The sequence below is a fragment of the Ceratotherium simum genome, chromosome X (genome assembly GCF_057802395.1).
Source record: "Ceratotherium simum simum isolate JZ-2026a chromosome X, ASM5780239v1, whole genome shotgun sequence".
In the NCBI taxonomy this organism is placed as follows: Eukaryota; Metazoa; Chordata; class Mammalia; order Perissodactyla; family Rhinocerotidae; genus Ceratotherium; species Ceratotherium simum.
The window spans coordinates 40,479,184-40,599,337 of record NC_141940.1 but is presented as its reverse complement, the minus strand read 5'-3'; the positions used below and the strand labels follow the sequence as shown (position 1 = coordinate 40,599,337).

The 120,154-nt window shown below is 42.2% G+C and overlaps 3 protein-coding genes across 7 annotated transcripts; 1 reads left to right on the top strand and 2 right to left on the bottom strand.

The window, feature by feature from the left end:
• Positions 1-11,543: 11,543 nt before the first annotated feature.
• On the bottom strand, positions 11,544-14,774 carry RIPPLY1 (ripply transcriptional repressor 1). Of its 2 annotated transcripts, none has more exons than XM_014795360.2 (4): positions 14,600-14,774; positions 13,602-13,677; positions 12,928-12,992; positions 11,544-12,369 (listed from the first exon to the last, which is right to left on the bottom strand). In XM_014795360.2, the coding sequence occupies exons 1-4, from the start codon at positions 14,749-14,751 to the stop codon at positions 12,102-12,104; spliced, it is 561 nt and encodes a 186-aa protein (XP_014650846.1). In that variant the 5' UTR covers positions 14,752-14,774; the 3' UTR covers positions 11,544-12,101. The 2 variants fall into 2 exon arrangements, with proteins under 2 accessions (XP_014650846.1, XP_014650845.2); XM_014795359.2 differs by having other exon boundaries at positions 13,623-13,677.
• Positions 14,775-36,165: 21,391 nt separating this feature from the next.
• CLDN2 (claudin 2) lies at positions 36,166-38,989 on the top strand. Its single transcript, XM_087426777.1, has one exon. The coding sequence runs from the start codon at positions 36,341-36,343 to the stop codon at positions 37,031-37,033; it is 693 nt and encodes a 230-aa protein (XP_087282903.1). The 5' UTR covers positions 36,166-36,340; the 3' UTR covers positions 37,034-38,989.
• Positions 38,990-48,109: 9,120 nt separating this feature from the next.
• Positions 48,110-91,749, bottom strand: MORC4 (MORC family CW-type zinc finger 4). 4 transcript variants are annotated; one of them, XM_087426776.1, is made up of 17 exons: positions 91,456-91,749; positions 91,259-91,331; positions 85,103-85,235; positions 79,491-79,708; positions 78,381-78,528; positions 75,928-76,060; positions 75,476-75,604; positions 72,422-72,541; positions 70,645-70,745; positions 66,452-66,550; positions 63,542-63,670; positions 61,670-61,738; positions 61,205-61,256; positions 59,653-59,828; positions 50,529-51,222; positions 49,949-50,232; positions 48,110-48,230 (listed from the first exon to the last, which is right to left on the bottom strand). In XM_087426776.1, exons 1-17 carry the CDS (start codon positions 91,555-91,557, stop codon positions 48,179-48,181), a joined length of 2,712 nt encoding a protein of 903 aa, XP_087282902.1. In that variant the 5' UTR covers positions 91,558-91,749; the 3' UTR covers positions 48,110-48,178. The 4 variants fall into 4 exon arrangements, with proteins under 4 accessions (XP_087282902.1, XP_004440506.1, XP_004440507.1 ...); XM_004440449.2 differs by lacking the exon at positions 48,110-48,230 and adding an exon at positions 48,723-49,635 and having other exon boundaries at positions 91,456-91,748; XM_004440450.2 differs by lacking the exon at positions 48,110-48,230 and adding an exon at positions 48,723-49,635 and having other exon boundaries at positions 49,987-50,232; positions 91,456-91,748.
• Positions 91,750-120,154: the final 28,405 nt, after the last annotated feature.

Here is a 120,154-nt window from a genome sequence, read left to right as displayed (position 1 = left end):
ATGCAAAAGAATGAAAGTGGACCATCTGCTATCGCCATTCACAAAAATTAACTCAAAATGGATCAAAGACCTGAAGGTGAGACCTGAAACTAAAACTCATAGAAGAAAATATAGGCAACACACTATTTGACATTGATAAAGGAATCTTTTCGGATGACATGCCTACCCAGACTAGGGAAACTAAAGAGAAAATAATCAAGTGGGACTTTATCAGACTAAAGAGCTTCTACAACACAAACAAAACCAGAATCAAGATGAACAGACAACCCACCAGCTTGGAGAGAATATCTGCAAAACATATATCTGACAAGGGGTTGATTTCCATCATATATAAAGAACTCAAGCAACTGAACCCCAAAAATCAAACAACCCGATCAAAAAATGGGCAGAGGAAATGAACACACACTTCTCCAAAGAAGATATACAGATGGCCAATAGGCACATGAAAAGATGTTCAACATCACTAATCATCAGGGAAATGCAAATCAAAACAACACTAAGATATCACCTCACGCCAGTTGGAATGGCTATAATCACCAAGAACAAAAACAAGAAATGTTGGAAAGGATGTGGAGAAACAGGAACACTCATACATAGCTGGAGGGAATGCAAACTGGTGCAGCCTCTATGGAAAATGGTATGGAGATTCCTCAAAGAATTAAAAATAGAAATACCCTATGATCCAGCCATCCCACTACTGGGAATCTATCCAACGAACCTGAAATCAACAATCCAAAGAGGCTTATGCACCCCTATGTTCATTGCAGCATTATTCACTATAGCCAAGAAGTGGAAGCAACCTAAGTGTCCCTCAACTGACGATTGGATCAAGAAGATGTGGTATATATATATATATACAAAGGAATACTGCTCAGCCCATAAAAAAAGACAAAATCGTACCATTTGCAACAACACGGATGGGCCTGGAGGGTATTATGTTAAGTGAAGTAAGCCAGAAAGAGAAAGACAAACACTGTATGATCTCACTCATATGTGGAATATAAACCAACACATGGACAGAGAAAACTGTATTGTGGTTACCAGGGGCAATGGGGGTGGGGGGGGCAAAAGGGGTGAAGGGAGACATGTATATGGTGATGGACAAACAAAAATGTACAACCCAAAATTTCACAATGTTATAAACTATTAAAACATCAATAAAAACAAAAAAGAAGAGAAAGGGACACCAGGAGCACATGTGCATAGAGGGATGACCATGTAAAGAGGATGCAAGAGAGCAGCCATCAGCAAGCCAAGGAGAGAGGCCTCAAAAGAAACTAACCATACCAACACCTTGATCTTGGACTTCCAGCCTCCAGAACTGTGAGAAAATAAATTTCTGTTGTTTAAGCCAGTTTGTAGCATTTTGTTATGGCAGCCCTAGCAAAGTAATATAAGTAACGATGTTGAACATTTTCTTATGTGTTTATTTACCATGTGTATATCCTCTCCAGTGAATTGTCTGTTCATGTCTTTTGCCCATTTTCTAATTGGATTGTTTGTGTTTTTATTGTTGAGTTTTGAGAGTTCCTTTTTTGTGTGTGAGGAAGATTAGCCCTGACCTAACATCTGTTGCCAATCCTCCTCTTTTTGGTGAAGAAGATTTGCCCTGAACTAACATCATGCCCGTCTTCCTCTACTTTATATGGGATGCTGCCACAGCATGGCTTGACAAGCGGTGCGTCAGTGCACGCCCAGGATCCGAACCTGTGAACCCTGGGCCACCAAAGCAGAACGCGGGCACTTAACCGCTATGCCACCACGCCGGCCCCTTGAGTTTTGCGAGTTCTTTTTATATTCTAGATACAAGTCCTTTGTCAGCTATGTGGTTTGCAAATATTGTCTCCCAGTATGTAGCTTGTCTTTTCATGTAATTCACAGGACTTTGATGAGGTCCAATTTATCAATTTTTCCCTTAATACTAGCATGGTGATTTTAGTATCAAGTATAAGAATTCTTTGACTAGTTGTAGACTCCAAAGATTTACTGCTATGGTTTTCTCTAAATGTTTTATAATTTTATGTTTTACATTTGTCCATTATCCATTTTGAGTTAATTTTTGTATAAGGTGTGAGGTTTAGGTTGAAGTTTTTTTTTTCAATTCTTTTTTTGCTGAGGAAGATTCGCCCTGAGCTAAAATCTGTTGCCAATCTTCCTCTTTCTGCTCGAGGAAGATTGTCCCTGAGCTAACGTCTGTGCCAATCTTCCTCTATTTTGTATGTGGGTCACCGCCACATCATGGCCGCCGATGAGTGTTGTATGTCCACGCCTAGGAACCAAACCCAGGCTGCTGAAGTGCAGCATGCTGAACCTAACCACTAGGCCATGGGGCCAGCCCATGAGGTTCATTTTTTTGTCTCTACATGTCCAATTGTTCCAGCACCATTTTTTGAAAAGGCTATCTTTCTCCATTGAATTGCTTTTGCACCTGTGTCAAAAATCAATTGGACATATTTGTGTGGGTATGTTCACTTTCATGTTTGAAAGATATCTTTGCTGTATATCAAATTCTAGATTGCTTTTTTGTTTTTGTTTTATTTCCTAGCAGTTTGACAATATCACTGCATTGTCTTTTGATTTCTATTGTTTCTGTTAAGCTGTCAGTTTTATTGTTGCTCTTTTGAAGTTAATCTTTCTTTTTTCCTCTGACTGCCTTAGCCCTTAACTTGAAAGAAAAGTCTAAAAACAAGGTAAGCCCTTTAAGAAGCATTTGGAAAAAAGACAAAATTAAGTAAAGTCATGTCTAATGTTACCACCCTAACATAACCACAGATTTGCACTTTTGGATACTAGTTTCTGTAAGCATTTTTAAGACGGTTAATTCTTTAATCCTCTATTTCTCTTTTTAATCATAATCTCTTCTATCTGGCTTCAGTTATGATGTCTCCAACTGCATGTAATATTCTTGGATTCACAAGTATAGATATAAGGAAGTCTTGCAAACATCTACATTTATAATTCTTACCTTCTATTTAATAGTAAGAGAAACATTTTCCTTTCTACTAACTCCTCATGGACCTATTTATAGTTTTGTATATGTCTAAGAGGGGAAGGGTACAAAAAAAGTGTCTAATATATTACATAAAGACTAGTATCTCCACCCTTCCCTTTCTTAAAATTAAAAAGAAACTCTCTTACTTTTAAAATTTTATTTTTATTCCCATGACTGCCTTCATTTTACTTTTTATGTTTCAGCAAACGTTTTGGTTAGTTGGGATTTCTCCTACCATTTTTAGTCCTCTTCTTGTGCCTGTGGTAATTCTTTTATGGATTATTCGTAAGTTTTTCAACCATTTTAGAGAAAAATTTTTCTAAATTTCCATTATCTTTTTGGAATTTAAATAGCATGAATCTTTACAGTGGTTTCTAGAAAAAAATCCATTTTCCTAACATTCTGAGTACATTCAGAGTGGCATAATACGTTCATTTTACTCAAATGTGCAGGCAGCATAGCTCTGAAGAAACAGTGTGAACTGAAGATTTTGTAAGCCATTGCCAATGGCAACTACCAAAAGTCACCACTCCCAGCAATTCAAGCATAGCTCCTGCTCCCATATTCAGTTTTGTATACAGAGCCTCTTTGACAGCTTCCCCAAGTTGACTGGAAAATGGAGTGTCCAGGAAAGGTGGGCAGACGGAAAAACAGAAATATTTCAGCTACCTCTAGGAATGAAGCCACAAGCTTTAGCTTCTTTACTAATTTAACTGAATGGCTTTTATGCCAGATCTCCATGAGTTTCTCCCAGAAACTTCTGGGGCTTGTGTCTGTTTTTTGAAAGGCAATTATACTGAAGTTCATTTTGCAGTGCTTATTAAAATACAACTGTATATAACATTTTACAATTTTCACAGTGGTTTCGTCATATAACTATCCACTCAAACCTCATTTCCAATAAACCTATGAGGTTGATAGGCTAAAGACTGTCCCCATTTTAGAGATGAGGAAACTAAGTCAATTGTCCAAGATATTACAGATAATAAATGAGAGAACCTGAAGAAGTACCTGAGTCAAGTCTCCCGATTCTGGTGCTCTTTCCTTCCCACAACACTGCCCCCACCTCAGAAAATATTAAATAGCCATTAAAAAATCTGTTTAAAATAAGTTTACAAAGAATGGATTTTTATTTTAAACTTTTCTTACCTATGGAAATTGTCATGAGTTTTCAAAAAGTTTTTAAAGTTCCCATGAATCTTTTTGAGCAGGAGAAATTTTTACTGTTAACCCAAGGTAAAACCCCTACCTCCAGGCTAACAATCCTACTACATAGTCAGGTCACTTCTGGATATCCATGAAAGAGCTGTACACAAGTAGAAGCTCAATATGGAATTTGAATTTAAATTGAATTTGTTCCCCAGGTCCTCAGAGCTCAGTGGAAGGTGAGGAAATTGAACAGCTGCTCCCTCTCTGCACAGTGTAGACATAGGCTGACTCTGGCTAATCTTCCTAGGTGTTGCAGGTTTAAGGAAGAGTTTTCATGCCTGAATCCTACTACTCACCTTTCTCCTCAAGGCTTTCCACTGAAAAAGCTATATGCACAAGCAGAAATTAGTACAATAGCAAGCAAAGTGTCATTTATTAATAAGAGCTGGATTCAAGAATTCAGCATATGCTTGGTAACCCAGCTTCCCCTCTTTCTTCCTGTTGCAGGTTTCTCTGGTTAAAAAAATGGATTGGAAATTGCAGCTTAAGCTACTCACTCCCCTCTGAACTGAGAAGCTAAGGTCTTCAGAACAAATTTGGCCTAACCTAATCATCCATAGCAGGTGGAACCGACCATATAGTCACAGATGTATATCACTTCTCACTGTGATGACTCTGTTCACTGGTGAGATGTAGCCTAATGATTGATCTCAGACCAAGCAGATTAGTAGCTCTTATGCAGGAGGATCTAAGAAAGAGGTATATCAAGCACCTGGAATTGTAGGTGAAATTATTTGCTCTCCACCATGGACCAAGGCTGAAACATGGAGATAGGGTTAAAAATGTTCTCCTTCCCTAATATTAGAGAGAGAGTACATTTGCTGTTCCACGTATGTCTATGGGGAGATTTCAGTGCTGGCTCCCTCTCTTGAGTTGCCATGGTGACGAAAGAGTGACGAGCAAGTGACAACAGAAAGAGAAATTCAGTGCCACCCAGAGATCCAATGCTCCAGGGGGAAGCAACAAGATTCCCCTCTCAGCAGAACCAAGCTTGCCAGGGCTTCAGTGTCACATTGGGGCTAAGGAGGGGGTCTTTGGGCTCAATGATTTGTTATCTCAGCAGTGCTTGTGCTGTTGCCAGTGTGTTAGGATGAGAGGAGATCAGCCTCTGGTACTGACAGTCAAGCCTGCATTCTCTACCCCTAGAGTCATGTCAAGCGACACTGAGAGCTATTATCTTACCTCACTTAGTGCCTGCAAACAGGTGCTGCCGTCAGGACCCACGCTGATGACACACATCAACACCTCCCAATCTTTCTACTGACTAAGGACAGAGTGGCCCTTTTGAGCCCCTGATGGTTATGTCCAACATGACATGAATGGCTAAATCCAGCTGGCTGTGAGTACAGGACAGCAGTTAATTTCTCAGCAGTGCATGCTGCTTGGCTGGGGAGATACAGTTCATCTCTCCTCAAACCTGTCATCTAACATTTAATTGTATTCTCGGCATGTGTTGGAGATGTGGCTGTCTTCAGTCACCAGTTCTGGTAACTTGCTGCCATTTCTTTTAGGAGAAGCATCATAGTTTGAGAGTTTACTGGGGATACAACCTTGGCCTCAGCAGAAGCAGGAAACTTGCTGTCAGAGTGCAGTGATGTGGCCTCCAAACAATAAGCCGTGTCCTGGGTTATAGATGCTTCACATATAGCCAGAGCTCGGGGCCCTGGAAGATTGCAAGAGTTAATGGAAAAGCACTGGACTCAACGCCAGATTCTGGGGTGGTCCAGTCTTGACTCCTGCACTGACTTCCTGTGCAACCTTGAGCAACTCACTTCCCTTCCCATCATCTTCAATTTCCTCATTGAAAAATGGGAATATATCATGGGGAGTACTAGACTCAAATGAGATCATGGATGTAAAGCTGCTCTGAAACTCAAAAAGAGCCTAGCACCCGTGTAAAGCAAGCTTGTTAACATTCACAGGATAGTGAAGGACAAAGATGTACAGTCCAAGATTTTTGAAAGTATACATGGAGAAAAGCAAGTGCCTTAACCCAGATTTTGCCCACCCTTAGGTGAGTGTGTTGACAGTGCCTCCCTTGGGGCAAGACAGTGGGCTTGGGGGCACCAGGGACCTAATAGAGCTAGATAGGGAGGTCAGGGGAGTCAAAGATCCAACTAGTAAAACGATAGCATGTGCTGTGAAAAGAACAATGATTTTATACACACACACGCGCGCGCGCGCATCTCACATCTGTAAAGTGCCATGTACTCCACTAAGTGCTTTACAAGTATTATCTCATTTCATCTTTACAATAACCCTGTGAAATTAGTATTATCATCATCCCCATCTTATAGATGAAGAAACTGAGGCTTAGAGATTAATTTGCTATTTTTCCCATGGTCACTTAGCTAGCAAGAAGGAGAACCAGTATTTGAACCAAGGTCTAGCATGACTCCAGAGCCTGACCCCATAATCACCAGGCACTAAATTGCTGGCCATAGAATCCTCTGGGTGGATGGGCCTCCTGATCCCTTACGTAGTGCTGTAGGTCCAGGCTTAATCTAGAGCTCAGCCACTAGAGGGCGCTGCCTCTCCTGCTGTTAATAGACACCCTTTGAATTTCGAGGAACCTGTGGGAGCTGGCTCTTCTCTCCCAGGGATGGATGACTTCTTGAAGAACCCAGAGCCTGACTCCAGCTTGTTCTTGGGCTGTCCTTCAACCCCTTTTAATTCACACTTGGCCCCAGGCCCCAGGTGTCCCCAATGATGGGGATAGAAATGCCTTTGCATGAGTTTACGGCTTCTCTGGGGGAGGGAGTCGAAGGGTAGGAGGAGCCTAGTAGTGAAGAGCCAGGACTCTGTAGCTACACTTCCTGGTCCTCCCCACAGTTTCCTCACTTCCTGGCTGTCACTTCACCTCTCTGCGCCCCACTTTCCTATCTGTAAACAGAAGATAGCACCACTCACCCTGCGGCGTTTGGTGAGCCTCGTTCGGGATCAAGCGTGTGCGGGTGCCGAGCACAGTGCCTGGTGCACCACGGGAGATCTGGGCAATTGGTAGTTCCTCCCTGTGGGCCCAGACTCCTCCGCCAGAGGGAAGCACCAGGCCCAGCCAGCTCTCGTTCCACTCAGAGGCCGCACAGCACTCGGAGGCAGGAGCAAAAGTCACTCATCACCCTCTTGCCTCTGGTAGCCCTGCGTCTGAAGAAGCCCAGGTTCTGTGAGAGCCTACCACTGCCTGGCAGGAGGCCCCCAAATGTCCCTCCCTTGGTGACACCTTTCAGTAGCCCTCAGCTTTTCCAGGCCCAGAATTGTTCCTAACCTCTGACTCCCTTCCCTCCAGCCAGAACGGAAATCTTTTTTCTCCAACCCTCCCAAGGAGTTAATCCTTCACCAAGCCCTGTAGATTCCACCTCCTGAAATCAGAGGGCTCTGGAATGAACAGACCTGAATCCTGGTCCTGCTACTTATCATTGGTGTAACCCTGGGGCAAGGGCTGTAATTCTCAAATCTTGGCTCAGCCATTTATTCATTATGTGACCTTGAGCAAATTCCTTAATCTCTCTGAACCTCAGTTTCCTCATCTATAAAATGAGGACAATAATAGTACTTATGTCTCAGGGTTGTTGTAAGGATTAAATGAGGTAATATATGTAAAGTTCCTGGCACTTAGAAAGTGTCACGGATTACCAGCTGTGTGATTTGGGGCAAGTTTTTTTTTTTTTTTTAAGAGTTTTTTAAAGAAAAAAAGATTTTTAAAGGAAAAAAAAAAGAGTTTTTTAAAAAGGAGTTCACAAGCTGTTTGTACCCGGGTAGTTTTCTCATTCATAAGTGGGCATAATAATTGTGCCTATCTCCTAGGATTGCGGGGATTATAGTACCACAGGAGATCATGGATGTAACATGAGTAGCGAGTGCCTGGCAAAGAGTGTTGTGACTACCACTTACTGGGCACTCACTCTTTGCCAGGTTTTGCACCTGGGTTTGTGTGCTTGCATGGACATTGCTACAAGCCTTGCCAGTTGGGAGTAAACCAAAGCCACAGTAACCAAGCCCAAGAGGTCAGAACAGTGAACTCAAGCCACCTAACTACCTTGTTTGGGAGGAGGATTGGCAACCATTTTACAACAGGGGCCTGGGGCAGAAAGGAGGCAAACTGCCCACTAGATAACCACACAGGTACAGTTGGGGGGAGGGGGGGAGGGAGGGTTTGTTAACGCCCACTGTGGTAGGGGAGGGGGCTTTCCTTGCCCAGAGACAGAGGAGAATAGGCTACTATTTTAATGAGCATGTGCTGTGGGGTGTGTGTGTATGTGATATAAGGGACTACAGTGGTGGTAGTGAGAGGGCTGGAGCAGAGAGCTGACTTTGACACCTGAGGGGAGTGGGCCTATGGATAGAGCCAGCATGTGGTAGTTATGGGATTTGAACCCAGGCACATCTGCCTCCAAAGCCCGTGCTCTTAATCATTATAATATTAATGCCTGGCACAGAGTAGATGCTCAATAAATATTTGTTTAATGAAGGAATTCATAATACTGCCTCTTTCTGGAAAGTTTTCCCCCTCCATCTCTACCTTGGCCCATCCTTCAAGGCACATCTCAAATGCAGCCTCATGCTCAAAGGATGTGCCCTCTCTCTGTTGCTATGGGGTGGGGGAAACAGGAGGCATTGGTGCTGGGATGAGGAAGTATAGGGCACTAGGATGGGCTAGCTGGGGTGGAACCGGAGGAAAGACTCTGAGTTTTGCATAGAGATTTTTCTCCAGAGTTTGTGCACTGGATTTGAAGTTGCTACGAGGACTGGATACACCCATAACAAAGTAACTCACACTGGGCTCTGATTAGTCGGAACAGGGAATTCTAAACACTTAGCAACCATGTGTGGGAAAGAAGATTGGAAGCCATTTCAGGGCAGGGGACTGGGAGGAAAGTGAGACAAAATGTCTGCCGGTGACCAACAGCAAGTATGCAGTAAGGGGGAGGAGGGGGAGGGAAAGTGAGAGGAGCTCATTTGGAGTTAAGAATTACTGCTCCAAGGGTTTTAGGGTCTTTAAGCCCCTGGGGATTTAGGGATTTGTAATTCTATGCTATATAATACCCTAAAACCAAGGATATTGGGATTCCAAGGATTTTAAACCCCTACAACCTATGGTATAAGGACTTGAGCAATTTTTGAGCTATGAAATGCTGGAAGCTTAGGACCCAAAACAAGGATTTTAAACAGAACACTGGACATGTTAAAATATTAATCCCCCTTAGACCTCAAATCAGTCTTGTTTTAACCGTTGGGGCAGTGGTTTCCAAATAGTCTTCCCCACAACCTAGGGATCCCTGAAGGTGCCTCACGGGAGGGGGTGGAGAGAGTTAGTTTACAAGAGAGAGGACACCAGGGTAAGAATTCTGCCTCCCCCATTGTGGCTTCCACGAAGGCAGCTGCATCTTTATTTGGTTTGTATATTGGGCCTCTGCATTCACTTCAAAAGAAAAGTGTTCCTGCTAAGGCACAAAAAATAAGTTTTGAAATATCTGTCCTAGGAAAAAGGGACTGGAGACCTGTAAAGAGTGGCCCAGAAAGCCACATTTGGCCTCTTGTTTCATTTTTTTTAATGGGAGACAAACACTGCAAAGATGCTTTGACTGGTAAACCATCAAATGGTGCCAGGGAGATCAGGTGGAGATGACTGACAAATTAGTCATTAGTTGAGTAAACCAGTCATTAGCTGACTCTAGCCTATAAGCTCATTTCTGTTATAAAATTAATAATAACCACTACTGCGACTACGATTACTATGACTACTACCATTTATTGAGTGCTTTTACTAGGTTCCAGGGGCTGTGCTAAGTTCTTTACATATATTATCTCATTGAATCTTCACACCGAGAGGAAGTATCATTATTTTCCCCATTTTACAGATGAGGAGACTAGGGCTCAGAGTGGATAAGTAACTTGCCCATACAGCTAGCACATGGTAGATTCCACTTTACTTACAAGCAGAAACAGAATGGACTAAAGGAATTAAAGTGGTCAAAGGTCAACTGCTTGGCAATATTAATTATGGAAAAGGTTAAATTTTGACCAATAGATGGCACCAGTGCGTGGGTTTGGTGGCCTGATCAAGGCTGTGTCCAATTCAGGGAAGTCCCAGCTGGGCTCAGAACTAAAGCAGCCTATCTCAAGTTGAGGGCAGAGGGAAAGAAGGATGGTCAGCATTTTGCTTCTGAATCAGATGACGTTACTCTGTCCTGTTTGTAGCTAAGCAAAGACTCGGGAAGCCAGAAGTGAGAGGACAGAAGTGGTTCTGCCAAGAACTGCTTTAAGAAGACCTAAGAATCTTTTTCCTTCAACATTTCTTGAGTGCCTCCTTTGTGCCAGGCAGTGTGCTGTGCAGTGAAGTCACACAGGGATATCAAACACAGCCCCATCTTACTGCATAGGAAGGGGGACAGATGCTGTGGTTTGAGGATGCACTGAATTTAATGGGGGCACCCAACCTGGACTTGGGGTCTGGGGAGGCCTTCTCACAGGAGAGGTGTCTGAGTACTCCTATTGGATGAATGGGAGGTTATCAGACATGCAAAAGTGGAAAGGTATTCCAGAAAGAGATTAAAGCCACAGAGGTGTTAGAAAGCATGACACATTCAAGGACAGGCAGCTTAGGCTTCAAGAGTTGTGAGGTGAGTCTGAAGAGACAGGTGAGAACCAGACAATTGGACAGACTAGAATATCAAGTGAAGGGCTTCATCTGTGAATATATGGGTAGAGAAGCCATAGAGTCTTAAGAGGACCTGTGATCAAAAAAAAAAAAAGATAAGTCCACCTATTGGTGAGGCAATGAAGAGCCATGGTAGGGCTTTGAGCACGGTCACAACATGGTCTTATCCGATGGCCAGTGTGGAGAATGAATTGCAAAGTGATGTGCTGGAGGCAAGAAAATTAGTTGAAGAGTAATTGGGGCAGGAGTTGGCATGATGGCCTGAACTGTGGTGGATACAAAGGGAATTGGGGAGGTAAAATTGATAAGACTTAGTAGCCCCCCAAGCCCCCCTTCCCACATGCACACACTCATCTCCAAGGCTCAACTGAGGCTGCACCTCTCGCCCCCCTCCCCCACTCACAGCCCTACTCCCAACTTTCAAGCTGCCCTTTGGGGGCCTTTTTGCTCCCTTTCCAAACTGTCTTTGAAGTTTAATCAAGCCTGATTTCACAAGTTGACGGAGAGGGCCTGGCCCTGTGCTGGTCCCCTGGCCCTACATCCCCATGGAGAAAGATTTGTCAACTGACCTGAGGTAGAACAATGAATTGTCCTTGGGCTGGTCTCTGACCCTCTGCCCATGGCTTCACAACAAGAGCAGAGTTCAGTTAAGAAATCAACACAGTTCCAGGAAAAAGGCAAACATCATCTAGTTTATTTTTCTCTTGATTCATCTCATGCCAATACAGACCCCAATGGATAGCAGGCAAAATGGGGGGAGGTCCCGAAAGCAAGCTGATTCTCTAGATGCCCCCTTCTCTTCCTGCAATGCCCATCAGAAAGGCATCCCAAATTTGCTTGGATCTGGTGTTGGTAACCCTGGAGGTGAAGCCAGAAGTCAGGGTTTCTATGGGGAGACAGGACTATGTGGCCACCTGGAAGGCTGGGGAGTCAAAGAGCCCTGAAGAGTGACAGTTCCCCTCTACATGGGCATGCTCTGTCCTGATCTGCTTCCTGGGGGCTTCAGAAAGCAGGTCGTTCTTCCCCTAGAGCTTCTAGGGCCCTCCCACTGTCAACACAACAGCAACCCAGACAATGAGATGCCAGAGGCCTGGGCTCACAGGCCACTTGGGTATAGCCAGGGTAAGCCGGTGACTCAAGGACCCAACTTTCAATCCAGAGAGCTGTGCCTGGTGATTCCCGGCTAATCGATGCCCTGGAGCCTTGCCAGGCATACTGAACCCCAGTCAGACTCTGACCGGCTCAGTTTGGACAGGTCAGGGGTGGGGAAGTAAGATGAGCTGTGGCCCTGTGTGGTGCTGACCCTGGTACCCTCACACATCCTTCTGGCCCCTTTTCATCTGCCTCCTCTTTCTTCTCCTCTTCTTTGTGCTCCTCCTCTTCCTCCTCCTCCTCTTCACTGTCTGAGTCCTCATACAGATTGATGGTTGCCTGGACAGGGAAGTGCTGCAGTAAAATCTCCCCATCAGTGTACAGGTAGTCATAGGAGCGGGATTTAGGCCAGAAAAGCCTGTGGACAGAGAAGAAACATGGCCCCTAACTTAGACAAGTCTCATATGTGCAGAGGGATCAGTAGGGTCAAGAAGGCAGCCAGCCTCTAAACTCCTTCTCCTACCTGCAGTAACGGGGTGAGAGGGAAAGGAAGAAAGAGAGCTTTGTAACAGAACCTTCTGAACAGTTACAAAATGGCCCCAGGCAAAAAGGTAATGTATGGTGAGCCTACAGCTGTGGGGAGCCCCAGCCTCAGCATTTATCAGTTCTGACACTGATCCTACCCCCACCTCAGTAGGCCTCTAGCCAAGAATTCTCTAGCTCTCTGTCCTCTGTCTCCTACTAAGGCTTCCTTCACTGACCCACCCATAGGGGCTCATTCTTAGGGGTAATTAGACAATGCCTCCAGGGAAGGCAACCCTGGCCAAGTCTCTTAACCTTTCCAGCTTCCAGTTTCCTGGTCTAAGGAATAGTGATTGTAGCAGTGCCTCCCTCCTCCTGCTTCACAGGGCTGCTGTGAGGAATTAAAGAGCTAAAGGATCTCTGTCAAGTTCGAAGGTTGATGCCCGAAGCTTACCTGACGGGGTGATGAAACTCGGAGTCAGCCTTCGTGACCTCAGCACCTGTTGCCCCACCAGCGGCCTGTCCAAAGCAAAAGCTAGCATGTGGCTCAAAGTACATGGCCAGATAACTGCCTCCTCCATATCAGGGGTCAGAAACCTGCAGGTAAGATGATCTAGAAGAGACCTTCGATATCTCTGGGGCCCAGGCCCTGCCACCCCAACAAGGGGGTCTGTCCTGGTTTTGGTTGAAAAACAAGTGGACAGAGTCCTGGGGGTTGTTTGCTTTTCTGTCTCTGTTCTGACACCTGTTTGGAGACTGTCCAGGGGACAGATATCTACTGGATCAGCAGAGATTCGGGAGTAGGGGTAGGGGAAGAGCATGGGGCCTAGGCGCCAGGAGACCAGGATTCTAGCACCAGCTCTCCCACAGACTAGCTGTGGGGCCTGCCAAAATCCCTCCCCCAGTCTGGGCCTAAGTCTCTTCATCTTACAAATTGCCACAGAAACCTCCAGTCTGCCTTCCTCCTACAGCTGTTGTGGGAATCAAATGTGTGCAGGCTGTGAAGAGGCTTTCCCAGATCTGCAGCCCTGAACTGAGGTCGGGGGCTGTCTGGGAAGGGACCTGGTCATTGTGAATGCACATGGCTGTGTGTGTATGTGAACATATGTAACAGGGGCTCAAACTCACCAAATCCACAAGTTTCCTCACCTGCCTTGGAGGGTCATTTGTAGGGGACAGCCAGGGCCTCCAAAGACAAGCTCCTCTGGGACAAAGAGGAGAGATCAGTCGGTGGAGGAAGAAGGGACTGGAACGTGGACTCCCGGAGACAACAAAAGAGGCCTCCAAAAAACTTGGCTCAGATGCCATCTACTCCAGGAAGCCTTTGCTAAGGACCCTGAGCCCTGGTCAGGACAGACACCCCTCCTATCTGCTTCAACAATGTTATTATTGCTCTTATCACACTGTTTTGTAATTGTCTGTTTACTTGCCTTTGCGCTTCTTAAGGGCAGATTTATGTTTGTTCGTATCTGAATCCCCAACACCTAGCACAATGCCTGGTACACAGTAGGCATTTCAGTAAATGTTTGTCGAACGTTAAATGTTTGGAGGAATGAATGAGGGTTGGATGGAAAATATCTTGTCTCCTACCTTCTGCTCCAAGAAGCAGAGCTCAGAGTCCTACCATCTTCCTGGGCTGAGGAAAGGGGCCAGAAATAATCCTGGGTCCACTGCTTCCCCACTAGACTTCCAGAGGTAGGAAAAAAGCAAATGGAAGTCGTATGGTGTGGTCAGGAAAGAGACAGTCCCCCAGTCAAAGGCCTCTTGGGACTCTGGCCCTCTTTATCCCCCTCTGCAGCCTAGGTCATGTTAAACCTAGGTGTCATGGTAATCTGCCCTGTGCCCTTCAATGGACTGAGCAACTTGGCCTATGAGGGCCTGGCTGCTCAGCTTTCAGCTTTGGCAATGCCCACTGTCCCCAAGTCCCCTCCTGCCACCCAGAAGGATTAGTGAGGTGAAAAGCCAGTTCAGCCTGAGATGTGGAGGGGGCACTCTCTGAGGGCTGTGAGGCCTTTGCCTTTCCCCATCACAGAGAACAAGGGAAGCTTGGACGTCTCATTTTCCTTCCTCTCCCAGGAACCCCACTAAGCCTGAATTCAGGTTGCCAAAGGCCGAGATCCACTTACCTTTCGCTCCCATCTGCTTCTTGTCCAGAGGAGAGAAGGAGTGATGGGTTTAACAGGCCAGGGAGTGCTGGGGGTGCCTGTGCTAGGGCTGGAGCTAGGGCTAGGGCCAGGGCTGGGACAGGGGCAGCAGCAGTGGGAGCAGCAGGGTCCATCCTTAGGGTGTCAAGGCCAGGCAGGCTGTGGGGACTCCTATTTCTCAGAACCTCCTGCACTCTTTTGGCCTTTCCTGGGAGACCCTTTTATAAGGCCTGCCTGGACTCATAAATTATTCAGGGATGTGCAAGGGTAGGGGACTTAGGAAGGGGATAAAGATTTAGGAAAGGGGCTCAGGGAGGGAGAGCTGGGTTCTTGGGTGTGAAATCTCTCCCAGTTGAATAAACAGAGAGTGGGTGGGGGGTGAGGGGTTTTCTTTACCTCCAAGTCAGAAAGGAAAACACAGAAGGGGCAAATCACACACCATTTGTGCGAATTCCCCAGGCAGTAGCAAGGCCAGAGGAGGGAAAGGAGGGAAGCTCATTAGCACCCGAAACCGCAGAAAGTTGTCAGGCACAGAGGGCTGGATAGATAGGCCTTGAGCAAAGCTGGTTCCCAGCAAGGAGGGACAGCTGGCCCGGCTAAGGAGCGTGAGGAACTCACGTTATTTCGGCTCAAACCCCAAATAGATTTGCCAGGTGAACCTGATACAGAGTGACTGCCATTAAGCATACCACCTGGGCTAGAAAAAAAGGAGGTTCTGAGTGGAGCAGTTTCCAGTTGCCTGTGGGGTAAACATCAAGTCTTCTGTGTCCACGCCCTCCCCTTTCCTGGCCAGTTTATTTGCAAAAGTGCCTGAATCCTCTCTCCAGCCTCAGCAGTAAGTGTTCCCGTAAAGGAGCACAGGCAGCATTTCCAGGGCTTCCAGGTCAGATTCCAAATCTCAGAGCTCAGCTTCCAGTCCAGGAGCCAGGGTGCTGGGGCCAGGCAGAGTTCTGCCCAGCTGCTAAGCTGTTGAATGACCGGCCCTGGCCCCGGGGCCTCAGTTCCCTGACATGTGAGAGGAGGGTGCAACCCAGTGGTCCCAAAGGGCATTGCTAGCCTGAACACTCTGTGATGGGAGGTGGGTAAATGGGTACTGACCCCGGGCAAGCCCAAGGGCTCAAGCACAGGCCTTGGCCTCAGCCAGTCTTCTGGGCCTTTGCCAAAAAGCTTTCAATTACAACTACTGACAGGCTCCTTATGCTTTAGAGATCCTGAAAATATTCCCCTTGACCTCAGTGTCCAGCACCAGCATGGATTTAACTCCTTGGATATTCATCACAGCCAGGTTTGTAATCGTCAAAAATTGGAAACAACCTCAACGTTCAATAGGAAACCAGTTATATTAATTAGGGTAAGTCCTTGCAACCGAATACTAAGCAGGCACTCACAATCGTGTTTTAGGGAGTATAATTATCAATACAGAAAGTGAAAAAAAATCAGATGCTAAAATGGTATGAAGAATTTGATTCAAGGACTCTTCTTTTCTCTGTTTACCTACCCCCTACCTCCACCCCACTTCCAATCCCAGTCCCACTGTGTTCTTTGTAGCAAAAGAAAATTGGAAATAAACTAAATGTCTCACTTTAGAAAGCTGGTTAAATAAATCATTGAACAGTTAGACAATTTCATGTTAAAATTGGCTTGGTAGAAGATTCCAGAAAAGTTAATATATTGAAGAGTGAAAAAAAAAGCCTCTACAGTATAACTTAGAGGTGATCCCATTTTGGTAAGAAAAAAAAAGTGTAGAATATGCAGTATACAGGGGGGAAAAAAAGGACTGGTTAGAAGAAAGGAAAATGTTACAGTGGTTAGTTACGGGAGTAAGATTATGATAGATTTTTACTTTCTTCTTTATGCTTTTCTGAATTTTCTAAAACATTCCACAAGACCTGATACTATTTGGGTAATAAACAGTAAAGACGCATAAAAATAAAAAGAAAGAAATGCTTATCTGCTGAGGAGAGAAAACTCTTGGGGAAATGACGGCCATTTTCAAATATCTGAGGATTAGACTGCACAGAGATTACACTTGTTCTGTGTGACTTCAAAGGCAGGGCTGAGGCCCACGGGTGGAAGCTACAGGGAGACACATTTTGGCTCCATCAAAGGAAAATTTTCTAACAGCCCAGCCACCACCTAACCCAGGGGCCTGGCACTGTACTGGCCCTCAATAAACAGGTTTATTATATGTGGTAAAATGAGAGAAGTGGAATGCGCTGCCTTGGACTGGGCCAAGCTCTCTGGCCCTGAACTGTGTAAGTGCAGACTGGATCCTGGATCCTGGAGAGGGAAATCTTGGGGGAGAGGGGGAAAGAGGGCTGCTGGGGAACCCGAGTTGCTATCCATCTCTGAGGGTTCTTGCCAAATTTACCTTCAGAAGATGAGAATTTGCTTGTACTGCATCACTAGCTCAAATGGGGAGTGAGGCTGAGAGAAGGAGCCAGGCTGAGGAGACTGGGCTGGAAGGAGATGGCTTATGAAGCAGACCTACTGTCACACCCTGAGATCTTTTTGACCTCTAGGTGGTCGTGGTCTCTGAAAATAGGCAGGATGGAAGAGGGAAAGGGAGAAGATGTAGACATTCCTCCTGAGCCCAGGGCTCCTGCCCAACCAGACCAACTGCTCTGTCTTGCTACCTTCTAAGAATTGCCTCAGCCTCATTCAGCTTGTGGGAAATGAAGCCACCGGCCCCTCTTGTTAGCGTCTCCGCAGCCTGAAGGATTTAAGGCCTGCAAGTGTTGCTGGGCAAAAAAGTGGGAAGCCGGCTGTTCTCCTTTGCACTCAGCACAGAATAGGAGTAAAGTGGCCAGCAGGGTGGCAAGAAAGGTCTGGAACAACCAAAACGAAGAACTTCCTGTCAGGGCAATCATGATCCTACCTCTGTTTCCCCTAACAGCCCTATAGTGCTTCTGGGTTTTGTCAGTGATTGCTTTGCCAGACCCTGCTGAGAGGGCTGGGTGCCTCCTCAGAGCCAGACGCTGCTGGGCATTGCCTGACAAGGGAATGCTCTAAAAAGAGGAAAGTGCTGCAGACTCTGCCTCAAGGTGTTTACAGCCTAGGGTGAGAGACCAGACCTGCACAGGGGAAGATGGACTCAACCTACCTCAGCTGGGTCCCGGTACCCCTCAGCCCCCCTTAGCATGTTCCCTGGTCAAATACCCAGCTCCAGCCTCCACATTTCCCTGGGCCACATTCCAAACTTTCTTCAGCTCCCTACCATGTTCCTGCCTCGCCCCTCTCCCTGCACAGAACAACCTCTCCTCCCACTTCCCTGAGAAAGCAGAGGCCTTCAAGCGTGAATTACCGCAGTGCCCTGCCCCACCCCCCAAAGATTGGCCTGCTTCTCCAACTTCCTTCCCCTCCAGCCCTCCCTTCTCAAGGGACAGAGTGCCCGTCTCGTTAAAGGCTAATCCCTTCACCTGGGCCTTGGCCTCATCTACCCTCCCTGTCTGGCCCCTTCCTCCAGACATTACGCCCCTTCTCTTCAGGAAAGTTCAGCTTCTTTATGTCGGCTCTTTCCCTATTATAAAATACCTGTCTCTGTTATCCCCTCAAAAGGCCCTTCTGTCCCCAGATGTGTTCTTCCGCTCCCCTAACTTGCTCTCTCTCTCAATCTCTTTCTCTCTCCCCCCTCCCTCCTTCCCTCTCTTTTTTTCTTCACTCTCAAATTTGTCGAAAGTAGAGTCTGCACTCTAGACTTCCACTTTTCCCCACTTCCCATTCGCACCTCAGCCTACTGAAATTTGGCCCCAGCCCCATCCTCCTAGTGAAAGGGCACCACCAAAGGTCACCAATGACCTCCTAATTGCCAAATTCAATGATCTCTTTGAACTCTGGTTGGCAAAAGACACTGTTGGCCAAGTCCTCATTTCTGAAACTCTCCTTCCTCTCTTGGCATCCGTGACCACTTTCTCCTGGTTTTCCTCCTACTTCTGGAACTGTTCCTCTCAGTCTCTTTTGCTGACCTCTCTTCTTCTGCCCATTCCTCAAATCTGTGGTTCTCAATTACAGTCCACAAATCAGGCTGAGACACAGTGATGTTTCCAACGGGTCACAGCAAAATGGGAAAAACATCAAAAGTAAAGTTTTTCAATAATCTAAATTTATTCAATTATAAAGGACTGTCCTTTATTCTGAGATTATGCCTTTCCCGGTTTTTTTTTTTTTTTTTTTTTTGGCAGCAAAATTTTCTCTTTTTTGAAATGATGACAATGTGGATTGTTAGTTAATTTCTTTAGTGTTCCTACTTGGCAAAATAAAATGTTAGTTTCTCTATGTCAGTCCCATTAATGTTTATGGAATGAATGAAAGACTGAGAATTATATTTCCAGCCTGAAATTTTCCCAATAGGTATCTCAAACTCATTCCAAAACTGAACTGTTTTTCTCCCCTACAAACCTCCTCTGTACCTACTTTGGTAACCAGAATCCTGTTGACCCAGTCACTCAAGCTAAAAACCTCAGCCACCAAGCCCTAGTGATTGTAGTCTTCACTATTTTTCACATTTGTCTCCTCTGTGCTCCCCCACTCTCCCAGTTGTTTCTTCAATTATGGCCTTACTTGTCCTCTCTCACCTAGATGCCTGAAACAGCTTCCAGATAGGCTCCCCTGTCCTTGACTTGGTCTTTCCAATCTACCCTCCTCACAGCCACCCCAGTGATTTTTCTAAAACACAGAACTGAGGATGGTCCTCCTGCACTTAAAAACATCCAGTGATTCCCAATTGCCTATAGGAAATGTCCAAACTCCTTTGTTTGTCAGATGAAACACTTTGCTGCCTAAGCCCAGCCTGCCTCTCCAGTCTTCTGCCCCCAGTGCCCTCCATACACCCTCCACTGCAGCTCCCCTTGACTTGACATCCACTCTCTAAACAGGCCATGGCCTTTCACCAGTAATCTTTTCAGGGTTTACATTCTCTGAAGGTCTTAATCTTGTATAGGGCTTATCACAGAGAACACCGTGAGTCACAACCAGTGGCAGGGCTTAAAATCAATTTAGTGGGTTGCAACCAGCATCTAACAAGATGAGTGAATAGTAAGTAGAAGAGTGAAGTACATGAATCACCTGTGGTAAGGGTATATATTGTTCTGTGACACTTTTGTTTTAGTCAAATATCTAGATCTAGATTTAAAGATACACAAATGCATGTACTAGGTCATACTGTAAAATACATTTCTTACTGTGGGTCCCAGTCACAAAATTTTACTGCACTTAAGGGGACTAGATGTTATTTTGTGATTCATTCAGTCAGTGCTGTTCATGTCACAGTCCTTGCTCTCAAAATGCGTCTACTCTCGCTGGGGAGTATAACAGAGGTCAGGAGAACTGGTAATGCCAGGGAGACTTCATGGAGGAGGGGGCAATTGAGCTGGCCTGGGCTTACGTAGGCGGAAAGAAGGGGAAACGTAATCCTGGCCGGGAGAACTGGCACAGACGCAGACAGTAAGAGTAGAGAACATTTGTTAAACATTTATGTACGAGGCACTGTTCTAAGCATTTTGCATGGATTAATTTAAGGCTCACAAACAACCCTATGAGGAAGATACTATTACAAGCCTCATTTTGTAGATGAGATTAAGGTACTTGCCCAAGGTCACAGAGCTGAAAGGGACAAGGCTGGGATTTGAATTCAGGTAGTCCCTGGGCTCTTAACCACTGCACCGCACTGCACGGCCACTGGGGGCCAGTGAAGAGAAGGGGCTGTCCAGGGAACAGTGAGAGCCTAGGCCGGCAGGAAACTGATGGGGGACGATCTAGAATGCCAGGTTGAAAGCCCCAGAACTGGTTCTGCTCTCACCTCAGGAAAGGAGATCTTACTGTTCCCCTCCAGCCTCTGCCTCTTGAGCCAGGGCCCCTGGGGATGGGGCCAGGAAACCTAAAAAGCCAGTATGGGGGCCAGGTGGAGACAAGAAACAAGGCAGGGTCTGCTGCGAGAGAGGAGGAAGGGGGAAGATTCTCTCCCCCACCCAAGCCTGTCCCCAAAGCAAAAATAGCAAATGGTGCCTGGGGCCTCTGCCCTCAAGTCCAAATGTCCCAAATGTGCCAAGTCTTGGACCCAGCTCCTTGGGTTCCTGGGAGAGCGGGTCCCCTCTGGAGAACAGTTTGTTGTTGGGTCAGCTCTCCTCCTGCATCCTCTGCCTCTTGGCCCGCCATTTGAGCCAGGGCTGTGGCCCATGTGGTGCGGAGCACTCTTGGCAGAGCCCCTTGCAGGTCCCCATTTGCTCCTCATTTGGACGACAGGGGCCTAGAAAAACAGAGCTCTGAGGAAGGAGGAGGGGCGGGAGGAAGGGTGCTTGGGAAGGTCACTCCTAGCTGGGCTCCTTCCCTCCTCCATTCAGTCCATTCAGTACCATCCCTGGCTCCTCTGGCCAGCCTCTCCAGTCCTCCTTCTCCAAGACAGCTTCCTTTTCCAGCCCGGCCTGAGGCCTTGGGAAGACGCAGTGATACTGAATTCTCAGTATTGCCTTCTCTTCTCTTTTCTTGTTAGTCTCCGTGTCTTGCTGGGCCTGCCTAAGTAAACAACAGATGCTGGTAACTAGTGGCAGATATCTTCTTGGGAGGTGGATCCTGAAAAACTAATAAGAATAACCACCACCACAACAAAAATAGGTAACATTTATTGAGTGCTTATGATGTGCCAGGCACTGTGCTAAGCACTTTGTTGCTTTATTATTTCGTTTACTCCTTATGGAAATCCTATGAGGATAGGTACTCTTATTGCTCCCAATTAAAGATGAGCAGGCGACTGAGGCACAGAGAGATTAAGTGATTTACCAAACAGCTAGTGAATAACAGATTGGAGACTGGAACTCAGGTCTGTTTGGTTTCAGCACTCTGAGATTTTACAATAAGCTGTGTGGAGGGTGTGGTCCATTTGGCAGTTGCCCCGGGGCCCATGTGCTGCTGTGGAATTAGGCAGATGGCAGAAGGGGCCAATGGAAGTGGGTGACTGGTGCCACAGCCTGAGCAAGTCTCTACCATAGCCATTACCAGTGCTTCCTGAGCTGTCAATGGCCCTGCCTCCTAACTAAAAAATGGGGGCAGCTGGAAGTGCTGTCAGTGCTTCCTCCATGACAGCTCTTGACTCAGCCCTCACTAGGCATTGCTATAGAGGGGTTTGGCTACCCCTCTAGCTCAGGTCCTTATCATCTACTGTCCGTATTTCTGTAGTACCCTTTAAAGTGGAAAAGCTTGGGCTCTAGAGTCTAGACTTGGGTGTGTGTCCCAGCTCCAGAACTTAGCTGTGTGGCCTGGGGCAAATGATTTAACCTCTCAAGTCTCAGTTTGGCCATCTGTGAAATGGGATAATAATGGTCCCTACCTCACAGCGTTGTAGTGAAGGCTTAATGAAATAGTGTATAGATTTTGCAGCCTGACACATATTTAGCACTCAATACATGTTAGCTGTTATCATCATTGTAGTTATTCCTTTCTTCCCCCTCCACTACTGTGGTTATTCCGAGCATAGACTTTGGAAGCAGGCCTGGGTTGGAATCCCTCCTTGGGAGTTTCCCATCCAAGTGATCTTGGGGAAGTTAACCAATCTCTCTGAGACTCATTTTCCTGAGGGTGAAAAGAATAGTACCCATTTCACAGGGCTGGAGTGAGGATGAAATGAAATACTGTGAATAAATTGGTATTAGTTCTTTTTGTCCCGCACACCATCAGGTGTTTTCTACACAACTGGCCAGGTTCGGCTTCCTAAAATACAGGCATTCCCAATTTTCCCCAAAACTTCAGCCTCACCTCTGACTCACCCAGCTCTCCCTCTCACTTCCAACACGGCTTGCTAATACACTGGCCCTGCATATAATCATCTCCAACCCGCTGCCTAAGTCTAGAATGCCTTCTCTCTCCCCCTTGACTCAAATTCTACCTCTCCCTTCCAGGTCCTCCTTGAACCCACATTTACTCCAGGAAGCCTCCAAGATCTGCCTCCTTCCACAGCCTTTTCATCAGAGCTCCCCTTTTAGATGTGAAGTAAGCCTCTCTATTGAGGTGATCAGGGAAGGGGCTGTGGCTTTGTCATCCTCCCTCCCATCAGCACCTGGCACAGGACTGGGTACACAGCAGGTGCTCATTCTATGTGACTGGAATGCCATTTAACACAGGGTAGTTGGTCTGAGCAGATTAACAGATTCAGTCTAGCAGAGCCTTGGGGCTCTAGGGTAGGGTGGCAAGCAGCAATGACAGGTGCATGGACCAGGACGGGATTCTCTGTTAGAATTTTGGCCTTGCAAGACAGAGCTTCCAACATCCTAGGATGGAGGAGATTTAGCGGGTAGCTGTTGACTTGGCTGGGACAGCTCAGGAGCAAGGCAGGTCAGGAGTAGGAAGGGGCATTGCAGAGGTCCTTGGGGGAAGGAATCTAGGGATTCTCCCCTCCTCTTTATTCCCTGCTGCCTCCTCTATTGACAAGGCGTTTCTAAGCATGATTCAAGTTTCATCCCCACCCTCCCCAGGACTCTTCTCTCCCCTTCCAGCCTCAGCCTACACCAACAGCCCTAAAAGTGTGCTCCAAAGACCCCCGGGGGCCCCTAAGATTCAATCAGGCAGTTCAGTCAAAACTACTTTCATAACAATACTAAGACATTATCGGCCGTTTTCACTGTGTTGACATTTGCACTGAGGAAGCGAAAGCAATAGTGGGTAAAAGTGCTGGCCCCTTAGCATGGGTCAAGCCAGTGGCATCAAACTGCATTCATGTTATTCTTCACCATCAATGTATTCCTGGTAGAAGAAATGTCAGTTTCACTTAAGAATGTCTTGATGAAACAGTAAAAATTATTAATTTTTATTAAATCTCAACCCTTTGAGTACACGTCTCTTTAATAATCTGTGTGAGAAAATAGGAAGGCTATAAAAAGCACTTCTGCATACTGAAGTATGATGGTTGTCATGAGGAAAAGCACTTGTGCAACTGAATTGCGAGCTAAACTAGCCAGTTTTTCATGGAACTCTTTTCTTTTTTACTTGAAAGAATGATTGACAGACAAACTATGGTTATTCAGACCTGAGTATTTGGCCAGCATTTAGTAGAAAATGAATAAAGTGATCCTGTTATCACAAGGAAAACAACTGATAGTATTGGTTGTCAATGATAAAATTTAAGCTTTCAGGTAAAAAATATAATTTTCGAAAACCTGTATCTGCCACTGTGAGCTTGAGAGTTTCTCAATACCCTAAAGACATTTCTGATTAGATTAGTAGTGATACTAATGAATGCAGTTTTTTATGTTGTGTAATCATGAAATGAGTCAACAATTAGAAGATCTGTATAACTGGGTGGGCCAATATTTTCCAAATGACTAATGCATGATGTTATAAAATCGTGCGTGTATAATAGATCCATTCAAAGTGCACGATAGACCAATGGATTTTAATGTAACAGAGTACAAAAGGTTCACTGATATGGTTTTAGATTCAACATTGCAAATAAACATTAAGAAACTACCACTCATGAAGTTTACGTGTAGTATCAAAGATGAATACCCTCGGGCCGGCCCCATGGCCTAGTGGTTAAGTGCGCGTGCTCCGCTGCTGGCGGCCCGGGTTCGGATCCCGGGCGGGCACGACGCACCGCTTCTCCGGCCATGCTGAGGCCGCGTCCCACATACAGCAACTAGAAGGCTGTGCAACTATGACATACAACTATCTACTGGGGCTTTGGGGGGGGGGGGAAGATGAATACCCTTAATATGTTAGTTTTCTATTGCTGCCATAACAAATTACGACAAACTTAACAACTTAATACAACACCCATTTATTATTTCACAGTACTGTAAGTCAGAAGTCCAGGTGGGTTCACCTGAATTCTCTGCTTAGGGTCTCACAAGGCTGAAGTCAAGCTGTCTGTCGGCTTGGCTGGGCTCTTATCTGGAGGCTCTTGGGAAAAAACCTGCTTCCAAGCTCAAAATGTTAGAAAAATCCAGTTCCTTCAGGTTGTAGGTCTGAGGTCTCCGCTGCTTTGCAGACTGTCATCCAAAGGCCATTCTCTAGAGTGCTGCCCTAGAGGTTGCCCACATTCCTTCTCATGTGGCCCCTTCCATTTTTGAACCATCAACGGCACATCAAGTACTTCTCACACTTCAAATCTCTCTGACTTCCTTTCTGCCACTAGCCAGAGAAAATGCTTTGCTTTGAAAGGGCATGTATGATTATATTAGGCCCACCTGGATAATTTCTTTTTGCCAAATAACTAACATAATCATGGGAGTGATAAATATCATCAATACCACTCTCAAAGGAGAGGGAATTTATACACAGGTGAGGGTCATTTGGAGGTCATTCTTAGAATTCTGCCTAAAAAGCTATTCAATAACCCTCTTCTCTAACTACATATCTTTGTGAGGCTGGATTTTCTTCATATACTTTAACCAAAACAACATATTGCAACAGATTGAATGCAAGAGCAGATGTGAGAATCCAGCTGCTTTTATTCAGATACTCAGACACTAAAGAGATTTGCAAAAATGTAATACAATGCCACTTTTCTTGCTAATTTTTTTGTTTTGGAAAATAGTCATTTTTAATAAATATATGTTATATATTTTAACATGCAATGGGTTTATCATTGTGATTTTAAATTAAAAATGAATAGTTTTAAAATTTATCAGTTTTAATTTCTAATATGTTAAATGTTGATATAACCCATAAAAATGAAAGCCCTTTGGAGTCTTCAATCATTTTTTAACGATATCTTTTATTTATTTATTTATTTATTTATTTATTTATTTATTGCGGGGAGGACCAGTCCTGAGCTAACATCCAATGCCAATCCTCCTCTTTTTTGCTGAGGAAGACTGGCCCTGGGCTAACATCCATGCCCATCTTCCTCTACTTTATATGGGACACCGCCACAGGATGGCTTAACAAGTGGTGCGTCGGTGCGCGCCCGGGATCCGAACCGGCAAACCCCGGGCCTCCGCAGAGGAACGCGCGCATTTAACCACTTGTGCCACCGGGCCGGCCCCTATTTATTTATTTTTAAATATGCATACATGTCATTTGAATAATCTGTGTGACACAATGTGGAAGGATGCATAAAATTCATGCTTTTGGGTATACAGTTTCATGAATTTTGACAAATGCATAGAGTTATGCAGCAATTATTACAGTTCCAACACCCCAAATAATTCCCTGTGCCACACTATTGTAGCCAACCCCTTCTCCTACTCCCAAACCCTGGCAACCACTAATCTGTTCTCCATCCCTATAGTCTTGTCATTTCAAGAATGCCATATAAATGGAATCCTACAGTAATCAGCCTTTTGAATTTGGCTTCTTTCGCATAGCATAATACACTTGAGCTTCATCTGTGTAGTTGCCTGTATCAATAGCACACTCCTTTTTATTGCTGAGTAGTATTCCATTGTACAGATGTGCCACAGTTTGTTTACCCATTCACTAGTTGAAGAACATTGGATTGTTTCCTAAATAATTTTTAAAACTGTAAAGTGGTCCTGAGACCACAGATTTTGAGAGACGATGGTAATGGGGGGACATTGGAAACCAATAGATGGATGAAAGAGCCATATATTGAAGGTAGGATTGGAAGGATTTACAGATCAGATGAGATGGGGTGTGGAGGGTCAGAGAAAGAGAAAAGAGTGAAATTAAGTCTAATTCTGAAGTTTCTGGCTTAAACAACTGGATTTCTCAAATAGAGAAGACTGAGGGACGGTTGGTTTTAGTTCAAAGAGAATCAAGGATGCAATTTTGGACATGTTCAGTTTGAGATGCTTTTGAGCTATCAAAATGGAGATGTCAGTATATAGAGGTCTGAATTTAAGAGGGGAAGGCTGGGCTGAAAATGACAATTTGGAAGTCATCAGAGTATACAGGGTAATTGAAACCATGAAAGATAAAAGAAACTTCTGAGAGTAGGAATGCAGTGTGAAAAGACCTGGGTCAGGCTCCTGAGAAACACCTATATTTAAGGATCTGGCAGAGGAGGAGGAGTCAATGAAGAAGTAGCCAGAGAGATAGGAGGAACACCAGGGGAGAGTTGTATCACAGAGGCCAAGAGAAGAAAACATTTCAAGAAGGGCAAAGGTATTGGGGGCATTGAATGCTGCATGGAGCTCAAAGAAGTTAAAGACTGAAAAGTGGCCATTGGATTTGGTGACATGGGGGTCATTCGTGACTTTGACAAGAACTTCTTGGTTTGGTGGAATGATGGGATGGAATGTCTCTAATCCTCTCTCTGACCTGGACCCTAACTCCTTCTCCAATAGTCCTCTCATCCCTGGCCCTTTGCCCCTAAAATTGCTCTTATTTCTCCTTCTAGACTTTTCTTTTCTTGGCACCATCTCTTCTCTCTCCCTCAATACTCTGCTTTATACAGACCTCTCTTAGATTTTCTTCCTCAAAGCCCCTTCTTCTCCTGCTCTCTTCCCTAACCCATCTCTTCCCAGACCCACATTTTCCTCGCTTTATTCTCCTTAACCAGATACTGCTTTTCTCAGACTGCTATTCTTTCCTCTCTTCTTTCAGACCCCTCTCCATTCCCCTACCTATCTAGGCTCTCTGGATTTCAGCAGGGATCTTAGCAGATTACTAAGGTGCCTCCTAGGCTCAACACTGAGGAGTCATAGTCTTTGGCACGATTCCACCAGGATCCAACAGTACCGACCTGTAGGAAACACAGTGTTAGAACCTAGTCCTTGAGTGACTGCCAATCTGGTAACCACATCCTGCCAACACAGTGCCCTCATCCGCCCTGGCACCTGCCCCTAAGATTCTGCCTTTTCCTGCCCTCAATTGCACAGAGTCACTGTGAGCTGATGAGGTGCTCCTCTACTACAAATTCTATCTTGCACTCAACCAGCATTTTCTACTTGTCAAAATGCTTTCATATTCATTAGCCTAGCCTTGGAAGGTCAGTTGGGTGAAGCCTGAAGAAAGATGTGGAGACTTGCCCCAGGTCACACAGCTGGTTAGAGGATTAGCCTGCTATCCCTCTCACCCCTTCAGTCTTGCTTGCTTTTATTTCCAAAGACACCCCAGGCCTGATTGCAGGCATGACTGCCCCTTTAGACTGTCCCAGCCTGCCAAGGAGTAGCATCCTGGAGAGACTCGTGCTCAAGAGCATTGCCAGGGATCAGGGACCCCATTCGCACCTGCAAGACAGTTATGAGCCACCTTGGGAAGGAGGATGATTTCTGATTTGCTTCACTGAATTCAAACTAGGCAACAAATCTGTTTGCTTTGATATTACTTCAAAAACGGAGTAGAGCATAATGATTAAGAGCCAAGCTTCAGAGTTGGCCAGGTTTGGTGCCCAGGCCTGGCTCTGCTCTTCAGTAGCTCAGTAAGACAATGTATATGAAAACCCTCAGCACAGTACGTGACACCCAGAAAGTGTTCAATGAATTGTGGGCCTTATCATTTTTACATAGGAGTCCTTGGGACAGAGTCAATGTGGTACACAGGAAAGTTTACTGAACCAGACACCCAGAGGCCTAGATTTCAGGCCTAACTCCTACTGCTCAACTTGTGATGCTGGGTAATTCATTCATTTCGTCTCATTGGGCATAGGCTTTCTCATCTGGAAATGGTAATAGCTGCTCTTCTTTTGTATTATGTTGTATTAGCCTTTAAAGCATTCATACTCTTTGACCTAGCAATTCTGTTCCTAAAATTTGTCAGTATTATGTGCAAAGAAGCCAGGTTATAGTAGTGAAAAAATGGAAATAACAAAAATATCTAATAGTTAATGGCTAAATATATTTTATATGATAGAAGACAATGCAGCCATAAGAGAATGATGCAAATCCATTTTTTAATCGACATGGAAATAGGGCCATGTCAATGGACCATGTCAATGTCATATCATTACATTATTTAGAAATGATAGAAGGTTACAAAATTGTAGGGTATAACATGATTCAATTTTGTAAGAAATATTTCTATTCATGTCTTCTACGGTATAGCAAAATGTTAACAATGATTAACATTATACCTCTTGGTGGCAGTATTATGAGGACCTCTACTTTCTTCTTTATACTTTATTTTCTGAATTTTTTGCAATAGCATCTAGTATGTTTCTAATCAGAAAAAAAGCAGGAAAGTTTTTTTTTTTTTTCCATTTGGAGAGCAAACCCAATCGCTGCACTCCATTCCACAGAACTTTTGAGAGACTCAGATGACATACAGTATGGTACTGCTGCGTGTGGTACAAAGAGGAGGCCCACGATTACCATGGCCATCTCAGTCCCACCTTGTAGGGACCTGCTCTTTGAAGTCACACGGGTCTGAACCTATAGTATACGTATTTTCCCTTGCACCTTGGGGTCAACCTTAGGGGTGGGGAGAGCTAGGGGCTTGTTGGAGAACAAAGCTGGGTGGAAGAGTCCGTGGGGCTGTAGGCAGTGCAGGGCTGCTTGGGCACTAGCTCGTCAGGGCTGTGCTTACGAGGCTTATTTCCTGCTGGGCCTCAGAACTGCTAGCCAGGGACACCTAATGGGCATAACAGAGCTCCCTCCTCTCCCCACCCCCAAAGCTAGAATGTTCCGAATTCCTCCTTGGACCAAACCCTTCTCCTCCCAAGGTCACCACACAAAAGCCCAGCTGGAGTTTCTGACAGGAAAAACACAAAACTCACCAAACTTTTTTTTTTTAAGTACCTCAATCTTCCACAGCCTCCAGGGGTTTAATTCTGATCTGTAATAAGTCTCTGACCCAAGGCTGAGATTTGCAGATGGATTTTGCAAAGCTGTGGCTAACAATTAGAAATACTTTATCACCTCGGCTGGGGCCCCTTGCACCTTGCTGCCCTCCCTCAGGATCCCTTCCTCCCTCTCCAGGGCTATACATCTCCTCTAAGGCTCTGCAAAAGAACTGCTTCGTAAGTGTCTCAATTCTGATTTATTTGCTGTATTTTAAATTCACCTGTGGGCTCTTGCTCCCTAGTTGCTCTCAATTTGGCCCATGGCGCAGCCAGGCTGGGGCACCTTGGGTTTCTGAGGGAAGAGCACAGGAGGGAAAATTCAGGTAGCACTTGGGTTGGTAGTATTTGTTTCCTCAAGGCTACCACCAAGTTTCCAGTCTTTGAAACTACAGCGCCAGAGGAAGCACTCTCCAAATCAGATAATAATTTTCGAACGGAGCTTTTGAGGGCGAAAGGACTGAGATAAAAGGATGGGAGGAAAGGAACTATAGTTTACCCCTCTAACTGTGGGGGGCTGAGGAAGACTGGTCCCTGCGCTTCCTCACATCCAGCTCCAGTGCCTTCCTCGGCATGAAGGCTCAGGGAGTCAGGAGAAGGTAGATTTCTGAGTCAAGTCATAAAGTCTCCCCCTCAAGCCCTTAAATAATTTTCCCCTGCTGTTCTGCAAGTCTGTCATTAGAAATTCCTTCCTTGAAGGAAATCCTGCCATTTACAACGACATGGATGGAACTGGAGGACATTATGCTAAGTGAAATAAGTCAGACAGAGAAAGACAAATACTGTATGATATTACTTATATGTGGAATCTAAAAAAACAAAACAAAAGAGACAAACTCATAGACACAGAGAACAGATTGGTGGTTGCCAGAGGTAGAGATGGGGGATGGATGAAATGAGTGAAGGGGGTCAAAAGGTACAAACTTCCAGTTATAAGACAAATAAATCCTGGGGATGTGATGTACAGCATGGTGACTATAGTTAATAATACTGTATTGTATATTTGAAATTTGCTAAGAGAGTAGATCTTAAAAGTTCTCATCACAAGAAAAAAATTGTAACTGTGTGGTAATGGATGTTAACTAGACTTATTGTGGTGATCCTTTTGCAATATATACAAATATCAAATCATTATGTTGTACACCTGAAACTAATACAATGTTATGTGTCAATTATGTCTCCATAATAAAAAGAAATTTCTTCTTTGGACTGAGACATTATTCTCTTCAAGTGTCCTCTTTGAAAACGGAATTGGAACCAAAACATTAACAGCACTTATAGCTGGGGAGATTGTAGGTGATGTCTGTTTTCTAAATTCTGCCTTTCTGTGTTTTCTAGTGTTCTAAAGTGAGAGTGCTTTACTTTGATGATCAGGCCAAAAATAAACTTTTTTTTAAAGCAATTAGAAAATCTCTCAATCCAGTTGTAGTTCCCTGAGCTGTCATCACTTAACTGCTGCAGAAGGAAAGGTGAACTGCTCCAAGGACAAACTTTCCAGAAAGTAGGGCTTTTAAGGGAATGGCTGTGCCACCTACTAGAGCCCTCAGCAGCTGGAGGTGAGGTACAGAGAGGAGAGCAGGTATTTCAGATTCCTATGAGGGGCTGTGAGATCAAGGAATGGAGGAATGAGGCTGACGGACAGAAGAGGGCTGTGATGGCCTCCAACACCCACAGGATGCCACATCAGGTCCTTCCTTGAGCATGAGAACCCCACCTCTCCTGTCCTACTCAGTCTTATGAGGATGCCCCCACAGAAGAGGTACCATGCTCAAGACTCTTGGAGCAAGAAATAAGGAGCCTAGCAGGGCAAGTACCCAGGCAAGAAGGGGTTAATTCAGGAGCTGCTCTCAGGCTGGACCCTCCTAATCTTCTCCTGCAGTTCCAATCCCTCCCCTAAGGAAGATTAGGTAGAGATCCTAAATGAAGCCTTCTTGCCTAGCCCTTGGGCCATGGAGTGTGTTGGCCCCATGCCCAGAAGACAAATTCAGCTGGCAAGGCCTAGAGTTCTCTGTTCTTCCAAAGCAGCCAGGGCTTGACTTCTAGGAGGATCCCTCAAAGAGAGGAGTTTCTTTAAAACCTGCCTGCTTCTAATAGCTATTCAGTCTTCTATATTTGTCAAAGTGGTTTCCTGTCCCCATTACCTTATTTGAGACTCAAAACCTTGGAGATGAGCAAACTAGGGCCTGGAGAAGTTAAGGGACTTCCTCAAAAGGTTCCAGGCAGAACTAAGATGAGAAGCTAGTTTTTTGATTCTCAGGCCAGGATTCTTTCTCTAAACCTTCTACAGCTCATTGCAGAAACAAAAGCAGAATCTAGTCAGGCCTACCACCCAACCACTTGCTATTTTGTTCACCACTGCCTTCCTGACCCTAGCTAAAAGCAGACCCCCATTAGGCAATTTATCCCAATTGAATAAGCTCTAACAACTTGTTCTTCTTCCTGCCCAGCTATGCCAAATCAGGCTCTCTAGAGATCCCAAGCCTCAGTGATGGCATTTTTTTGACTCCACCTTCCCCCTGGCCCAAACCACTTTCCTACTGACTCAGGATTGGCTCTGGGGAGAGGCTCTCCTCTTGGGGACACTGTTGACCCCCATGGAAAACTCAAGCTGGGCTTTTCTGCCACCATCTCAGGAATTCTGAAGCAGGAGCTGCTCCTCTGGGAGGCAGGAGGTCTTCTCCCCAAAAACCTCAAGGAAGCTTACCAACACTCACACTCAACGCCCAGATATAGATAGGAAGTACAAAGGAAAAGTATTTAACCCAGCCTGGGTGGGAAGAGGGGTCCAAGGAAGGTTTCAAGAAGAGGATGAGTCCTGAAGGATAACTAGCAATTAGCCAAGCAAATGGTGGTTGCTTAAGGGCTTGGAAACAGAGAAAAATGCAAATTCAGAGAAGTATGCACATTCAGATATGGCTGGATCGTGTGTGTGTGTGTGTGTGTGTATGTGTGTGTTTATGTATGTGTAGGAGCAAAAAGCATGAGGTTGGAGGTTACTGGTGGGATATGAGGCTGGGAAGAAGAGCAGAAGTCAGACAATGGAGGGCTTTCCTGGTTTTTCTGGGCTAGAGAGTTTGAACTTCATCCTGAAAGCAATTAAGAGGTCCTAAAGTTTCTAAGCATTGCAAAGAGGTGGGTGGCACTTATGCTTTTCCATTTTAGAAAGATCCTTGACTACTGGATGGATAATTGATTGCAGGGGCAGAGCTGAAGGGGAATTAGAGACCAATTTGAGGTGCCTATGAGATTTCCAAATGGGCAAGAGGTAACGGTCTGAACTAAAGTTTAGGTAGTGGAGATGGAAAAAAGGGGATGCATTCAGGATATATTTTGAAGATAGATCTGATAGGACTTCATAATTGTTTGTATGTCAAGAAGAGGTGAAGAATCAAGGATGACTGGCTTGGATTGCTGGATGAGTGGTGGTCCCATTGGGATAGGGAACACTGTGTGAAGAATAATTTGGGGGTAAAGAGAAAAGAGGACAGATGATTTCAGCTTTGCAAATGTTGAGTTTGAGGTACACTTAAGCCATTCCAATGGGGTCATTCTGAGTGCAGTTGAATATACAAATCTTGAGTTTAGGAGAGAGATCTATGCCAGAGGTATGGATTCAGGAGGCATTGCCAGATTGCAGAGGGCTGAGCAGTGAGTGAGAGGGGAAGAAGTAGAGACATCAATATTAAATGGCTTGTTTAAGAATCTTGGCTGCAAAGAGAATGATGAGGATAGGGTAATAGCTGCATAGGGAGGAGGTAGGGTAGGGAGCTCAAAAAAAAAAAAAAAAGGTAAGTATTTGAAGTAGTCACCAAAGATGCTTACCAGGGTGAAGCAGAAGGACTTCCAAGCAGCACTGAAGGCCCCACTGAGACGCACAGTCATGATCAGGATAGGTAGAATTGCGCCCACTTTAACAATAAGAAAACCAAAGCCTGGAAAGGACTTGTGCAGTGTCACAGCTGGTAAGTGATAAAACTGAGATTCAAACTAGATTTCCCTCCCCACCTCCCATCAAATGTTTATTGGCTCCTGCTCTGCACTGCTTTGCATCAACATTGGCATTGTCAAATCCATCACTGATGAATAGTATTGACTATTAACCATGTGCCCAATGCTGCAGAGGCACAACAGAAGTTCAATATATGGTTTCCTCCCCTCAAATTGTTTAGAATTTGGTTGAAGAGACAAGATATTCAACAAATGCATATACATATAAAATGGTGAAACTCTATCTGTCTCTGTTTCTCTCTCTCTGTGTTTGTCTGTCTCTCTCTTTTTCTGTGTGTCTCTTTTTCTCTCTCTTTCTCTTTGTCTCTCTGTCTCTGTTTTTATCTCTCTGTCTCTCTTTCTGTGTTTCTCTCTCTCCCTTTCTGTCTCTCTAGCTCTCTGTCTCTCTCTCTTCTTTTCCCTCCTTTTTCTGATTCCTTCTCTCAATCTTCTTTACTAACATTGGGCAGCTCTGGTACTTTACACTGAAGTGTCATTGACTCATTTGGAAAGTCCATATCTTATAGTCTCTCAAACCTCTTTAACTACTTTTGTTCATTCATTAAGAAGACATTTTTGAACACCTGCTCTGGGTAATGCATTGTGAGGCACTTAAGATTCAGAGATGAATAAGATACAGTCCTTGCCCTCAAGTAGCTCACAGACTAGTGGGGAAGAGTAAGGATTTAAACAGGAAATCACAATATAGTGCAATAAGTACTATCTGTACCTCGGTTTCCTCATTTATACAATAGGGATTATTAGTACCTACTGCAAAGCATTGTTGTGATGATGAAATGAGTTAACATGTGTAAAGTGCTTATAATGGTCACATAGGAAACACTACATGAGTGTTGCTACTATTATTATAATTACTATGATGGAGGTAACTAAACACAAGATACTGTAAGAACATAGAGGAGGGGCACTTGATCCAGGCTAGAATAAGAGACATCTGAGCTGAGCCCTAAAGGATGAGAAGGTTCTAAACAGAGGGAGAAGAATGCCAGGTATTTTGCATAGAAGGAACAGCCTGCACTCGGGTTTGGAAGCAAAAAACAACATAACATGACTGAGGAACTGAAAGTAATTTAGTTCAGCAAGAGTATAGAGTACAAGGAGGAGAATGGCAAGAGATGAAGCTTGACAGGTCATAGAGTACAAACAAGTTTGGACTTTATCCTTTAGCCGATGGGGAGACACTGGAATGTTTTATGTAGAGTAGTGACTTGATCAGATTAATGTGTTGAAAGATAACCTTAGCAACAGTGTGGAGAATGAATTGGAGGAGGCAAGATTGGAAGTAAGACCTGCTAAAAAGTCGTTGCTGTAGTCCAAGGGAGAGAGGATGACAAAGCCCTGAACTGGGGAAGTAGCAGTGGAAATGGAGAGAAGAGTGCCATGGATTTGAGGTATATTCAAGAGGTAGAACTGGTAAGACAGTGACAGTAGAAGGTGAGGGATAAGCGTGAGAGACATGTCAAGGATCACTCCCAGAATTTTGGCCTGGCACAAAGGAATGGATAGAGGTATCATTTAGTGACCATGGGGAACCCAGGGAAGAACTATTTGGGGAGAGGTGCGATGGGGGGTGATGAGTTCTTTTTTGAACATGTCAAATTTGAGGTGCCTATGATATTTCCAAGTGGACATTTTAAACAGGTGATTGCTTTGGCAGCCTTGAAGCTCAGGAGGAAGGTCTATGCTGAAAATACTGATTTGGGAGTGCCAGTGGATAGGTGAGAGATTAAGTCACGGGAGTGAATACGTATGCTCAGGGACAGGGTGTTGATTGAGAAAAGGATGGACTTCTGAGGAATACTCACATGTAAGAGACGAGTAGAGAAAGAGAAATCTTGAAGGGTAAAGTGGAATAGCCAGATAGTGGTGGGTTGAAAAATTAGTGGGCTGGAGGGTCTTGTAGAGGATGGGGAGAAGGATGTGCCCTTGACCCTTAGTGTCTTGAACCTTGGTAAGTGTGGGGGCCGGCACTCCTTGAATACTGCAAAATCCTGGGCAGCTCCGAGTTCCTAAAGAATTGGCTTGGATGCCTGCCTCTTACAAAGCCCTCTATTCTAGAGCAGCTTCCCTTTCCTCTGTACATCTTAGTGCCCCTGACAGATAGATAGCCTAGGGAATTTCAGGGTTCCCTCGTGCGCCTGGAACAACTTTTGCTCCAGAATCCTCCCACAGCATCCGGAGGCCTAGGGCTGGTGGGGAATCTACTAGGAGAGCAAACAGGAAATGTCTGGGTGCATTATACATGCACGAGACCTGAGGCTAACCTGTGGAGGGGGATTTGGGCAGGGCTGGGAGGATCTGAACTCTCATAGTGTGGACAGAAGGCTTCGTTGCCTGCCCCAACCTGCCCTGGAATAAATTTTCACCAGGGGCAGGATGACCCAGGTCTAGACAACTGCTCTCTAGGCCCTTGAATATTCAAGAGCCCTCTAATAGCCTGGAGTGCAAGGCTATACTCTAGGACCTGTTCCTCCTGATCCAGTCTCCTGGAGTTTGGCCTCAGTCTGCAATCGAGGGGCCCTGTGGCACTGTTGCTGAGCAATACATTCAACAGCGGGCCTTGGAGACAGAACTGTGCCAGCCAATGGCCTGACCTGGAGTTAACACAGCCACCACAACTGCCACTGCCATCATCACCTTCTCGGAAAGCAGCCACCTGTCTGGCCCCTGGCTTTGTCTGGCTGCCAACCTAAGGCATGTGCCTACGCAGGAGGCGATGACATTTTGGCTCCACTTTCAAAGTTTTTTTTTTTTTCTTTCTCATGTGTTATTTCTAAAGATAACAAAGGTCAAAAGGCATCCAGCATTTTCTGGTTTCTCATAAGCTTCTGGTCAATATTTAATCTGGTTTATGGATTTTTTTTAGGTCTTCTAGATGCCTTCTTGAGCCTGCTTGTGGCCACCCACAGACACTTGTAAGGAGGAGAGAAGTCGGGCTGGCAGAGACACTCTGAAATGAGGGATTAGAGGCCGGGATCCAAGGAGCAAAAGCTGCAGCCAGAAGACGAGGGAGCAGGCCCTAAGACGCTTCTATTGAGAGGTCTGCCATGGCCTCTCTTGGCCTCCAACTTGTAGGCTACATCCTGGGCCTTTTGGGGCTATTGGGCACCCTCATTGCCATGCTGCTCCCCAACTGGCGAACAAGTTCTTATGTAGGTGCCAGCATTGTGACAGCAGTCGGCTTCTCCAAGGGCCTCTGGATGGAGTGTGCCACACAAAGCACAGGCATCACCCAGTGTGACATCTACAACACCATTCTAGGCCTGCCTGCTGACATCCAGGCTGCCCAGGCCATGATGGTGACATCCAGTGTAATCTCCTCGTTGGCCTGCATTATCTCTGTGGTGGGCATGAGATGCACAGTCTTCTGCCAGGACTCACGAGCCAAAGACAGAGTGGCGGTAGTGGGCGGAGTCTGCTTCATCCTTGGAGGCCTCCTAGGCTTCATCCCTATTGCCTGGAATCTTCACGGGATCCTGCGGGACTTCTACTCCCCACTGGTGCCTGACAGCATGAAATTTGAGATTGGAGAGGCTCTTTACTTGGGCATTATTTCCTCCCTGTTCTCTCTGGTAGCTGGAATTATCCTCTGCTTTTCCTGCCCACTCCAGAGAAATCGCTCCAACTACTACGATGCCTACCAGGCCCAGCCCCTTGCCACTAGGAGCTCTCCAAGGCCTGGTGAACCATCCAAAGTCAAGAGTGAGTTTAACTCCTACAGCCTGACAGGGTATGTGTGAAGAACCAGGGGCAGAGCTGGGGGGTGGCTGGGTCTGTGAAAACCAGTGGAAAGCCCCCCCAGGGCCTCAGATGAGGGACATTGCCACTGGATCATGTTAGAACCTTCTGCTGAGGATAGACTGATTTTGGCCCCTGGATCAAGCAAAGGCAGAAACGGGAGCTGGTGTGACAGCGTGCAGGTTGAATTGTCAAGATGCTTGCCAAGCCAGGCTTTCTGTTTCCTTCACCTTGGCCTCCCCACCCTCTACCCTGAGTCCCAACCCTCAACTTTAAACCCACCCTAGGCCAGGCCCTAGAGGCTCCCCTTTGCCCTTTGGTTTACCTGGGAATCTATCCAAAAACCCACTAATTACATCCCACTGACTGACTGTCAGTGTGATCAAAGACCCTCCCTCTGGTGGAGGTTGGCCCTTAGTTCATTGCTGGGGGATGGGAGGAAGGAGTGGTGGCTTTTATGGGCATGGCTCTAACCTCCCTCTCAAGCCTCCCTCCAAAGAAACTGATTGGCCAGTAATAAGCCGTGGAGCCTCCATTCCACTCTTGTTATGACTCCACAGTGTCCAGACTGGTTTGTGCATGAACTGAAGTAAAGCCATGGTACCGAGGGAACAGAGAGCAACTGGGTGCAGGATGAGAGGGAGGGAAGGCAGCCAAGGACCAAAAAAAGACCAGAATGACTGCCCAATGCATTTCCCATAATTCCTCACACTTGTGGGTTGCGGATCTAGCCCCCGGCTAGAGGAAAACACCAGGAAAGAAGATATGGTGGAAAGCTCAAGGCGGCAGCAGACTGATTCCACTGAGGAACTGCCTCAGAAGCTGCAGCCCCAACTTTTGCTGAAGCCCCTGCCTACCTCTGACCTGGCCTCCTGCTAAATAACAAGGTGAAGGGCCCTACACAATGGTTTCCTTAGGAAAGGGAAACTAGTTTTTCTAGAGATGGCCCTTGACTGAGGGATGACAATGTGGGAGCTGTGGGGGATTGAGGAAAGTACCACTCCTTGATGCTGCCTGACAAAGAACAAGAACTTTGGTGTTCAAGAAGCTGGGTAGACATGTGCGGTGGCTCCAGTGGGTGTTTCTATTGGCCAGAGAGAGGCAGCCCGCCGGAGAGTCTTCAGGACTAATGGAAAATCAGCTCAAAGGCTGAGATCAGGCTTCTGGGATCTACCCACAGACCCCTACAGAGCCTCTGAAAGACAGCAGCATCACTTGGGCCCCCGTCACCCTTCATATTTCCCCTACCATCCTTCACCAGACATTCCAGAGTTGCCAGAAGGCATCCAAGGGCTCCAGCATGGAACAATCATGCCCATAGTGCCATGGCCCTGATCTGAGTGATAGCTGAGCTGCTGCCTGGGATTTCAGTTGAGGTGGGAGAGTAGAGAATGGTTCCCAGGCAGCTCCAAGGTCTGAAAATGCTCCATTTCCCCTGGGGTGGGGGTGAGGATGGGAGTCATAAACAAACCAAAGGCATTTTCTCTCACCAGCCTAAGCATGACCAGCTTCTGAGAAACTCCAGTACACCTCCCTAAACCTCAGTGCCAACAGAAGGGGCCCATTCATTGTCTTTAACGTGCCTTTCATGTTTCCACCTGCTTGCCTATGTTTAAGCTGTTCTCCCAAGCTGGAAGGCCCTCTCCCCTTAGCCAAGTCTCCCTCATGCTTGGAGAACTTGCTCAGCACCACCTCCTGCATTGAGCCTCCTCTGACCACTCCATCCCTCTCCCACCCCTCCCTCCTCCAATCTTCAATGTAAAAATTGCTTCTTTGATGCTTATCATTCAGAATTTTTAATGGATAGTTTATCTTTTCATGTGTGTGTATCTGATTTCACAAGTACGTTGTAAACTTTTGGAGGGTAGGGGTCATTTTTTAGACCTCTCTGTATCCTCAAGACTATCTGTAAGAGTGCTGGGCACACAGTAGGTGATCAATAAATACTTGTTGATTGAGTAACTGTTTTTATTAATTCAAAGGGGCCCAGACAGTGCCGGTGTGATGGAGAGAAGTGGGTTAAGGGGAGGGTAGGATGGAAACTGCCCCTTCTCCCCACTGGGTGGATAGAAAATTCTAGACTTTACTGGACACATTAAGAAAGCAAGACATCCTCCGTCACCCAGGAAACTTTAACCTTTTCATCTTGCCCAGGACTCCTCCCTCTTCACAATTGTTTCATTTAAGTTATTTACTAAATGGCTATGTGTTTGTTTATTCTTTTCATTCTCTGAACCACCATTGTGAGGAAAGTGAAATAGATCTCATAATCTCCATTTGGCAGACGGAGAAATTAAGGTCCATAAGTAAAGAGATTTTCCCAGGGCCACACTGCTGGTGTTAGTGCCCCAGTCTTCTGACTCCCAACATAGGAGTCCACTGATCCAACAATATTTGCAGCCAATAGGAAGAGCCTGCCAGAGGTCCCCAAGCCACCTGAGGAAAACAACTTATGGCCAGCAAGGTAACGCTGGGCACACATAGGTTCTCCTGGTCTCCTGTGAGGGGCATCTGGGAGAGCAGGACCAATTCACAGAGTGTACCGCCTGCAACTGCTCTTCCTGCTGTGCCGGCCAGCTGACCAGCTTGGGGCCCAGCTAGCTGTCCCACCAAGGGGTTGCCAAGCTTACGTTTGAATAAGACACAACACCTCAGCTCCAATTCTCCTTACTATGGAGGCGTGGGAGTTTGGGAGGACAATGATTTGGCCCTGTTCTAACCTCACTGGGAATTAACAAAGGCTAATTCATAAAGATGTTAACCGTGGCAACACTGACAATAAGGGGGCCCTACAAGATTCAGCTTACCCAGCCCCTGGACCTAGTGGGTCTCAGCACACAGGAGCCTGTTAGAACAGGCACTACCCTTGCAGTCCTAAAGTGGGTCTTCTCTGATGCAGAGGCTAGGATCCCAGCATCCACTTGAGAGAGAATGGCAGCAGGCAGGAATAAGGGTAGAGAGAGAGGGCTCTCTGAATAGAAGTTTAATAAGAGGTCATGTTCCTGGTCTGGCACCAGGAACCGCAGAGCCCATGACAGGGAGCCACTGGAGGTTGGAAGATGGGGTTGCCTTGCTGACTCTGCTATGCTGAGTGGGCAGCAGTCTGGTATGGGCTCTGATGACCCACCACCTGGCAGCCAAAGCATTTTCAGATCCCTAATTTCATTGCACCCTCCAAATACCTCCAATGAAGCAGGTCCTTAACAGGAGACAAAATGGAGGCCCAGAGAGTTGAGTAAATTTCCTAAAGTCACAGAGTGTCAGAGTCTGAACATAAGCTTGGAAACTCTTCTTATAGCAACGTGGGTCTGGAATTCCGTCCCAGAAGGTCTAAGAGTGCCTGTTCCTCTTCAGATTCCTGTGGCCCTCCTGTCCTTACCTGCTGCTGGAATATAAGGGCCTTTGAGAGAAATAGGGCACAGAGCTTCCCTTCATCTTAGGATGAAGCTGGCCTGGGAGGTCTTCCTTCCTTTTAATCCGGGAAGATTCTATGGAAAGAGTTAGAAGTTCATCCTCCTCATCTAGAAAAACCAGGGCAGACCCGACAAAGAACAACTATTCCCTTTGGCTGATTGAGCAAGAAAAGCCTTGCTCTAAATACTTTCCTAGAAATCTCCCTGAGTCTGGGTCCAAGTTGAACAGCTTTCAGTTCACTCCATTGCCATCCCTCATAAAGTAATTTAGATTAGCCATAGACTGAGGGGATAGTGAAGGCCATTGTGTTTATGCCCCAGCCCCATGGCTCTGACCCTTGCACAAGGAGAGGTATTTCTCCCCTCCCTCGTTCCTCTGATAATAGTGTGACTCATGTTTTCTCCCCCTTCGGGCTCTAGTGACCCACTGCTATGTGATCATTAATGGGGGAGGTGGAGGCTGAAACTGGCTTCTTGGTGGAAAAGCAAGCTTCAGCTTTCTGAGAGACCTTCATCCAGCCAGTCAAATAGCCATTCCACCAACTCTCTAGCCAGCCAGCTAGCCAGCCAGCCCACACTAACTGCACTCTTATTCTGTGTCAGGCTATGTGCTAACGGCTTTGAGGGCAACAAGGGTGAACAAGGTAAAGTGTGTGCTTTGTAGGAGCTGACAGCTGATCTAGGGGAGATAAGACATGCACACCCAAGTGTGGTACAAGGCACTGCAATATGGTCTGTCCTGTGAGAGATAGGGGAGAAGTGCCATAAGATAAGGCTGTCAAGGGCTAGTTTAAAAAGGTATGTAAGTCCCCTCAAATCCCAATCCATACGAAATGAGGGTCTGGCACTACTTGAAGTTCTTCAGAAAGGATGATCAAAAGAAACTGCTTCCTCTAGTCGAAGGACCATGGGAAATAGAGAAATATGGTAGAGAGCAGTGCTAAGGAAGAAACAGGGATACACTGTACAGCTAACCCAGAACCCCTTTGAGTTTGCCTCACAAGACCCCAAAGTGGCTCTAATGGAGAGAGTGACCCTGGGATTCAGTCTTTTCTCTCTCATTTCCTTGGGCAGGTTTCTGGAAATTACTGAGGGAGCAGAGGCAGTGCCCATCCAGGTAACCTGAGGTCTTTTGGCTCTGGACCAGAGGAGAAACACAGACATGGGAGAAGGGAGAGAAGAAAGAGAAGAGGCCCAGTGCTAAAGAAAGGCACATGAGGCCTTGCAGGGTCAACTGCTCCCTCCCACTCAGTCTTGGGCCCACAGACAGAGTATTCTTTTGTGCCTGCAGCTGCCTACTGTGGGACATAGAGGCCCCAGGCTGGGATGTGCATGTGCTCCTCCTCAGCAGGTTGAAGCCTGGCCTTCGCCCAGCCTGGTCTCCCTGCCCAAGCGGCTCCTAGCTTTGATGAGAAATTCTGTTATCACAACAGGGGAGAAAACCTCAAAGAGGAAGTCCAGCAGGTTATCTCTCTCTTTTGCCCTAAGTGGTGGCTCACTACATGCTGTGATGTGATCACTGATAAAATATTAACAGGCTCTTATCGGGCATAGCAATACAGAGGCTGTAATCTGACCACCCCCTCCACCTCACACAACCCACCACTTTCCTGGTTATTGTAGCTCAGGAATTCCTAGTTAAATCTTGCCTACAATTCCCTGCTCTGGGCCTCATTTTGCCACGAGACAAGCAGGAGTGTCTTAGGGCTTGATAAAGCAAGAAGTCACCATACAAAGGCAAATCATCAGGTCCTGCTTTCCTGTCATCCCTGAAGTCCCATTCCTCCAGAATGGCACCCTCACCACTTGATAAGTCACTTCCTGGAGGGCTTTGAAAAACTTTCTATTTGCAAACATGGTCTTGTGGAAATAACATTGAGAAGACTCACGTGCTTTCAGATATTAGGGAATACAATGGGATGTGAAATTAGATGCCAAACGAATACGAGTAGTATGGCAGGCAACCCAGCATTTCAGTGGTAGCTCCTCTTCTCCAACAACGCTTTCAGAGTATGTGATATTTGACCAAGTTCTGTGTGGGTTGCTCAGGAGCAAGACCAGTCACAACGAAAGTACAAAGAGAAGATGCTCCTTGCAGCCTCTACACTTGAATTTATTTCTGGAATTACCCAATGGGATGCAAGAGGGTGGATCAGCATCCCCCCCACAAAGGATGTCTGATGATATTGTGAAGATCCTATTCCCTTGGTGTAAAGGCACTGAATGCCTTGGTTAAAAAGCAAGCATATTTTCTGGGAAGAGAAACACATTCAGCCATAGATTAGCCATTAACGCCAGCATTTGCACTAGTTTCTCAGTTTAGCCCTAAAAGGAACCAGAATGAGAAAATGAGTCCAATGAGTTTAAAAAATAGAACACGAATTCAGAGACAACGGACACCAGACTTTGTGGGAGCAGGGGAATTCTCTGAGTAACATACGCACTCTTCAACTAAATAATTCAACAGCTTCAAAAATGGAGACGAAGTAGAAATCAAGAAAAAGGCAGACAAGATGAGAAAGGTGATGCCATCTTCCCCTTGACAATTCCAGAGGCACGTCATGTGGTTAATTTTACTCCTTTGAGTATAATAATAAACCAATATGTTCTCAAGTGTCACTTTCTCACTCCCCAAGAGATCTGCCCAACTCAGCACTGTCTGGGAAGGGGGGATGCAAAGGAGCCAGTGAGAACACTCATAGGCAGAGGCCAACAAGTCCAAGACCTCCTGGAGTGTAAGAATAGGATCTTGACGGCTGTGTGGATATCAGAAAAGCTGCCAAGCGACAGCCCTGAGTGAAAAACCCAGTCAAGAGGAAATGAATTTCCACGTAGTTTGGAGGGATATTTGTTACATGAGTGAACAATTTCCTGATCATGAGGGCAGTTAAACATTGTGTGGGATTGTGGAACTCGCTTCCTTGGAAATTCCTATCAGTGTGGGCTGCGTTTAGCATTTTCTTATCAAAAGAAAGAAGACGAGGCTAATCGTTTTCAAGATAGGCAGTATGGTGTAGTGGGAAAAGAGCCTGAGCTTTGAAGTCAGACAAACCTGGGTTTGGTTTTGCCTCTGCACTCTCTGGCTGTGTGCCCTTGGGAGGCTCATTTAATTCTTTACACTTTAGTTTCCTCATCTGTAAAATGGGGATGATATCTGCCTCTCAGTGTGATCATGGCATATAGTAGGTGCTCAACCAATGGTTAACCGTATTCTAAGTATATTGGTGACCTAAAGAGTGGTGTCAAAGTCAGCGCAAAATGTGTGTGCCTTTGGGGAAATGGGGGCAGATGATATATTTTCTACCACAGATCTGAATCTACATTAGCAAGGGGATATTCTTTCCCAGGCCAAAACTTCTCAAGAATCTTCCCCTAAGTCTGAATACCTTGAAGATCTTGAATAGGCTTCTACTCATCAGATTCCATTACCAGAAGCCAGGGGAAAAGCAGACTTGACAAGGTGGAGAGGAAAGGGGTGGTGATGGCTCTTTGACCTTCATCCAGATCTGTGAAAATCTGAGGTGGAACAGAAGTATGATCAATCGGGTCCCACTGCTAGAGAAAAGCTTAATCCAAGGGAACTATAAACTGGAGCTAATTTCCCAAACTCAGGGACAATTGGGGAGACTTCAACAGCCACTTTCTTAATTCATAGCCTACGAAGGCTCCATTATTAAGCAGATTTAGCATAGGCCCCCTCTTGCTGTCATTCCCAAGCCTTTGGTCCACTTTGTTCCTTATGCTCCAAATGGAATAATTCACTATTCCTCAAACCCTTTTGGGTGTTCCTTTATTCACCCTCCACCCAGTCTTGACTTTGCTTATACTATTTCCTACACCTGGAAAACCCTCCCCACACAGCTCCACCTTTCTAATCCTTACAGGTTTCCTTAGCCCATATGGAAGATCAGGCCTTTTGGGTACATTTTCCTGAACTTCTGCCTAAAGTCATCTTGCTTGCCCCTGAGGACTTAACGGGCAGATGTATGAAATGTGTTTGGCATGTAGAAGACACCCAAAACATTTGAATTATTCTTATCTAAAATTGGATTTCTTGTGATTTATATCAAAACTTTGGGCTTGGGGATGGAGGCAAGTAACCACACATTTCTTCTGCAGATTTTATTTTCCATTAGAAAACGAAAGCTATTTATGCCTCACTTAATGACTAAAGCTTTAATACACCCAAGACTATGTAAATCAGTTCTTTCATATTGTCTGGTTTATTACCTAACCACGTGCCCTGAGTTTTGATTCAGAAAGTATTGTTCCTGAATTTCCACTCTGCCTAAGGTAAGTCATGAGTTAGGAATGTCCTTGTCACCAAGCACAAGTTATTCTTTTGGGGAAACGACACAACTTAGCCTGAGCTCACCCCCAGGTTTCCTGAGCATACCTCCGTGCTTCACTCCTAACACAGTACTACAGAAAGAGATTTTAATTCATAGTACAGAACTCTAAAATAAGTTCTATCTGGAGATTGCCTTGGGAACTGAGAGCCTGCCAATTAAGCCTCTGCCTCTAAATTGCAAACACTGGACATGGGCAAGCAAATCTTCCTGTGCTCTGGGGCCACAAAATCTCTGACCTAATCCTCTGGTAGGTGCCCATTTGTTCATCCAACAAGCATGTACTGACTTCCCAACATTTGCCAGGAATCCACTTCCTTGAGGCTTATTCTGTCTGTTCTTTGCTCATGGAAAGCTCCTCTTTCCTCTCTTGAAATAAAACTACCACTGCTCTTGGAAAAACTGAACGAAGACTCCTCAGAAATCTTTTCCCCCTTTTAGTTCTCACTCTCAAGATCTGGCCTCCATAGATTTATCCTGATTATATTTGGTAATTCTCAGCATTTTAAAATTGCACACTAGGGAGCTTCCTTTTGATAACATTCAGAATGTCCTTGGTAAAGAATACCCATACTCCCTTTCTCCTTTGGTAGCCTTTCTAATTATCCAAATCAAAGATCAGCTAAAGAGAAACCCTAGGCCACTCCAGCTCACACTGATTGCCCCCATAAGCTGTAGCACTTACTTTCTCAGTCTTTCATTTTCAGTTTAATGTCCAGGATTGTTATCTACCTCAATCATACTGTATTTATCCAACCCCTTCTATAAATGAGGCACTATTTTAGGCCCTTGAAGGAGATGGGGATACGAACAAAACACAGTTCCCATCATTACCTCATTCATTAACAATTATTTATTAATTACCTACTACATACCAGGTACTCTAATAAGTTCTGGGGTACAGTGATTGGCAAAAACAGGCATGGCCCTTCCCCTCATGGACCTTATTAGTGAAAGAGGCAGACAGAGACTGTGTGTTGCGTTCACCACTGTATACCACACAGCACATAGCAGGTACCCAGTAAGTATTTGTTGAATGAGTGAAAGTAAACAGCCAAATATATACCTGCAAATTGTGAGAACTGCTATGAATTAAACAAAACAGGAAATAATGATAGAATAGGGTAGAGAAAAAAGGCTGCCAAGGAAGGCCTGAGGAAGTTGACTTACACTAAGACCTGAAGGATGAGGAATAGTCAGCCATGCCAAGACTGCACATACGAGCATTATAGGAGAGGGAACAGTATGGATAAACGCTCGGTGGTAAGTAAGAGCCTGATGTTTCTGTGGGAAGACCACAGCGAGCAAGGGGAAAAGTGAGCTATGAGGAAGAGATGCAAGGGACAATGTAGGCAGGGGTAGGCATGGGTCTTGTAGAACATTGTAAGGATTATGGATTTTATTCTAAGTGCGATGAGAAGTCATTGAAGGGCTTTAAGCAGGGAGTCACATGATCTGATTTGTGATTTTTATATTTTTAAATCACTCTGGCTGTAGCGAGAAGACAATAGTGGGAACAAGAGTGGAAGCAAAGGCACCAGTTAGGAGTTGCAATTATCTATGGGAGATGATGGTAGTCTGGACTAAGGTAGCTGTGGTAAAAGTAAGTGGAGTGAAGATATAGTTTGGAGATAGAACTGAAAGACTTTCTGACAGACTGAATGTGGGGGACTAGAGAAGAGGAAAATTAAGGATGCCTTCCAGGTTTCTAGCTTATGTGACTGGGTGGGTAGAGGTGCCATTTTCTAAAATTAGGAAAATTGGGGGAAGGCATAGTCCCAGGGTGTGTATCACTGTTTATTTTTAACAGGGTTCATTTGAAATGCCTGTGAGACATGTAAGTGTAAATGTCAAGCAGCCAGTTGAATATGTGAATCTGGAACTTTCTAATAGGGAAGACAGGACAAGGAAGTTTATGGTAAGAGCCTTATCAGTGACACAAAACTTACACGTTCAAAGAAAATGTGATGTCTGGCTGGGTTAATCAGAGGAATTTTCAGGAAAAAAGTTGACATTTGAGCCAAAGGAAAGATGATGAGGGAGAATATTCCAGGTAAAGGGAATGAAATAGCAAAGGTGGAGAAAGAGAAAATCTCAAGGCAGGTTCAGAAACTGAAAAATAATTCCGTTTGGATGGAACATGGTTTGTGTTTGGAACGTTGGAAGATGAGTCTAGAGTATGGTTGAAGCCAAATGGGAATTTGTATTGCACTTGGCGGGCAATTGGGAGCACTAGCAAGTCTTTAAGCAGAGGCATAACCTGATGAGGTCATTAAAAGCAATTGAGTGACAGTGAGTAGGGTGGATTGAAGGAATGAGCATAGGAGATGAGGGAGCCCAGTTAAGAATCTATTTCAATTATGAAGGTATGAGGTAATAAAGATCTAAATGTTGATTGTGGAAATGGAAAGTTAAAGGGAAAATGTGAGAGACATCTGAAAGGAGAAGTGTGACTATGGTACCCTAGCAGGATAGCCAGGAAGAAGTACCCACTTTTTTCTCCTGAATGTCTTTTGCCTCCTCTCTATATTATGAGCTCTGGTAAGGCTGGGTGACACTTCACTCTCCACCATGGCATTTAACATTGAAGGGACTTCACACTGGTATGGTTTCATTGTAACTAGATAACAAAGAGGTAGCTCTGGTGCTGTAGTAAATGGACTCACACAGGTAACTTGCTGGAAGAAGCAGTTTGAGGTCGGCACAAGGAAATGGGCTGAGAGTAAACAGTAGTAAAGAGTTAAATTTTTCCATCATTTTCTTTTTAAAGCCCAACTGCCTGTACTCCTTCGTACTCTGCCCCCTCACTCACCCAACACACACACACACACACACACACTCTCTCTCTCTCTCTCTCTGTCTCACAGGCTCAATCTTCAATGCTCTGAATTTTTTCCCACCCCATCCTCCCATCCATATTGTCCATATCTGTGCAAAGTCCCACTTTTTCACAGCCCCCACCTGAAGAACAAGTATCACTGAGAGAACGGCTGCACGTGCTCCCCACTTCTCAGTAATATTTATACTTAGACAACTGGGGCCTTCAATATCAATAGTCCAAATGTCTGACATGAGAGTTAATCACATGGCAGGCTAGAGCTGCAGTGAGGTAAGGTAAGGGGGCAGGGATATCTTTAAGTATTCATTCAAAGGTGAAGCCTGGCTCTGGCCTCCCCCTATTCTTTGCAGTCACTGGAATATCTATGATGGGCCTCCTTTCAAAGGAAGTAAAGTAAGTTTGGGAGAGTCTTTTGAAGTAACTCTGCAGAGAAGAAACAAAATGAACATTCAAAACATTACCCCTTTTGTGATTGCTTGAACCCACCTCCCTTTTATTATTTCTCCTTCACTTCTTATTTTTCATTGTTGGTATATTTTTATGTGTTCATTGTTCAATGTCTTTTGAAGAGTATCTTGAGCTCTTTGAAGAGTATGTGCTGTATAAATAAAATAAAGCAATGAAAAAAATAAAATGTCTACTTTTATAAGAGTATAAGTTTTACTATTTCTGATAATACGAGATTACCCCTCACTCAGCACTAGCCTAAAGAGTAGGTGAGCGCCATATTCTGAGGGATATCAGATAGACCTCCGTGCTCTAAAATAGCTCCCCCACTACCTGAAATCCCACAGTTTGGTGATACATATTTTTTGAATTTGAGCCTTGAGGTCTTCTTTTTCAAGAATCCCTTATTAAAATGCAAATACCACAGAGGGGGGTGGGTGAATGGGTCATGCTTTAACCTTAGTTCCCTTTACATTAACCCATCACTCCTACCAAACACATTTTTCACATAGCAGCTTTTTCCATGCCTTTGTTCATGCTATTCTTCCAGAGGTAATGCTAAATATAACATAAATTATAAATATAAAATTACCTTATATTTTCACACAGTGTCCCATTTGATATCTAAAGCCAAGCCTACTCATTATTTTTTAAAACAATTTATTTTTTCCAACGTAAGAAGAATAACAGGTTTATCATAGAAAATTTGAAAAAGGCAGGAAGATAGGAAGAAGAAAAAATATCAACCATAGTCCTACCACCTAAAGAACAACCGTTGTGTGCTCATGCTCGTTCTTTAAACCAACCTTAGTTTAGGTCCCATTTCTGATGTGATGCCTTCCTTGAACTCCCCTCTAGAACTTCTCTATCCTGTCTGTACCACTCACTTGTACAAATTAGTTAACTCGGTGTGTGTCTTGTGTTTTCAACTAGACTGCTAGATCCTTGAAGGCTGAAACCCTGAATTATACTCTTAGTTTATCCCCAAAAACCTAGTACATTGGACCCAGTATTTGCTGACTGATTTAACCTAAATGAATACTAACCATTTCAGAAAGAATATGAAATAGGCCAAGTATCTAAGTCATGAAAGTTAAAGCTTTCAGGTCACCTTGTTCGGTGACTATTGCTTTTCTGTTCCTGGAACTCTTAAAAGCCTATTTAACTAGCCTCTTTCTCCACACCAAAACTGAATAAGATGCAGACTGATTAACAGCCAGGATTTACTCAAAGATTCTCTATATAAGGCATAAAGACGAGAGAGAGAGAGAGAGAGAGAGAAGTGGGGGAGGGAGAGAGGAAAGGAGAGAAGGGTAGAGAAGAGAGAAGTGTAGAGAAGAAAAGGGTAGAGAAGAGCGAAGGGTAGAGAAGAGAAAGGTATATAGAGTATATAATCTGGTGCTCAATCCAGTATGTGATTTGCCTCCAGCACCGTATACAGGATCCCATCCACTTGTTCTGAGTCAAACCCGATCTCACGAAGCTCCAAGTGAGGGAGGACAGAAGTAAGGAGATAGCTGACGTGGACACGCAGTCGCGTAAGCTTTGCCAAAGCCCTGTATGATGGAGTGAGGGGGTAGGAGAAGAGATGACATGAAGTCATTAGCCAAAAGAACAACATGAAGCTCCTTAAAAATGGGCCTACGTTTCTCAACAATTATGTTTCCATTAGCTAGAAAGAAAGAAGAAAGCACAACGCCACCAAGCACAGGGAGACTGGGTGCAGCTCTCTAAGAAGTAATTCCTCAATTCTTGGTGGCCTATGAATTAATTAAGGCTTCCTCCCTTATCTATGACCAGTAACTGGGGGTCCTAAGGGATGCTGCCCAATAGCACTCACAAGCTGATAACTAAACCCTAGTAATTAACCTTTCTAGGTCATCTCCCTCTGGGGTCCGGTAGGAGACCTGAGCCTTCTGCAGCACTTCTAGGTGCGTCTCTGTCTCCTTCAGTTTCTCTTTTAGTTCTTGCTTTTCTTCTTTGGTTCTTTCCAGCTCAGCTTTCAGAATCTGGAATTCAGCTTGGCGATAGCCCATGTGTTTCTTGCTCCAATACAAGCCTTCTGTCTCCTGGGTACTATAGGTCACCAACTCATGCTGGACTTTCTTAAATTCAGAATGCCAGTGATTCCTCTCCTGTTCCAGCTCCTCCACCTGCAGTCCAAGAAACAGAAATTCAATGACCCCACATGCTACGAGAGTGCCCAAAATTATCTCTAATACACTCACTCTGTGATTCCTCCATACATATTCCTCTACTTATGGACCTTTTCAATCCCAAAATATGGGAAGGATGCCCACTAGGGTTCACTTAATCTGAGACATACAACAGAATAATTCAATGGCTTATTTTGTTTAAAGGCCTCAGAACACAAAATCATCAGAGCTCCAACTCTCTGTTCCCTTGGTTACAATGATCTCTTATTCCTGTGGTAAGGTGTTGCCCTCACCTTTTGCTGGAACAAATTCCTTTCAGCCAAAACCCGTTCCAATTTTTCTGTGGTTCTTTTCAGTTCTTCCAGCTCTCTTTGGTTCTTCATCTTTGGTGTATTACGACCTCCACTCTCCTCATAGCCTCTTCCTTTCTCCCCAGCTGCTGCGGCAGGGGCTGCAGCAGAGGCCACAGAAGAATAAGGCACTGGGTTCCAGGATTCAACCACTTTTCTTCTCTCAGCAAGCTCCTCTCTGTTAAAGGGGATCAGCTGAATGGGAGCTCCTGAATCTCGAACACCCTTTGCAACACCGACAACAGCTACAAAAGGTCCCTTGTTTACTTCTTCCTTGTTTATGATTGTGCTGCCTCTGTTAGATTCTTCTGCCACCAATCTTGGCATCTGATCTTCTAATTCTTCAGGGAGGAGGGACCCCTGGTGCTGGTCTTGGGCCCCTGAATACAGAACTGAAACCTCCCTGCTCTGACTGGTGTTCTTGCTCGCTTCTGGGTATTCTGGGGAAAGGTACGGCGGTGTGCTTCTCTCGGAACTAGATTTATCATGGCTGTTCTCCCCTTCTGGGTAGGCAACAGCTGCCTCTGCCCTCCTGTAAGGGCCAGGCATTGAATAATCTAGAGGAGGTGTTATCATCTCATTCTGGAACCTTCTTCGTTTCTCCACAGGTTCTTCACCTAGGATCCATTTGTACTTACTGCAAGAAGAAGAGGATATTAAATTTTAAGCTGTCACAATACAGGCTAAGTATATTCTTAGCCTATGGAGCCCCTTTTCAAATGTCCCATATTAACACTGACTCCAGCTGTTATCCACAGATCACTTGAGGTTAGGAACACAACTTTATCCCCAAACCCCAACTCCTTCACTCATGTAATTTGCTGAGAAAGCAATTGGTCTTAAGGGAGAGATGAATTTCAAAGGTAGGAAGAGTCAGTATATGGATACAACAGGACCAGGTTGACCTTGGTAAGAATTCTGAAAATAGGATTGAAACTAGCCTGACTTTGAAGTTTCCAAAATGTAAGTAAAGGAAGAAAAACCAAAAAATACACACGCAACACCTCTTAACATGAGAATGGGAAAAAAGGTCATAAAAAGCCTAGCAGAGTATGTAGAGGAGAACCACGCCTGCTCGTTAATTTTAAAGTATCACAAAAACCGTACGGTATCAAAGACATGCATTTTTTTTATATTACAACAGAACACCATACAATTCATTTGCCAGTCAACTGGATTGTGGCTATTGCCCATTAGTCACTCGTAAAAGTTAATTAAAACACAGGGCCCTAGTGAGAAACAAAGAAAAGAATTGGCCAATTCAAGTCATTTCCCTCTTATGGCAAAAGAATTCTCCTCTGTCAAGACAGGCACTCCCTCGGTTCTTCAGCAAACTCCAGGATGGTGACCTATAATCACCTTCCATTTGTGGATGCTCTATGCACGGACTGTTGAAGGAACTAACAAAACAATTGGCACCAGTGAAATCCATAGGCAATTTTATATCATGCATCAGGACGGGACCCCCATTTTTATCCTCATAACTATTCTGCCCTCTCTGCAGAAAACCAAGAAATTTCAAGGTAAAAATAAACTTTCAAATTTTCAGCGTGAAAGTGCCAGGCAAGGTATTGGCCACCTCACAGTATTTCAAGGCTGTTTATATTTTTCTGCAATTTCTGAGAACATCTGTTAAGACATCTCAAACCTTAGATTCTTATAATGCCCTGAATATTCTTGAAAACTAGTGTGCACCCAGAAATAAAACTGGTTTTCCATCTTAATAGATCTTGTCGTGTCAGTCTTATGGGGAAAGCAAAAGGATTTAGGGGCTATGTAAAAACAAACGTGTCCATCTTTAAACATGTGTAAGGGCCACTGCAGGTGGTCCATTTAGCTGTGGTACTGAGGAAGACAGAAAAACAATCAGTTTGCAGGTATGAAGCAAGGGTATATGTTACTAGATAGCAACAGCAAAGTTTTATGAAAGGTAATTAAAGTCAAATTACCTGCCTTCTTTTCCTTTTCCCCCCTCTAAGGGTTCTGTCTTTAATTCTCTTCTCTTCTCTCTCTACATTTCTTTTCTTTGGTAATCTCATACAACCTCTCGGCTATAACCTCAAAGCAATAACTCCCAAGTCATTCCCCGAGCCCTGATCTCCAGTACTGAATTCCCAACTGCTTGTCACGCACATTTCCTTCTGAAGGTCTCACTGGTATCTCACTCAGTATGGATAAAATTGACCCTTCCTTTTCACCTTCAAACCTGCTCCCTCTCTTATGTTTCCTATTTGTGTACAACGCCACCAAACTCACAGTAATTTTCTACAGTTCTACCACCATCAATACTCAAGTTCAAGTTCTCATTACCTCCTCTGGACTACTGCAATGGCTTCCTCCAGTCTCCCCTTCTCTCACCTCCAGATCACTCACTGCCAAGTGAATCTTCCTAAGGCATTGCTCTGATTATGTCACTCCCCTATTTGAAATTTTTATTTATTGCTCCCCACAACAGAAAAGCTCAAATGTCTTAACTTGGTATTCAGGTTTTTCCATTACAAAACATAGGAAACATCTGTTGAACACTTACTCTGTGCCAGACAGTATGATAAGTGCTTACGTGTATGGCCTTACTCAGTTCTCCCAATAACCCTGAGGTAGGTGGTATTATCTTCATTTTGTACAGAGGATGCTTAGCCTAGAGAGGTTAACTGACTTTCTCAAGGTCATGTAGCTAGCAGGTGGCAGAGCTGGGATGTAATGTGGCCCTAGGTTTCTCTCTCACTACTTCCCTTCAAAACCACCAGGCAAACAGAATTCCCCAACACTGCGTGTCTAAGTCCAGCTCAAATGCTACTCATGAATTCCTACAGTGCTGTAGCATTCTCTTATAATATGTATCACTTTCTCCCATGTGTGTGTATGTGCGTGCGTGTGTGTGTGTGTGTATCATAGGTTCCCTACTAAAGTATAAGCTCCTTGACAGAAGGGAGCTTAACTAACTGTGCTGGATGGGGATGAGGGAACAATATTTTGCACATAAGAGGGAATCAAAAAGGAACTATTATGTGAAGGAGAGAAAAATAAGTGGATTTTACTTATTGGTTCTATAAATACTTATTAGTTTTATAAATAAAGGTCTGGTTCTTCCCTCTAGGAATCAACTCTTATTCCAGACCTGTATTCACTCATTTAGTAAAGATTAATTTAGGGTTTACATATCAGGAATTCTTTCCCAACTCCATAGTTTCTTCTCATTTTCTTTCTTCTTTTTATCATATTCCTCCATGTCTGTCTGCAGAGAAGCCAGCTGCTATTTTGATAGGGATTGCATTGAATCTGTAGTTCAATTTGGGGAGTACTGCCATCTTAACAACATTAAATCTTTTGATCCACAAACATGAAATGTCTTGCCATTTATTTAGGTCTTCTTAAATCTTGTTCAACAATATTTTGTAGTTTTTCGTATACAAGTCTTGCTTGCACTTCTGTTAAATTTATTCCTGAATATTTTATTTTTGAAGCTGCTATAAATGGAATTGTTTAATATATTAATTTTTGTTGTTCTTTTCAGAGAGTCAACTTTTGGTTTCACTGATTTTCTCTGTTGTTTTTCTATTCTCTATTTCATTTCCATTCTGATCTTTGTTATTTCCTTCTTTCTCCTTGATGTGAGGTTAGCTTGCTCTTTTTTTTGTTGAGTCTTACGGTGGAAGTTTAGGTTATTGATTTGAGATGTTTCTTCAAGTTTCCTATAAGCATTCACAAATATAATTTTCCCTCTGAGTACTTCTTTCACTTCATTCCATAAGTTTAGGTATATTTTGTTTTCATTTTCATCTTATCAAGATATTCTCTAATTTCCCTTGCGATTTCATCTTTTATTCATTTGTTATTTTGGAGTGTATCTAATTTCCACATATTTGTGAATTTCCCAAATTTCCTTCTGTTGTTGATTTCTAATTTAATTCCTTTGTGGTTGGAGAACATCTCTTTTACACGCTGAATATTTTTTCTCTTTCTGCTTTTAAGATTTTTTCTTTGCCTTTGGCTTTCAATATTTTTATAATATTTTCACTGTGGGCTGTGAATTTCTTTGAGTTTATCCTATTTTGAGTTTGTTGAGCTTCTTGGAGGTGTAGATTAATGTTTTTCATCAAATTTGGGAAGTTTGCAGGTATTATTTCTTTGAATCCTTTTTCTACCCCTTTTCCTCTCTCTCTTCTTGTACTCCTATTTTGTCTATGTTGGTGCACTTAATGGTGTCTCACATATCTCTGAGGCTCTGTTCATTTTTCTTCATTTTTTTTTCCTCTCTGTTCTTCAGATAGCATAACCTATAATTGATATATTTTCAAGTTTGCCAATTCTTTCTTCTGCCAACTCTAATTTGCTGTTGGGTCCCTTTAGTGAAATGTTCATGTTCCTGTTAGTTATTATGCTTTTCACCTCCAAAATTTCCATTTGGTTCTTTTTTCAAATAATTTCTGTCCCTTTATTGATATTCTATACTTGATGAGACATGGTCTCCTTTAGTTCTTTGAACATATTTATAATGGCTGCTTTGAAGTCTTGGCTAAATTCAACATCTGGGTCTCTTCAAGAGCAGTTTGTATTGCCTGCTTCTTTTTTTTTCTTATGTACAGGTCACACTTTCCTGTTTCTTTGAATGTCTCATAAATTTTGTTGACAATTGGATATTTTAGATAATATGGTACAGCAAACTCTGGACACCTATCCCACCTCCCTGAATGGTGGTGGTGGTGGTTGTTTGCTTGGGTGCTTGTTTAGTGTCTTGGCTGAACTGACTCCATGAAATCTATTTCCCCCAAAATATGCAGTCTCTGATGTTCTGCCTCAGATTTCTTCTTGACTTTTATCTTTTACCTGGCAATCTAGGAGTTACCCCTGGGTCAGCATAGGTCAAGTTGTACTTAGGCCCCCTTAGCCAGTTAGATTTTTATCTTTTACCACTGGATGTGTGGCTTGGAGGCTGCTATCACAGTTCAAGGAATTTATGTTGCTGCCCCATTCAGCCAGGTAGTAGCAGCTTGGATTTTTTCCTCTCCAATTACCTGAGAGGGCACAGCCTTGAACATGCACCTAGTCTTCCAGACTACCAGGGATATGTGTGATCTTATTTTTAAGCCTGGCTTCCTATGAGTTGCCCCTGGGTCAGACTAGCTTATTGTTCAGCCAGTGGTTGGTTAGAGGCTGTGCTTAAGACCCTAGCGCCAGTGAGCCTCCTGCCCTTTGTTGTTTGATCTGTGTGAGGCTTGGGGACTGCTTTCAAGTTCACCTTATGTCCTGGTCTGACTGATGCTGAGTGAGTGCAGCCTTGTGCTTGTGCACTGCCTTCCTAACCCCCAGGGTTGACTGTGATCCCAGGAGAGCACTTCTTGACTGTCTTTTACCTTGGTTCTCTCTGTTACCAAACTTCTGATTGCTCGGCCATTTTGCTTGTTGTAACTTGTATCATTGGATTATAAGTACCCTCTTAATTGTTCTCCACCAAGATTTTCATCAGTTTTGACAATTCTGGAATTCTCCCTGATCTGTTCCACATAAAGTCAGTACCTTCAGGTACAGCTAACGAGTTCTTCATCTTTAAGGCCTGCCTCTCTCCCTAAGCAGAACCTCTGTGCCACTGTGCAAGAGCTGGGGGCAGGGACAGTGGCTCACTTCTCCAAGAGTGAAATCTTTTCTTTATGAATGGATGCTGGGATGGTTTTTGGCTTGCTCCTTCTGGCACTAACCTCTGCCCTATAAGTAAGCTGGGGCTGGAGCAAGAGGGGTCCAGTATTGTCGGTATGCTGTCCCTAGGTGAGGGCTTCCACCCTCTGAGTGGCGGCTGGGTGGGCAAAGTGAAACCTGGATGGGAGAAAAGAGACCCAGTCCTCTTGGTTCTGCCTGGAATAGAGCTTCTGCAAGACAGACCTGGAGGAGATGAGAAATGTCAGAGGCCTGTTCCTCCCAGGTGAAACCAAAGTTCTAGACTGGGAGCTAGGGGAAGAGGGCGCTCCCCAACTTCTTGACCACACTTACCTGGATTAGAGCTCCCTGAGTCGTTTTCATAAAATATAGCTTGGAGGGGGATGGGAGCAGGCTAAATGCCAAAGACTCTTGCCGTTCTTTCTGAGATTTAATAGATTTTCTTGAACAAATGTTCTCCATTTGCTATATGCCCCTAGGACAATTTCCAGGAACTTGGAATGACTGTTTTGTTTTGTTTAATAATATTTTCCAGTTAAATGGTTATTTGCTGGTAAAAAGAGTCCATCGTGCTCCTCATTTCTCCATTCTGGAAGTCTCTCTCAAAGATCATATTTTAAAATGTTAATACTGGCGCCTGAGTCAATCTTATTCATTTGCAAAATTGTTCTTCTATTTTTGTCTTGTGTTTGTTGTTTCAAATATTCCTTCGAACACATTAGAATGGTTCTCCTCCTCTCCTTCCACCATTACAGTGTAATTGGATTTCTTTTTTTTTTTTTTTGGTTATCCTTTCAAAACATGCACTAATTAGCCTTTGATATATAAGTTACTCAAAGGCTCTCTAAATATCTAAATAAATTACAGCCACTAATTCTTGCTTTTGTTGATATGCTTACGGCTACGTTCGACCTTAGTTTGTACCACTCATATGAAACCTAGCATGTACTGGGGATACTTACATATATAACCTTGACTACCATAAGCTCCTTCATCTTTGATTCCATCACTGCCCTAGAACACTGCCTTTCATCCAGTAAGCACTCAAATATATGTAGAATGAACAGAAAGGGATCATTTCCCTTTAAAAGAATAAGCTGTCTTCCCCTAAAAGGTTATGCCCGTTTACATACTGGCTAAACCTCTTCTTTATTGCAAGTCCTCCTCTCCCCTTGCTAGATTTGTGAGACTCACAAAGCTGTTTCCAGTGACACCTCTGGAGCCCCTGCTAGGTCATATAATCTACTCCACTAGAACTTTTAAAAACTCTTTTGGATAGTGTAGGCTTTGTTTTATCTAGAGTTAGAGAGCCGTATGACATGACCCTAGGACCCTTATCAGCTTCAGGTTTTGATAATAACAAAGGAGATCTTTGTAACTCTTGACTAAACCTATTATTCCATTAACATCGTTTTACCAGAAAATCCTGTATATTTTACTAAACTCTTGAGTACTTTCATTTTCCCCTATAAAAAGGCAGACTCATTCCAATCAATCTGAATCCCCCTACACCTGTAGCCTGAAATGCATAATCATCATTTACTGACCTTACATAAAATGTATGACATTAGCAGCATCAATTACCATGTGTCTCTACCCAAATAATATTATTCTCAAATTAAAACTACACATGAACAAAGTATTTTACTTGTCCTCTATAGCCAAAACTCTGGATATAGCAGTTCCATGACTCATACAGAAATCTCAATAAAGACTGATGAAGTATGCCACCCAATGGATATACTGTCATACTGCACTCATAAAATACACACATACAAAGGTTAGCATTTGTAATCTCATTCAGGTTACCAAAACCCACTAACGAATAACAAAAGAAACACTGAAGAAAAAGGAGAAGTAGTCCCAGCAGGGAAAGGACAGCCTTCAAGAGCAATGATACCTTGATATTCTAGTGGCAATTCTGATACATGACCATCTCAAGGAGATCAAGGTAGAGGGGTAACAACGTGCTTCAAAAACACACAGCACTTTATTGTATGCCCCTCTCAACCACAATGGGAGTTGGAAAAACTATGGATGGGAACATTAGAATTATGCTCAAGCCCCTGAGACTAACTAGACTATATTTCTTACCCCTTTGCTGCATAGTTCAGTCTTAGAAATTGCTCCTTCTATATGACTCAGATTCAACCATTAGTTATTGAGTACCTACTATCTTCCAAGGCACTGTTCTAGATGCTTTCATACAGGTTCTCATTTAATTCCTTTAGAGTTTTATTAGTTTTGCTCCTAATAGCTTACTTCCTCTTGAGACTTTTTGTTCACATTCAGGGGGTCATGGGGTTCTTCCAATATCTACAGGGCTTAATTGTGGAAGAAGCACTGAATAGGGGACTTGCATACATGTAGAGATGTTTGTCTAGATTAGAAGCTGAAAAGACCCACCTAAGAAGCAAGAAACAGGAAAAAGAATCAGTAACATTGGTAGAAAAATACCAGGAGTCATTTTTACCCTATTATGTAAGGTATTTACCCATTACTTCTATCCTACAATATGTTAAGAAGATATCCAAACTGAAAAGGGTCAAGGAAAAGTTCACAACCCACTATGTGATAGTCACATTACTGATGACTGCTGAAATTTCTACTATTAGAGAGCAACTCCGAACCTGCCCTATGGCTTGGCCCTGCCAGAAGTGAGAAGCATAGTAAAGAGGAGAAAGCGAATCATAAATAGGAGTCCTGAGTTCCAGTCTCATGGCAGTATAGGGGCAGTCATATCTTTCAGTGCTTCAAATACTCCTGATGTTTCAGAAAAAGAAAAGGTATGCTCCTTCGTGTTATATGGACTAACAAAATAATATTGATGAGGTGCTAGAAGATGAACAAGTAAAGCCCAAGACTAAACTTATACTAATAATTTACTCCAGGAAACAATGAACTAGAAGGCTTACCTAATGACACAAACTTCTAATAGTTATTTTTATATGTGACCAATATGTGCTAGGCCTATGGGGCCCCACAGGACTTCAATATTCCTAAACTTAAAAAAAGAAATAGTGCTTATCTATGTAACATCACCTTACATTTGTATAGCACATTATGCTTTTCAAAGAGTTTTCATGTCCGTTATCTCACTTACACAATTTCCAACATAATGTGAATACATAGTATATAAAAGAGCATTCATCAGATGATCACCTCAAAAAAGTAAAAAAAAAATATAGATAGATAGATAGACAGACAGATAGACAGAGAGACTCGACATAGCAGTTGTAATGCTGAAAAATTGGGGGTACATGCAACACACAATTATATCAACCCCAAATGGTGTTTCTCCTTGTGAATTCCATGCTAGGCCTTAGGAAAAACATAAACATGAAAACAATACCAACTTACTTGACAGGAAAACAGACCCTGAGGATTACTATTGAAGAAAGACTATGTTACCCACCTGGAAAACTGAAAAACACTGGAATCCAGAGGCTTAAGTTGAAGAGAAGGTGTTTTGCTTTCTTCTCCAACAGATGGAAGCTGGCTAGGGCTATCAATTCCCTCATACTCAATTGTCTTATTATTCAATTCATCCATATCTTGAATAGTAGGGATCTTCAGTGGATTAGTGAATACCTAGAAAAAAAAGAAATGATTCATGAAAATCCCAATTTCAAACTAAATACCAAAGGTTGAGTCAATCCTTCCGACGCTAGGAAAAAATACTTGCCAAACAAAAAGAAACTGTTCCTACACAAAACAAACAGCGCGCAGTAATGTACACTAGAACACTGAACCCAGGCACGTTCAGCTATAACCTTATGGGCTGGACACCAACAGACTTCCCCAACTCACTTATTGGCTCCTAGAGTCATCCCACTCACAACATACACCCAGGCCCCCCAATCACTGTCTAATTCTCTCTGGTGACCCAGTTTAAGGCTGGGTTTTCACTCTTCTGAGATCTGTGATCAGGACAGGGGTAGAGGGAATAAGCATTGCAGCAAGTGTCTGTGCTGGTTTTGGAGAAATGCATGCGAGAGACTAACATATATTCATAGTGCACACATACACAGACATGCATCTGGGATCTTGTGGGAGAGCCAGCCTATGAAGATAGTATAAATGATGAAGGTGAAGGAATATAAAGGGAAGGTAAACTGAATGAGGACAGGGCAGTCCCAGGAAATCTCCCAATCTCTAGATCAGACTATTAAGCTAAGACATTAGGGTATGAAACCTGTTTATTCATATACCTGGGTCTTGGTGGGATGTCAGAAGAATTAATATTAAATTGCCTCTATCCTCACCAGTCTGACCTACCCTGATTGAGTGGGTGGAAGGTGAATCTAACATGCGACTAGCAGATATCTCTGGGAAAGAAGGTCAAGAGGAAAATCATGCAGAAAGGCAAGGTTGGGTGGGGAAGATATATGGGTGCTATGGTGGCTGTCAGGAAAGGAGTGTCCCTGAAAGGACTGCCAACCTTATTGCACCCTTCAGCGTCCGGAGCTGGGCAACCATGTCCGAGAGACAGTGCTCCTGAAAATTCAAAACAGCAGAGTCTTTATAAAGCCAGCCAGCCTGAAAGCAGGGATGGGGGAGGGGCACAAAGAACCACCCCTTCTTCCCAAGAGGAAGGAGAAAGGAATCACCCCTGAATCCCGGAAGAAAGAAGACTAAGGAAAGCTAGACACTCAACAGGAGCAGTCTGTATAAGGATGGAACATAACCCTGAATATTCTGTGACACCGAATGTGACATTCACACTGTCCAGATTCAGTACTGAACACAAATCTGGGAAATATATATTTGACTTTTCTGGTTTTGGTGATCTGAATATCAGTAACAGCAGATAAAAGCAAACTCAAAAGATCCAATGAAAAAAAGACCACCAGAACAAATGGGTCATTATTTCTATGCAGCTTTCAAGATTGCTGCTTCCTTCAACCTCTGTCCTCTGTTGGGGAAAATTTTGTGTGAGAAAAGGAAGAAGGCAGACTGTCTCTCACCTGGTGGTTCTCATTTTCCATTGGCACCTTCTTCTTCTCAACAGTTTGATCTCTAAGAGAAGATAAAAGTGCTATTTAGTTTACTCATGAAATTTCTCAGTCTGAAATGGATTATACCAATTATAGATTTAGGTTATAATGTTCCTTCCAAATTAGAAATAGTGTGAGCCTCATTGAGTAACTAAGGGTTCCTTCCTGAACTCTGCTACTAAAGAGAGATTTCAAATGCTCCGTCAAAAGAGAGGGGGTGGGGAGGGAGGAAGACAGACTAAAGACAATCATTGGTTGAGACATTCAGGAGATGATTAGAAGGAATAAAGAATTGGAAGAACAGAGAGGTGAGGAGGGAAATTATTAAAAACAAACAGAAAAAATCATCTCTTTTCTCAAAACTCCCCTATCCTATTAGGAAGGGTCAGGCTCCTTTACTGTATGATACAAAACACCACCTCAGGTATACTCAACTGTTTCTTAGCTTTGCTCAAGTACAGGTCTTCATCAATGAGTTCTTGTTCCTCTGGAACGGAGCATCTCCTGCAGTATAGAGAAGAAATCGTTTTTTTGGAAACCAAATATGCCCTTCACTTTTAACCTTTACTTTCCTCATAACTATGATAAGGCAGGGTAACAACCCTCTAACATTACAGAATTCAGATTCCACTCACATTACAAAACCTGGGTGCAGGTTAACATGTAGCAATTCTTATTTCAAGGCATACCATCATATAATTATTTTTGGTTCATATATCACCTTTCTCCCAAGACATTCAAAATACTTAACAGCTGCAAAATTCATATTATGGTGGGCAGCACAAAGCATGATCTCTATTTTTACACAGTGAAGTTCAAGCACAAGAGAGACTTGTTTGTCTTGGGACCATACAAAGGTCTTGTTTGAGAGACCATACAAAGAGAATATTGCTGAGACTAGAACCTAAGTCTTTTGCCTCTCATCTACTAAGAAAGTAATTTTCAAGGGGATGTCTAGAAGCATGAGAATCCCTAAACTAGGTGGTGATGCCTGAAGAAAAAAATAAGAGGCTATGACAGAGAGCAGCAATAAGGAACTAGGAGCTTACATCATAAAAAGAACAGAACAGAGACTAGTGAAGAGGAGAAAAAGGAGAATTCTATAAATGAAAAGGCATTTGCTATAAGTAAAGCATGAGGAAGAGAATTTTAGGAGTAAAAACTGAAAGGAGTACTAGAAAATGTATTCAACGGTCAAAAGTAATCCTAGAAACAAATAAGCAAAAATTAATAATAATTGGAAACACTACGTTACACCCATTCTGTAAATGGGCAAGTGTCCTGGAAGGCTATGTCTCCCAGACTAAGTGTAAACTGACAGGAGATACAGGATTCAAAAATGAGACTTCTAAGCACTTAGTCCCATATTCTAATCCCACAATCCCAGTTACTCTCCATGGAGAAGTGTTTAGGCATATCTGGAGATTATGGGGGAATGCTTACTCATTATAGACCTAGACTTCAGTTATTTAATTTCCTCCATTTTAAACATTTTTTTCTAAAAAGCATACTCTGTTTTAGTACCTTTTTTCTATCAGCATTTATCCTGCAAAAAAATTGTCAGCCAAATTGAAGCAAACTGAGTTATTATTATGACCTTTGTGACTACTCAGTCAAAAACACTTGTTAAGTTGAAATGAATGCCCCTGGATATGCCAGGCACTATGTAGATGTTACATGCTACAAGGAACATATGGTGCATTAGGAAGACAAACACGTAAACAAATAGCATTGAATGTACAATAGGTACTACAACAGATTCAGGGACAGAAAGCATATGAAGAAAACCATCAGCTCAACCTGAATTGTAAAGCCCTTGTTCTCAAATAGTTTATAATCTCTTGAAAAGCCAAAGTAAATACATACGAAAAATATGCAAAAAATAAAAAACCGTATGTGAACAAATGTTAAGAATTAAATACCACAGGAAGCCGGAGTAACATCACTGTCAACTATTGTCAACAGGAGAAATACCACAAAAAATGCTTAAGCTTCCCAGATGGATATGATTTGGATAGGCAGATGGAATGCAGAAAGTTACTGTAAGCAAGCGGAATGACACTACCAAGCCATGAAGGAGGGAATAAGCATGGCACGTGTAGGCAATAGTGAAGCCACGGGCCTGGCTAAAGCATAGGGTTTGTGTTAAAGTACAATGAAAAATACGATTGGGTAGGTAGGGTGAGACCAGTTAGCACAGGGGTTTGAATGCCAGGCTGAAGAGTGTGGACTTGAGATGAAAAGTGTTTTAGAATATGGAGACAAATCAGGAGTTATCTCTGGCATAATACTGAGTCTTAACCTTACCTGTACTTTGGATGGGAATTATAATAACAAAACCATCTTGCAGGTAATGTGGATGGATCAACCTTGCCAGGAAGCTTCCTCCATTTAAGACACTCATCACACTGTACCCATGTCTGGTCAGGAATCTTCCTGAATGAAGGAAAACAGAAGTATGACTGTGTATGTTCTAGCTCTGTGCTCTGTGTTACATTAGAAAAGCATGCCATAAAGGTGAAAGAACATAATTTTACACATGAAATGAGTTAGAATTATTATAGTCTAGGTGTCCAAAATGTATATATCTTGAACTTCAAAGATAAAATAATAATAGAACATCACCAGACATGGATATGAAAAATAGTAACAAGTATTAACATAGTGGGCTACCATTATTTATAGAGGTCAATAATATTTATCCTGTAATCTCTTGTTCTAAGCAAACAAGAGGACAATTTTAACTCTAAAATTTATTAACTAGGAAAGGATTTTATATATATTACAATATTCCCAAGAAATAAAATCCATAGGATCATTTTATTTGGTTCTATGCAATTCCATGACAGGTTTGAAATGCATTTGTGGGAGTCACTGAAGCATCGTCATCAAAACGCCCCCCCCTTTCCCTACAGACTCCCTTGTCCTCTTTTTATTCCTTTCAAAAAGTCTTTGCTTATACTTCAATCAAAATTGTATTAGGTTGGTATTCCCAAAGTTAATCTTACAAAGTAATATAAATTTGATTAAATTTCATAACTAGAGATGGTGGCTCCAGTCCAATAATTGGGTTAAATTATTAAGAAAAATTTTTTCCAGAGCTCTACTCTTAAAACACATATTCATTCCCATCTCCCCCAGGAAGCGTAACTCAGTCTCCTATACCTTACAGTGAATTTGTTTCTCTGTGAAAGGAGGTAGTCCATATATAATAGAAGTAGTCAGCATCTAAGGTGTGAAAGGCAGACTGGAGTGGGAAGAGGGAAGGCTAGAGAAAAGACACAGAAAGAGGGTAGAGGGGCACCTAGGGCCAATTTGAAAAACATGTAATTTAGCCTAGGGCGGGTTTTGTGGATGTTACATTTATACTGCTCTTATACTAGGGATTTCAATAAAGTGGTGTGTTTCTTTTTTGTCTTAGTTCAATATTTTTCTTATCTTTTTAAATACTGCTTTTTTCCAGTTATAAAAGTAATATAAACTCATTATCGAACAACTGGAAAAAACAGACAGATATAAAAAAGAAAATAAAAGGCACTTATAATTCTACCACTCAAATACAATGTCTTCTTCTTGTTTAAAACTATTTAACAAAGAGAACTCGTACAAATTTAGATATATAGCTTCCTAGCTCCTAGTTCCAGGGTGCTCTAGCCTTGCAACCTCTAAGCTCTAAGCTCAGGTCTGACCTCTGGTGTCTATATATTTCCATTCAGCCACTGTTTTATTTAGAGCCAGAGCCAGCGAAAAGCAATTTCGGTGGTAGTGGGAGGGGAGAGGAAAGGTCATATTAGCTTTGGCTTTACATGCTTATGCACAGAATAGTCTCTTGCAGAAGCATGCCAATATTACTCTCTCGGGGACAAGCATTAGAGACAGCATCTCTCTGCCTCAGGTTACATGCATACTATGGTAGATCCTTCCATCCAGGGAGACAGGAGAGGCTTTTAGCTTGTGCTTGGAATAAAAGTAGTTGAAGAGGCTATACCATGTTCCCTTCATTGCATCCCTCCAGAAGAGTGTTGTGTTAAAGAACTTGGGTTAGGGGCCTGATGGCCTATATTTGAACCTTGGATCTACCACTCTCTACTTGTATAATCTTGAGCAAGTTACTTAAGCTCTCAGTGTATCAGTCTCTACATCTCTAAAGACGTAATAATACCCTCTACCTCAGACGGTTGTTGTGAAGATTAAATAAATGTAAATACATGTAAAGAACTCAGACCAGTACCTGGCATATAAGTACTCAATAAATAATAATCATTATTACAATTCTACGTCCAGAAAGGTTGTATGATATACAGACACACACTTCAGCAATATATTAACATCTGTTTCACTGCATTAATCAACACTTATTTGAAAGGCAAAAAAATGGCATCTCATCTTAATTTGCATTTCTTTGAAAACCATGGAGGTTGGACAGGAGCAGAGATCTTTAGAATAAGATAGTGATATTCATACAGCAGTTGAAACAAAATTTTATATCGTACATGTGTCTGATGATTTCCATTAAAAAAACCCAGCTGCCTACCCCAAATGAACCTTTAACACTCTAATCTTTGTCTTGATGGTGGTGTAACTGACTGTGTATGTGTTGTCATACCTTCTATCCTCTGTATTATGCTCCTTTCCTGGCTTACTGAGGCATTTCATCCTGATCCACAGTTTTGAGTGTAATTCCCTGTCTTAGATTCAATAAAGTTTCCCTTTTTTCTGAGATGCTGAGTTCTCTACTTCTACTCTCAAATTCCTTGGTACAGTTCCAACAATGTTCACTAGGAATAAAGAGAAGGGAAGTTTGCTAACATTTCTAAATACCTACTATATGCTAGGCACTGTGCTAAAAATGTTATGTCATCTAATTTAATATACTCAGAGAGGTGAAGTGACTTACTTACCCAAGCTCACCCAACTATTAAGAAGTAGATCCAGATTTTCAACCCAGGAGTGTCTGATTTAAATGGCCATCATCTTCCACTATATCACACTGCCTGTAGGATAAACTGAGAGTACTAAACTCTTCATATTTATGATCCAAACCACACAAGTGTTAAACCAGAATGAAGAGGTCTACGGAATGATGAAATTAGTACCTGTGATTTTCTATTTTTAGTAAAACTTCCCTATGGGAAAAGCACCATCTTACCCTTGTTCTTTCCATTTGCTCTATGAACACTACCCCTAATACTTTTATATTCTCTATTTACTACTCACGGTATTGACCTGGCTACTGCTGAGATCTCAAAATTCTCTTGGGATGTCTTTTCTTTCCAATAAGCATTGAGCTTCTGGGCCAGAGCATTTATTGTCAAGCTGAAAGAAAAAGTAAAAAGAAGCACATCAATGTTGAGGATTTGTTGAACAATTTTGTGATCTTTGAGATGGTCCCACCTCATAGAAGCCAACAATTTAAAATATTCAGCATAGGGCCGGCCCTGTGGCTTGGTGGTTAAGTGCACGCGCTGCGATGCTGGCGGCCCGGGTTCGGATCCCGGGTGCGCATCGAGGCACCACTTCTCTGTCCAGCCTGAGGCCGAGTCCCACATACAGCAACTAGAAGGATGTGCAGCTGTGACATACAACTATCTACTGGGGCTTTGGGGGCAAAAAAATAAATAAAATCTTTAAAAAAAAAAAAAATAAATAAAATAAAATAAAATATTCAGCATAGGTCTGAACACCTACACTTTCAGAAACTAGAATGGGAATACACCGCCTTTGCAAATTACATGTCAAAATTACAAAGTCATAATGTTGAATGGTCACTTTGGCTGAAAAGGTAAAATGGTCAAAGTCCTAAAAAGTACTGTGTTCTCCAAATTTTCAGGGCTTTTAGAATCATGGGGAGGGGAGTTAACATTAGAGACAATGACCGTGAACTAAATTGAGAGGACTAAATCAGAGTCAAATATTGAAGAGTTGACAGGGAGTTATTCGATTGTCAGATGACCACAGGTAAACAATTTGGGACCAAGTTGAAAGACACAGAATCAAATGGTGCATCATATCTATCACAAATCAACCAAATATTAACTTAAAAATGTCTACATAGTTCCTCTTCATCCAAATGCTGACCCCCAGAAGTCATAGTACCAATGGACAACAAAGTCCCCACCAACCTTCTACTACACAGCTGTTAGTGTAGGCTGTACCCCAGTTCTGGCTCTTGTTCTTTCTCCTTTCTCTCTCTTCCCAAATGAATAACAGTAGACCCAGGGCCAAAAAATGTCATGTGTATAAGTCAAAATCTGAATTTTACTTTTAAAAACTGTCAATTTCTAACGCCTAATTCCAATTTAATTCTATAAGCCATAGGGGCTGGCCCCGTGGCTTGGCGGTTGGGTGCGCGTGCTCTGCTGCTGTAGGCCCGGGTTTGGATCCCGGGCGCACGCCAACGCTCTGCTTGTTCAGCCATGCTGGGGTGGCATCCCACGTGCAGCAGCTAGAAGGATGTGCAACTATGGCATGCAGCTGTCTACTGGCTTTGGGGAGAAAAAGGGAAAAAAACGGGGAGGAGGATTGGCGGTGGATGTTGGCTCAGGGCCGGTCTTCTTCAGCAAAAGGAGGAGGACTGCCATGGATGTTAGCTCGGGGCTGGTCTTCCTCACAAAAAAAATAAATTAAAAAAAGAAAAAGCTATATAGAATTCCCTTACCTCACTTTTCTAAATCCTGTATCCTTTAAGGCTAAGTCATACCTTCTACCTGAAACCTTTCCTATCTATTCTATGAAGGCATTTTTCCTATACCATACCACTTATGTTTTGATTGCTCAAACAGCCATTTTATTGCTCTCTAAGTTGTTTCATGTATGTGACAATATATTATTACAAATAGACTGTTAGCTCCTCAAAGACAGCAACCATGTATTGAATTCCTCTGGAAAAATCCACAAAGCCTAACCACTGTGCCATGCACAGTGTGGTGCTCAGTTAGTAGGTGTTGATTGCATTTCTTAAGCTGAATTTCAATGTAAAAATGTTGTAAGTTTGAGCCCTGATAGCTGCAGCTGAAATCTGATATCCACAACTATTTTTTTTTTTTTATAATTTTTATTTATTTATTTATTTATTTTCCCCCCAAAGCCCCAGTAGATCATAGCTGCACATCCTTCTAGTTGCTGTATGTGGGACACAGCCTCAGCATGGCCGGAGAAGCGGTGCGTCGGTGCGCGCCCGGGATCCGAACCCGGGTTGCCAGCAGCGGAGCGCGCGCACCCAACCGCTAAGCCACGGGGCCGGCCCTGATATCCACAACTATTAAACGTGATATTACAGATGATTTATTTGTAGACATTCCAACAGTATGTATCTTTTAGCATCTGCAGTTCTGATGTCTCTAAGACACTTAGGATGAGTTTGTGATCACAGAAAACCTTCTCTAATCCCCCTCTCAAATTCCCTTATTTTTTAACTAAACATCTTTTCATTTTATATAAAATAGAGTAAAAAACAAAAACGATGCCAGAATTGGGATGAGTTATGCAAATTTATTATCCTCAAAAGACCCTGTATGCAGGACAGTATACTAGTTTTCTGTTTATAATAAAATGTGTAGCAGATATTAAGCTACATAAGCCAGAAATCCTATATGTTTAACTGAATAAACCTATTGTCTATGGAATATCTCTATTTGGATCCTCTGCAATCACCTTCAACTCATCATACTGAAACTAAACATCACAAACCAAGGATCTAACACCTCTAAAATTTAAAAGGTAGATGGGGGTGTGTGGCAAAAATGATATAAGATGTTAAGTAATTTTTAATATGTAACATTTGGATTTCACAAATCTTTATTTGGTTAATCACCAGAAAATCACTATTCCTTTCACTCAAGAGAAACAGAATGATTTGGCTTTGAGACTTTTGTCAAATTGATATCATTTCTAAATTCCACTCTTAAGAGTCAAGTCCTAGTCAAAGATTACAGGCCAGACTCCTACTTAAAAGACAATTTTACTTAAACTGAGAGCAGATAGTTACCATAACCACTGAGTAGCCCTAGCGACCAATTACCCTGAAATTAATTTGGGGTTGCCATCCAAATAGTTGTCTCTTTGTCAAGCACTAAACCTAAAATTCGTATGGTTTCAGATAAATTAAGGTACGACATTTAACTAATTTTATTACAGTTTTGTGCACAAAAACAAAAGAGATTTGGGGAATTACTTTTCCCCCACTCTAAGAAAAAATTTGCTACTGAGACTTCAAGGAAAATGACACCAAATGATCTCATACCTTCCTTCTTCATATTCCTGTAACACCCCTTGCCCTTTTCATGCCTTTGCATATACTTCCCTCTGCTTAGAATGTCCTCCCCCTATTTGTCCACCTAGCAAACTCCAATTTTTCCTTGAAGTTTAAGTTCAAATATAATCTTCTTTGTGAAGCCTTCCTTGACTCCTTTAGGCATATTTAAAAGTTCTTCCAATTTTGCATATATCCCCCATTAATGCAATTATTTTATAGGTATTTAAGTTTCTTATCTGCATACATCTCATCTTATTTGTTCACAGGCACTGAGGATTCTTATCTTTCATTCTTACGTCCCTAGTACTTGGCACATAGGAGATACCTCATAATGCTTGATGAAACAAGGAATGAATGATCCATCCCTCCCCAAAAGTTTTAAAACAAACTATTATATCCTGGCTTTAACAATTCCTTTCTGGGGCCAGCCTGGTGGTGCAAGCTGTTAAGTGTGCACACTCCGCTTTGGCGGCCCGGGGTTTGCCAGTTCGGATCCCGGGCGTGCACCGACGCACTGCTTGTCAAGCCATGCTGTGGTGGCGTCTCATATAAAGTGGAGGAAGATGGGCATGGATGTTAGCTCAGGGCCAATTTTCCTCAGCAAAAAAAACAATTCCTTTCTTTGTCTCCTAAAAATATCCTTGCTGGTTCAGCCTCAATGTCAAGTTCCTTTCTGATTCTTTACTGGTCTTATCTATTAAATCTAGATGATTCCATAAAAACACATATATCTTTCCTGCTGCTCCAAGACTTTCCTCTCAATCTGTTCACTGGCTTAAAGAAAATCTTTTGAAACAAACTTCAAACTGCTTCTGTTTTCTCCCAACATATTCAATATCTTCAGATTCACTCATCTCTTTTCATTAAGATAAATTCCAAGGCTCTTTGTTTCACCAGAAGTATTTTACTAAATGACTCCTATGCTCTTTCCATAATTTTTAAAGGTAAGGTTTGTCTCAGCTAGGCTCTATATATCATGTGTCAGTAGGCTTTAATTTAAAAATCAAATCATTTTATCTCTAATCTTAGAAAACAGATTTAAGGAATTCTCAGTTAACTTACCTGGTTGGTTTCTCAACATGATTTTAGAAGATTCAGAGAATAGAATCATATCCAAACAAACTATCAGAAACATCTCAGGTTGAGAGTGACTCACCGGTACTCTTTGGTGTACTCAAAGTCTTGCTTGTTGTAGGCAGGTTTTAAGAAATTGCACTCAATGACTCCAATTACTCCCACACCTTCTCCATGAGTTGGCTTAGAAGAAAAATATTAATTTCAACACTTACATTACTGCTGACTGCCTGGAGGCATTTCCTTTTGATTCCAAACAATAATAGAAAGGTTACATAATGTTCATGGGCAAGGAAAGGCCAGCAAGATCTAGAGAAACACTCAGAATGTACTTCAATAGACTGCAAGTATTACATTAAACTAGAACCTCTGGCAGAGATTTTCTGCCAGGGCAGAGATTTGCAAACTATGATCCATAGATTCCCTAGGATTTTCCAGGGATTAACGGCCATCTCTACTTCACCCACACTACCTCCACTTTCATCTGTTTTATATTCTGGGATTGCCATAAGATTTCATTTGAACAAAGAATGACACTGCTAAAAAATCAAGGTTATATACTACTGTTCTAGGGAACTGAAATAAAAGTTCATCTGAAAAAAAATTTAAGAATGCTATGTAATCATTACACTCTACTAAAATAAACAAGTTGTATATATGTAGGCTGCCAACTACTAAAGAGAGTCAGACTTACAGTGATTATTAATTACAAGTTGATACGAGAGATTTTTGGATTTAAAATCATTTTTTTATTCTTTAATGGAAGGAACTGAGTCAAGGTGTAATTAGACTGACACACATACATGAGTAGTATAAAGATGATAAAATAAGAAAAAGCAACAAAGGCTGAAAACTAGCTATCCTGGATCTAATATAACTTTGTCCTACTGTCTAATATAAAGTCGTTTATCATTCTTTGTGCTTTAGCAATCTTATTTGTAAAATAGGAACAAATGGGATACTTGTGGCTATTACTACTTTAAATTGTCATTAAAACATTAAAGATGATGGGGGTGGCCCGGTGGCGCAAGCGGTTAAGTGTGCGCGCTCCACTGCGGCGGCCCGGGGTTCGCCGGTTCGCATCCCGGGCGCGCACCGACACACCACTTGTTAAGCCATGCTGTGGCAGCGTCCCATATAAAGTAAAGGAAGATGGGCACAGATGTTAGCCCAGGGCCAGTCTTCCTCAGCAAAAAAGAGGAGGATTGGCATTGGATGTTAGCTCAGGGCTGGTCCTCCTCAAAAAAAAAAAAAAAAAAAAACCATTAAAGATGATGGTAATATTTGTATAGTTTGGTTTACAAAGTATTTTCACATAATTTATACCAATTAAATCTCTCAACCCTGTAAGCTGCAAGGTAGGTAGAGCAGGTAAAATCATTATTGTTGTTTCCATTTTACAGGTAAGGAAATTGAGCCTCAGAGAAATTAAATGATTTAGCCAAGGTTACACCGCTTGTAAGTAGAAAAGCCAGGACTCAAAATCCTGGTCATCAATCACTAAATTTTATGTATCTTCCACTATGCCTTATGATCTCCCCAGAAAACAGAAAGAGCTATCTTTAACACTAATAAACTGATACACATGGCAGAGTTGCTGGTGTTCTAATTCTACTTCTTATTAACAGCTACATAGAAAATGCATTCAGTAAAGTTCCTGGGTTGATTAACATCTGAAACATGAGAAAGAGTTTTTCAACACAAGATAGCTCACTGGTAACACAGAATTCCAGGGTCAGATTTGACAACCAACATAAGATGGGAGTAAAAGCCATTAATGAGTCTATCCCCTTGGCAAATTTTAAATCCTCTTCCTACTCTTTTCAGCCTTCTCTGACAAGGCAACGTTAACCACTCACCTTCACCTGGCATCCCACCTTCTCAAAGGACTTTATGAGTCGGTTGTTATGATACATCATTACTCCAAACTGGTTATTATTCTTGCAAGAGAACCCAAAAGTTATTTTCACCTGCTTATTCTGAGAAGAAAATCATTAAGGAGACAAACACCAGGGGCTTTAGCAGACAAAATTTTGTACTCTATTATAGCAAAAACATCAAACACCATTGGATGTAAATTGGTACAACCTTTCTAGAGGGCATTTAAACAATTTGTACCAATAGCTTAAAAAATATTCTTAACCTTTAACAAAGTAATTCTCTTTCTAGAAATTTATCCTTCATAAACAGTCATGGAAGTCCATAAAGGTTTATGAGCTACAGAGATTTATCAATTAGTTACAATGGCAGAAAAAACAAACTATTTAAATGTTGACAATAAGGGAATGATTAAATAAATGTTGGTATATCCACATGGTCTATTATGCAGCTCTTAAAATTATGTCCTTGAAAAATATTTGGGAACATTAGGAAATGTTCAGAATATAATAGCAAGCATTATCTAAAACAATGTATATATAAATATATGCTTAGGAAAGACTGTAAGAAAACATACCAAATACCATCAGTGATTTAAAAATTCATAAATAATCACAAAACATTTCTTAACCCTTGCTAGTTGTTCAGTTCGTTTCTAGGTCTCCCAGGTCCTGATAAGAGTTGTAAACAGTACAACACAAATCCACACAATTATAAGCAATAAGGTAAGTTCTGCCAATCGTATGAAACACAACAAAAGCAAAAGCACCAAGAACAAAATCACCTTTAAAGGTAAAGGACAACTAATAGTCCTGTAGTAACACATTTCATGGGAAGAAGTTAACAAGCTTGGATAGATGAAATTAAGAAAACTAATTATTATACGTAAATCATGAATAATGATGAATTTTTAACAAGTCCTACTGGATTTAAAAACCAATGTAAGAGAGTGAGAAAGATAAAAGGGAGATAGAGAAATTGAGATTTTCATTAAAACAAATACTAAGAAATCTTGATGCCCAAATGAGTTAAATGAAGTTATTTTTGTTACTTATCCAAAAAATGATCTCCATTGCCCCCTCTAACTGACAAGCTACTTGCATCAAATCAATGTGACAAAAGAGTCAGATATGATACAAACACACAATACAAGTGGGTACATAGCACAGTAATGTTTGGCTCAGAACATATAATGTTCTAGGCTTCAGAAGCTCAAATAAAACCTCGAAAAAGACCCTATTCTAATGTAAAAACAAAACAGGACAAACTCCCCCAAACAAACAAACCAAAACTCTACACCATAAAACTAATATTTTTAAGATAGTCAAATACTTTCCTCTTGTTCTACACTTTAAAAATTATAAATTGTGGTGTAGGGGGTACAGTGGGTTAGGATGTTCACCAAATTAATACAAGGAGAGAGGACAAGAGGAGAGAAGAGGACTTTGATAATTGAGGAATAAATAAGTCAGCATCAGTGATCTTGTTCTTAATGACCTTGGGGGAAATTTTATCAGGAGTTTCGTCTTACCCATGTCTATAAGTGAATTCATTCAGCCCAAATTATAACAGGGGAAGGAAACAAGTTTAATGAGAAAGGGGATTGAGGGGCCAGCCCCAGTGGCCTAGTGGTTAATTAAGTTCAGCGTGCTCTGCTTCAGCAGCCTGGGTTCAGTTGCCAGGTATGGACCTACACTGCTCTGTTAGCGTCCATGCTGTGCTGGCAGCCCACATACTAAAAAATAGAGGAAGATTGGCATGGATGCTAGCTCAGGGCACATCTTCCTCAGCAAAAAAAAAAAAAAGGGAGGGGGGTCAAGAAGTGTTGAGGTACATACAGAACACATGCATGGGAGTTACCTTGATAGAAACGCAGAAAAGAAAGAAGCTAGAGACAGAAGTAGAGTATATCCTGAAACAGTTGTTGGAAAGCACTTCTTTAGACTGGCTTTGTTAAACCTATGGTGCTAAGATCCTAGCCTACATACAGTAATATTTTAGCTAATTTACCTACAGATGCTAACAATGCTAGCTCTGGTTTTCTTAAGTTGGGTTTGTTTAGGACTTAAATAAACTTTCCTAGTACACAAGGTATGTGTTCCCCAAAAGGAGAAAATCAATCCGCTTACGAGTAACACAGCTTTTTAAAAAGGGAATGATAATTTCTAATATTTGGTCGGAGAAGAAAGACAAAGCAAGCTAGGTAACACTTTTGATAAAGCAAATAGTGTGTGAACATGTTTCTTGAATCAAGAGCTGTGCTTAGTTACTAGAAAATAAATTAGAAAAGCAATTCTTTATAACTGCTTATGCATTCTTAGCCTTTCAAAGATTTTTTTGTCCAAAAAGTCATCAACAAAGATAGACTTAATTTCCATAGCTCATCTTAAGATTTTCTCAAGTGTCTGAAATCCATTCCCAGTGAAGTGGAGGGTAAGTAAAAATAAGTAATTACTTCTCGGTGTGGCTGCCATTATGAGAAGCACTAGGAAATCCATGTCAAACCTGTTGAAGAATTATCTCACCCTAGAAAATCAACCTTTAATTTTTACTCTCCTAACTTCCATCAACATAAGTACGGAGTTGTTACGACAAAAATCATACTATGTCCAAAAGATTAACAAAATCTAGTCAACATTTTGCTTATTTCAATGAATGTAATATGTAACAAAATTCCAGTACAAACCAAACAGTGTGGACTATTTCTTATAGCAGAGATTCTCAAATCTGGCTACTCATTAGCATCAGATGAGGATTTAAAAATAAATATTTCTTACTAAAAAACGAGATTTCAGACTACTAAACCAGAATTTTCAAAATTTCAGGATGTTGTATTATTTTAATAATTTCCAGGTGATTTCTGATAAAACTGGTACACAGATTAGCAATTAAGAAATACCTCCTTAGAGTACACTGTAATAGGATTTGTACTATAACACACATTTTTGAATTGGAAAAAGAAAGGTTGTTTTTCTGTGCCAACTTGGAAATCTAATCCTCAAACAGAGGTCAACTTCATGTAGTTGTAAGGATACTGTGAAGGTAGGTTTATATACATCATATCCTACATTGGCCAGGCTCTTGGCAATCATCTGGGTAGTCACCTTCTTTTGACGCAGAAAAATTTTCATTCGTGGCTTCATATATAGAATACCACAAAATGCCTATGGAACAGTGAAGGGAAAGTTATTACACAGTATTGCCAATCCTACTGATATCCACATAAAACACTGCTAGCAAATGAGATCTATTCTGGGCAAAGACGTGGCTCAGTTTCTATACCTTGTTATACTATGTCAACTACCACACTCAAGTGCCGCTGACTACATTAGCTAAACTGTTTCAGTGGAGACAACGAGAAGGAACCTTAGCACAAGGCTAAAAGGTTGCCATCTTGATATAACTAACATGGGATCTTGTTCTTTAATATTTTCATGTTACAGGAAACCTTACCTCTCACTGTTGAAGAAAAACCACTCTTACTCACTCGTAAAGAATACTCTGTTTCTGGCAGCTCACAGGTAACACCACCAGTCTCTTTTTCTTCTGTGCCAAAGTCTGATACCAGGATGTCATACTGATCTGTATCAAAGTCCAACTCAGACTTTCCATCTTTATTTCTGGGTAAAAGAGACAAGTACCAATCTAACAAAAACTGGCTCCAAAGGACAAAAATGCACTAGGAACCCAAGAGAAAAGAAACAATATGAGCCAAAATTCAGATATCTATTTCTTTCCCTGACTATCAGTGCAAAGAAACTACAAACTATTTGGTTTGAAGATCACACAATATTTACAGATACTTTCAGACTAAATAAATCTACTATGTTTCACAGAGGTGGTGATGCCAAGTACAGAAGGAAAGAAAAAAAAAAGGGGGAAGGTGAAAATGTCTGTTCTGTGATCTGATAAATCAAATGAATGTCAGCTATACTCAAAGCAGGATCTTAAAATAGATTCCAACTTTCTAGCTATTGTTGGATAGGTCATCAACATCATTTTCCCCAACTGAATAAATAGATGAATCAAAATCTACTTCTTCTAACTTCAACAATAGTATAAAGACTAATGAGATACCAAGATTTCCTCAGATCTAATCCTATTTCTTAGAAGAAAAAAAAAGGTTTCTATAGAAACAGCATATATTCGTTAGTCCTCTAGAATATCATTTATGGAATTATCATTTAAACATAATAGAACTTATATTCCTTTCAATGGACCTTTCTTCTTCTCATAATCTTTTTGGGCCACTTAACTTTGGTCCATTCCAAGATCCTGAGCTACATCACTGACAAGTGCCAGGGAAAAAAGGCAAGACCCATTTTTGTTCCCGGAAAAAACTCAAAACAAATGATGAGTTATAGAGAAAACACATATATCAGAACAATAGTTCTCAAAATTTGTTCTATGTAACAGTAGTCCCCTAAGATACTCTTAAATAAGAACTAAAGAAATAAAGAAAGGTTGTATAATCGAATTAAATTGAGAAACAATTCCTGGCTCTCAGAGCCACCTCAAGCTCTAGTGTTACCTCCCTCATACTTCAGGCTTCACAAGCTCAGAAACGCTGTGTTGAAAAGGTAGCTCCTTCTTCAGGCCTGGACCAGAGCCACTATGGTATACTGGCTGTATAAAGCCCATGTCATTATAATAGTATATTGTGGATTTTCCAGGATAATCCTGATTCTTGCTATCCCATCCCCCTCTAACACATATACTCTAAGGAGGTTTCCTGTCCTCCTTGTCCCTCACCATTCACCATCCAAGAAAAAGAGGTCTGGAGAAACATTTTTTGAAATTGGGAAATACTGCATACTATATTGCTCTCTTAAATATTTTTAGTGCATATTGAAATAACATTAGTGTGTTAAAGCCTCTGAGAAGTCCTGCAATAAAGCAACATGGTAAGCCTTGTTTAAGCCAGCTTTTCCCAAAGTTATTTGACCGTGGAATCCTTTATTCACACAACACCTAGTACCATATAACTGAGAAACAATGTACAAAGAAAACAGTCTGATTAATGTGTTTAAATCACTGGAATACCTTAGGAAAAATGATTCTTTACAATATAAATTATATTACTTGGGGTTTTCCCAGTAGGACACAGGGAGGTCTAAATTACCAATGTGTAAAAAACTTTATTTTTTTTTCTTTTTAATTGAAAGTACTCTCTATATAAACCAGCATGGTTTTTATGTAAGTTTTACCCAGCTAAGACATGAGGCGAAATACTTGACCTAAGGAGAAAAAGAAGAATGAATATATCGGATACTCTATTCTACTAAACATAAGAGTAATACCTCTATTTTATACTAAAGGTTTTTAGATTTTATAGTGGACATTGTTAAATGTATTTCATTTGACATGACAAGATTAAACAAATGACATATCCTAAGAGTATTTCTAGACTGTGTTATTAGCTCTAAACACATGACCTCAAGCCAGCCTCCTCATAGTTCAAATTTATCTGCTTCAAAGATTTTTTCTACTTCTAATCAAGCTACTCCGAAAGCACTAATACATGGGTCCTTATTTTTAAAGATCATGCTGTGCTTTGTTACCCTAATTTCTTTCTCATACTTTATTTTCATTGTCAAATAGGTAAAATAACTATAATTTATCTATCTCAAAATAGTGTCCATGAATATAAAATAGATATTTATAATGGATTCTGAAGATTTTAGAATAATGTTGAACTGTTTTGATTGTGGCAATACCCTCAGGATATGCATGTCTCCACCTTATAAGCTTCACATTTTACCAATAAGAACTACCATCTCAAACAGAGCTGTGGTTCTAAGAAAGTTAAGGAAAGGTATGCAGTAAGATACAAATATGTATCAAAATTTATCTACTCTGCTTCTCTAGAGAGATTTATTAAAATGTGCTTTGGCACACTACCTGTGCTTATTAGAATCTATCACTCTTAGCATACTATACCTGCGGATGTTCCAAATGAGAACACGAGTGCCTTTTTTGCCTGGGATGGCATCAAACTGGGACAGCAGATCATTTTCACTGTTGAAAATTGAATAGTTCAAGATGGCTTCTAGGCTGGGCAAGGAATCCTCAGTAATAATCATTTTTTGTAAAACCAAGTGTAGTCAAAGAAAAATTAATATCTTAAGAGGGTGGATGCTATCAGGAAGATGTCTTTTGGGTTCCATGTTCAGACAAAATACAGACATATAACATAAAGCATGTGCATTACTGCTACAGAAGGAAAGGGGTAAAATGCAGAAAGGTTGTAGAGACAAACACCCAAATTACCCACGCAGAATATAGCTTCAAAGATACAATGTAAACAAAGAGTCCTATACTATCATGCATCACTTATCGATAGGGTTACGTTCTGGGAAATGCATCGTTAGGTGATTTCATGGCTGTGCGAACATCCTAGAGTGTACTTACACAAACCTAGATGGTGTAGCCTACTACACACCTAGGCTATATGGTACTAATCTTACGGGACCATGGTCGTATATGTGGTCTGTCGTTGACCAAAACATCGTTATGCAGCTCATGACGGTATCTAAGAAATAGATCAAAGGCTGAATTTTTAGATTCTTTGGAAGCAATGAATTCAATTTGACTGGTATACTGCTTGGGTCAAGACAAGCTGGTGTCGAACAGAAACAATAGCTTGTCCAGATATAGGGAAATGAGCTATTCTGCTATCAGATAAGCTGATGAATAGTATGTTTCCAGGACTACGATGCAAATATAGCTACCCCTAGGGGAACAAAAAAAGATATGCCCTGGGGAACTTTACCATGGGAGTGGTGGTGGGGGAGAGATATACTAGATAGGTTGAATTGCATAACAATGAAAATTTCAATGTAACAAAAACATTTCTATGCTTCTGTCAATTGCCCACTTGTTTTAAAAATATTTAATAGGGTGAAATTCCAGTTAAATTTAAGACAGTTGAGTACCTCTTTAAATATGAAAACTTTTGATAGCTGGATTTGACCTGAAGAAAGAGTTTCTATCAAAAGAGTCAGATTAGACTAATTTTTAACCAACATTCTCCATTTCCAGAAAGGATATTGTTTTGCTGGTTGAACGGAACAATTGGTACAATAACTGCCTGGGCCTGGACACATTCCAGATAGGTCTGTGATAGCAGTCCAACAGTGAGAGTACCCCCATTCTTGGTGAAGACAAGAGCATCCTTTCCTAGCCGCATGGAGCCTGACTTGAAACCATTACCAAAGACCCCGATGGGACACTGGCTCTTCTTTATTACTTTATCTGTAAAGCCAAAGCTGTAATTACACAAGAAAAAAGAAATCAGAAAAAAAAAGAAATCAGAAAGGTAAAAAGCATCCTAAGATAGGTGACAGGCAGAATGTTTGGCTTACAAATGAAGAACGCTTGTAAAAAGTCCTTCTTTTTTTCTTCCTTTTGGTATTTCTGGGCAAAACTGTTAAATTAAAAACATAGGAAATTACCATGGGGTAACAGGACTGATTTTCCTATGTGGTGTGTGTGTACATAAACACTTCCACTACATTAGAGTCACACTTCATAAATGTAAAAGTGGCCCCTTTTCACTGACTAACAGAGATAGCTGGAGCAGGCTAAGGGTAGCTGCCTTTCTTGTATAGATAAAATGGCTGATTGCTAATAGTAAAGTGAGGGTAAGGTGAAAAGTGTGGTTATCCCAGAGTATACCCTAACAAGGTAACTAAAGTGCCAGATAGTGGCACTGGTCAGAGGTACTGGAGTAGGCATCCCCTAACCTGGTTATATCATCCTCTAGAAATCTAAAAGTCAGAGGTCATATATCTTGACAATATCAACTCTCCACCCAAAGGATAACCCATCCAATTCTTACCCTCTGCTCCATCTGCTGGGACAATTCACTGGAATGTGGCCAAGGGATAAAAATAGGTAGTTCTGCCTCTGAATATCAGCAAACAGCTGCAGCAAAAAGTCTCCCTTGTTCTATTAGGGGCCTTTCACTGAGTCACCTCAACAATCTCTGCAGCCCCTTATGATCAGCTTAATCTGGGAGCCAGATCTTTTCCCTTTCTTATATCCTCCATTCGAACACACAACAAAATAACAGAACCAAAAAAATAAAATACATGAAATTTAGAAAATGATGATTATCTTCCTCATATATATATCTTCCCTAACCACAAATAAAACTAATTTTAAAGATTGTTTCTCTTCAGATTGACTAAGTTTATAATGTTGTACACTACTATTCATTCAAAAAATATTTACTAAGTACCTACTATGTGCCAGGCATTCTTCCAAGCACTGGAGACACAACTGTTAATAAAAGAGACAAGATTCTTGCCCTCGTGGTTTACAGTCTAAGGAAGGATTTTGTATATTACAGATTAGATGCTTCTCCAACATCAATAAAATAGCCACTCTATATGCCATAGCTGAGCAACTTGGCCTTGGCTCTTACTGTTTTGAGCAGGATTGAAGTGCCTGGTTTCCACTTTCTGAAGGCCATGGTTTGTGTTTACTACCTAAGAAAGGGGACCACCTTTTAATTTTCTATTTCAAAGTGTTATACAGTAACACCATTGTGTCCTTCTAGAGTAGACACTTTACAGGAGCTTTGTGTATCCTACAAATAAATCTAGCCACAGAAAAAGGCAATTTCTAGGGCAGTAGTTCTTTTGAAAATACCAAAAGAGCATTGAGTTTCTGCTGTCTATGGGCCTTAGTATTCCAGGAAATAAACTTACAGAAGTTGGTAAGATTCAGGCATTCCTATTCCTCTTGTGGAAGAATGGGCTAGAAAAGGTGGGGTCATTATGAGGATTAAATTGTATACTGTACGCACAATATATTATAAATTATAAAGCAGTATCCAAACTTCAATTTTAAACTAACTCTAGAAGTCACTCTGAGAACTGTCACGTGCTGACCTCTACTTCTATTTCAGATCTAATGTCATATCTAAAACTCAGGGCTCTTCATAAACAGTAATCTTACCTACCACGTGAAATGAATTCGCATGGTTATTTGGACTTAAACCTTCTCTAATGCCACAAAAGCTTCAATTAGGTAGTCGAGGGAAAGTGGTAAAAATAGGGAGACTATATTACTCCCTTAATTTCCTAGCCATTCCTGCTGCTTCTGCTGTCTGTCATCTCTTTTTCCCTTTGTAAGTATAAACTCTCATTGTATTACTTAGTTTGGGGAGACCAAATGACTATATATGGCTGAGAAAATAAGTCATAGGGGAAAGCCAGAACCAGAAACGGAAAAGGGTAAGAATAATAAGAAAAGAGAAGCTGGAAGCTCTGGAGGTTGTCGTTGTTAAGTTCCACTTAACTCTTCCTATGTGTTCTTTTATTCCACTTACATTCCCATATTAGGTATTCTATTTAACTAAAAATGGCAGAATGAATGCCAGATACCAATCAAACAACTACCTAAAATAAAAGCCCTCACAATAAATAATAGAATTGTAGAAATGAATTTTATATAGCTTGATACAGCTCACTAATTTTACACTTATTTTCCAGTGTTCACACACCAAAGAGGCTTGGAGACCAGCTCTTTAAGTAGAATCCAAGAAGATAGCACATTGCTCCCGAGTTCCTTAAAATGTCAAGATTCTAGAATCTAGAGAGGTAAATTTATTTATTTATTTATTTTTTGGTGAGGAAGATTGGTCCTGAGCTAACATTTGTTGCCAATCTTCCTCTTTTTTGCTGAGGAAGATTGGCCCTGAGCTAACATCTGAGCCCATCTTCCTCTATTTTGTATGTGGGATATCACCACAGCATGGCTTGATGAGTGGTGCGCAGGTCCATGCCCGGGATTCGAACCTGCAAACCCTGGGCCGCTGAAGCAGGGCATGCGAACTTAACCACTATCCACTGGGCTGGCCCTAGAGAGGTAAATTTAAATTGAGACTCTGACCAATGACACAAACCTTAGCAAATCTATGGACACACAAGGGCAGGGACTACTGTTTCCTAGATATATTGCCGACGTAATATGTAATATAAAAGAATAAAAGACTGCTAAGCACACTGTTAGTCTCTGGCTGTTGTTTTAGAAGAATAGACCTCTAGGAAATGCACTTCTGAGCAGACGTAGCAAATTACCTTCAATCCATGGATCTGTGGCTGCTTTTAATCCTTGACCTTTGAAAGAAGTTTTCCACCTTGCTGAGAAAGACAGCTGAACATATAGACTAGCTGATTCACACAATATCCCCAGAAGCTAAAGAGAATTAATTGTGGACCTTAAATGAATTTAATGATAGGCTTTTCCTTTTTAATTTGATTTTCATGGGATTCTGTATTTATGGGAGAAACTGTTGCTGGAGTTATATAACTATTTTATTAGCCTGAAAATAGGAAGAGTAGCATAAAGAGTTGGAAAATGTGGACAGGATTATTACAAATGTTATAGGTCAAATAGAATTTCTGTAGGCATAATAATTTTACATAATTACCTCTACTATTTTTTCCAAATATGAAAGTAATATGCCCCAAAACCAGAAAAATTAATATACTTAATAATAATTTCCAAAGCTACCTCTAAAGTTAAATTATTTATAAAGAAATTGTGGTACGTGGAATCCTTGGCTAGAAGTTAGGATTGGACTAAATGATCTCTTTTTAATAAACGGACCTTCTAGCTAATTCAAGTTTGTTTTAAGATATGATCACAAAATCCAGTTACATATACTATACATTAATCCAGGAATCATCAAAAAGTTCTCCAAAATTAATTTTTAAGTATGACAAACAACTGCCCAGCTCAAATTAGTGGGAAACATATTTGGCATGATAATACCAAAAAATGCTATGGCTAAAGAAGTTTCTGCCTGTTTTGCTCTGTTTTGTTCCTTGGGGAGGGAACAAAATTTTGAATGGATGATATTCATCCTTCATATTTCAATTCAAATGTCATTTCTTCAGGGTAGCCTTTTTGGATTCCCTAGACTAGGTTAGATCCTCCATTACGTGCTCTCATAGAAACTATCCTCTTCCTTCATAGCACTTACCACTAGGTGGGATAGTCTATTAAGTTGTATTACTAGTCAATTCTTTTCTGTCTTTCTCACTAAACTGTCAGCCCCTTGAGAGCAAGGATTATGCCTATCTGGTTCACCACTTTATCTCCAGTGACCTTCACATAAGTGCTCAATAAAAATTTGTTGAATAAATCTGGAGTGTAAATTGTTGCAATTATTTTGAAACCATCCTCCTCCTGCCTTGTAACTATAAGCACCAACTTTCACAGATGTAGTTCCACAGACAAAATGGAAGGCAGTAAGATTTGCTGGGCCCACTATTTGACATGCATGTCACTGGGATAAGGTGTGGTGGGAAGGAGTCATTAAGAGGATAAGTGATTTTAGAAAAAAAAAACTAGTATATCCAGCATTAGACATATAAATATTTGGGTTCCATTCCATCTAAAATTGTATTTTTCTTAATATAAAATATTAACTTTAGGAGATGAAAGTGAGGCTCTAAGTTAAAAAATAGGGCCAATTCCATACCTTCACCAACATACTGGCCACATTCTTTCTCACTTCTAAAGGCTTTCCTCGAATATCCTTCTAATTATGAGGGTCTGAAACACAAGGTACACAGACCGCTGAGGGGTAAAACATAACCAAATTTATAATTGGTTATGCCCAAACTTCATTTCTTTTCTTTGATGGATAAAAGGGATTTCCCTACAAATAGGGTTATAGAATTAGAATACCTTCAAAGAGAACAACAACCAAATGAATGTTATCCATTTTATAGTTCGGAGCCCTTTCCTTCCTCCACAGCACCTCTTCATTGTTACTCATACTTCACACACTAGTTCAGGAAGCCACATGAAGAGTAATCAACCTCATCTGCTAAAAAAGGAAGAAGGAAGGAAGGAGTTGAGGAAACACTCATCTTTCACTGAGTGATAATGTGAAGATAATAAAGTACAAACTTACATTCTCAACTACAAACCTTTTAAAGTAATTAAATGAGCCAAGAGTGGCAAGAGAAATCTACATCACCAGCTTCAGCAGCAGAAAAGAGAATTTCCTAACTTTGCAATTCTACTGTAAAATCTTCAGAGATTATGTGTATGAATGCCTTCTATTTAACTTTCATGGGGTTTGACTATACCCAGGCACATTTGTGGTTCTAATGCACAAATCATCCAAACTCCAATACTTCTGTTCAAGAATGAGTTTAGGTTAAGACAAACTGGAGAAGGTCTCACACCAGTGAAGGCCTCCAGGTCTTTCCACTTGCTGTTCTCTTTGCCTGAACTCTCATCTCTTGCCCCCGCTAATTCTTTACCTCGTTAAATTCTACTACTCATCCTTACATCTCAGCTTAAATATCACTTCATCCAAGAGGCTTTTCCTGACCTCCTGGATCAGACTGCCTTACTCTGCTGACTTAGCCCACTGCATCCTATGCTTTCTTATCATTATACTGATCATTTTCTATTATGATTACTGCTAAATTATCTGAATTGCCAGCTAGACTGTAAGTTCTGTGAGGGCAAGAACAGTGTCTACTTCATAACCAGTGCCCTGGCACATAACAGATGCTCAATAAATATTTGTTGAATGACTAAAAGGAAAGTAAAATATTAAAGAAAATTATCAAGCCTTAAATAGAGTTGCTGAACTCAAGATAAGAGAAAAAGAACGAAGACATTTTTACCTGAGCATTCGGTGTAGTTTATGAGGTGTCATCCCACATCCATCATCAGTAAAGGTCAAACAAGATTTATTCTTGACCTCCTCAACATCTATAAAGACCGTCCTGGCGGATACATCTGGATCTACAGCATTATCTGCAAAAGGTAGAAATCTGTGATATTAGATCTCTTTTTCTAATATTCTATTAAAATCTCTAGTTCAGTGCCCCTAAGACATAAAAACTGTCCTTTATTCCCTTCATGTGGATGTGTCAGAAGGTGAGCAGGGATCATTAATTGTAGTGCACTTACTAGGTTTTAGGTAACAATAGATATGGTGGCAGATAGGGTTATGAAGCTGATTTCTAGATTTCATAGAATGACTGATCTGCAATCTGCTTTTCTCCTTTCAAACTTCAGGGTCAAATTTCTGGGAAAAATAACTCCTCCTATATACAAAGCATTTTGCTCCATTTTTGTATTATTACTTCATGTTTTTTAGCCACTTTACTGCTCATGAACACATACAGTAAAGGGTAGCTACTGAGAAGAGTTGAATCTGCAATTTTGGTACAAATAGATGCACATTACACACATTACGGTTTATTTGTGAAAATTTTATTATCTGTTTTTTTCCATGACCTCCTCTGTCAAAGAACATAGATATTACCACCATCCCTGTTTATAGCCTAAGAGCCACTGAAAGAGTTAGAGGTTAAAATCAAAACATTTAATTGCCTGCCTAGATCCCAGTGATGGCAACAAGCATGCTTAGAGAGAAGTGATTCTGCTTAGGTACTCTGTAATAGTCTTAAAGGTGAGGCTGTCCAACCCTCATTAAATGTAGAACATAGAATTAAAGTAGAAAAAAAATGTATAGAAAGTTTCACAATTCCTCTTGAGTTAGATCTTCATAATGGGTTAATTATTTAAGACTCCAAAGACATCAAATATAGCCATAGTCTAATGTATGGGCCATGCCCACAACCCCAAGGGTGCCACTGTCTAGTGGCCACATCTTTTTGCCACAGGTGCCAGTTTACCTGTCAGTCACTGACACGTGGTACAAAAGTCTCATCAGGGCTCAATGGCCCGCGTGGGAGGGCAGTTTGTGGAATCTGTTGGATAGGTTCCTTAAGCACTCCTGTCTCTACTAGCTCTTTAATCAAGACAGAGATGGTCCCTTCCACCCCCTTCCTTTTCCCTGCCATCCTATACTGCCTTACAGATATCACACGGCCGGGTTGAGAGATCCGGGTGGGGTCCTGGGTTGCATACTTGTCTCACTACCACTGTTCAAATTGTGGCACTTCTCCACTGGGAGCATCCCTCACAAGCAAGAGAAGTACAGGCATATCTCGTTTTATTGCGCTTTGCTTTATTGCACTTTGTAGATATTGTGTGGAGGGCAAGACCCTCCACCAGCAAAAAGATCACAACTCGCTGTAGGCTCAGATGATGGTTAGCATTTTTTAGCAATAAAGTATATCTTCATTAAGGTATGTACACTGTCTTTTACAAACAATGCTATTGCACATTTGACAGACTACCATATAGTATAAACTTAACTTTTATATGCACTGGGAAACCAAAAAATTCATGTGACTTGCTTTATTGTGAACATCCACTTTATTGCAGTGGTCTGGAACTGAACCCACAATATCTCTGGATTACAAATATTCAAAATATAAATTTTTACAATACAATTAACAGTGTCAGTTACAATCACCTGGATGCATGGAATGTCCATCAAATAAAACAAGACACAGATTAATTTCAAGGGCCACAATGGTGTTGCCAGAGCCATTGATAAAACCATTACTGATGTAACCTGAAAAAGTCTTAACAGCAGTAAGGCATCACCTACAGCCCCAGAAACGGGTTAAGAGGTCTGATACAGTCAATCTTTAAGGGCCAGGTGGAGCCAAAGCCCTGTGTCATGCAGCAAATCAAGTGAGCCAACTTTTGGCAGAAATTATAAGTTTGACACGCAATAATGGCTTTATCAGAAATACAGAGCTTTACTTTGTGTAAGAGGCAGCAGTTTTTTTCTTTAACTGACAGAAGGATTCACATTGTGAAGCTGCCTACGTTGTTTGAAGAAACTACTTGGCAAGCAGGCCCTGAATTGCTTTGCGACCTATCAGTCACTCCTGCTGGCAGAAAGCCAGGGTCATTGAGATTGATACTTTTAACTTGTCAACGAACAGAACATCATTTCTACTTTGAAAATTTTGGACACAGAGGAATTTTTTCTAACACTTTATGAACATTCACAATTCAAACACATCACACATATCAATTCCAATTCCACATTTATACAACAATGCATCCAATGAATCAGCTCGCAGGCCTCTCACAAAATCACTTTTACTCTTTTCCTCTTTACTGCAAATTTTGCCCAAACTTTACTAGGTAGTTTTCGATAGGAACACACCAAAGAGTTTTAATACAGGCACTTCAGGAGTTACGAAGTAGCTGCCAGGAGCAGCTAGACATTTTATGTTCCCGGCTGGAAGCGGTGGAGTACAGGGTGGGAGGGGGCACAGAAGAGGCCAGGGTCAGCAGGAGCAGCAGGGAACGAGAGATCAGCCAGTACGCAGTAAGTACTGCTTTGCACTTACTTTCAGTTTTAAGTAGCCTTTCACTTAGCCTCAACAAATGAAATTATAATAATAACACAGTCGGCTTCAACAAATGAACTTATAAGGCACTAATCTGGTGGCTGGTTTCAATTCTACCTCTTGCTGTTTAACCTTCCCAAAATTTATCAACACGCAGCATATGCTATTAGATCCCAGGGAATCTATCTTCTCCCATGGCCCAGCCTACCCAGCCTATGAGCAGGTAGGACAGTGAGAGAACCCCTACTCCTTACCCTTGCCCACTTAGGCAAGAGCTGCACTACCAGATCCTGGGGTATCTTTATCTCCTAACCGGGCCCTTACAATATCATGTGCTACCAGATCCCCAGGAGTCTTATCTCTCCTCACCTGGCCCATGCTATCTCTAGTGGGAGGACCCTATTTCTATACATTCCCTCACCCACCACTTAGGCAAGAGCATGGGAAACCAGATCACATGGAACCTATCTTATTCCCTAACCTGGTGTACCCAACCCCTGGTCTTCTAAAAAAGCACTGTAACAGAAGCCTCATACCTCATCAGCACCTGGGAGGCAATGAGAAACTGTCCCATGACAGCCTGCCCGAAGAGACAGGATGGCAAGTGGGAGATGGCTTTGAGGTAGTGCCTCACAAGCCTCCCATCCTCCCCTATTCCGGGAGGATGGCCTATGTGGATTCCTGCAAGGTTACTGGGGCCAAGCTGCTGCCCTACAGATATTCTGCAAGTATTTAAAAGTATTCTTGTCTGAAGTTAAGGTCATTATCTTCTGACACAACCCTATTGTTCTTCCTCTACTCCCTATATATATACACAAACACATAACGTCAGCGTTCAAATGACCACAAGTTTGAAATTTGAAAGTTGTTTTTTATCCCTCCCTCTCTCTTACTCTACACATCCTTAGGCTCTCTCACATCTTGCTATTTCTATTCCCACTGTCAATTTCTTAGTTGACAGGGTTTATTCCCTCTCATCTGGATTACTGTGATAACCTCCTAACTACTCTTTCAAAGCCACTTTTTTTTTTTTTTTTAATTTTTTGTTTATTGCAGTAACATTGGTTTATAACATTGTAAAAATTTCAGGTGTACATCATTGTACTTCTATTTCTGCATAGATTACATCATGTTCACCACCAAAATACTTCTCCCTCTTCTCCAGGCCATCTTACACACTGCTGCAAGATTAACTTTCCTGAAGCACAGCTCTGACCATGACATTCCCCTGCTCAGAAAACTTCCGACTAAAAGGCCAAATACCCAAGCCTCCAAGTCACATCCTGGTCCCAGTCCACCTTTCTAACCTCATTCCCTACTTGGTACTTGGAGTAAAAAAGATCTGTGTTTGAGTCCTGGACCTGCCACTTACTAGACACGTAAGCTTTGAAAAGTCAAGTGAATTCTCTGAGCCTCTGCATCCTTATCTGCAGGATGATGATGATGATAATTATGATGATAATAATAATAGGGCTGTTTACCTCAAAGGGCAAAGTTAAAAATGTATTTGTGAAAGCTCTTTGTAAACTCTCTAGAGACCTATAGAGTTGACTATTGTGTGAACTCCATGCTCTAATTAAACTCAGTTACCCAGTATTCTTCATGCCTTTGTTCATGCAGTTGTTGCTTTTGCCTGGAATGCCCTCCCCTCCCTACACCCATATCCACATGTCCCAATCCTTCAAATCTAAGCTCAAATGTCACCTCCTCTACAAAGCCTTTCCTAACCCTCCTCTTCCTGGTTATCTGGAAGTCATCCCTCCTTTCTCTGAACTCCCACAGCACTCGGTGAGTATATCCTTGCTGATATATCACTTTCTATTTTTTTGTTATATAAAGCATAAACCTTTTGTACATACCTTCTCTTTTTTACGAGAAGGGTGAATCTGTGTTGTGTTCATTTTTGTACCTACCACGGTGGCCTTGCCCACAGTGAATGCTCAATAAATATTTATCGAATGAATGATTCACTAGAAAATTAATGCATAAGTGAAGGAGAAAACTGTTGAAGGAAAACTTAAAATGAAAGCTTTGGATTACCAATTAACACTGTGCTCTCCTTTTTTCCTGTTATTAATATGACCACAAATAGTTGTGATTTGGTTTTAAAATCTGTGTGTTTGTATGTATGTGTGCAGGCACGTGTGTATATGTATATAATACACATACATACTTGCACTCATATGGAACATCTTAGGCAAGGGTTAGGTCCTTTAAGTTAATGCTTAAGACAAAAATCATATATATTCAAAATTACAAATGGGACATTCTTTAAATCACCCATAAAGTTCAGTACACAGTACAGCAGAGGTACATATGGTTTTGCACAGTACCACTGTGAGAGAACAACACGTTTCTGTCTCCCATTTCCCACTAAGTAAATTGTTACTTTTCCCTCTCTTTTTTTCTTTTTTGTAAGTTACATACACACAGACCTCATTCCACTGTGCAGAGTTTCACTCAGGCATGGTGCAAAACCTTAAAGACATAGTCCCTGTTCTCTAGAATTCAAAACGTGTCCATGTCACTTTTTATCCTGCACCTTCTAATGTACAGTCATACATATTGCAAGCATGCTGTGCTATGGTCAAACTAATCATCCCAGTTCCCTGTCACCCTTCCAAATAACTTTCCCGACCATCTCCTCCTGCTGCCTACTGACTTCTTGCCCCAAACAACTCACACTGCATGGCCACAGCGCCTGCTTCAGTAGGGACTGAGGCCCATTTAGGGAGCTTTGAAAGTGTTTTCAAGATTTCGTTCTGTGCTACCTTGCCCCATAAATATCTCTCCCTTCTTCCGATTTTTGAAACATTTATAACGTGCTCTGTATGCTGCTGCATTTTGTCCAGGAAAGCTTTTCTTCTGTGCTTTCCACACAGTATTTAGCACACTACTGCAAAAGCTGGTGTACTTGGCTTCAAGGGATCAACTGAAAACGCTTTAAAAGCAAACATCGGTGGAGCGAGAGGTTAAGTGCTCAGTATTCATTCCAGCGGTGTGAGGGCGCTCGTGGACTACGGACCCAGCCCTCCGCAGTCGCAGGGAGCCAAATGCACTCGTGTCATCTCTTAAGAGATGTCCCATCATTCCCAGACTCTCTGGTCCCAAAAGTTAAAGAACTCCGTTTTCCAGACCTTTCTCCATGACCCTATCAGGTCCTCTACAATGCCCCTTTGCTAGCTTGGCGCCCTCCGTCGGTCGCCAGTCCCTGTGGAGCCCAGCTGCCTTGGGGCCCGGTATTTTTATGCATCTCCTTTTGATTATTAACTAAGCTATCCTAAAGTGCCCAGAACATCACGAGCCAGACAGAAACACCACATGGGAGTCCTAACTCTTCGGACACACCTTGTTTCCTCAGCTTTATTCGCAGAACTTCGTCCCTGGCCAAACAGCCGTCCCCCTCCTCCGCCTGCGGAGCCGGGGCCGCTCCCGACGCCCCCACCCCAGCCCCGGCCCTCCCCGCGCCGCTCCGCACATTCCTCTCGCGTCCGCGGCACCACGTTGGCACCACTGCCTCGGGCGATCGCGGCCAGGCCCGCCCTCGCCACTCACCTAGCAGCTCCGCGATGGCACTGAAGGGTCGCGTGTGGCTGCTGGAGTTGCTCTGTAGGTAGCGGGGGCTCATCTGGGGGCGAGAGAAGGTCCCGTCCCGCGTGAGGCCTCGGCCCGCCGGGCCCTCCCCGCACGCCCCCCGCAGCCCCGAGGCCCGCGCGCGCGCGCGCGTCCGCCCCCTCGGGCCCCCGACCTACCGTGCTCAGGCGGATCCCAAAGGCCTGCGGGCCGCCTCCCGGCCGGGCCAGCGCACTGCCCGGCGCGCCAGGGCCCGCGGGGGCCCCTCGGTACAGGAGCATTTTTTTGGCCGCCACGATACTCGTTTGCTGCCGCCGGACTCCTAGCCCGGCCGTCCCGGACTGGCCCTCACTCACTCCCACTCGCAGCTGGCGGCGCCGTCCGGGACCGGCCCTCCCTCACTCCCACCCGCAGCTGGCGGGGGCGGGGCGCTCCAGCCACCTGTCCCGGGCGGGAGGGGTGAGGCCGGCAGAGCCGAGCGGCGGCCCCGCCCTGTCAGCACCTCTCCCGACCCACCGACTGCCAGGGCGGCCTCAGGGCCGTACAGAAATATGGCGACCTCCTGACAGCCGCTCCTTGATCCCCGCCCCTAATTAATTCTTGGCGTTTGCCATAGGCCAGGCGGCTGAGCGGGAAAGCGCGGGGGAAGGGGGCGGGTGCGTGGGAAGGGGCGGGAATGAGGCAAGAGGGAGGGAGTGTAGGGATTTCTGGAACAGAGCCCCACTTATGCTGCATGACTAACGGGCAGGATAAGACAAGTCTTACAAGGTATAAAAACTACAGTTTTGCTATCTGCGAAGATAGCAGGCTCGCGTGATGGAAAAGCATTCTATCTGCGCTGGCTCAAATGCCTCCAGAAGCACCCAGAACTTTCTAGAAGGTAATTGGCAAATCATCTTCAAAGCTTTGCAAGCGTGCAGGGAGGCTGTTTATAAAAGAAGAAATTGGAATACACTTAAATACCCCAAAATAGGGGATTGGTTAAGTTATGGAGTATCCATAAAATGGAATACTATGCAGTTCTTAAAGGCCATGTTTGTACTTGAATATTTATTGATGTGGAAAATATTCATGAGGGAATTAAGGAAACCAGAGGTTACAACATTCTGTGTAACATGATACCTTTTTTAATGGAAAAACAAGTCCATATATACATACTTACATGTGCATGCATTCATATACACACAATAAGAAACACTTGAAATGATGTATTACAAGATAATCTCTCCAGTCTGGAATTATGATTTTTTTCCTCTTTTTTCTTATTTGTATTTTCTAATTTTTCTACTATTAAACATACACTTTTTGATTATAGAAAAAAATATTTTTAATTTTTAAAAAATGTAACATTCCCTGGTATGAATGAACCATAATTTATTTGACCATTCCTTTATGATAATTCAGGTTGTTTTGAATTTTTTTTTTTAAAGATTTATTATACACCCTTTACACTTAAACATAGGAATCATTCATTTACTTTTAATTTAATTTTATTTATTTATTTCCCCCCCAAAGCCCCAGTAGATAGTTGTATGTATAGCTGCATGTCCTTCTAGTTGCTGTATGTGGGACGTGGCCTCAGCATGGCCGGAGAAGCAGTGCGTCGGTGCGCGCCCGGGATCCGAACCCAGGCCACCAGCAGCGGAGCGCGCTCACTTAACCGCTAAGCCATGGGGCCGGCCCGAATTTTTTTTTGACAATACAAAAAGTGCTGCCTCAGACACCCTCATGGACAAGCCGTTAATTTCTGGTACTATTATTTCTACAGAATATTGCTGTGTCTGATAGCATGTGTGTGATTTACTCTTAATAAATACTGTAAGAGGGAGGCAATTTGCCCTCCCAGCAACAGTCAGCTATTTTGCCACACACATAACACTAGATGGTTCTGATCTTTTAACTTTTTGCCAATCTTATGAATAAAAAATAGTAACTCTTTATTGTTTTAATTTGCATTTCCCCAACTACTAGTGAAGCTGAATATTTTCTCTCAAATGTTTATTATACATTTGTATCTATCTCCTTTTTAATAAATGCCTGCTTATATCTTCTGAGCTTCATTTTCCCTCATTGGGTCCTTCACATTTCTCTTTTTTTTTTTTTTTTTTTGGTATCTGTAAAGAAAATTTTTTTAAATACACAAAAATACAGAGAATGATATAATGAATCCTCATATATTTATTACTCAGATTCAAAAATTATCAAGACTTTGCCGTACCTGCTTTATATATTCTTTTCTTCTTTTTTTCATTTCTGTAAACATTTTAGAGCAAATCTGAAATGTCATTTTACTTTACATACTTCAGTGTCCTCTAAAAATATGGACATTTTCTAAAAAACATAATCACAATGTCACTTTCACCCTAAACAAAATTCATAACAATTCTTTGATGTTCTCTAATATCCAGTCCATATTCTGATGTCCTCAATTATCTCAAAAAAATATCTTTTTACATTTGTTTTGTTTAAATCTAGGTCCAAACAAGATGCACACATTGTTCTTGGTTATGTGTCTTAAATCTACTTTAATCTAAAACAGTCCCCCCTCTTTTTTTTCTTCATGCTATTGAGTTGTTGAAGAAACCAAGTCACTTGTACTGTTGAATGCCCCACATTCTCATTTGTTTGCTTCTTCACGTTGTCACTTAACTTCTTTCTCTTGTTAGAGGAATAAGTGTAACGTGACTATAAAGCGTAAGTTGGCTCTCAAGTCTTTATTAGCTGTCAGTACAGTTGTTTTAAGCAGGAATGCTCATAGACAGTGCTGTATACTTCCCATTGCATCACACCAGGTGGTACATACCGTCCAACACTTAGTGATGTTCAGAGTGATTAGTGGGTTCAGGTGGAGGCAGCCTGAACATCCCACTATAAAGCTCCCCATCAACCTTTTACTTTATTGTTTCATCAATTGATATTCACTGTCTGAAAAACATATTTTATTGGAGTTGCAGAATGATGATAGTCTAATCCCATCATTTCTTGTAACTTATTAATTGGATCCTTCTGTATAGAACTTACCCTCACCAGCCTTGGCTATTCGTTTAGTCTGAAATACAATTTGTACAGGAAGTGCAGGATAAATGCTTAATTCTTTACCTTTTTTTTTTTTTTTTGCTGAGGAAGACTGGGCCTAAGCTAACATCTGTTGCCAGTCTTCCCCTTTTCTTGCTTGAGGAAGATTATCCCTGAGCTAACATCTGTGCCAATCAACTATTTTGTACGTGGGTTGCCGCCACAGCATGGCTGATGAGTGGTGTGGGTCTGCGCCTGGGATCCGAAACTGCAAACCCAGGCCACTGAAGCAGAGCACGCCAAACTTTAACCACTATGCCACGGGGCCAGCCCCTTAATTCTTTACTTTTAATTGACCATTCTTAGAGTAAAGATTTGGTGCCTGTGGTGGATACTGTGATGTGCCAGCTCATCTCTCATTTCAAAAAAAGGACTTTTTGTCTGAGCTGCTGAAAGAACTGTTGGCAAGCTGCCTTCAGCTGTTAGCTCCTTCAGGGATTACCTCAGGTACAGAGAATTGCCTCACTCAAGGTCACAAAGTTTTTTGGGGCAGCCCACAGTGACTGACCAAAGAAGGGGTATAAAGGCTTGACCATCTCAGCCCAACTTGGGACAATTCTGAAGGATCATTCTAACTCCAGATCTCTCTGTGGGGTTGGCTGAGGTTATTGTTGGGTCTGCAGTGCAGTGTAACTTCCCCCTCTGCCCACACCTGCTTCCTTTCACAGGTGTTAATCGAATAGACACTTCTTAATAAGCATCCTGCATGGTACATTCTGTCCTAGAGTCTGCTTTCTGGGGAACTCAAATTATGATACTTGAAACTGAGAGTTATCCAAGTAAGCTGGCACTTAGATGGGATTTGGGAGCTGGATCACTCACTGCTTGGTTGGCAACGGGGATCACATCACGGTGGCGGGTGGGGGGGGTGGGTGGAGCACAGATAACCCCCTGCCACAAGGTGGCAGTCCTATTATTGTTAAGACCTACACCAGGTGGAATTGCGATGGTATACTGGTAGAAGGGAACGTATGATCTGGTGTGATGTATCAAGAGTTTGAGAAATATGGGGGAAGTAGTAGCTATAAGACCAATAGAATTCAGTGGTTATTGAGCTCCAAAGAAATTGAACTCCCAATAGAGACAGGTTTGCTATACCAATATCAGGATGCTGACACATGATTTGGGGTATCTTGATTGATGCCACCAAAATCTTGAATCTACAGATTTACTTGAACCCTCTGGCCTGCAGAATTGGCCTGACTTCCCTACTGATAGTCCCCTCACCTCTTGCTTGGAGATGACGCAGAGCTTCTCCCCCACAAGACAATGTGTGCACTCACTTCCCCTTCTGGCCACTAGGCCTATAACAAGGGTTAAAGCACAGCACGCGAGACCTGATAAGGGAGGAAAGTGACTATATCCCAAGCATCTGCAAGACTTAGCCAGCATGGATTGGCAGGAGCTGGAAGAGTTCACATATAATTGGATTCTGAAAATGCTTGATCAAGAAAGCTAGACTATAATGTTGGATAAAGGAGAGTTTATCAATGTGTTTATCAACGTGGGAACACTCTCCTGGAACACTCTCCTGGAATATTCTCCTGGAATATGCCTGGATTTAACACCCTGACAAGGACCACAAGAGATTGTGCAAACTCACTACTAAGATAGCTCCTAGAAGTATAAAAAAGTGATGATCCATGCTAAGTGAGGTTGAATGCCATCATTGCTGTGGCAATAGTGGAGGAAGGGATGAAAAGTTTCAGAAGTGAGCATACCGGAGTGGATAAACAGTCATGTGTTGCTTAACAACTGGGATACATTCTGAGAAATGTGTTGTTAGGCGTTTTCGTTGTTGTATGAACATCCTAGAGTGTACTTACACAAACCTAGCTGGAACAGCCTACTACACACCTAAGCTATATGGTACTAATCTTGTACCACCATCAAACATGTGGTCCATCGTTGACCAAAATGTCCTTATGTGGTGCATAACTGTACTGAAAAAGACTGGAAAACTCAAACAGAAAGGCACAAGATATACCATTTACTAAGGCCCTAAGGAATGTGCTGGTGAGAGGGGGACCAGCACCACTAGGAAATTCAGTGGTGGCTCTCCTTTGTAAGTTAGGTCAGGCCTAACTTACAAAGGAGAGCCACAGTGGGAGAGGCCACTACAGAACTAGGCTCGCTGTGGCAGTGGGGATTATATGGCTCTGAAAAGATAGATATCCTATAGTTGAGTGTAACCATCAAAAGTCAGGTGGGTGTAATAATAATGACAGGGAAGTTTGGAGAAGAAGCCAGAGGAGCCTGAAATGCAGTTATGGAAATGGTAAATAGAACCTGGCATTCCTAGGGAAAGAATAGATGGGCAGGGAAAATAAATGTCCATTCTGGTGATTTTTAACCAGAACCACTATGTCTGGATCAAGCATCCATGATCTTCCTTGCAGAGTGACCTATTGCCATTTCTTCAATATTTTGAAAGCCTTGTTCGGCCCTCACTCTTATTTGACTCAAGTCTTGGAACTCCTGAAAATGCCCATTACTGCCCTCTTCTAAGGTGTGGGGTCCCTCTGTCTCACTTGCTTTGGGGCACTGTGAATGCTGCACGGGGTATTGGCGTGTTTACTTGGGAGATTTGGTGTTTAAACCAAAGCTTTGTGTCCTCCCAGGTATTAGGCCTCCTGATAGGCAGCTGGGGTCAGAGGCCTCCTCTCAGCCCCCTCCAGCTCCTAAGACAGAGGCGATCCCGAGGGGTTAAGGGAGCTACTGAGAGTCTTGAGTTTGACCTCCTTGGGGCCTTCTGCGGCTGCTGCATGGCAATAAACAAAAGCAGCGAATGAATGCATGCAAATCCCATCACTGTGGCTCCACGGGGCCCTAAAACAGCCATAATGCGAGGTTCCACATACTTCACCACCAAACGGGGCTGCAGCAGCAGCTGGCACATTGCGAGGGAGGCCTCCAGTGAACAGATCCTGTCAGTGGGCACAGCATGGGCGCCAGTTGTGAAACCCTGGGTCTGGCTGCAAAATGAGGAGCAGGGAAGTGGTTTGGCAGGGGGTGGAGGCCCTCTGAGAATCCCTGGCCTGCCTCCCTCTGTCTTGGGGCAGAGCTTTAGACCTCAAGGCCAGCCTCGCCCTGGTCCAGGGCCTTGGGTCCAAAGCCCTGAGCCATCTACATGATCTTTTTTATTTCAGCCTGGTCCAGGCTGAGATCCCCTAGCCACTGTCCCAGGCAAGTGGGGGAGCCCTGGAGGAGCCAGGGAGGCACCTGGCATGTCCTCCTGTAACAGGTGGCTCTAATTGTTCCACAACACGTGTACTCGTTGCCATGCAGGGCGCTCCTGGGGGGATGAGGTGGGTTTCTCCTAGCATCTGTTACCCAGTCTCTAAGGTCACTTGTCCCGAGGTCCTGGATGGATGTGACAAGAGAGTGCCTAAGAGGAATCAGTGGGGGAGGGCAGCCAGCTAGGTGTGGTAGAAAGGTTGAGAGTCGGAAGACACTGGTTCCTGTCCTGACTCCACCGAAGTGACCTGGGACCTTAGGAATGTGTCACAGGCCATGTTCCCAGGGAAACAGAGTGTGAGACAGAGCTTTGCGGGCAGGAGGTTTCTTGGGGAGCACCCTCAGGATCAACACCTGTGGGGAGTGAAGAAAGCAGGACTGGGCAAAGGAGGAAGAGGAACTGCGATGCAGTCACAGGAGAGGCTCCCACGGGGAGCTCTGGAGCCTGTGTGGCCCCTCAGTTGTCCTATGCTGTGGCCAGGGCTTTAAACTAATGCACTGACCAGTCACTGGATGCAGGCTGCCACCTGGGATGGGTGTACGACCTTGGGCGTGGTGGCTCTCTTTGGCCAAGGGCCATTCCTGGCGAGGGGCTCAGCTGTGCACTGTTGACCACCAGCGCTCCCCACAGCTGGAGAAATGAGGGCTTCAGCACTGAAGGGTAGAGGCAGAGCTGGGCAGTGCCCACAGCACGCATCCTTTCCGCAAGTCACTTCCCCTCTCCGGGCCCCAGTTTTCTCTGTCAGATGAGAGATGAGGATGAGCTCCAGGGTCCCTTCCGGCACCCGGGCTCTGTGATTCCACCAGCCCATGCCCTCTGCTCTTGCCACCACCTCCCTTTCTCTTAGGCTACGCCTAATTTAACGTCCCACCCCTTCTTAAATTTCCACAGTGTCTCCTCATTGCCTATGATGAAGTACGAATTCCTTACGTGACTTTCAAGGCCCTCCATGGTCTAGCCCTGGCCTATCCCTTCAGCCTCCTTCCTCATTACTTACTCTCCGTGGCGAACATTTGGTTTCTATCATGTTCTCCCTGAAAACACTCTCCCCTCCTTTCCTCTGCTCTTTCAATAAGGATGTGTCCTTTGTGCATTCATGAGCAGGGTATAGTGGAAAGGGCTTTGGAGCCAGACCTGGGTTGAAATCCCAGGTCCAGGTCTTATCAGCTGTGTGACCTTAAGCAGGTCACTTAAGCTCTCTGAGGCTCAGTTTCCTCATCTGAAAGAACGGGATGTTATTTTTTTACTTGATGTCTTTTTCGTATGGTTGTTGCGAGAAGCAAATGAGGTAACATATGTAAAGGGCCTAGTGCAAAGCTTAACAGAGCTCAATAAATGTTGGTTCTCTTCCCTCCTCCCTTTGTTGAAATAGCTGAACCTAAACATCATCATCCAATGATTAGTTTCAAATACATTTAGAATGAGTAAATGCTGTATATAATTTGGTGCTTTTCTCACTAATCCTTAACAAAAATCTAGTCACTCAGAATTTTTAGTCTCGTACCAAATAAATTCCAGTCTCTGTTCAGGCCACTCCCTGGTCTGCATCTTTCTGAGTGGCCATGGCCTCTCTGCATCAGTCATAAGAACATGAGAAAACAGGAGCCTTTTTATTCCCTTGGCCAAGAGGCATCAGTCAGCATCACCTGGGAACTTGTTGGAAACACACCTTCTCAGCCACCACCACCCTAGACCTACTGCCCACAAACTCTGGGGGTGATGCCCAGCAATCTGGGTTTTACCAAGCACTCCTGCCCCAGGTGACTCTGACACATGCTCAGTTTGAGAACCACCACTGCTCTATAGCTTGGAGCCCCTTGCTCCAGGGTTTATCAGTGCGTCAGTTCCTTCACCAGCCAGAAAGAGGAGGCAGGAGGGCAGGAGTTAGATGACTCCAGAAGAGACTGGGCATTTGACAGGAGGTCCCAGGTGTAACCTGTGCTTTTTGGCAACTGTTGGAGCCCCTGGAGTGATACCAAACCTCTTAATCTCAAGTTCGTGTGCCCGATGCCCAGCAAGCCAAACACTGAGACATCAGTGCTTGGAGATGAGAAAGGTTTATGTGAATTGGCCAAAACGAGTAGGTGGGAGCCTGAGTCCACTCAAATCCACCTCCCCTAGAACAGAAAGCAGAGGGGTTTTATAAGCTAAGGGACTTGGCAGGAGGGGCTTCAGGGAAACAAAGGGGTCACTCCTGATAAGCCTCTGGGCAATCTGACTTCTGGGCTTCAACAGCTGCTGAGGGCCAGCCATCCGGTGATCGGTGATCGGCCATCCGGTAATCGCAACCTCCCCGAAGGCATTCTCTTTCTCTTGCAAAACAAGCTCACAAATCCTCGAGACCCTGAGTCACCCCTCAAGTTAAACAAGAAAAACAGCAAATTGGTTTAATATCTACAATACCCCTCAGACACCCGGCTTCGGGAGCAGGTTGCTGAGCTCTGCCCAAGGCCCAGCCTCACTGAGCTAGAACCTTCTCCAGATCACATGGTGTAGTCCCTGCCTCTGAGAAAGTCCTCCTAGGACCAGAGACTCCTGATCTTTAAGCCTACTCAGCACAGCCCCTAAAGCAGTGGTTCTCAAAGTATGATTCCCAGACCAAGAGCATCAGTACCACCTGGGAACATGTTAAAAAGGAAAATTCTCAGGCCCCACCCCAGACCTATAGGTGATTTTGATTCAGGTTCAAATTTGAGAACCACTGGCCTTGACTTTGCAAACTAGTTTAACTTAATTTGTTTTTCCAACCTCTCCATTTTCTGGCTACCTCTTCCTTACCACACAGAAGACAAAAAGGAAGACAAAAACATATTGATGGAGAGGATATCTAAAGCCCTGTTTCCCTATTATAGAGAGCTCCCTTTCCACTTTAGTCTTTGGATTTATCTGTTCTGACCAATCATTTCAAATAGGACCCATGGATGGTCTAACTTGATTTACATTTAGTACTTATTTCTCCAACGGCTTGTTGCTACTGGTAAAGGCTTTGGCACGCGAAATAGAACATTTGGAATACAATATAAATAAGCATTTTGAACAGAGATTTAGTTTCATTACAGCCACTGGCATGGTGTGTTTTACAGCTCTAATTTCAGTTGCAGTTGTGAAGACTTGAAGAAGGCAAAAACATTTCAGAAAATAAATAAAGTAAATAAAGGGCAGAGGTGGGGGAGATATACTCTCCAACTGTCATATCAATTAGAAATCTAAATAGATCTAGAGAGCGAAATTAGTCAGGCAGTTTTATAGCAAGGGGAACAGGGGAACGCAGCGCTGGAGCGTTATTAAGCTGTGGTGCCCTCACCGGGGAAGGAGGGGGCTGGGGGACAGCAGGGCTGGCTCGGGGCCTGGATAGGAGAGACGAGGGGCGGGAAGGAGCTCTGTGGGAGAAGCCCAGAGGGCATATCAGGGCTCAGGGCTCAGGGCTCAGGCCTAAGGCCCGTGGCATGGACCGCTACAGGACTTCCCTTCCCAGCCAGAGTGATGGCTCCATGAAAGGCTTGCTGGGAGAGGAGTCGGCACTCACCTGGTACCTGCTGGTCCCAGGGAGCTAGAAGGAACCAAGTGTTAAATGACCCCCCTGGTCTCCCTCCCAGTGCCCTCACGTGTCCCTAGAGTGCCAACCAGGCCTGCATGCAGCTCGGTCTCTTCTCAGTTAGAGAGAACACGGCCCCTCTCCTCCAGCTCAATGCCAGGCGTAAGGCCTTCCTACGGAAAGCCACTCTCCTTTCTGGGCTTTGTTGGCTTTTAAATGAACTCTTTCTCCTTCTATCTCTTCCCAGGGTCTTGTCAGGGGCCTGAGTGGACCTGCCCCAGGACTGATGCCTTGGTCAGCACAGAGCACCTGTGCTCCGTGATTTCCATTTTCCCATTGTGGGGGATCAAGATTTGGCCACCCTGAAATATCTCTCTTTACCTTGATTGTTTTCTCTGACAGACATTTGACCTCCCCCACTAACTGCCTAAAGAAATTGACATAGTAACTCCTTCCTGGAACAGATCTTCTATCTGATGGCTGTGATATAATGTAAAATAGATGTTACAATAGGAAAAGCACCAACAAGCCCGTCTTATCAGAAGTTCTGTCTCTCTGGCCACATTCTCTGGATCGCCCTGGGAGGAGTTGCCAGACAAACATTTACATTTATAAGAGAAATCTCCATTTGTAAAGGTATCTCCCTCTCTGTTTTGGGAAGAGGGGGAATGGCCTCATTTCTAGAAACTTATCAATGTGGAAGGTGAGGCCTTAAATCTGCATAATAACCTTACTCTTGTTTACTGTGCTTTAGTGGTAATCTCCTGTAACTGACTCCCCCCACCCCCAACATCCTCCTTGGTCATTAGCTGAACAGGGTATTTAAGATGAGAGTTTCTACTATTGTGTTGAGAAACGCAGTGTCCCTGCTTTCTCCCATGTATACATGTTATTAAACTTGGTATTATTTTCTCCTGTTAACCTGTCTTGTTAATTATTTGGCCAGCCATAAGAACCTTAAGGAAAAGGGCAGAGGGAGATTCTCCCTCTCTCCCGACACCATCGTGACAAATCTGGGCAGCCCGCCTCCTGGCTCCTACCTGACAAGAATCCCAGAGCATCTCAGGGGGAAAGAGAGGGAAGCTCCAGCTCCCAGGAGGGATGGGAAGGGGGACTTATGGTGGGGGGCGGGTGCTCCAGACCAGGCAGGAGCGTGCTCACTGTTAGCTCCCCAAAAGCAGACTCTCCCTGGGAGAGCTCTTGGTGCCAGCTGGCCACAGAGCCAGTCTCCAGCTGTGAGTCAAGGAGATGTGCTCCCTGGGGTCAGAGGAAGAAGGCACCTATGCACAAAGGACTAGACGAGTAGCTTGTTAGTCCCAGGTGTGTGTGGGTGTTTTGGGGATGGGAGGTACTTAAATGGTATAATACATGGGTTATATGCATTTGTCAAAGTCATCAAATGGTACACTTAAAATTTGTATATTTCATTGTATGAAAATTTTCCGAAAATGAGAACTGTAAACAAACATTGATCTCTAATGATATGCATGCTGAATTGTTTCAAGGGAAGTATCCTGATGTCTGCAACTTACTTTGAAATGCATCAAAAAATTAAGTGGCTTGGGGGCCGGCCTGGTGGCACAAGCGGTTGGGTGCGCACGCTCCACTGTGGCGGCCCGGCGTTTGCCAGTTCGGATCTCGGGCGCACACCGACGCACTGCTTGGCAGGCCATGCTGTGGCGGTGTCCCGTATAAAGTAGAGGAAGATGGGCATGGATGTTAGCCCAGGGCTAGTCTTCCTCAGCAAAAAGAGGAGGATTGGCAGATGTTAGCTCAGGGCCGATTTTCCTCACACACAAAAAAATTAAATGGTTTGATACACGGATAGAAGAATGGATAAATATATGATAAAGCAAATATAATAAACTGTATCATACTTTCAACTTTTTGTAAGTTTAAATTTTTTTCCATAATGTAATAGTGGGAAAAATAATATTGTATTTGGCAGGGAGGTGTGGAAATTAGTGTCATTATCAAAAATCTAAGCATGCAGGGGTGTTAGACCCTGTCATATCTATATGTAATTCACCAGTCTAGACCCCTGGAAAAAAACCAGAGAGATCTTGGAAAATGACAGACTATTGTAAACTCAACCAAGTAATGGCCCTAACTTCTGCCACTGTGCTAGATGTAGTATATTTGCTAGAGCACATTAACACAGCCTCAGGTACATGGTATGCTGCCATTAATTTGGTGAATGTGTTCTTTTCTACACTCTTCAGAAAAGAGGATCAGAAATGTTCAGATCCATATGGGATAGACAACAATACACATTTGTAATTTTGTTACAGGGCCACATTAACTCTATTGCCCTGCCATAATATAGTCTGAAGAGATCTAGATACCCCACAGAACATCACACTGATCCATTATATGAAAGAAATCATGCTAATCAAACTGGACAAGTAAAAAGTGGCTCACACATTGGTGGCCTTGGTGATATACAATTGCTCACAACATGGGAGATAAACCCTATGATGATTCAAAGGCTTGGCAAATCAATAAATTTCTTAGATGTCCATTGGTTAGGGGCACACTGAGTAATCCTATCCAAGGTAAAGGACAAATTATTGCACTTTTCACATCTCACCACAAAGAAGGAAAGTGCAACATCTGTTAGGCCTTTTCCGGTTCTGGAGGCAGTATATTCCTCACTTGGGAATACTGCTCTGACCCATGTGCCGAATGATGTGAAGACTGCCAACTTTGAGTGGAGCTCAAAACAGGAAGAACTCTGTAGCAGATCTACACTACAGTGCGAGCAGCCCTGCTGCTTGGGCCATATGACCAGAGTACCCTACGGTATTAAAGGTAGTAATGGTGGGAAAGATGCTATGTGGAGTTTATGGCAAATCACATGGGATAATCACAATGCTGACCCCTGGGGTTTTGGAGCAGGGGCATGCCATCTTCAGAGGAGAAAATTATATACCTTTGAAAAACAACTCCCAGCATGCTACTGGGTCTGGTGGAAATGAAGCAAGCTGATCATGGGACACCACGTAAGTATGTGGCCACAACTGCTCATTGTGAGATGGTTCTGTCAGATCCACCAAATCCTAAGGTCGAATGAGCATAACAATAAGCTCTCGTAAGACAGTGATAAATCCAGCACAAATAGGACCAGAGAACACAAGTAGCTATATGAGCAGGTAGTCCAGACTCCTATGTCATCCACCACTATTTCATCAGCATCTCTTCCTATGCTCACATTTATGGTTTATAAGAGCATCCCTGTGCCCAGTTGACAAAGAAGGAAAAAAAACCCGAACTTGTTTCATGGATGGATTTCCAGGGTGTATGGGTGTAAGCTGAAAATGAATGTCAGCTGCACGACAGCCCCACTCATGATGGCCTTGAAAGAAAGTGATGAGGGACAGCTCTGAAGGGCCATTCTAACTGAGACTATCTTTGGGTTTGCATCACAGCTCTACCGCTTCCTCTGCTCACTCCTGCTTCCTTCCTCTTCCTTCCATAGGTGCTGATCCAAAGGTTACTTAATTAACATGTTGCTTACTAACACAATCTTGGAGTCTGCTTCCTACCACGACAGTGCCCTTTTTTTAATTTTAATTTTTTTACTTCTCAATTTGTAAGACCTCTTTTTATATTAGGAATATCAACCTTCTGTAATATGTGTTGCAGATATTTTCTCCCAGTCTGTCTTTTCCCTTTTAATTTTGCTTACAGTGTCTCTTGCAAAACAAATAATTTGGATTTTTTTTGTAATTTAATCTGTTAATCTTTTCCTACACCTACCAAAAGATAATGACTTTGATGTATAGGCATTAACCTGAAAGGATAACCATGGTATATTGTTAAGAGATAAAAGCAAGTTGCAGAATAATATATGGAGCAGCATTTAGCCAACTCTTCTGATTATAGGGCTAACTAACTTTCTTCTTTGAAAGTTCAGAATCAGTAAGCCTGGGGTGGGGCCCAGGAATCTGTATTTTAAAAACAAACTCTCAAGGAGATTCTATGATCAGATTCATTTGGGTGTAAAATATCACTCATTTTTGTAAAGAAAATAAGGGAAGAAGGAAGTCTCTATTCGTGCATGTGTGTGTGTACATATTGTATGAGCATAGAGAAAAGTGTGTGAGGATACACATCAGATTAATATTGGTTTTTCCAAATGGATGGAACCAAAAGAAATGAGATTTTTGTCTTTCTTTATATACTTTTCTTATTCTTATTACAATGAGCAAGAATTACGACATTTAAAGAAATCCAGTACGGTTTAAAGCCATTTTCAAACCGCTTTCTTTTTTCTTTTAAGAGAATAAGATGAAGAAGAAAAAGTAGCATTCAGAGGAGTTGTCTTAATTCTTGGCTAAGCCTTTCCTGCAAGCTCCACCACAGCATCAGGACCTTCCCCTCTATTAGGGCAGCTCAACCTGGCCCGTGGTGAATGAGATTTACACTTATGCGATTATGAAATAGTTAACAGAGTTTCTATGTTGTTAAAATTTTGGTTCACACCAAAAATAGTTTATACAGGTTGTGTAACAGCTGCTGTTGCAATTATGCCTAATGGAAGGTTTTGATTCACACCAAAAACACTTACATGTGTTTTGAGTGGCTAAAACTTCTGGTTTCCTAGGAACTAACTATACAAGTCTTCCCTGGGGACTCTGAAATCATCCTTCTTACTTTTGCCTGGTTCACTGCCTTGGAAACATTCAAAACAGATTGCTGATCTGGTTCTAGGCATTGGGCTTTTGAGACTTGCTTGTCCCTTTTATTTAGAAAAAATGTTTTTCTGATTATACAAGTAATTACATGCTCACTGTAGAAAATTTGAAAAAGACAGAAAAGTATAAAAAGCAACAGAAGAAGGATCACTCATAACCCTACCACTCGGAAGCAACCACTGTTAACCTTTTGTCATATTACCTTCCAATTTTGTTTCCATGTGCTCTTTACATAGTTAAGCTCATCCTGGGCATATAATTTCACATACTGCTTTTATCATGTAATGCGGTAAAATAAGCAATTTCCAACACACTGCTTTCATAAGATTCCATTTATATAGATGCACTCTGATTTACTTTACGATTCCCCTTTTATTCAACATTTAAGTTGTTTTTAATGTTTCCCTATTTTAAGTAACATTGAAGTTGGTATCTTTAGGAATAAAACCATCTGAATTTGAAACCATTGCCTATTTCTAATGCCGCTGATGGTGTTGCCTACCAGCTATACTCCAGTAAGGTACACAAAATTTTTCACCTTGTAATCATCACAGTGAATTCCAGGATATCTTAAGCCCACCAATGAAGAGGCAGCTTTCCTGGAAATCTGGGATAAGGAAATAAATGAAATCATAGTTCCAATGACAGAAAAGACAAATGTGATACCTTAAAACCCAAACATACCGAAACTCCCAGAACAGCAAGAACAGTGGAATTCTTTATATTCAGACAAAACTCCTATGTACCTATCTCTACATTGTGCTTTGTTCTTATCTGAAATTTTTTTAAAGATTTTATTTATTTATTTCTTCCCCCTAAAGCCCCAGTAGATAGTTGTATGTCATAGTTGCACATCCTTCTAGTTGCTGTATGTGGGACGTGGCCTCAGCATGGCCGGAGAAGCGGTGCGTTGGTGCGCACCCAGGATCCGAACCCGGGCCACCAGCAGCGGAGCGCGCGCACTTAACCGCTAAGCCATGGGGCCGACCCCATTATCTGAAATGTTTAATCGAAAAACTTTTCCATTCTGTTTGTTCTGGCAGAACTCTTTCAAACAGAGAAGGGCCAAAAGACACCTTGTCCAGTTGAACTGTGCATTGCTAGCTGAGCTAATGCCATAAGAGAGATCTCACTAAAACTGGAATAGTTTTTTAAAATCATGCTGGCAATTTAATTAGGGCTAAAGACCCATGATGTTTGGAAGGACATATATTTTCTTATTCTAATTTCACACCCCTTCAAAGCTTTCTCAAAAATAAGATTATAGTTGCTTTAAAATAGTCCAGAAAAAAAGTGTGGCTGTGTGAAAAAATAGATGAAACAAGATTAGTAAAATGTTGATAATTGTTGAAACCAGATGATGGGTATGGATTATATGCTTCTCTCTACTCTTGGATATGCTTGAAAATTTTCCATAATAAAGAGAGAGAGAGAACGCTAAAAGTCATCTAATAATTAAAAATAAAAAACAAAACAAAAAACCATAAGACCCTCATGCAAAAGATAACATTTGATCTTGTTTAGGCTAGAATTTTCTCACCTGTAACTCACTTTCTAAAATAACTAGGAAACTACATAAGCAGTTTTAAGGGACACATTCAATTATGCAGTTTCTCACCTATAATAATTTAGCTATTTGTGACAAACAGGAATCCTATTAGTCCCTATATAATTGATGAATTGATATTTCATTGGCTTAGAAACTGTACCTCAATTAATTACTTCTGCTTTTCACACCTTGCAGAAGGAAAAGGTAGACAAACGTGACTGATTTTATAATTTTTCAGAGGCCAACTAGCCTCCTTACTATTTACTGCACACACAAAGCAGATGTTTCAGCAGCATGGACAAAGCATGGCCTTTGAGTTGTCTGTGACACATGGCCTCCTTCTGATGCTAGCTCTCTCAACAGAACCAGTTATTCCACCCAGTTTGTCCAAGTCTCTATCCCAGCGTCCGGCATGTGATATTATGATACATCTCTCTACTGGTCTCTCTTTCCCTCTAGAATGCCAGCTATTTCAAAGTCAAGACTGTGTCTTAAGTTTTTGTTTTCATAGTGCCTGGTACAGTCTCTGGAAATGGGTAGGGAGCACAAATGTATGATAAATGAACAAAGGAATAAATATACAAAATTACTGGAACTGGAGTACGTAGATGGAGAGTTAAGATCTGGCTTATATTTGTTAGTTGTTACAGTCTTAAGAAAGTTCCTTAACCTATTTGAGTTTCAGTTGCAAAACGAGAATGACAAAGTCAAGCTTTTCTACTTTATCATGTTATTGCAAGACTCAAAATCAACTTAAAGTTGTGCATATAAAAGTATTTTGGAAATCAAAAGGTGGGAAGGCCACCTGTGTTGTGTTAAGGAGGGAGGCAGCTGTTGTTTATAGCTCCTATCATTGGGTTACTGTAAGAATAAAATGAAATGATATATGTAAAATGCTTGGCAAGATACCTGGGACAAAGTAACCTTTCCAGAAATGGAAACAGGGGAGATTATTTTCTTGTATGTGAAAAGGTCCATGCAGCTGAGGATGGTGGGACTATGTGAGAGTCGGCAAAATTGACCAGATGTCCTTTAAAATGACCACTTGACCTCTCTGATGCTATGGAGAGCAATTTGGAATCCTCCATCATGTCTAAATAACATCAAACCCATACACAGGTTCTCCATGGCTGGCTGGTGCCCTCACTGGGCCTGAAAGTGGCTCCTCCACGTGTGTATATATATGTGTGTGTGTATATGTTTGTGTATGTATCTGTGTGTATATATGCGTGTTTGTAGGAATGTATGTGTATTGGGCCTGAGGATGGCCCCAAATGAAGTGCATGTGTCTCTGTTTGTCTGTGTATGTATTTGTTATGTCTATGTGTGCATGCAAGTGTGTGTATATACACATGCTATTCATGTGTGTTAGTATTTGTGTATATGTGTGTATGGTGTGCATTTGTATATGTCAATGTGTATGTTTGTGTATGTATGAGTATCTTGATCAGAACTGGTCACCTTGGCTGATCTGAGTGGAAGGGTGAGCAGAGGCTACATGGTCTGCCAGGTCCCAGGCTGGGCTAGACTACAGCCCTGTTAGCAGGGCTGTGGGGTAGGTGGTGAGGCATTGGCATGGAGGCTAGGTGAAGATCCTCAGAATGGCAGATGGGCCTAGCTGAGGTAGTGCTGAGGGTGAGGCAGAGGACCAACAAGATATTTGGAGGTCAGGAGCTGCGGATAGAAAAAGGGGAAGTTATAGGCTGGTGACGGGCTAGTGTGCAGGAACAGGTCTTGCCCTGGGGCCTTCCACTGATAGATGTAGGGAGAAGGGGAGAAATAGCAGAGTGCCAAGGGCCCAGAGGGGTCAAGAGTCATATCTGCAGCGCTTCCCAATTTCCAAAAAGCTCTCTCATAGAACGGCACCCTGGGAACTGGAACCCAATGCTAATGAAACTGGATTTGACACTCTCAAGGCTCAAACCACATTTCACTTCAGTGGGATACTGTGCAGAGGTGTAAAGTCATCCTCTCTGGAAAACAAATTCAACTTGAGGATAACTGTAGCTTTGATAACTGTACATTTGAGCAGCCCTATTAGCCCTTCCCCTAAATTCATCGATGGATGATTTCACTGTGCTCGCTTTATTTCAGAGACCTGAAAACCTTGTTTAAAAGCTGAAAACCTTATTGAACTTGCAAGTCAGAAATTTCTGCCTGCCTCACTTTAGATTATACATGATATCCAAGAGAAAAATTGGCAAAGAACTCAAGGAATATTAAGTGACCTGAGCAATCTCACACTTGGATTTTCTTGTTGTCTAACTTTTTTATTTTTTTTTTTGGTGAGGAAGATCAGCCCTGAGCTAACATCTGATGCCAATCCTCCTCTTTTTTCTGAGGAAGACTGGCCCTGGGCTAACATCCGTGCCCATCTTCCTCTACTTTATATGGGACGCCGCCACAGCATGGCTCGACAAGCAGTGTGTCGGTGTGCACCCGGGATCTGAACTGGTGAACCCCGGGCCGTCGCAGCGAGTGCGTGCACTTAACCACTTGTGCCACCGGGCCGGCCCCTCTTACTGTCTAACTTTAGTTGGAAGGTGAGAAAAGTTGTTGGTGGTAAGGGACCCTTCAAAAAAAGATTTTTAAAAAATGCCCATGATCTCACTTCCCAGATAACTCATATTGGAAAAAGAAAAGTAACTTATATACAAGGTTAGAAAACTCAAACAGAGGAAGGTAGGTTATGATAAGTGAAAGCTTTCCCTTCCCCTTCCACCAGTACCTCTTCCTGAGAATAACTACTTTTTATCAGTTTCTTATAGCTCTTCCCAGAAAAAAGTACCTATTTAACTCAACTCCTCAGCAGCATGTGTCTTATAGCTGATCACTCTCTCCTCCTTAAAACATTTATTTACTTAGCTTCCAGGTGCCCCCCCACCAGCGGTTCTCTTCCTCCCTCCTGGGAGGCACTTTCTCAGTCTCTTTTCTGGTTCTTTCATCTTTCCCTCACATCCCTGCCTAAAACAAACTTGATGATATTTTGCTTCCACATCACTTGGGAATAGCAAATGTAAATACAGCCATTTCCAGCTCTAACAAAGAAAATTGAGTTCTAGGTCCAAAGGTTCACAATCTATCTATGGTACGTTGTTTCCAAAGATGACCAGGACAATCCCTCCAATTCTGTAGGCCCATTTGCAATATGACTTTGCTGCTCCTTCCACCAACAAAGAGTCTATTTGCCTTGTCCTTGAATGTTGGCTGGACCTGTGACTGGCCTTGACAAACAGAATGCAGCAGAAGTGATGTTGTGCAATTTCTGAGACTAGGCCTGAAGAGGCCTTAGTAGCTTCTGTTTTTTGTCCTTCGGGCAGCTATCCTACTGGAAAGAGAAGCTATGTGGAGGAGAACCAAGACACACCACCAGAATCAGAACCAAGATCTCAGACATGTGGTGGGGCCATCTTGGGCCCTTCAGCCTCAGTTGAGCTGCCCCAGCTGATATCAAGTGGAGTAGAGGCAGCTTCCTGAGCCCTGCCTGAATTTCTGAGCCTCAACATGGGGAACAAATAAATGGTTATTTTGTCACTACATTTTGGGATTGTTTGTTATGTAGCAATCAATAACTGAAACGACAGTGCAAAGAATCCATATTCAACCAACTGAACATTAGTCTGACTCCTACAAGCCATTTTACCGCAGCTAACCAGATGAGCCCTGACAAAAGGAGGAATCATTAGTTCTACCAGTGCTGACATCAGCTAAACAGAATTACTTTTCTGTCAACCTCTGCTCTTCAAAGCAATCAAAGACAAGTTCTTAAAAGTTAAAGATCTCAAAATACTTTTTGATGAGTTCATTGTATACTCTTTAATTCAAGTTAGAGGTAAAAATAGCCCATGAACTGCGGCCAGGGGCTATGCTGGGCATATTACAGGTCCCAACTCATCTAACCCCATAACAACTAACTTTAAATAATTAATATTATTCTCATTTTACAGATGAGAAAACTGAGACTTGGGTTAACTAAGTTTTCTCAAGGTCACAAATATAGCTGGAAAAAGTTGGAGGAGAGAATTGTATTCAAGTTTTCTAACTCCGGATATTCCACACTCTTAACCAGCATGCATATTACTTCCCATTCATTAAGAAGGTGGCTGATCTTGGTCCTTAGGGTGTCAAGACTGTGCTATGGTAAAAGGTGGGTCAGAGTGGAGGGAAGGGAAGCATCATAGCAGCCTCATGTTGCCCCCTACCCACCATTGTTCTCACTTCACACTCCCATCCCAGATGCCAGAGGGAAAATTTTCTCTCACCTTCTGAGTACAAACCAAAACCCATAATTACATTAGCCCCAGGAAACTGTCAATCTACCAGCTTTGTAATCAGTCAGACAGAATTCAAGTGCTTACGTACACTAGGAAACATGTATAAGAATATTCATGGTAGCACTGTCTTGCAACAGTCCAAAACTGGAAACAGCCAGAATGTCCATCAAAATTACAATGGACAAATTGTGATATAGTCATACAATGATATACTATACAACCATAAAAGTGAACTAACTACAGCTATTTGCCAAGACCTTAATGAACCTCACAATGTGAAATGAAAGAAGATAGTCATAAAATAATACACACAGACAATTACAAGTATATAAAGTTCAAACATCTGTAAAACAAAATTGTGTTGTTTAGGGATACTTATATGGAAGAAAAACCTATAAAGAGAAGCAAAGAAATGATATTACAGTAGTCAGGATAGGGGTTACCTCTAGGATGGGTGGAGGAATGTCATCAGTGTGCACGCTGGGGGGCAGGGGGAGTAAGAGGGTGGGGGTTATCAAGGTGTTCTATTTCTTCTCCAGGGTGGTCATTACATGGGTGATAGCTTTATAAATATTCTTTTAACTGGCAGTTCTCTTCCGAATGCTTCTCTTTTCTTAATAAAATGGAAAGCAAGGTCACCAACTGGGATTGAAGATGGGGGAGGGGGTATAGAAGATTTGATGAGAAGGAAGATGGTATGAAAGAAACAGAAACATTGGAGAATGAATAGAATAGGGAAATATAGTATTATTTTTCTTTTTCTTTTAAGACAGCTTTTCAATTTCTCCTGATTTAGTATGCTATTTCTCTCATATGTAATGCTACTTTATTAACTTCAATATACTACACTATATGTAGTTACCCCTAACATTTAAATTATAATGCAACTTAATGTATAAAAAATGAATTTTAAAAGCATTGTCTTATTAAAATATATAATTAAGATAATAGTCATAATACAGTAGTTTATTATTTCACTTAGAGCTTTTGAAAAGTTGATGTAGTTTATATTTAGACAAAAATACATAGAGCTCATACAGGAGTTGTATGGTGGCTTTGTTTTCCAACTTTTTATACCAAGCATCTTTAGTGTTAAATCTTACATTTCATAATTATTTAAACAGATATAGGTACCTTTCTATTTTATTATCTCAAGTCCTAAAAGTCATTTCTTAAATGTCAAAAAATATATTCACATCGACATCACAACACAAAATATTAATATTGATTTTTTTAAGGTACTAGAGAACAATTACATTCTTAATCTTCACTCAGGAGATTTAAATGGGAACAGTGGTGGGTCTATATAATTTTACACTATTGCCTGACTTTTTATATGAACCAATTTATAAAAACTATTTAAATCATAATGCATTTTAGTTGTAAACCAATTTTTTATATTATAAATACATAGTTTCAAGTACTAACTTATATAATGTAAATTTAATGTTTGCATACATAATGATGTCAGTATCATAGCAGAGTGAGTTGTTCCCTCTTTCTCTCTCCTCTAAGTTGCAACCAGCAGGATATCCATAGACCAACAAAGGATCCTCTGCATAGCACACCAGAATGCCTGAGAGAGCCATACATCTATACATCTGAGGGTGGGTGAACTGGACATAGCAGAGGCAGTGGAACCAGGGGAGCAGCGGCAGCAGCTCCTAAGACTGTAGACTCCAGGAACTGCAGCAATGCCTGTGAATGGAGGCCCCAGGAACCAAGGTGGCACCCATGACCCAGCCCCCTCCATCTCCCCCCAGTGGCAGCACCTGTGATCCTGGCCCTCTCAGCAGCAGGGGCTGCATCCAAGACCCTGGTGTCCCCAGTTCCAGTGGCGGTGCCTGTGACCCAAGGCTCCAGGAACTGCAGCAGCACTTGCAACTCAGCCCCTCCCTCTCCTCCAGCAGTAGTAGCAGCACCTGCAACCTGAAGCACCAGGAACCACAGTGGCACTCGTGACCCAGGTACCCTTCCACCTGTGGTGATGGCAGTGGTGCCTGTGACCCTGGCCTGCCCAGCAGTGGTGGTGATACCTGCAAACACAGCACCTCTGGCAGCAGCAGTTCCAGCACTCCCAGAAAACCTGGGAGCAGCAGCAAAGGTGGCAAGCACATTGGTCCAATGGCTGCAGCAGCACCTGAGGCTGCAGAGTCCAGTAGCAGTGACAGTGGAGCCTGCAACCCTGGTCCCCCCAGCTGCAGCAGCACCTAGAGCCCTAGGCCCCTAATCCACAGCAGCAATGCCTGCAGACCCAACAAACCCAGACGTGGTGGAGGTGCCCATGACCCCAGCTCTTGCCTTACCTTCCCACTCTCCCTGCTGTGGTGGTGGAACCCATGACCCAGGCAAACTCAGAAGCAGAAAAGGCAGTTGCCAGCTTGGTGACCATAGTGGCAACGCCCACTACTGCAGTGACACCAGAAGCAGCAAATCACCAGCAACCCCAGAGGTATAAGCAGAACAACAAGGGCACTGACAACATCTCTGGCACAGGCCTTGGAGGGTGGAAAGTGCTGGCTCTCAAATATAAACAAAAGCAGCTCAGAACCAAAGTAAACAAAGCCTTACATAAATAAGAAAGGTGTTCACTACTACAAATGCACTGGCAGAGGAACAAATCATCAAGCACCATGAAAAATTATAGTAACATGGTATAATGAAAAGAGAATGACAGTTCTCTGGAAACCAAACTTGAAGTCACAGAAGATTGTGATCTAACTAATCGAGAATTCAAAATAGCTTCCATGAAGAAACTCAATGAGCTACAGGAAAACTCAGAAAGACAGCTCAATGAACTCAGAAATAAAATCAAAGAACAGAAGGAATACTTCACCAAAGAGATTAAAACTCAAAAAATGAACCAAACAGAGATTCTGAGCTGAAAAACTCAATAAATAACATGTAGAATAGAGTAGAAAGAACTGGAAATAGAGCAGACCATATGGAAAAGAGAATTAGCCAGTTCAATGATAGAAAGCTAGAAATGATTCAGGTGGAAGACGAGAGAAAACTAAGACTTAAAATAATGAAGAAATTCTATGAGAAATATCCTGACTCAATTAGGAATAGCAACATAAGTATAATGGGTATCCCAGAAGGAGAAGAGAGGGAGAAGGGAGCAGAGACTTTATTTAAAGAAATAATAGCTGAGAACTTCTCAAACCCGGGAAAGGAACTGGATACACAAATACATGAAGCTAATACAATACTTAATTATCTCAATGCAAAAAGACCTTCTCCAAAGCACATTATATTAAAACTGTCAAAAGTCAATGACAAAGAAAGAATATTAAAGGCAGCCAGAGAGAAAAAATAATTACCTCTAAGGGAATCCCCATTAAGCTATCAGCAGATTTCTCAGCAGAGACTCTACAGGCTAAGAAAGAATGGAAAAATATATTCAAAATATTAAAAGATAAAAACTGTCAGCCAAGAATACTCTATCCAGCAAAGTTATCTCTCAAATATGAAGGAGAAATAAAGGCTTTCCCAGACAAACAAAAGCTGAGGGAGTACATCGCCACTAGACCTGCCTTACAAGAAATGTTGAAAAGAGCTCTCCTACCTGAAATGAAAAGGCAAAGGTATGCAAAGCTTTAAGCAAGGTGATAAACAGACAGATAGAATCATAAAATAGCAACTCTATATAAGAATAGGTTAGTAAAAACTTCATTATAACATAAAGATTAAAGGGAAAGAAAGCATTGAAAATAACTATAACCACTTCAGTTTCATAACAAACTCACAATACAAAAAGGAATGATTTGTGAAAAAAAACATAGAAGGGGAACAGGAAAAGGATAGATTCTGCATAGGCAAATGGAGATAAAATGCTATCAGCAGATATAGGACTATCTCATCTGTGAGATTTTTTTATACAAACCTCATGGTAACCACAAAACAAAAATTCGGAGCAGAGTCACAAAACATAAAAAAACAGGAAACTGAGAAATACATCACAGAAAACCAGCAAATGAAATGGCAGACAGAAACACAAGGAAAAAGAAACAATGGAAACATTGAGCAACCAGAAAAGAAAGGATAAAATGGCAGCATTAAGTCCTCATATATCAATAATCACCCTAAATGTAAATGGATTGAATTCACCAATCAAAAGACACAAAGTGGCTGGATGGATTAAAAAACAAGACCCCACAAATATGCTGCCTCCAGGAAACACATCTCAGCTCTAAAGACAAACATAGGCTCAAAGGGAAGGGACGGAAGATGATACTCCAAGGAAATGGCAACCAAAATAAAGTGAGTGTAGCCATACTTATATCACACAAGTAGACTTCAAGCCAAAAAAGATAACAAGAGACAAAGATGGACATTATGTAATGATAAAGGGGACAATCCATCAAGAAGACATAACATTTATTAATATATATGCACCTAATATAGGAGCACCAAAGTATATAAAGCAACTATTAACAGACATAAAAGGAGAAATTGACAGGAACACAATAAGTGTAGGGGATTTTAACACTCCACTTACATCAATGGATAGATTATCCAGTCAGAGAGTCAATAAGGAAACAGTGGCCTTAAATGACGGCCAGATGGACTTAAGAGATATATATAGAACATTCCATCCAAAGGCAGGAGAATACACATTCTTCTCAGGTGTACATGAAACATTCTCAAAGATAGACCATATGTTGGGAAACAAAACAAGTCTCAATAAATTTAATAAGATTAAAATCATATCAAGTATCTTTTCTGACCACAATGCTATGAAACTAGAAATCAACTACAAGAATAAAGCTGGAAAAGTCACAAATATGTGGAAATTAAACAACATACTACAGCATAACTATTGGATCAATGAAGAAGTCAAAGGAGAAATCAAAAAATACCTGGAGACAAATGAAAATGAAAACACAACATACCAAAATTTATGGGATGCAGCAAAAGTGGTACTAAGAGGGAAGTATATAGCAGTACAGGCCTACCTTAAAAAACAAGAAAAAAATCTCAAACAAAAAATCTAACATTACACCTAAAGGAACTAGAAAAAGAAGAACAAAGAAGGCCCAAAGTCAGTAAAAGAAAGGAAATAATAAAAATCAGAGCAGAAATAAATGAAATAGAGACTAAAGAGACAGTAGAAAATATCAATGAAACTAAGAGCTGGTTCTTTGGAAAGATAAACAAAATTGACAAACTTTTAGCTAGACTCACTAAGAAAAAAAGAGAGAAGAAGCAAATAAATAAAATCAGAAATGAAAGAGAAGAAATTACAACAGCTATCACAGAAATACAAAGGATCATAAGAGAATACTATGAAAAGCTATACAGCAACAAACTGGATAATCTAGAAGAAATGGATAAATTCTTAGAATCAGACAACCTCCCAAAACTTAATCAAGAAGAAATAGAGAATCTGAGTAGACCAATCACTAGTAAGAAGGTTGAAATAGTAATTAAAAACTTCCCCCAAAACAAAAGTCCAGGACCAGATGGCTTCTCTGGTGAATTCTACAAAACATTCAAAGAAGATTTAATACCTATCCTCAAACTCTTCCAAAAAATTGAGGAGGAAGGGATGCTTTTTAACTCATTTTACATGGCCAGCATTACCCTGATACCAAAATCTGATAAGGACAATACAAAAAAAGAAAATTACAGGTCAATATCCCTGATGAACATAGATGCAAAAATCCTCAACAAAATATTAGCAAATGAATGCAACAATACATTAAAAAGATCATACACTACAATCAAGTGGGATCTATTACAGGGATACAAGGATTGTTCAACATCTGCAAATCAATCAACATGATACACCACATTAACAAAATGAAGAATAAAAATCATGATCCTCTCAATAAATGCAGAGAGGTCATTTGACAAGATTCAGCATCCATTTATGATAAAAATTCTCAATAAAATGGATATAGAAGGAAAGTACCTCAACATAAGAAAGGCCATATGAAACAAACTCACAGCTAACAGCATACTCAATGGTGAAAAACTGAAAGCTATCCATCTAAGAAAAGGAATAAGACAAAGATGCACCCTCTCATCACTCTTATGTAACATAGTATTCTAAGTCCTAGCTAAAGCAATTAGTCAAGAAAAAGAAATAAAAGGGATCCAAATTGGAAAGGAAGAAGTAAAACAGTCACTATTTGCAGATGACATGATTTTATCTATAGAAAACCTTGAAGAATCCACCAAAAAAAACTATAAGAAATAATAAACCAACATAGTAAAGTTGCAGGGTACAAAATTAACATACAAAAATCAGTTGTATTTCTACACAGTAACAACAAACTAGCAAAAAGAGAAATCAAGAATACAATTCCATTTACAATTGGAACAAAATGTATTTATGCTAATCACTAATTATGAAAGGGTAAGTAAGGTATATAGTCCCACTAAGGAAAGAGGAAGTAGCACCTGCCACAGAATTGTAGATTCTAGTCAGTTCTCTGTTAATCCTAGAGCTTTAGGGTCTTATGGTTTCACTGGACCAGCCCAGCAATTTGGCAAATAAAACATAGTCAGCCCAACTTTACCAGTGGGGCTGAGGCCCAGGAGACAATAACTTGCCAGAGTTAGCTGTGTGCTGTAGAGTGTGCCAAGGTTCAGCTGAGTCCAGGCTGAGCTAGGATTTGGATCTTGGTTCTTTGCCAGCTGCTTGGGAAAAAATAGATGCTTTCAAACAGTTCAGTTAAAAATGGCCCCTAGGCAGGAGCCCTATAAGAAATGAGAAGAAGCTTTTAGACCAAAATGGATAATAACAAAGGGAAGAAAAGCATCTCTTTTGTAGGGTTATCAGAAGGAACCCTATATAATTGAGAGAAATGAGTTACAGTCCAGCCATATTAACTCAGGAATGTCACAGTACTTTTCTGGGTCTACTTTCTCATAGATAAAGGAAACAGGCAGAATGCATTAGATTAGTTTTTTTCTCCAATATGTTTTATGGAATTCTAGGGTATTGTTATGGACTAAATTGTGTCCACCCCCAAATTCATATGTTGAAGCTCTAACCCCCCCACAATGTGACTCTATTTGGAGATAGGGCCTATAAAGAGGTAATAAAGGTTGAATGAGGTAATAAGCATGGGGCTTTAATTCAATAGGACTGGTGTCCATATAGGAAGAGGAAGAGACATTAATGATCCCTCTCACTCTCTCTCGGAGTGCACACAGAGGAAAGGCCATGTGAGGACATGTGAGAACATGGCCATCTAGAAGCTAGGAAGAGAGTTCTCACCAGAAACCAACCCTGATGGCACCTTGCTCTTGGACTTCTAGCCTCCAAAACTGTGAGAAAATAAATTCCTGTTGTTTAAGCCACCCAGTCTTTGGTATTTTGTTATGGCAACCTGACTGACCAATACATGTATAGTGGAGGTGCATATGTACATAACCTCTTGTTTGACTTAACTTTTTAAAAGTTTATTTTAAAACTTTAATAAAAGTCACAGATACACTTATATGTGTCATATGCCAAAAGTATTAGAGACCGCTTATTTTTATTAAATTCTGCTGCCAGTTTAGCTCATTTTTGGAAAGATATTTGAATAAAGCTTCTTTTTCTATCAGCTTAAATGAAGACTATAAGGCTATTTCAGGGTAAGCTGTTTTAAATGAGCAAGTCGCTAAGCACAGATTTAAGAAGAGGGGGTATAGATCCCGCTTCTCAATGGTAAAAATGTGAAATAATTTGCACATATCTTTTTAAACCACCACAATTTTATAAATATTTATCTGCATGAATCAGTATTTTCTCAATACTGTGCAACCAAATACAATAATAAATTAAATCCTGCACCTTAAAAAAAAGAACCATGACAATAGAGCAATTTCACCAATAAGAATAGATATGTCATAAATAATATATTAATGAAATGAATCCAGCAACATAATCAAAACCATTATATCATGACCCAGAAGGATTTACACAAGAAATATGAGATAATCAACACAAAAGAATCTACTTATGTTAACTGTGGTAATTTCTGGATAGTGGAAATAAGTAATTTAACTTTCTTATTTTTGCTTCTTTATATTTTCTAATTTTACTGCAATGTATAATACTGCTTCTATAATAATAAAAGGTTATAAAATTTTTAAAAAGACATAGAAGAAAACATTTACAAAATTTATATTACAGAGGGCCAATATACCAAATACACAAATTTTTTTAAAATAGTGGAATAAAAGACCAAAAATTCTATAAAAATTGTTTCAAAAGTCATTCATAAAGAGAGATGTTAAAATGCCACTTAAATATATTAAAATGTGTTCAACTGAACTCATAGGAAAAATACATTTTATTTATATATTTATTTAGACTTTATTTTTTAAAGCAGTTTTAGGTTCACAGCAAAATTGAGGGGCAGTACAGAGATTTCTCATATATCCCTACTCCTACAAATGCATAACTTTCCTCATTATCAACATCTCATACTAGAGTGATACATTTGTTACAATTGATGAACCCGCATTGACATCATAATCACTGAAAGTCCATAGTTTACATTACAGTT

What these genes read in the sequence shown, in the direction of transcription:
- RIPPLY1 (XM_014795360.2), bottom strand. Translation starts at nt 14,751, where the DNA reads ATGGACCCTGCTGCTCCCACTGCTGCTGCCCCTGTCCCAGCCCTGGCC. An exon ending in GAAGCAGATGGGAGCGAAAG is followed by an intron (nt 13,678 to 14,599) that starts GTAAGTGGATCT and finishes TCTTTGTCCCAG; the next exon opens with AGGAGCTTGTCTTTGGAGGC. An exon ending in GAGTTTCATCACCCCGTCAG is followed by an intron (nt 12,370 to 12,927) that starts GTAAGCTTCGGG and finishes CTCTGTCCACAG; the next exon opens with GCTTTTCTGGCCTAAATCCC.
- CLDN2 (XM_087426777.1), top strand. Translation starts at nt 36,341, where the DNA reads ATGGCCTCTCTTGGCCTCCAACTTGTAGGCTACATCCTGGGCCTTTTG.
- MORC4 (XM_004440449.2), bottom strand. Translation starts at nt 91,557, where the DNA reads ATGCTCCTGTACCGAGGGGCCCCCGCGGGCCCTGGCGCGCCGGGCAGT. An exon ending in AAACAGAGTATTCTTTACGA is followed by an intron (nt 75,605 to 75,927) that starts GTGAGTAAGAGT and finishes ACTGTTCCATAG; the next exon opens with GCATTTTGTGGTATTCTATA. An exon ending in AGGTGGGATGCCAGGTGAAG is followed by an intron (nt 70,746 to 72,421) that starts GTGAGTGGTTAA and finishes TTTTCTTCTAAG; the next exon opens with CCAACTCATGGAGAAGGTGT.